This window comes from Sphaerodactylus townsendi, linkage group LG07 (genome assembly GCF_021028975.2).
Source record: "Sphaerodactylus townsendi isolate TG3544 linkage group LG07, MPM_Stown_v2.3, whole genome shotgun sequence".
NCBI classification, from domain to species: Eukaryota; Metazoa; Chordata; class Lepidosauria; order Squamata; family Sphaerodactylidae; genus Sphaerodactylus; species Sphaerodactylus townsendi.
In genome coordinates, this window is record NC_059431.1 from 12,075,668 (window position 1) to 12,219,846 (window position 144,179).

Here is a 144,179-nt window from a genome sequence, read left to right on the forward strand (position 1 = left end):
CAAATAAGAACTCTTATCTGGTGAGCTGGATTTCTTTCCCCACTCCTGCACATGAAGCCTGCTGGGTGCCCTTGGGCCAGTCACAGTTCTCTCAGAACTCTCTCAGCCCCACCTACCTCACAAGGTGTCTGTTTTGAGGAAAGGAAGAGAAAGGAGTTTGTAAGCCGCCTTGAGACTCCTTACAGGACAGAAAGGCGGGGTATGAATCCAAATTCTTCTTATAACTAATTCTCAACAAGGTTCCATCTGTGGATACTTAAATCCAGAGACAGTAGCCATGATCAGGCAAGACACATTTTCTCACAAACCAGAGAAAAGCCCTGGTTTGCAGAAAAATTTGTAATCTAACATTTAAAAATAAATAGGAGTTAAAACTCCCTCAAAGTAATAGAAGTAGCATCCATAGTTTTAAGAAAGGAGGTATCAGTTTGGGTCGCTAGGCAACCACAACAGTATTGCCAGCATTCAAGCCCCAGTTTCAGTCAGGGGGAGGACCCTTTATTTTTGGGCCAGGGTTATTTTGGCCTCCCAGTCCAATCCTGCTCTCTAATCTCCTGCCCTCATAGGAGGCCTCATCAGGTCCAAGGCCAGCAGCTACCACCAAGCAATTTGCTACCATGCCATTTGAGCAACTCACCCAGGTGTGACAATGGCTATGGCCTGATGCCACAAAACTCACCTTGGCCCAACAGCTGTCTCTGTAGAACTTGGCCAGGCCCGGCAGTGGCCACCAGAAAACATAACTGAACCATTTGCTACTGCACCACTTTTGCAGTTTGGACAAGCTTTTCCAGGGAGAGCCTGACAGGGACAGGAAGAAATGCTAAGAGGCAGTGTTGTACAATGGTTAGAGCAGGGGGTCTGCAACCTGCGGCTCTCCAGAGGTTCATGGACTACAATTCCCATCAGCCCCTGCCAGCATGGCCAAAAGAGAGGAAAGATGGTGACAGTGCAGCTGGCGAGTGGAGAGTTGGCCAATTGGCCATGGTGGCAGGGGCTGATGGGAATTGTAGTCCATGAACACCTGGAAAGCTGCAGGTTGCAGACCCCTGGGTTAGAGTGTCAGACAACCATCCAGGAAACTCGGGTTCAAATCCCACTTTGCTGTGGAAACCTCTGAGCGACTTTAGGCCCGTCACCCACTTTCAGCCTAATCTACCTCCCCGGGTCGTTGCGAGGATAAAATGGAGGAGAGAAGAATGATATAATGTCCCCTGGGAGAAGTGTGGGGTATAAATGATGAAAATAAATAATGAATAATGCCAAAGACTTGGAAGCACATCAAAGAAAAATTTGCTGGGGAGCGGGAAGGAGAGAATGCAGGGCTGCCAGGAGGAGAGGAAGAGGAAATAGTGGGGGGTGGGGGGTATGGGGAAAATAAAAGGACCCTGCAAATCCTTGTGGGTTCTCTGCTTGCCACCTCTATAACATTGAAAGCTTTTTAATGTGCAAGGCAGAGATGTTGTTCGTGCAGAATGCGATGGGGGTTACTGGGTACAACTTTAGAAAACTTGTTGTTTACATATAGCACCAAACAAAAGTGAATTCACATTTGGCAATCGTTCTGGCTTGGATTTTGGTGGAAAATAGAACAAAACAGGCCCGACGTGAAAGGCAACCGAACAGAATCAAAAGAAAGCCACTGAAAATATCAAACAAAGCACCAACTGGTTTTGATGTCCAAAGCGCATTTACTGGGAGCGATGTATCGTGGGCGTGACTTGAAAGGGACTCGTTGGTGTGACTCAGAAATGTGGACAAAGGAATCCCTGCTTTCAAAGGGCAAAATTATGGCTTCAGAAGGGAACAGTCCTTTTGAAGTCAGCAGGTAAGCATTTAAGCACACACCTTGGGACTTCTGTGCAACAAATGCCAATAACAACATCTGCGATATCTACTGGGGCTGAAGGTAAGAAATTGCAGCCCGGGGCAAAGTTGGGAGGCATGCGACAGCTGATCCTTATGAAGTCTAGCCAGTCACACGCTTTCAGCCTTGCCTGCCTCACAGGGTTAATAAAAGGATGAAACGAAGGAGAAGGGAACAATGGAAGCCATTTTGGGAGAGAAAGACGATAAGCTCAGGGTGGCCTCTATGCTATTTAGTTTGGAGAGGAGACGTCTGAGGGGGGATATGATTGAAGTCTATAAAATTATGCACAGGGTAGAAAATGTTGACAGAGAGAAATTTTTCTCTCTTTCTCACAATACTAGAACCAGGGCGCATTCATTGAAAATGCTGGGGGGAAGAATTAGGACTGATAAAAGGAAACACTTCTTCACGCAACGTGTGATTGGTGTTTGGAATATGCTGCCACAGGAGGTGGTGATGGCCACTAACCTGGATAGCTTTAAAAGGGGCTTGGACAGATTTATGGAGGAGAAGTCGATCTATGGCTACCAATCTTGATCCTCCTTGATCTCAGATTGCAAATGCCTTAGCAGACCAGGTGCTCAGGAGCAGCAGCAGCAGCAGCAGGCCACTGCTTTCACCTCCTGCACGTGAGCTCCCAAAGGCACCTGGTGGGCCACTGCGAGTAGCAGAGTGTTGGACTAGATCAGGGGTAGGGAACCTGCGGCTCTCCAGATGTTCAGGAACTACAATTCCCACCAGCCTCTGTCAGCGTGGCCAATTGGCCATTCTGGTAGGGGCTGATGGGAATTGTAGTTCCTGAACATCTGGAGAGCCGCAGGTTCCCTACCCCTGGACTAGATGGACTCTGGTCTGATCCAGCAGGCTAATTCTTATGTTCTTATGTCTCTATAACCTACACAATCACATGGGGAAACATCTGCATAAAAATGAATTCACCTCTGAATTCCATTTTTAAAAAAGATGAAAGGCATGTGAATTGGCCTCTTGAATATCTCCTAGGAAAGACTCCCCTGTCAGTTTGGTGTAGTAGTTAAGAGCAGGTGGAGAACGGGGTTTGATCCCCCACTCCTCCACCTGTGTGGCAGGGGCTTATCTGGTGAACCAGATGTGTTTCCGTGCTCCTGCATTCCTGCTGGGTGACCTTGGGCTCTCTGAACTCTCTCAGCCCCACCTGCCTCGCAAGGTGTGTGTCGTGGAGAGGGGAAGGGAAAGGAGCTTGTCAGCCACCTTGTGTCTCCTTGTAGGAGAGAAAGGTGGGGTATAAATCCAAACTCCTCCTCCTCCTCCTCTCTATTTGCAGACAATGAATTAATATATTGTCGAAGGCTTTCACGGCCGGAATCACTGGGGTGCTGTGTGGTTTCCGGGCTGTATGGCCGGGTTCTAGCAGCATTCTCTCCTGACGTTTCGCCTGCATCTCTGAAGATGCCAGCCACAGATGCAGGTGAAACGTCAGGAGAGAATGCTGCTAGAACCCGGCCATACAGCCCGGAAACCACACAGCACCCCAATGAATTAACAGTTTTAGTCAACTGGAACAATACCATCCAATGCAACAGCAGCTGCTTCCAAAGATATGCAAAGTGAACAAAGTTTCCACTTTCTGTTGAGATAATGTTTCCCCCCGCTGCCCCCCCCCACACACCCCATCTTCCAAATTAAAATTATATTGTAAGGATTCTTTTCCCCCCTCCCCCAGTTGGTCCAGTATAATGGTCCTACAATGGTCCAGTATATTGCCCCAGCCTGTGCAAAAATCACCCTAGACTCTGTCCATTGATCAGTTCCAGACGTCAGACGTTTTTCGCATGTGATTTATCAGCCCAGAGTTGCACGGTTCGAACCTATTTTATTGCACTCGGCAATTACAGCTCCCAGAGAGTTACCTTTGGAGAGCCCCTAAGCTGTGCTATAATTTACGGAGTGGCGGTATATCATTAGAAGATTTAGTACTGATTACGCTGGAGTCTTGGTACAATGCGAGATTACTGTCGGCAGGAGGAAAAGATGGATATCAGATCTCCAAGCTTTTCGCTGAAAACAAATTTCGCAGAAGAGGCATTGCTGGCTAGTCTGGCAGATTGACGGCCACCTTGAATCTCTTGTTCACACAACCCTGGGATACAGGTCACGACAGATCGTAATTAAATTCAGGTGGCTTGCCCCACCTTGTTCCAAGAGTTAGGGCAGACTGCGGTTACATCATCTGGGCTTCACGACAACCCTGGAAGGGAGGCTGGATAAATAGAGACTCTCCCAAGGCTATGATCTGACTTCATGACTGAGGAAGGATTTGAGCTGGGATCTGGAATATAGAGATTTATCTCCTTTGTTAAAAGAGGAGTGCAAGATGTCTAGAGGAGATTCAAGCACACTAACCTAGAAAACTCTGGCCGTTTGTGCACTGTGGTCTGCTCTACAATAGGAGCACATTCCCTTCCGCTCAGATTCTCAATTGTGCACCCGTTTTCCCCATTCCCAAACTCACCGCGCTGCAGATGAGAGAATCCCACAGTTTCCAAAAGCAGGAAAAACGTGACTTTCCCCCTGCCTTCACAGGGAAAGCAAAGGAGACTGCAACCATTACTCCCTCTTCTCTCCTCCCTGCCTTCCCCTGCCCTAGTTCCACCATTTGCAAAGGTGGGATACCAATCCAAACTCCACCTCCTCCTCTTCTTCAGATTAGAGTTCAAGAAGATGAAGAAAAGTTTGGATTGATACCCCACCTTTCTCTCCTGTAAGGAGACTCAAGGTGGCCTACAAGCTCCTTTCCCTTCCTCTCCCCCCCAACAGACACTTTGTGAGGTAGGTGGGGCTGCCAGAATTTGGAGAGAACTGTGACTAGCCCAAGGTCACCCAGCAGGAATGCCGGAGTGGTGAAACACATCTGGTTCACCAGATAAGCCTCCACAACTCAAGTGGAGGAGCGGGGGAATCAAACCCAGTTCTCCAGATTAGAATCTACCTGCTCAAAGCTTGGGGCTGGCAATAGAACTAGGCACTGCTGGAGCAGCAGTGGCGTAGGAGGTTAAGAGCTCATGTATCTAATCTGGAGGAACCAGGTTTGATTCCCAGCTCTGCCGCCTGAGCTGTGGAGGCTTATCTGGGGAATTCAGATTAGACTTACACTCCCACACATGCCAGCTGGGTGACCTTGGGCTAGTCACAGCTCTTCTGAGTTCTCTCAGCCCCACCCACCTCACAGGGTGTTTGTTGTGAGGGGGGAAGGGCAAGGAGATTGTAAGCCCCTTTGAGTCTCCTGCAGGAGAGAAAGGGGGGATATAAATCCAAACTCCTCCTCCTCCTCCTCCTCCTCCTCTTCCTCTTCCTCTTCCTCTTCCTCTTCCTCTTCTTCTTCTTCTTCTTCTTCTTCTTCTTCTTCTTCTTCTTCTTCTTCTTCTACCTGCTGAGGACTTGCCATCCATGACCACGGGAGGGTCTCCCACTGTGCTCTCACTCCACAAGAGCCAACGGGAAGTGTTCAGGTATTTGGAGAGAGAACTAGGGGTAGCAAAGGAGAAAGAGAGCTGCAGTCTCTTGGGGTGGCCGTGGGCAGAATTAGGCCTCCAACAGACAGCTGCTCCATGTCTACATTCTTTGTCTTGGCTGTGTCACGTTTGACACAACGCGCCAAGGGGCTGCTGCTGCAGGGCGGAAAGCACATTGCAGAATTACATCATGTCAGGCATGTTTGACTGTTTGACGTGTCCACAAGGAGATGTACATTAGTGGTAGTTCTGTCTCTCTTTTTTTGTAACAATCTGGTTTCATCCTGAGGAGGGGGAAGAGAGTGTTGTTGTGGTTAGGGTGCTAATTTAAGTGCGGGGTAACTCAGAAGAGTTCGAATTGTCAAAGGCTTTCACGGCCGGAATCACTGGGGTGTTGTGTGGTTTCCAGGCTGTATAGCCGGGTTTCTGGGCTGTATGCATTTCCAAACTTCATCCTTAATCTCCAGTATCCTTCGGGGATGAGGCGGCCTATAAATTTGATAAATAGGTAGGTAGGTAGGTAGGTAGGTAGGTAGGTAGGTAGGTAGGTAGGTAGGTAGGTAGGTAGGTAGGTAGGTAGGTAGATAAGAATAGTCACCTCTAGTTAGTGTTTAGATGGGAAACCACAAAGGAAGTCCAGAATACCGACATAGAGAAGAAGAGTTTGGATTTATATCCCTCCTTTCTCTCCTGCAGGAGACTCAAAGGGGCTGACAATCTCCTTGCCCTTCCCCCCTCACAACAAACACCCTGTGAGGTAGGTGGGGCTGAGAGAGCTCCGAGAAGCTGTGACTAGCCCAAGGTCACCCAGCTGGCGTGTGTGGGAGTGCACAGGCTAATCTGAATTCCTCAGATAAGCCTCCACAGCTCAAGTGGCAGAGTGGGGAATCAAACCCGGGTCCTCCAGATTAGAATGCACCTGCTCTTAACCACTACACCCCTGCTGCTCCTGCTGAGGTAAGCAATAGTAAACTACCTCTGCTGGTCTCTTGCCTTGAAAACCACTCTGGGTCGCCATAAGTCAGCTGCAACTTGATCCCACTTCCCATTACCTGAACAAATTCATAAACTGTGTTTAGTCTCAAAGCATAAACTTGACGCTGGTGCTCTATCAAACTTACAAAAGAAGTGGCTAAGAGCAGCTGCACTCTGATCTGGAGAACCGGGCTGGATTCCCCTCTCTGCCACAAGCAGTGGGGCTCAATCTGTAGAACTAGGTTAGCTTGTGCGCTCCCACACACGCCAGCTGGGTGACCGTGGGCTAGTCACGGTTCTTCGGAGCTCTCTCAGCCCCCCCCCTACCTCACAGGGTGTTTGTTGTGAGGAGGGAAGGGAAAGGAGTTTGTAAGCCCCTTTGAGTCTCCTTACAGGAGAGAAAGGGGGGGATATAAACCCAACTCTTCCTCTTCCTCTTCTTCACCTGTTACCTTTAGATAATCATTATCTTCGGGTGCCAGGCCGAGGTCCTTCCGGGTCTCCTTTTAGGTGAGAGCAGCCTGAAGCCTGCTCGTGTTTACACTGGGGAGTGCAGACAACAGACACTTGTATTGTCTGCACAACCCGGTCGCCAGTCGGCCAAAGAAAAAGAAGAACTTGGCATTCAACCTCCTGTCTTTCGTAACCTTCCCCCCCCCCCCCGCCCGCCGTGGGGCCTTTGATGTTTTATTAATTGTGCCGATTTGCCAGGCAGGGAAGGGAAGCCATAGAGTCGCTCAACCGTCTTGCTACAAAAGAGCCATCGCTGTCCTGTGCCTTGAAAAGGTATGAGGGGATAACAGAACAGCTCATGTTCCACCAGCAGACAGGAAAACAAACAATGCAGACTGGTCTACTCGTGAGGTCGCAGAATCCGGAGATGGGAGAGAAGTAAGTAACTACTTCACCATGATGAAGGTAGGGGGATGTTCCTTTTGGAATACTTTCCCATGCGTAACCCCCCCCCCCTGCAGACGTGAGCAACAACCCCCCCCCCAAAATGGGTCAGTTCATGCAGTGATTTATAACACTTAAGAAACCTAGTTTACACAGATTTGAGTCCAGTATCACCTTCAGAACGAACAAGAATTTTGGGTATCTGATGAAGAGAGCCAGCGTGGTGGAGTGGTTAAGAGCAGGTGGATTCTAATCTGGAGAACCAGGTTTGACTCCCCACTCCTCCACCTGAAAGACAGAGACATGCCTTCAAATATCTAAACATGGCCATCATGTCACCTCTTAACCTTCTTTTCACCAAACTGAACATCCTCAGTTCCCCAAGTCTCTCCTCGTAGGGCACGGATTCCAGATCTTTTACAATTTTGGTTGCCCTCCTCTGGACCCATTCCATCTCGTCAATGTCCTTCTTGAATTGCAGTGCCCAGAACTGTACACAATATTCCAGGTGAGGTCTCTAGCTCAATAGAAGGCAACTCCATTTAGAGAGGGGCTATGGCTTTGCATGCAGAAGACCCCAACTTCGATCCCAGGCACCTAGGTTTGAAAGACTCAGGTAATGTGAAAAATAGAAATTCTACCTGGGGTCTTGGGGAGCGGCTGCCAGTCAGAGCAGACAATCTTGGAGGGAATCATAGAGTCATAGAGTTGGAAGAGACCCCAAGGGCCATCAAGTCCAACCCCCTGCAATGCAGGAACACACAATCAAAACACTCCCGATATATGTTCATCCAGCCTCTGTTTAAAAACCTCCAAAGAAGGAGACTCCACCACCACTCTCTGAAGCAGTGAATTCCACTGTCGAACAGCCCTGACGGTCAGGAAATTCTTCCTAATGTTTAGGTGGAATCTCTTTTCCTTCACCTTGAACCCATTACTCCGTGTCCTAGCCTCTGAGGCAGCAGAAAACAAGCTTGCTCCCGCTTCGACATGACATCCCTTCGAAATCCTATCCTTGGAAATCCTATCCTATCCTTTCTAGACTTCTGGTAGGAATCAGTACCAGACCTCTTTGTGTATTCTGCCAAGACCACCTAGGAAATGGTGAGGGCTAATCCCAGTTGGACTAATTTCTTCCTTGTTCACAAAATGCATGCCCCCCTCCTCCACGAGCAGACTAAAGCATAGAAACGATGTTACCAAGTCAGAGTTTTGACACCTTGATCTACAGCATGTGTGAATCGGGCCTCGGTTGAGAATATTCACAAGGTTTCAGTCTTCTCACTGGTTGTTCATATGCTAGCTCAGTGGTGGCAAACTTATGGCACGGGTGCCAGAGGTGGCACTTAGAGCCCTCCCTGTGGGCACGTGCAAACAGAGTCACCCCCACCCACCCCACACATCTAGGGTGGCCTGGGCCACTGGGCTTGATTATTAGCATTAAACCTAAGACCTAGTTTTGAGGAAGCAGTGTAGGTAACCCTGATAAGCGCTGTTAAACCCCACTGATTTTCATGTGAAGAACTAAAGCGCGATCCTTTACCTAGGAGCAAGCTCGGTTGCTGGCAATGGGGCTTGCTTCTTAGTAAACCCTCCTAGGGTCATGATTCACCCGTTGGAAGAGTTGCACGGTTGCTTCAAAGCAGAGCCACCGACTACCACCAAGCTTACACCCGAGTAACGCACGCCTCAGAGCCAACCATTTTTTTCTAAACTAAAGCCTCAGTATTCAGGTTAAATTGCCGTGTTGGCACTTCACGATAAACAAGTGGGGTTTGGGTTGCAATTTGGGCACCCGGTCTCGAAAAGGTTTGCCATCACTGTGATAGCTGAAAGCACGGCTTAGGGCAGTCTCTCTCTGGACTTTTCTGAAACAGCACCTCCCCTCAAACCTTCACGAGACCTTCCACGCACCCTCCTCCCAAACACGTCTGGAAATTTCTGCCCTGGGTCCTACACAACCTGCTTTTCTCGAAGGGAAAACTTCAAAGAAGTCCCCAACTTCAATTACATTTATGCCAAAGGTTCAGTCTCAAAGGTGTTGCTGGACTGGTTTTGCTCATCCCCCACCCATTTCTACTGCACGTGCTGCGCTTGTATATAAAAGGGAAGGGTTGGGGCAGAGGTAGAAATGGAAGTCAGTGCAAACTTGTAAAACCCAGAATACAAGCCATCTGACATAGCTGAAGTTATTTAACAAATACTTTGAACAAAATACAGTTGGAACGTTTCCAGAGTTAACAGCGCACTCTACAGGCGCTAGCCAATCAGTCCAGTGCCATTGGACTCATTGGCTAGAACTCTGGAAGGTGCAAATAAGTACAAGTTATGGAATACAACAAAACGAAGCCTGTCTTGAGAAGTTTTTATTCAGCCTCTCTGAAAACCGAGGGCCAGGCAGGATCTCACATATTCTGGGAGCATGTATATTATATTATGGTTTTAAATGTTTAATGATGTGTAGTTTTATTTGGTTGATTTTAGAAGAAGAAGAGTTTGGAGTTATACCCCACCTTTCTCTCCTGTAAGGAGACTCAAAGTGACTTGCAAACCCCTTTCCCTTCCTCTCCCCACAACAGACACCTTGTCAGGTAGGTGGGGCTGAGAGAGTTCAGGAGTGAACCGTGACTAGCCCAAGGTCACCCAGGAGGAATGCAGGAGTGCGAAAACACATCTGGTTCACCAGATAAGCCCCCGCCACTCAGGTGGAGGAGTGGGGAATCAAACCCAGTTCTCCTAGATTAAATCCACCTGCTCTTAACCACTACACCACGCTGGTTTTAAAATGCTATTTTTACTATGCATGTTTTGTTAAGCCTCCTTGGTAGTCTTTGTAAGAGCAGAAAGGCAGGATGTAAATATAAATTAAGTGAAATAAATAAATTATAGCTTTTGCTTTAAATCATTATGTTGCAGCTAACTTATGGCAATCCTGCCGGGTTTTCAAGGCAACAAGACGTTCAGCGGTGGTTTGCTTTTGTCTGCCTCTACATGGCAACCCTGGAATCCTTTGGCCATCTCCCATTCAGGTACTAACTGGGGATGATGCTACTTGGCTTCTGAAATCTAATGAGATCAGGCTAGCCAGGGCTACGTAGGTCAGGACATATTACAGCTTACGCCGCAGGAAATCTCTTAGGTCTTTTCAGGACACTCCTTTTTGCCTTGGCCAGAAGGCGCTCACCAGTTTCACGCACACATCTTTATAAGCCCCGCGGAGATGTTCCAAACTTGGCTAGACAGGGATCGAACATGGGACATTGCGCATGAAGAGCATACGTTCTACCCTTCCACTGTGCCACCCCTCTCCCGCCCCTGTTTATTTACTCATCATCTCACTTGCCTATCTGGATCGACCCTGAAGGTGGCTAACAATTTTAAAATGGCTTTCAAAGAAATGAACGACAGGTTTCGTGATCCCCCATACAACAGGGTAACAAGTACCCTGATGTTCTGTCCCCCGAGCAATCTATATCAGGCGCCTTGCGCTCAGCCAGAACGGAGTGTGAGCCCCACAGATGAATGAGTAACAGTTCAAAAACAGTTTAATAATATTGAAAGTTTAGGACTCTGATTCCTCCCGTGAAGTTGAACTAATAAAGAATACTTGGCGATGCTGGAAACAGTTGGAGATTGTTTGAAGAACTTGCAGACATCAGTTCTTCCTTAACTGCTTCTAAGAAAGTCTGAGCTGCTTGTGCCGCTTCTGAGATCTCCTGGTGTCCTCTATCTGGACTCTGGTTCCTTGCAATTCTGTTGAAACTTGCTTACTCAAAATACCAAGGATCTTTAACACCTTATATGTCTGAGATATTGCTGTCTCCAGCTTTCCCCAGACACCTGAAACTAAAACAAACTGAAAAGGAGACTGCTAACTAATGAGAGATACTATAGTGCTCTTTGCCTATAGAGGTCTTCTTAAAGGGACAGGGTCTAACTAAGGTTCCCTCCCACAGAATACTGTACAAAAACAACTAAGCCCATTCTAACTAAGGGTATAACTGAGGCTTAAATAAAGAAAATAGCGAGGGTGTCTAGGGGGCACAACACCTGAACTTCTCTTCTGATTTCCAATACTGCTGCAAGACTGCGAGTGGGGGAGGGATAGTTCGGACACCCCAATTCTTGGAGAGCTTAGCTTCTCCTCTAGCTGGTCTTTAGGACTGCGGTGATCAGCTTTGGATGTACGCATAAAAAGGCAAGATAAAAGGCTGCCCAGTAACGATACAAAACTGGGGGAGGGAGGGGACAGCCCAGCGTTCTCGCACCTTCCGTCCTCTAGCTTTCCAGGTGCATGGCTTCACCATTGCTGTTCCTCCTCAAGAGAGGCCTCATTTGAGTGGAACCTGGGGCTCAATCAACCAAATGGATGTTCTGCTCTGTCTGTAAACTTGAAATTGCAGGTTCGAGCATAGCCTCAATTTGCCTCGGGACATGCACGAAAAGGAGTGAAAGTTTACCCCCTTAAAAAAAAACCCTCTGATTTTGCATAGCATTTTGTTATTTTCTCCTTTAAAACGTCAGTAAAATGTAGAGAGTCGTGTTTTGAAGAGTGATGTGGAAGTCAGTGCTAACCTGCAAGACCCAGAATGCAAGCTGCCTGATACATCTGAAGTTATTTAACAAATAATTTTTAAGGGGATGTCACTCTTTCTTCCCTTGCATTGTGCCAAGGCAAATTGAGGCTATGCATTTTTATAGAGTGATCATCCTTACTTCAGGACTTTGCAGTGTGCAACCCCAAACAGGAAGAGTTAAGGATCTTGGGCTACAGTACTCTTGCCCGGCGCACTATTAGGTGATTGGTATGGTACAAATACTGGTACCCGGATGAGAGTACAAAATTGACCCTTATGTTACACCTCCTGGGTTATATTACTCTTGCAACTCTGCTTGAGCAACCGGTTTCTGCAACACAGGTATACCTGTAATTTTGAAATGCTGGTTCACCACTTTTAACACATATTCAACCTGGAAAAACAAGCTAAGGATGGTATTGGCTCAAATATATACGGATGGAATGTATTCCTTTACAAAAACGTTCAGTTGGATGATAACATCCATGAAAGGAGGGGGAAGAAATACACGCACCAAGTTGGTGTTTTTATCTTTTTTTTTTAATTTGGCATTTTGTTATTTGCATTTATATTAAAGCAAAGTGCATCTTTTTCTTATTTTTTCTTGTTTATACACATTGCACAATACATAAATAATGATGCTTATAAAACGTCTTTATATTTACAAGTAATAATATATTTATATATAACATAAAATACAATTTTTCTTTTAATAAATCTCAGGGGTTTTTTTTTTTTCCAGGAGTCTCTTTTTTGTTGCTGTTTTTATTTCCGAAAGCACTTCAATGCTAAAATTCCAATGAGAATGCTTCTCTTGTTCACTTAAACCTTTTATATTTAGAAAAATAGCTTATGTCAAGGTCTAAACATGCTCACTGAGCTAAGAACAGTGTAAAATCGTCATACTAAGTGTATGAATTCAAGAAGAGGGGAAAAATGAACTGACTGCAAAAACCTGGATGCAAACAGTACTATCGTAATAAACCTGAACGGGCCAGGCAAGTTTCAAGGAGATAAATACTGAAAATCCTTTTCGTCCTTTTGGGGGTTAAAAAAGAAAAGAAAAATAAGAAGTCTGCATCTTACAGCTTTCTCGGCAGCATGGGTGAGAACGATGCACCAAACACAGGCATACTTTCTCCCTCGGGCTTCCTTTCGTGCAAGACGGTTGTTTTTTTCTTCTACAGTGACACAGATTTTTAGTGCAGCACCACAAACGTGTGTAGCGGCCAGGGGAGGGTTGGAAATCAGGATTGATAACGATAACTGAAAAAGTCATTGACAAAAGGGGGTGATATTTTGTGGCATTGCTTCCCCAAGCTGTTCCGTGCCGGCTGACTGCGAGCGGCTCTCGCTGTCCCCAAAGGTTGGCTTCCTTCCCGCCAGCAAAGGAGCCGGCGCGTTTGCAAGGAACAAAACAGCTGGAATGGTTCATCATAAGGCAGATGATACAGCAAGGTAGCGTGGGGCGTAGTGGGACAAGGATGGCAAAACTCGGTAGGACTTTGACAGTAGTGGGCTTGTATGATTTAGCACCAAGCTGATGAGGAACCTGGTGTTAGCTCGTTCGTTTTGTTAGGAAAAAAAAAATCTTACAAATTCCTTGCAAGTGCTTACGGAGCTCCGCTGTCTGAGGAATCCTACAAACTCCTTGCAAACCTTCAGAGCTCCAAAACACTTACGGAGTTCCGTTGGCTGCAGCGGCTTCTTCGTTCCTTTTGGTGGAGAGAAAACAGATCTCAGCACACAATACCTTTTGTGCGCGAGATCTGCTCCCTCCGCAACGATGAATGGAGTGACCCAAGTGCACAAGAACGTTGTATCCAATGGAGCGCACACGTGCTCCTGTGTTTAGAAAAGATTTTTTTAAAAAAAACACCAGAAAATCCTTTGTATCCAAAAGCGGGAGCTATCCAAAAACCAAGTTTCATCCAATTACATCCACTGGGTTTGGACAATAAGTTAAAGGGCATACAAAACTATCGGTAACGACATATGTTCAAACAAATTCTCATCCAATCCCCCGCTCCCCAGGTGCCTTCGTCTCCCCTTCTGAGTTATTGGTCGTTCACACTTTTAATATTAAACGTTTTTTTAAAAAAACGTATCAAAATACTGAAGCCAGAGAGAGGGGGGGGGGGGAGAGGGAGAGGAGAGAGGAGAGAGAGAGAGAGAGAGAGAGAGAAACAAATCTTTCCATAAGCTATTTCTCAAAACAGAAACAAACGAACAAACAAAAGTTTGCATGAAAAAGCAAGCACTCGGGAGGAGATATTTTAGCAGCAAAGTAGTTTATAAAATGGCATTGCTGAGAGGCCGGTTCTAGAGTCTCGAGTCATCGGTTATTAAAAATAACTTCCAACCAGCACGGGCAACTGCTGATAAATTGTCTCGTATAGCACTGGCCCCAGCCTTTCACAAAACTGATCTGAACGGTGAATCCAGTCCACGGCTGCTGCATGAATTCGTGGTCGTTGGGCCGCTGCAAACTGTACGCCTTCTCGTAGTCGAACGCTTTGATGGAAAATCCTGGGAACACTTTATGAACCAGTAACGTCCTGGAGTCGGGGTTGTCCAGTGTGGCCGACTTGATGAAAATAGGGTAACTGCTGCGGTTATAAACCCAAACCCCGTCGACTTCCTTGGTCAGCTGGATGCCGTAGCCGATCTTGCTGCGGACTTTTTGAACCAGCTGGCTTTTGTTGTCCGAATTGAGCTGTCCAAGGCAGAAGCCGTTCCCCTGAGGTAGATCATAGAAGATATCCAGGGAGGGCTCTTGGACAGAATATAGCCGACCCACGCGTGTCTTTTCTTCCCAGTATGCCACCACGCACCAGTGTGACGGATCCCCGGGCTCTTGTAGAACTTGGGAATCTAGAGGAGAGAGGAAAACGGGACAGCTGTTAAGCTTGGTACAGTAATGTAGCATACTTAGAACTTCTATATGTGTGTGTAAATCAAGGCAAGGGACGAGCAGAGGCGTTTTGCCGTTGGTGTGCCTCTGTGTAGCAACCTGGACTTCCCCGGTGGTTACCCATCCAAGTACAAACCAGGGCCAATAATGCTTAGCTTCCAAGATGTGACTAGCATGAGCCATCCAAGTCAGAGCAGAACTTCTGAATACCACCCCACAATAAAACGTCCTAAATAGCAGTCCCTCATTATGGTCAATCCCCCCCATTAAGCTTAATGCTTATAGTTAAAATCAGCACACTAACGTCTGTTGTTAAATTAGAAATCATATCAATATCCATAAATATGTTTATTGCAATTCCTCTTAATATACTGTGTTGATTGCTTTTATAGTACTTTTTCTATCCTTCACAAATTAACAGCTATACTTGTTGACGATAAGCAACGAGCAGCGGCAAATACAACCAAATACACTTTATGTTATAGCCATTTAAGTATTCCATAATATATATTTAGTCCAGGGGTCTGCAACCTGCGGCTCTCCTTTTTCACTAGCAATTGGCCATGGCGGCAGGGGCTGATGGGAATTGTAGTCCATGAACATCTGGAGAGCTGCAGGTTGCAGACCCCTGATCTAGCCTCTGGAACATGACCTGGCCACTATTTTTGCTATTGTTGTAGCCCTTCTTTGCATTTGTGGTATTAGTTCCTCACTATGTGTCAGACCACTGGCTAGAGGATGGTTCCAAGCTTGAATAAGCAGGGTGATAGGATATAGGACAGATCCCAGAGAAGATGCCCTGCCTGATTCAGCTAACTACTCTTGACTGCATCCCGTCTCAACTGCAAACCTGAGCAAAGAATTCACATAGAGCTGGATGAAATCCACTGCAGTCCCTCTGCAAACAAGGAAATCCTGGTTTAGTAGTGGAGCTGGGGCTGATTTTCACTGTCCAAGTGACTATTTCCTCACCTTTACAACCTATTTGATATTCATGAATAGGGTCTAAGATAGGCCACTATTCAGGAATACTGTGGTCAACAAACTGGCAGGAAAACATACGACAGAGTCTGTTGCACCACCCGGGATAATTAGTTTCCGCCCTCACCTCCGAGCTGGTCTTTAAATCCTAGACGCAGCAATCCACATTAAGCCAAAAGTAAATCAATGGCAGATAACATAATACCAAAAAGTGCTGCTAAATCAGCCACAGATATCTTTTCTGATGTCAAATGCGGGTAACCAGGACTGACGGCTAGGTATCTTATAGACCAGGGGTAGGGAACCTGCGGTTCTCCAGATGTTCAGGAACTACAATTCCCATCAGCCCCTACCAGCATGGCCAATTGGCCATGCTGACAGAGGCTGATGGGAATTTCAGTTCCTGAACATCTGGAGAGCCGCAGGTTCCCTACCCCTGTTATAGACTAACCAGCTGCATACATAACTCCGTTCTTAACAGACAATCCCTAGTTTGTTTCATATAATAAATTCTCCCCACCGCCACCCTCACCATTACCAGAGAGAGAGAGAGTCATAAAACGAGAGTTAAATATTGTCGCTTGGTCCAGACAAGAGGGGATGGGCCAAATCGTCTGCTATAATTTACAGGCCTTATTTACGCCTATAGCCAGATCTCTGGTCATAAATGCTGAAGGATGCAGACGTCAGATGAGCTATAAATCTGATTGAACTGCAGCTAGACGGTGGTTTGTGGTAGCGGGGTGGAGACCGGAAGTCTTGCATTTGTTAGCAAAAAAATGCAGGGGGAAAGCGAAGGGGGAAACTTCTGCCCTCTCCTTCCCCACCAAAGCCTTATCAACTCTTGCCTTGCCTGCTAAACAAGGAGGGAAGGCAACTATCTTGAAGGGGGGGGGAGGGGGATGAAGAATCAACTTCAGATCCCCTTGGAAAAGCTGCAAGAAACTTGCATACCACATTAGCCCCTGGACGATCACTGAAGCATTCGACTCTGCAAGAAAAAAAGCTACGCAGTTCATCCGTGCAGTTCAACTCTTGCTAAAACTGGGCTATCTTTCCGGTTTCTCAGCAGCAGCGAGTATATAAAACACGTCTGCATTCCAAAACATCCTCTTAACACCTTTCAACCCGCCTGCGCCTTCATTCGCGTCTACTTAGAGCTCCGTTGAGGAGCGCGCCCAAAGAAAACATGGGACTCCGGCCCCGAGTGAGATCAACAAAAAATCCCCGTCCAGAGTAAATGTTTGGGACTGTGGCGTTCAGCTGCTCTCTCCTTCACAGCGTAATATAGCTTGAAGAAATTCTGAAAAGGCTAGAGCGAGGGCAGGCGATTGCAGCCGACAAGAAATAAACCCCCAAGATGGCTTCCACATGACCTGAATTCGGGGTTTCTTTTTGGGGGGGGGGGATGGTACTCACTGGTAGGAGAATACTGGCATCTTTTTGAGAGGGGTCCCTCCCAGACTTGAGGGTGAAATTGGTGGGAAGTGTAGCCTTCTATATCTATGGTGGCGAACCTATGGCACTCCAGATGTTCATGGACTACAATTCCCATCAGCCCCTGCCAGCATGGCCAATTGGTTTCATATAATAAATTCTCCCCACCGCCACCCTCACCATTACCACAGAGATTGGCCATGCTGGCAGGGGCTGATGGGAATTGTAGTCCATGAACGTCTGGAGTGCCATAGGTTCGCCACCACTGTATATGGATTTGGGCACCCTTTTAAAACAACCACAACAAAATTATATGAAAATCTGTGCTACCATAAGAGTGTCAGGAGTTCTTCCCTCTTCAGCATCCAAGCAACACAGAAAGGGGTCTTTTTTAGGAGGAAGGACCTTATGCGGCTTCTGGTGGAAGCGATGATAGAAAGCTGGCTAACTACGGTTTTTTGGTGGCAGTGGCGCTGGAGGGTGAAACGTGTATCTAATCTGGAGGAACGGGTTTGATTCCCAGCTCCCACCGCCCTGTTGGAGGCTTCTCTGGGGAATTCAGATTAGCCTGTACACTCCCACACACGCCAGCTGGGTGACCTTGGGCTAGTCACAGCTTCTCGGAGCTCTCTCAGCTCCGCCTACCTCACAGGGTGTTTGTTGTGAGGGGGGAAGGGCAAGGAGATTGTAAGCCCCTTTGAGTCTCCTGCAGGAGAGAAAGGGGGGATATAAATCCAAACTCTTCTCCTTCTTCTTCTTCTTCTTCTTCTTCTTCTTCTGGCCTCAACTACACTCACTGGCCTGCATTTTCTGGTCCTTTCTGCAAACCGTCTGGCAAAGCCAGGCCTACCCACACGCTTTTTGACCTGGCAGGACGCATTCTGCTTCAATTTAGCGTTACGCTTTTCGTTGGGTTTTTTTAAAAAAAGAAGAGGGGGAAAAAAGGAAAGAAAAAGGGAGGGGGAGGATCGTTTCATACAATTTCCACATTTCGATGCCAGCTAGGAAAATATTTCCTCAGTGGCTTGAGGCCGCCGCTTAAAAAAAAAAAAAAACCCAGCCAAATGCTTAGCAGTTAGAAAGTTAAAAGTTTACGGCCGCTCCCTTGGAGAAGAGAAAGGGGGGGGGCGGCGCTCTCCCCTCAAAGAGGGCTGTGCGGCCGACTTTGAGCGAGACCCCCAATTTCGTCTTTCAGCTCTGCCCCCCACCCCCTTCCAGCGCCTCACAATACTTTGTTTCATACAACTATCCCACTGAAACCCAGCACCGCAAGGGGGGAGCAGAGCGAGAGGAGGGGGGAGAGAGAAAAAGAGGTTGCCAAGGGTTGGAGGGAACTCGTGGATCGAATTACTTTTAACCTAACTTTCCAAAACTACTTCAACGTAGACTTTTTCAAGGGAGGGGTGCAGGATGCAAAGGGAAGACTTTCAAAGCAAAAAGGGGGGGAAAACGGCAAATGTTTCTTTAAGGACCGTTTCCTTGCTTTCAGAAAGAGGTGAGGAATGAGGCAGTGGTGGAGAACTGAAGGGATACAGATCGACTCTGCTGCAAAAGGAACGTCTCTTTCAGCCACCCCACGGCAAGAAAGGAAATCCCTCAGATTGCATTCTTTCCCCTTTCATCTCCTGGACTTCGACAGTCCACCCAGCAATTTTCAGACAGACGTCAAGGGAAGCAAAGTTTTCAGATTATGTTAATTGCGGAGCCTAGATAAATTGTAGGCTCTTCTCTCCCGGGTAAGTGTGCGCCAGAGAGACTTCTCCATTGTACGTCTGAAAAAAAAAACCCCCAAGATCTTACCACATAAAGAGACTGCCCCTGACTGCTTCAAGAGGCAGATATCCTACGTGGGTGGTAGGACCGAGAGGATTAGGGCAGATTTTTGCAAGCATTCGATGAATGGTAGCCTGCTACAGCGTGGAGATAACTACTTGGTAAACTGGTCATCCGTTAAGTGAGGATATGGGTGGCAGGACTAAGAAGATTATGGCAGGATTCCACAAGCATTCGTGGAATGGTAGGTGCCCTGCCACGGTATGTGGATAACCCCGTGGCCAAAGTGGTCATCAGTTAAATAAGGGGAATATTATCAATCCTTGCTTCCACAGGTCAGGTGTGGTGAAGTTCCCCTCAGTACCTGGAAGTTCCCACCTTACATGGTCACGTGGATACTAAGTAAGCTGCTAATCAATAAGATTAACCCGATGTGTAGTGCTGGATTTCGACCCAAGGAGGTCTGGATTCTTTGGAACGACAAACTCGGCGAAGGAAAGAGAATTCGGAAAGGAAAATTTGGCCCACATGTTATCTCCATTCGGCTCCTTCACACAACCACTTCATTTTACATCAGCCAAGTCAGTTTTCTATCTGTCATCCCAGTTTGAACTTGAGGTGAGCTTCCAGACACTGACTACTACTACTACTACTACTACTACTACTACTACTACTACTAGTAGTAGTAGTAGTAGTAGTAGTGGTAGTGGTGGTGGTGGTGGTGGTGGTGGTGGTGGAGGAGGAGGAGGAGGAGGAGGAGGAGTTTGGATTTATATCCCCCCTTTCTCTCCTGTATGAGACTCAAAGGGGCTTACAATCTCCTTGCCCTTCCCCCCTCACAACAAACACCCTGTGAGGTAGGTGGGGCTGAGAGAGCTCCGAGAAGCTGTGACTAGCCCAAGGTCACCCAGCTGGTGTGTGTGGGAGTGCACAGGCTAATCTGAATTCCCCAGAGAAGCCTCCACAGCTCAGGTGGCAGAGCGGGGAATCAAACCCGGTTCCTCCAGATTAGATACACGAGCTCTTAACCTCCTACGCCACTGCTGCTCACTGACTAGTTGTACTGACTAGTCGCTATACTGTTCAAAAACATGGCGTCTACGTTCAGGAAAGGTGCAGTTGAAGCAAATGGCGACTCTGTCGTTGGCTCGCTGCCTCGGTCACCACACAGGTCTCACTTCTCTTGTAATTCCCTGCTAAACAGCTCTCTCTCAACACAGGAAGAACTTTCCAGCCACCTGAGCAGAGTCGATGCTTCCTAGCAGATGGTCCCGTCCACTGGTGCCATGACTGGCTATCAGAAACAAACAGCAGATCACCAATGTATCAGCGGACGATAGCGGTTAATCTGCATTCTCAGCTGCATGCAAGTAACCTAATTTGCTTGTCGTATTCACGAACAAACTACTGTTTGCTGTCCTTGTAGCGTTCGGTCTGCAGAGCACACGGTTATCAGCCCTTGAAGCAGCTTGGTGAACGCTTGTTCTAAAGTTAGCTCTACCCACTGTAAGAGCAAAGGTGATTCCCCTATATGTTCCCTTGTCATTGTTGTAAAGGAGGGAAATCCATTTTAAAAGAGCTCTGTGGGTTTGAACGTCCCAAGGACTAGCCAGTCCGTGCTGCACTCAGCCCTTGGTTTTGGGGAGCAATTGGCTCTTCTCTTCTAGATTTAGGATTAGAATTAAGGACTGTGCACACAAGCAGATGGTATCAGCGAGAGAAGGTGTTCAACAGAAGACAAGCATGAAGTGGCCACAGATGCAAGCTTAGCCGAGAAATCACTTGGTAAACACCAAGCTTACAAACACATCCAAGATAACAAAACACAGGCCAAGTACAAAAGGAAATGGTTTACTGTTATCAGGAATCCTACACACTCAGACTACCTACATGACACTCAGACTATCTACATGAATAATCTGACAAGGAGAATATCCAAACAATGTTCCCTTCTAGCGCCACCTCTGCAGTTAAGAGAGGTCCAGCAAGACCTCAGGGGAAATTTACAGAAGTGTCTGAACACAGGATCTGGGAATGCGGGCTGGGTACACTCACAAGCACTTGGTGAGCCTCCTGCCAGGTGTTCAGCTACGCTTCTCAGGTAATGGTATAGCACTCTGTCCAATGGACTGATAGCCACCCAGCTACCCTTCCAACCATCCCTGCACAATGGTCCATTGTATCGCAAACACACAGAAATTGCCCCACCGTAAGAAAATGCTTTCTATTGTCTGCATGGCGGCTGCCAACTGTGAGCATGTTATTAGCTTACATCCACCAACCATCTTCTCCTGGCCTTCAGAGAACAGAACAATATACGCCCTGGAAATGGAACATTTGCCTCTATCATATTCTTCAGGTTAGGAGGACCAGTATCACCACGAATTATTGTTCCACTCCACAGTGTTCAACCACCTTGCTAGTCTTCTTACCCCCCATGGTATGGCTGCCACTAGGTATACCAGAAACCCAAGGAAGGTTGAAGATGGTCCACCAACAAGCCATCAATCAATTAATTTTCAGTGAGCCACTTAGCAAAAAGGCCCAGTCGGCTTCAGAGCTAAGAATGTCCAACTGTGCACTACAAACTATAATCTTCTGAGTTGAGCGTTTAAGCCCGTGGTGGCGAACCTGTGGCACTCCAGATGTTCATGGACTACAATCCCCATCAGCCCCTGCCAGCATGGCCAATTGGCCCGCGCTGCAATGGCTGATATCAGGTAGTCCATGAACATCTGAGTGCCAGGTTCACCACCACTGCTCTTAATAATCTAGATAGAATCCACAATTCCTATCCCTGTACCAAAGAGTTTGATTCTTGTGCTGTGGAATTTTCAGTGACATTTGAAACTAATAAGATCAAGGATTCAACAGTGTTGTGGATGCAGAAAACAAGCAAATGGCTATTTTTTTTAAAAAAAAAAAAGCTCCTCTCAGCATCAAAATGGTGACCTCAACAAGCCACTGTGTCTAGGAAATTGAATCTCCCATGTCCTTTCCATTGTGATTGTACAAAACGGCTCAGACAAAAGACTCCAAAGAAACAGGCAGACTGTGGTGTCAACGCTGTACTTAGGGAGTACTTAATCTGTGGATTATTGACACGACAGACCATAACATCTCTTTAGGAGCTATTACAGGCGATCGTGTCAATGGGTGCTTATGGGGGCCTTTAATCCGCAGATTCACAAACCAGACCATACATTTGCTTCTGTCTCTAATTAAGAAGTTCTTACTCCCCTGCAAGCTAAAGCATATTTTTAAAAAAGCATATTACTTCAAAAAAAAAAGAGAGATTTCCTTCTGACTACATAAATGCCCTCTGAATGGCACTCTCTATTTATTTATTTTTTTTGCTGAGAACAGAAAGGAAGAAACATGGAAATTTCATAACGTTTATTTTTCCCTTAAGGGGAAACATGGGAATAATCAAATATTTGCTATTCTAAATTGTAACCGAGCTCAGATATTTGGGATTAGATACTTGGCAGTGGGAACACATCTGCCTTACTGCTGGTGGAGCAGCAAGGACCGCTGTGGAATACGCATTGGGAGTTTTTTGGTTATTTGTGCTTCCAACTGAAAAGCAAGTCGCTAGTCCTCAGTGTTGTAGAGGGCAGTCTGAACCCGTGATGTAGAGCTGGGCTTAAGATGACCTGTTGTGGAAATGAATGCACCATATAACTCGCCTGGACATCATCTGTGACCCACCAGTATGTGCTTACATAAAACACATGTTGGCCTTCCCTCAACCAGCAATAATATCTACTTTGTGGCTGTTGTGCATTCCGAAGACTGTGGCTGGCTGTGGTGAGGTAGGTTTTTCTCCTAACACTTCACCTGCACCTATGGCTAACATCTTCAGAGGCATGTCACGGTGAGATGCGGTTCTGTGATCTTGTCATGGAGAGAAACACATCTCACATCTCACATCTGAAGATGCCAGCCACAGATGAGGGCGAGATGTTTGGAGCAAAAACTACCACGGCTGCATGAAACTATCATGACCACGTACAAAAACCACCACAGCCACACAGCTGAGAAACCCCCATAACTGCCAGTTGATTCTGGCTACGAAAGCCTTCCATGATACAATATCCACCATCTTGTTGTTTTTCATAACTGTAGCAGTAACTGTGTTCAGCTAGTTGAGTCCCCAACAGGCGGGTTAGCCAAAATAATGTGATAAAATAGCAGCTAAGCGTGGGATCGCCCACCACATCTTGCCTACTTTTGGGGAAACTTTTCCAAACTTCCCCTAAACCACAAAGCCTTCAGTGAGAGAAAACCCTAGACATGCCCTAGTTCACAGGTTTTTATCAGCAACGTTAAGAAATGCTAAAACAGTACAGGGACTATCCTTTTAAGTCGAGGCTACTTCTGTGGATAGCACCCAATTCATTATGTTGGCAGGAGGGAAGGAAAGCTTGAAAACATGAAGGGATACTGCAAAACTATAAATAAACGCAATGCTGCAACTTACAAGGTATTCGATCCAGCTTCTATATTGTAGATTTTGATCTTTCCCCCCCTTCTTTTGCACATGCAACAAAACTGGTTGGTGCACCAGGCAAGTCCTGGGTTCAAATTCCAGACTGGTTACATGGTTTGGACAAATTACTCTTGCTCATCATCAGAGGCCTTCCGCACATGCAGATTATTTTCCCGTCAATCAACTTGCGCGCATTGAAGCTGGATTTTGCTGTCAGCGGAATACTTGAAGCCGCTTGCAAAACAGAAGTTATGAAAGTGGACTGATAGTACATTATTCTGCATGTGCAGAACGGGCTGGAGTCTCTCCTCTCCAACACAGGTATATTCCAAATATATAGGTAAATATTTTTTAAAAAAATGACACCAGTGTCCAGAATATAGTGGCGGGCTTGATACTGCTTGCCCCGCTACATTTCAGCTGTACCCACAATGCCAAACGTGTGAACGGGCCCAACGGGTACAATTCTCTTTCTGCACATGGTTAGAGAGGGTTGCGCTGCAGAAATTTCTGCAGCGATTTTGAAAAGCAAACAAAACACCGATTCATAAATGCTTCATTAGTCAATGATGGTGCCTAATTATGGCAAGTAATCAATTACTACTGCTAAGAAACGATCCGCAGAGGAAGGAGGAGGGAAGGGAAAAGCTGCCCCCCCCCCCCTTATTTCAAAGTCTAATTGTGCTTTCTTTAAAAGCCAGCAGGCAGAAGCCAGAGACTCCAGTGGTTAAGACTACCGTCAGCTGACTCCATCTTCCCGGGGCCAAGGCAAGAGACCTCATCAGCCATGCAAATTATAGAGTGCTGCGATGGTGTCTGAAGGCCGAAATTCTACTTAAGTATGGAGGGGAAAACTTTTTTGAAAAGGAAAGAAAGAAAAAACTTAGAAGAAGGGCGTGGATCAAGAAACCCGGCCAAACCCATTCATAATATTTACAGTAAATGGCCCTCTTTGCTGTTATTTGGTATACAGCCCAGTCTAATTATTATTTTTTATGTTTTATTTTCAAGAACTTTTTTCTTCCAACTTGCCTCTCTCGTGCCTTTTCAGTATCTCTCCCCCCCTCCCCCGAAAGCGCTTGGATTCTTCCATGCACACCTCCACTCAGAGTCAATTATTTTAGCAATTTCTATAGCACTTTGCAAGGGCAAGGCAGAATGGTATAGCCCAATCTAGGGAGCTAAGATGGGTTGGTATTTGGAAGGGAGGCCACCAAGGAAGGCTCTGCAGAGGAAAGAAATGGCAAACCGTCTCTGCTTCTCATTTGCCTCGACAGCCCCTGGCTGGGATTGCCATACATTGGCTGGGACTTGACGGGCAGGCATGTACACACACAGAGCTGTTTGGGGGTGAGCAAAAACGGGTTTGTTTACCCTCAAAGCAACCCTAGCAGACACCAAGTTAGTGCCCTACAGCTGCTCTGAGATGGCTGAATGAAGAATCAACCCTAGCAATCCATGTCGGGGTCACCTAATGGCTCTCAGATGGTGTTCATGAACTACAATTAAATAAAACCCTACCATGCAGCTGGTAGGGCCTGATGGGAATTGTAGTTCATGAACATCTGGAGAGCCACAGGTTGCAGACCCCTGCAGCATGACCAAATCAAATGCTCTTTTCCCCACAAATAATAAGACCCTAAAATTCCCTGCTCTCTTCAGAACCAACTCTGTACCACTTCTTAAAAATTTGCTCTGACAACCCCGCCCCCCATTATTTAAGGCTACTAAAGTTTAGGGCCCGGATTATAGAGCCGATAAGATCTTTAAAACCCCGATACGAAAGAGAGAATTTTGAGTGTTCCCTTTCTAAATCGATACGGCCGAAATCCTGAGGATCGTTTCCTGAGAGGAAGCCCCACTGAATAACATGGGGATCTGCACTTCCTGACCAGGGAATGCCGAAGGATGCAACCTGCACGGCCTGAAGCACATATTTGGCCGGAGCAGAAAATGTGTCCAGTAGATGCCATGGCGGCGGAATCAGTAGAACAAGTTGCCAATGACCACGGAAGTGCTTGGGGACTGTGTTGTGACAAAAACGGTAGAATGCCCCAATGAGGAGATATTGTGTCCTCCCCAGCAAGAAAAAGAAATCCAGGCCAAAACCAGGAGCAAGTTTCAAGCTGTTCCAAGTTGGAAAAAAAAACAAAACTCACTCCCAAAAAACCACACATCAAAAGAATAAAAGCAACATTTTCTACAGGAAAGGCTTCGGCCAGGTTGCTAAAAACTTTCAAATGCTACAAAAATTCCCAACCACTTGTAGTAATCTAGCATCTAAACTGTCACAGAATGTTGGATACTGGTTTTTTCAACTTGTGTGTAGCTTCGTTTCCATGCATATATACTAGTATTCGCAGATCTAATTTTAATAGTGCTTCGGGGAGGGAGGGAGGAAGAGGAGAGAGGAAGGAGAGGAAGGGAGGAAGGGAGAGGGAAGAGGGAAGAGGAAAAGGGGAGGAACAAGGTAATGCAAGAAAGGAAATCCTTCCCCGAAGTTCTCATCTTACGAATAAACATTTTTGGCAAAGCCTGTAATTAAAACAGCATTTCCACAGAGAGTAAAGAAGTGTTTGATTTCAGCTACAAGCAATTAAAACACAGGAACAAAAAAAAAAACCAAAAAAAAAGCTCTTCACTTGTCCCCAAACATCTTAATTTCTCGATGCAGCCCCCACCATACATAGCTGGCCCGCCACTTGCAAAATAACAATTAGCCAGAAAACTGTTTGACTGACCTGGCATTTACTGCATTCCAGCCAATAAATTCATTCCGGATCCGATGGAGCCCCCTCCCCTCTCGTTTCCACCCCTCGGCTGGGTCCCCTCCCCTTGCTTTCATTCCTTCTGTCTTCCTTTACAACCTAGTCACTACAATGACTCAATCCAGGGCCTACTTTAGGGAAGAACACACAGCGCCAGACTGGAGACAGCGCACAGACTGAAAAAGTTAATCATTAGTTCTGTCTGCCTTCGCCCGTCTATCACTTCTGGCCTTGCCCCTGGCGCCAGGGAGGCTGCTCTGGCCTCCTGCTCTTCACACACATACACACACACACACACACACACACAGAGGTCCAACTCTGCACAAAACTAAGTGCCTCCCTTCCTCGCCTCTCCCTGCCCCCAGACTCTCCAGATACAAACCACAGCGGACCTGCTCCCCGCACCCACAGTAAAGGCAAAGGCAACAGCAACAGAGAGAATTGGAAACAGGCCTGTCGCTGCCATCTGGACAAAGAATCCTGCCTCCTCGAGATACCTCCCGCCTGTCTCATTGGATTAATAACACTTAACAATTAAGACACTGCATTACATTCATGAAGCTAATTAATCCTCCCCAACATTCCTGGGAAGAGGCTGGAGGAGGAAATTACTTTGCTCCATTTGAAATCCGGTATACGCCGGTTCGTTCGACACTGGCAGAGGAGGAAAAAACGTACACAGCAAGGCTCAGAAGCAGTGACGGCTGTAGCTGGACTCGTGTAAACCTCTGCTAAACATCCAGGTTACGCGGCCTAGTTGCAACACTGGTCTAGACCGCTGGACTTGAAACAGACGGGTTGGGTCGGTAAGCCCCTACCTGCCGGGTCACAAGTCCCTACAACGCCATTTTGTTGCTGCCGTTTTGGAAGGACAGCAAATTCCGCCTGACAGACAAAAAGTAGCAAATCCCAGTTTGGGCGTAACGTCTGGTTTGCCTGTTCCTTGCCAGATCTCGGCCTCTTACCTACCCTATTCTGCAACCACGAGGGGGAAGTCTGCTACTCAATGAACTGCATCTTCTGACATCATAACAAACCAGACTGGGGTTAACCAGCAACAAACCTCAGCTTGAAATCCCTGTTTGGTGCCAAACGACAAACCCCGGTTTGTTGGACTTGCCTGCATTCAGACATCACAACTACGTGGAGACTGATCAAGTCAAAATTTATAATTCGCAGTTTGTTGCAATGTCTGCACGCAGTCGCTTTCTCTCCCCACCCCCTACTTCTTAGCAGAAATCCCAAAATAGAGAATAGATACAGAAAAGGGCCATTAAAATGTTTTTTGGGGAAGGCTGTTTCCTATTTCTACTGAGGGATGATGAGAATTGGGGTCTTTTAGCTGAGATTGGGTGGGGGGAAATAGCCTCTTGCAGAACAGACTTGACCGTGGGAAGAAATTGTAAGAGGTCCTTCTAGTGCAGGAGTCTGCAACCTGTGGCTCTCCGGATGCTCATGGACTACAATTCCCAGCAGCCCCTGCCAGCATGGCCAATTATAGTCCATGAACATCTGGAGAGCCACAAGACAACTGAATGTAGAGGTGAAACTTTGGCGCTCGGTGTTATGGTACAATTTACATCAGCCTGCCAGCATGGCCAATTGACATGCTTGCTTGAGGGGCGATGGAGTACAAACCTTTCTGATTTCTAGTGGAGACCATTGAAACTCTACTCTGCGGTGGAATTCATTGCCACTGGATGCTGAAGATGGGGGCTATCAATATAAAGGATTCGATACTCTTACAGAAAACAGGCGGCAGGTCTTGGTTTCCAAAAAGTCAACCTCTGTCCTCACAGCCTCAAAGTACCTTGGTCAGCAAAGAGCACTGGATTCTACCCAGTCAAACTACTTCGACATCATCTGCACGCTTGGGCCGCAAGTAATTCTGCCGCCCCTGGGATGGGATCCATGAAAACAGGTTCTTCTACTTTCCACGGCACAGACTAAAACACCAAGCGCCTTCATAAGACATTAAGGCGTTTGACTGTACAGTGTTTCATTTGCATCTCCTCTCTGTTTTGTCCCGGCAGAACCAAATTGCAGCTTCTGAACTTTCGTTTGGACGCTTGTGAGTAATGGCAGAACGGAATCCTTGTTTCTGTGGATGCCAACTTGAAAAGGCAAACGACAGGGTAGAAAATTGCCAACTGCTTGGCCTCAAGAGTTCAGCATACTTCTCCCAAAAGGGCTTTAGAAAAGGCAGCAGAGACCTCCGATGAATGGAATTAGTCAGCATTAATAATTATAATGTTGGATAAAATCTGGATCTCTTTTCCCCAGGAAGTTCACTGAATTCTGAGCAGAGGGAGTTACTCCAGACTGGCCAGCAAGTCAGGACCAGCTTATGACGATCCCCTAAGGTTTTCAAGGCAAAAGACCCACAGAGACAGTTTGCCATTGCCTGCCTCCGTGTAGCAGCCTCGGTTTTCATCCAAGCACGGCACATTTTTCTCGTTGTTGCTTGCCCAGCTGTAGAGGCAATCATCACTAAAGTCAAGGATTTTTTTGAACACCCACGCTCCACCACACCAACAGCCCACATCGTCCTGGGTTCCACCCTACAGATCAAGGGTCTCCAATCTCTTTACATCTGCAGGAGCCTCTGGAAGTCTGACATAGCACCATGGGCACAGCCAAATAACGGCTGCCACAAAATGTCACCTCCAAGAGGCGGAGCCAGCTACAAAATGGCTGCTAACTTCAGTCACACAGAGATGTCTTGTGTTATGGGGCTGCCAACATTTTAGCCCCACCTGGCTGAGCTCACTTTCTAAAAAACACTTGGGGTTGGGACGCACGTTGGGAATCCCTGCCGTAGATCCATTCCATTAACGGTGATTACTTTCCACCGGCACAAACAGACCTTCTCTTATAGAAGAAAATCCTCAGAAGGGAGGAATCTGAAATTTCTGTATCTTTCGGCACCAACATGCCAGATGTTACAGCTGTTCCCTCAGTGTTCCAATTCAATATCAATTTCTAGTTCAAGGTGTTCTCTTCTGTCTATCTTCAGAAAAAACTTTTCCTAGCAACTCATCCAAGATGGAGTCTCAGAAATTCTGGTGTGTGTGTGTGTGGGGGGGGGGGGGGGTTGGTGATCGGCTGCCGTTTTTCAGTATTAAAACTTTTATATGTTGCAATTTTATTTCTTGTTTGAAAGCTGCACTTTAAACTCATAACTATTATGAATAAACAGGACCTGGTGCAATCAAGGGGGGGTCTTTTTTTTAATGGCTGGATGCTTCTTTGCCGCAGCGAGATCAAATATCAATGTTATCTGGAAACCCATCTAGTCGATTGCCATAAGGATAATGGAGGATTTTATTATGAGATTTTTTAAACGATCACGTATTTTATTGATGCTGAATAGACTATTATGTGTCATTTGTCGGTATGCTTTTAAATCTGAATAGGATGGGGTTTTTTTTCCTTATGAACTATGGTCCAACCAACTATCATGGGCTGATACATTAAGACCAAAAATTCAGAATGCACATTCAATTAATTTAGGGCATGGACCTCCGTGGTGCCCGGTATGAGCAGATATTGCCTCTAGAACAGGGGTCTTCAAACTATGGCCCTCCAGATGTTCATGGACTACAATTCCCATCAGCCCTGCCACTTGGCCATGCTGGCAGGGGTTGATGGGAATTGTAGTCCATGAACATCTGGAGGGCCATAGTTTGAAGACCCCTGCTCTAGAACAAGGGTGTCAAACATGCAGACTGGGGGCTGAATTTTGCCCCTTGAGCGGTATTATCAGGCCTGCAAGCCAGCTGAGGCAATCCCATTTTGCTCCCCGCATCTGGCCGGCTGGGCTTGCCAAACCAGATTGAGAGCAAGGGTGGCGTGGGGGTACCTCAGCTGGCTTCCGGGCCTCTGCTAAGCCTTCTCAACCCTGCACCCATCCACCTACAGTGCCATTCTGGGGCCAGCCAAAGCAGCTGCCGCCGCTACGCCTGCCCGATTAAGTCACATTTATGTCATATCTGGCCCTCGCAACAAATGAGTTCGGGACCCCTGCTCTAGAACCTTCCAAGATTCCAACATTCCACACTATATAGGACAGTGGATAAAGCTGAGACAGCTTTTCGAGGCCGAAAAGCTCCAAATTGCAAACCTCCAAAACCCCGCCTTATTTATTAAGTGGCGCCAACCACGGTAATTTAACCGGAATGCTGAGGTTTTAGTTTAGAAAAAATGGTTAACTCCAAGGCGCGCGTTACTCAGGAGTAAGCTTGGTGTCTTTGCTTTGTAGTCAGTGGCTTTGCTTTGAAGCAACCATGCAACTCTTCCAACGGGTGTGTCACGACCCTAGGAAGGTTTACTCAGAAGCATAAGTTTCTCCTATTGCTCGAGGAGCTTGCTCCCCAGGTAAAGAGGTTGGCGCTTTAGTTCTTTTGCATTGAAAAATCAGTGTAAAGGCTTCTAACAGCGCTTAACAGGGTTACCTACACTGCTTCCCCAAAATTAGGATTTAGGTTTAATGCTAATAATCAAGCCCAGCGACCCAGGCCAGCCTAGATGTGTGTGTGTGGGGGGACTCTGTTTGCGCGTGCCCACAGAGAGGGCTCTGAGTGCCCCCTCTGGCACCTGTGCCATAGGTTCGCCATCACTGATATAGGACGTTTGCTTTGGTGGGCAGAATACACCTTGAACAGAAACTGGTTTGCCGCTAGCGATCTTCTCACTGAGGAACTCCTAATAAGCTTCCAAAGAACCCCAAGGAAGGCAGGAGTTCAAAAACCACCAATTCAGTACTACTTGCTACTAAATAGTAGTTGTGGCCTTCAATCAGCACAGACGGGTGTAACTTTGTTCAGGATAGCATTGCCACGGTGCTTGAGCGAGTGGCAGGCCAACCGAAGTCCTTTACAGAAGTCCCCAAGTTCCCTTATCCTCTGTGATAATGAATGCTTTGATGCTTCCGGTATCTGTAAATTAAGTCCACCCATCATGACAAGTGATACAGCCTAGGGCAAGATTTAAAAGCAATAAAGTGAAAGCTCTTTAAGACATCCTCAGCTCTCAGTTGTTAAGACTTAGATAAGACTTGCTTCAGCGGTCAATGAACATTTACCTACCTACCGTGTTTCCCCGAAAATAAGACAGTGTCTTATATTAATTTTTGCTCCCCAAGATGCGCTATGTCTTATTTTCAGGGGATGTCTTATTTTTCTGTGTTCTGTTCGTCGGGCATGCTTCCAAACAAAAACTCTGCTACGCCTTACTTTCGGGGGATGCCTTATATTTCGCACTTCAGCAAAACCTCTACTACATCTTATTTTCAGGGGATGTCTTATATTCGGGGAAACAGGGTATAACAACACGTGTGCACCATAAAATGAATCTGAACATCTCTAGGACAGTGGGTACGAACCTTGACCAAAAAAGAACCACGACTGAAAGTAGGAAATATGCTTGCGCTGTGGAAAAAAGACCTGATTTGACCTACTCTTGGCGGCAAGAAGGTACTGTGAAGAATATCTCAGAACAAAGAAAATGACTATTGGTAATAACCCACATGAAGCCTGCTGGGCGACACTGGGTAGTCACAGTTCTCTCAGAACTCTCTCAGCCCACAGGGAGGGAGGCAAGCAGGCAGGCAACAACCAACTACCACTACCGAATGTCTCTTGTTGTGAACATCCTACAGGATTGTCATACGTCAGTTGTGACTTGATACCATTTTCCAACACCCAAGAATCCCAAACACTGACATGGATGATCAAGACTAGCCTGATCTCATCAAAGCTCAGAAGCTCAGCAGGTTGGCCCTGGTTTGTATTTGGGTGGGGGACCACCAAGGAAATGTAGGGTTGCTACACAAAGGCAGGCAATGGCCTCTGTTCCTCTCTTGCTTCAAAAACTCTATCAGTCACCCTAAAATTGGCTGTGACTTGTTGGCACTTTCCACCACAAATGATCCCAAGCGTGCTTCATCGTTACATACTTCTCACACAAAGACAATTCAAAAATGAACACATCTCGTTTACTGTTGTTAACACTATCTGTTAACTGAAACAAAGTGCAATTTCCTAAACAAGGAACTACACAACCCAAGGAGGAGGAAGAAGAAGAAGAGGAGGAGGAGGAGGAGGAGGAGGAGTTTGGATTTATATCCCCCCTTTCTCTCCTGCAGGAGACTCAAAGGGGCTTACAATCTCCTTGCCCTTCCCCCCTCACAACAAACACCCTGTGAGGTGGGTGGGGCTGAGAGAGCTCCACAGAACTGTGACTAGCCCAAGGTCACCCAGCTGGCGTGTGTGGGAGTGTACAGGCTAGTCTGAATTCCCCAGATAAGCCTCCACAACTCAAGCGGCAGAGATGGGAATCAAACCCGGTTCCTCCAGATCAGAGTGCACCTGCTCTTAGCCACTGCTCTTAGCCACTACGCCACTGCTGCTCCTGCTGTATTTCCCCTCTACCGTTTGGAAAGATTCCTCTTTGCTCATGGGTAGGCATAACCTTGGGACCCTTCCCTCAACACCGTGAATCTCCAACCAACCAAGAAACTACAAATGAAAGGAAACAACTGCAGGGATGTCTCTAACAGCATGAGCTCAACTAAAACATCCATAATGAATAGAACAGAACAAAAACAGAAAACTCTACTGGACAAACTAGAAATATTATCTGAGTCCTTTCCCCTCTACGGACACATCTACAGATAACAAAAATGACCCTAGTACTATAATCAATACTATTAGACCTAGTAAGACTATCCTTAATAGAACAGGGGGAAAATATGTATGTCTGTCCTGCAGCACTGATTTTTTTTAAACCACGGCCAAAGTGGAGTTGAGGCTCTTTTGGATTTTTATCAATGATAAGGAGAATCCAAAATCAAACGGACTGAAAAATACCAAAAATCAAAATCCACACAGGAAACACACACTGAAAGCAGAACTAGAGAAGATTTGGCATATTCTCATCTTTTGACTCTGTCTTCTACAAAACAGCTTAAGTGTTGTCAATTACTATATAATTACCCAGAATGCCTCTTGCTTTGGTTCCCCCCCCCCCCCAAACATCCCCAGCGGGTTGTGGTTAGGATTCTAATTCTTAACAATGCTCCTCAGAATGTATTTTTGCCAGTGAATAATAAGTGTGGGATCTCTCTGTCTCTCCGATTTCCCTAGTAAATCAATCCCTTAAAGGAACAGCAGTACAAAGAAAAAAAAACCTCCAAAAAAACCCCCCACCTCACAACAAACAAAAATCTGGCCTCTTTTTTGGTTTGTCTGCTTGCTAAAAGGACTGCAAATCTGACTACTTGTAAGTAACAAGTGGGGTTTCGAGTTGTTGGGAGCGAATGGGCGCACGCACGGTTGGAACAGTTGTTTCCAAAACAAAACTCTTCTCCCTCCCATGGAGATTTTAAGCAATAATGGGAGAGCGACATTCATCTTCTCTGGGCCCACGGTTCATCCGCCAACCAACCACAGAGACACAAAGGCTCCCAAGACATACCTGAATAATCTATCATCTCTGCAGACAAGACTGCCACACTACTCTGAATGGGCTAAATAAAAAAAAACGCACACGTAGAAAGAAGTTCCACAAGCGCACACAAAAGTTGAACAACAGGGAAGCGCATTTACTAATTTGTACCCTTTTAAATTAAGGCTGGTGTTTCAAAATTACGCCGGTGGGAGGGGTGGAGGGGGAAAAAAAATAACAATGAAATGCACTAAAAGAAACAAGCCGAGCCACCTCTCTGTCTGTTCAAATTGCCTGCATCTGTTTGCTGTGGCGTCTTGTTGTGTTTTGACAAGTTGCACTCGCCGAGAGATCAGCAAACCCTTTTACGCACTGACAACTACAACCCCGGGCTCTCCTTGCGTTAGGAAAACAAGCCGGAGCCAAAAGGAAAGATTAAAAAGAAACAAAACTCTGCGCCATCTCTGGTTATAGCCCCTGTTTGAATGGGCAATGGATTTCTAAAGGAAGTTGATTCGACCTACGCAAGCCGACAAGAAACCCACTCAGTGATGCATGTGAAATCGTAGAGGCTAGTCCCGTGGTGGCGAACCTATGGCACTCCAGAAGTTCATGAACTACAATTCCCATCAGCCCCTGCCAGCATGGCCAATTGGCTGATGGGAATTGTAGTCCATGAACATCTGGAGTGCCATAGGTTCGCCACCACTGGGCTAGTCGAATGAGAGGAAGACCTCTCAGGGCAAATGTCCTTCCACTTCTTGTGTGGTTTGAGGAAGGTATATCTCCAAACACCAACCCAGTTCAGTGGGACTGTCCTCACAAGATGGCATCTTCGCAGTGTTTTGTTTAGACTGCAGCACAAGGACCTTTGCACGAATGAATGTCAGCTAGGGTTCCCGTCCCGTCCCCGGCACCCAGCAGATTTACCCCCTGGGGGTGGGGTCACCATTACAATGGCGCCAGTGCTCACATCACCCTCGGTGCACCATTGACACTCTGGCACTCTGTTTTTACCACAGAGTCTCAGAGAAATGCCAGAGCGCCCCCTGTTGTTTCTGGTTTAAACTGGCATGAGCATGTAGGCACACCAGTAGTAGGCTTACCCTTTTTTCCCTTCCCAGTTTCACACTGACAGCAACTGCCAGATTGCCTGCTAAAAGGAGCAAGTCAAATGTCAGCCAAGTTTAGACAGTGGGTAGCAGTTTCTGCCCACCCTCCACCCCACACCGCCAAACCTCAGAAAAGAATGAGGAAGGTGTCAGGACCCAAATAAAACCATATTCATTCTTTCAGAGTCCAGATTATGAGTTTCTAGCCCGCTGAGTGTCATCTAGAAGTGGGCAATTCGTCCCACGCAACACCGAAGGCCGCGTCGGAACCACATCCAAAATGGTCTTAGCTAATCTACATGCAGTAATTGAGCGTAATTACGCTTCAATTTGCATATCATTTTTGTGAGCCAAACTTATAGCTGAAGGACACATTGCTACATGTAGACAGGGTTCTTATTCTGAGTTTCCAACAAGGTTTAGCACTCGGGTGGGAGGGAATATTCGCCTTTGGACTTCAAATTCATGACATCCATTGAGGCCGGTGGACTTCTGAGTTTTAAGGTACTGTGATGTATGAACTTCTGGCTCTTAGCCAGGATTTAATTTTTAAAAACAGTAGTTTAGGCCCTATTTGGTTCTGCTTCTTCAATACTATGCAACTTCTTCTTCTCTTTTTTCAGAGATCACTATAATCAAAACATTTGGAAATATATTTAAAAACACAAGCCACAAACACTAGGAGTTTGGGAAATCTAACCGAAACCTATAGGTTGCACAAAATGCTCCCTTGCTTAAGTTGGATGTTTGTTTACGCTTATGTTTAAACAACCAGGATTAAGTGGATTTTTATTGAGCCCATCCTTCCTCCTAAGAGTTCAGGACTGTGAGCAAGGTTCATTGCCTGTGTTTTATCCTGACAACTGTGTAGTTACGTTGGGCAAAAAGTTCATTGGTTTAATGGTGATTTTAACCTGGGTCTCCCCAATTCTAGCTTCACTCACCATTTCTCCACCTCTCCAAAAATATGACGGTTCAGGATTAGAGCTTCCCCATCAAAAATCAGGATATCGTGGACTCCTTTGGGATGTCACTATAAAGTAATTTGTCTGCAAGGGGTTCCTTTCCCCCTACTCCTCTTTAAAGGAAGGATTTAATTGCGTACTTTCTTTACTGACATATAACAGTCAAGCCAGATCCACCAAGACAGCTATAAAAGTTTATTCTTTTTTCAACCTCCCTAATGCACAAGGACATACTGAAGAGGGCTTTCAAAGGAATCCCGAAAAAAAAAAAAGAAAGGGGAAGAGCTGGAGGTTGAATGTTTCTCAATGCACGAAAATATATTCTCTAGGATTCAAAGTGGGGCGAAATATATCACCTCCCCCTTTGCACAACAAAATAAAAAGGCAAAGTGAGTGCTGAGTGAATCTGTATGTAGATTTTTTTTTCCGCCTTCTCTGCTTCGCTGCCACCACAATCACCACCCTGAGTTAAAAATCTAGATAATGACACTGGGTGGGGACCAAGTTCTCAGCAGCCAAACCAAAATTAGCTTCCCAGCCAAAAAGCTTTCTTTGCCTCGCCTTTTGGGGGAAGGAAGCTGAGGGGGGGGGGAGTGGAATCATGAAAAGATTCCTCAGTAAACGGAGACAGGAGGCGGCGGGTTACGTCCAAGTAAAGATGACCCTGCTATTAAAATATTTTTTGAAATAATAAAAATAAAAACGAGTACTCGAGCACACGCCCCCAAAACAGGCCCTCGAGAACATGTGGTTACTAGAAGGGAGCAGGAAAACCTTCACACATTTCTCCTCCCTCTTTTCTTCTTTCACTAATAATTATATTTTCCTTCCTTCCTTTCACCCTTTCCTCGATTCTACCCCCTGCCCCCAAGTCAAGCAATGATGCAATATCCTATCACATGCCAATGCTTCCTGTCAAGAACTCGGTGAAAGTGACCGTTACGTCTTGAAAATATCACCTACACATGTTCCCCACTACCTCCTCGGGACCACCAAAGCAATGCAAAAGCCGATCTCCTCTCACGAACACCGAATAGAACACTTAGATTTGTGCCAGAGTCCCTCCTAAGCCATTTCATCAAACGAAGGCATTAATCTTGCTCTTGAGACAAAGCATTACAGGTTAACCGAGTCTTACAAATAAGGTCTCTCTTTCTTTGACTGTATTGTGGTGGCGAACCTTTGGCACTCCAGATGTTATGGACTACAATTCCCATCAGCCCCTACCAGCATGGCCAATTGGCTGATGGGAATTGTAGTCCATGAACATCTGGAGTGCCAAAGGTTCGCCACCACAGGATTTCGCCAGTATCAAACTGACCACTGTGCAATGCCACGATTCCACACCACTGTGGGACGTGGGTGAATGGCGAAGCCCAAACAGCTCTGCTTCAACTAGATGGTTGAACTGAGGTTACACTTGCTGGCTCTATCAATCGGTTTCGTTGGAACAGCTCCACCCCAACTCCATCGCCATCCCCAAATCAATTCCCGACCACATCACGATACTCAGATCATAAGGGAACGTGCATTAAATGCAATTGGGGAAAGAACATCGTTGCCTCAGTTTTCTTGGACAAAAAAAGCATAAGCGTTTTATTGTCATTGTGCACGCACAATGAAATTCAACCACCTGTCCCCAGTTATCTGGGCTTTTGCATGAGAGAGGAGCTGCCCCATCCCCAAAAACCCAGATGGAGTCCTAGATGAGCACTATCGGGGGCCATTTCTCCTTGATGAGGAGCAAAGAGGAGAGAAACCACATAACTAGGCACCAAAATGGAGTGCTCGGTTCATAGGTCTGTAGTTTGAGAGGGAAAGAGATGCCCTGATACCCTATATATCAGGGGTCTTCAAACTATGGCCCTCCAGATGTTCGTGGACTACAATTCCCATGAGCCCTACCACTTGGCCATGCTGGCAGGGGCTGATGGGAATTGTAGTCCATGAACATCTGGAGGGCCATAGTTTGAAGACCCCTGCTATTTATGGAATAGGATTGCCAGATCTACCCCCTAGCTATTGGCACGGGATGGGGGTGGGGGTCGTAGGGTTGTCAGATCGAGGCTATCATCCCTAATATGGAAAGCCCAGATAATATATGAACCAGGGCTTTGGTAAATACAATTCAAACAGGGCTGAGGTAAATTTATGAGTTATCTTAAGCTATGTTAAGTGAATCTGTGCATGTTCGTTACCAGAGGAGGGTTTGCCTAATGCAGATTTCATATCTCATAAAACCCTGAGGGAGGCTTAAAATGGGGGAATGTTGTTGACATAAAGCAATGGGGAAACGGGTGATGAGGTCTATATGGAAGGATCTAAGCTCTCCCCTCTTACTTGGGGTATAGAAGATGCCCCTCAGAACCACAGACGTCCTGAAAAACTGGGATAAGGAAGGAAATCCCCACCAAATCCCCGAAGAAAAATCTCTCGCTCAAAATCCCAGTCCTTCTTGGAGACGCGCTGGCCTCACGTGATTAAATTACTTAGCCATTCCCTCCAGCTTAACAGCAAGCGAATGTTTTATGAATACGCCCAGTATTTTAATGTTGGTTAGAAGAGCTAATTAAAAGCCAGGGGCCAGAGATGAAGAGAGCTGCCAAGCGTTTTTAGTTCCCACCATTTTGTTTAGCGTCTGGAAGAGCACCGGGCCAGACCTTTGGGTCACAGCTACGCAGTTCCGGCACAGCAGAAACTTCTCTTCCTGACTGTGTACCTTGAAACAAACGCTGCAGTGAACAGGGAGGGTAGAGCAAGAGAACGCCAAGCTATTTGGGTAAAAAGTTAAGGAGGTAAACATGAACTTTACTTTCTTTTGTGAGAATGCAAGCTCAACGGAGGCCGTCAGCCGGCACTTAATAATATCATCGAGCTGAAAATAAAACTGGAGAGGAAGGTACTCTGTGACACTAGTCGGGCTGCCAAGTTGCGCGGCGCGGATCATTCAATCCCGATCGAGAAGAGGGTACTCGCTGGCTGTGACCTCTTCCTGGCCTGTTGTCGTCTTCTTTTAGACGGGCTCCCTTCCGAGGTCACTCGGAGACGGCACCAGTCGGAATTCCACTTCTGTCTTTCAGAAGCCACACAGTCTGATAAAGCCGTGGCCAGAGCCCAAATGTTTGGCCAAAGGGATTCGGAGGTCAAGCACCTGCGTCTCTTCAAAACCACTCCGAAGGAGCCACCGTGGCTGCAGAGATGGGGCTGCTTGATTGCGCAAAGCTGATAACCCTGGAATAACCCTTAGTTAATAGCAAAACTGCAGGCAATCGAGGAGAGCATTATATCCCCTTAACACAGCAAACACGCAGCAGCAGGAAATACGTGCTCAGGAGAGAAGGGTACACCAAAGGTGTACTCTGACGGAAATAACAGCTCTCTTTTCTTTCAGTGATGGATACAAGGGTGTTACAACCAGTGGTGGGATCCAAAAATTTTAGTAACAGGTTCCCATGGTGGTGGGATTCAAACTGTGGCGTAGCGCCAATGGGGCTGGCAGGGCACGACTGGGGGGGGGGGTGGCCGGACATTCCGGGGGCGGGGCATTCCTGGGTGGGGCTGTGGCAAGGACTCAGCCGCTGCGCCAATCCTTGGGCGGGAAACGAATGCACGCAGGCACAGGCTGCCACGCACGCTGGTGCACCTCCTGCTAGACTGCTTCAAGTTCTGCGCGCTACTGCTGAGAGGAGGGGCATAACTAAGGCGAAAATCACGTGGCAAAATCACCCATTAGTAACCCCCTCTCGGCACACACAGATAATTAGTAACCTACTCTCGGGAGCCTGTGAGAACCTGCTGGATCCCACCTCTGGTTACAACCACCTTGGGCCAATTCCCCTTCTATTTTGTGTGCATCTTGGATTATGGTTGCTAGATTTGCACAGTGTAACGCGTCTGAGGCCTACATGGTCAATCCTACAGAGTAATCCCTGAAACAGTCTTGTTCTAATTTTGTACAAAAGCGTAACATAAGAACACCAATATGGAGAAACGCTTGAAATAGTCGAGAGCCCCGCATTCCACATATATCTGCCCATTTACTGAGAGAAATAGAAAACGCTCTCCCTTTCTGTGATATACAATGCCAGAAAATACAGAGGGAAAAGGTCCCTGGTTCTGATGCCAAGAACACTGGGGGCCCCAGTCCTATTTAATGGAGCTGAAAGGAGCAGAAAAAGGAATGTCTGCATTTCAGAAATTCTGGTCTGAAATAATTTTGGATGGAGCAGATCACAGGAAGTGTGATGAAAGTGCAGGGCTTCCCAAGAATATGTCAAGGTCAGCTCCTGTCTAGAATTGAATTTCAACCCTTTCACAAGTTCATCCTTACCACATGGTTGAGTCATTAGCATCTGCTATCATGGGCAGGGCAGGGGGCATAACGGGGTAATAGTTTTAGAAATTTTAGAAGTCCAGGACACTGAAATGACATTTATGCAGGATGCAAAGCCAAGTTCAGACACTTAACCTGGACTGCCTGTCCCTCAAAGGAACCATGATGGCCCAGGTCACAGGGGTCTTCAAACTACGGCCCTCCAGATGTTCATAGACTACAATTCCCATGAGCCCTACCACTTGGCCATGCTGGCAGGGGCTGATGGGAATTGTAGTCCATGAACATCTGGAGGGCCATAGTTTGAAGACCCCTGGCCTAGGGTATAACCCACAGCCTACCTACGTGGAAACAGTCTTCACTTGCTAGAGGAACTACGCAGGAAACACGCTCCTCTCCTCCCGCAAAGCACAAACAGTATCAAAAACACAGATTCTCGAGGGAGAAGCTTGGGTTCAAATCCAGTAGCACCTTAGAGATCAGCAAGATTTTCAGTGTGTGAGATTCTGAGAGAGTCAACCCGCAATCACTTTTTTCGGCCTAATCTGCTCCTACCCAAAGGAGAATGATTCTAGCTTTGACATGCACAAATCTCTCCCCATTCTAATTGCCAGTCAAAAACTGGATGTTATTCATTGCTGACCCATCTCCTCGTACAGGAGTCTGCAACCTGCGGCTCTCCAGATGTTCATGGACTACAAATCCCATTAGCCCCTGCCAGCATGGCCAATTGTAGTCCACGAACATCTGGAGAGCCAGCATGGCCAATTGTAGTCCATGAACATCTGGAGAGCCGCAGGTTGCAGACCCCTGCCCTAGTATTTTTAACTGAGGATGCATCTGAGGACTTTTTATGTCACTACAGGCAGCGTCATCCCCATATGAGAGATATGAAATACATATAAATTGCTGCATCCCCAATTAAACTATGAAAAGGTGGCTGCAAACTCTGAACAACATCTGCTTATGAAGCTTTTCCGGTGAAGGTTGACTGCTATGAAAGAGATAAATATACAACTTGACTTTGATGAACTTCATCCGAACTGATACACACAAAAAACTTTCAGCAATGGCGGGAGGGAGAAAAACATATCCTACCATCACTATTCAAGCATTTTCACTATTCCCAGGTGGGGTGGGAGCACTTGTAATAAAAATCACACACAAAGAGGCAATTGCACAGGTACAGAGACTGAAATATTTCGAGAGCCGCATGCGGTTCTTCTGCCCTTGCACTGTGGCTCCACGAGCCGAGCCGCCGGCCCCATTCTTGCTGGGCGGGCGCACCAACTGCCCACGGTCGGCTGGGCCGCGCACCGGGCTTCCCCTCTCGCCCGCCCCGTTGGAGCGGGGCAGGCGCTTTCCCGGCAGCCGGCGACTTCATCCTTGCCCGCCCTGCAGGCAGCAGGGCAGGCGCATCCATGTGCTTCTCAGAATGAGCGGAGTAAAAGGTAAAAAAAACCCTATATATATAGTGTTATCGTTATTTTAAATGTCAAAAATTATTTGCGGCTCCAAGTGTTTTCTTTCCCCCTGGAAAACGGGTCCAAATGGCTCTTTGAGTGTTAAAGGGTCCCTACCCCTGTTCTAGACCTTTCATGCAAACTTTGATAGCTGTTTGGTGCAACTGCACCTACATATAGGTCGAATCCCCACTACCGTCTTAGCCAGGTTTCAGAACACAAACTAACCAGGTTTGAGGGACGACCTCCCCGGTCGAATCCCCACTACCATCTTAGCCAGGTTTCAGAACACAAACTAACGGTCGTTACCTATCAGGCCAACCCTTTATATGTAGAAGTAAACCACCCCACATGACGAAACCCTCACCCCTTCCTTTGGGGACCTTTTATTTAGCAGGCAGATACATAAATAAAGTCCAACTCACACCATTAGGAGATTAGACCAGACTGTTAAAGCATGCCTCTGTGTACTGTTTGAGATTCCAAGAATGGGGAAACCATTAGCCAGTAGTCATACAAAGATTAAAACATTCTTGTCAAATGCAAAGCTTTCAAAGGAAAGGGGGAGCCGTGAAAGAAAGCAAAATACTATTAGATGTGAACACTCGCAAAACTGCAAGAATTCTTTAAAAGCAGCAGCTGTTTCAGATAAAGGCTCTGTTTTCAACCGACGTACGTACACAAACGCCACAAATTTCTTAATGGCTGCCACCCAGCTGAAATTAGTCAAAAGCAATGATACTTGAGTTAGCTGTGACTAACTCCCTCCATTAGTTTCAACAGACTTAGTCACTATGAGCTTTTTCTGGATCAGGACCAACAAGGCAACAGTTTGAACAGTGGTACTTTTTGAAATGTCACCTATAATTTAATCGGGATCAAAAACCAAGACGAGTCAGTGTGGATCCACTGATTTAAAAAAGAAAGCAACACAAGGTATCATGGAAAATGTAATCACGCTTTTTTTGCACACACACCCCTAACTTGGGCTCATTCCGCACATGCAGAATAATGCACTTTCAAACTGCTTTTCAGTGCTCTTTGAAGTTGTGCGGAATAGCAAAATCCACTTGCAAACAGTTGTGAAAGTGGTTTGAAAACGCATTATTTTGTGTGTGCAGAAGGGGCCTTGGATAAATGGACAACTCTTATAATAAACTTTTTAAATTAAAGATAGGTCCAGTAGAATAGCCTTGCCAATCTCCAAGAGCTAGTATCAAGTCTACAAGAGATAGTCTCAGGTCTGCAAGAGATAGACTCAGGTCCAGTGGCACTTGAGTGACCATATTGATTTTTGAGGAACAAGCTTTTGAAAACCACAGCTCTCTTTGTTACAGGAAATGAGTTTTGACCCTTGAAAGTTTATGCCCCAAATATCTTGCTGGTCTCTCAGGAGCTGCCGGATTTGAATCTAGTTCTTTTTTAAAAATTATTTTTACATAGCTGGATTGCAGGATGCAAATCTCTGTTCCTCTGGCTGGGGTGTTTCTGCGTTTCTCCGATCTGCTCGGCCTGTAGTTTAAGCTCTACTCAAAAACAGATCCAGGACTATCTCCAAAATGCCACCTGCCCCCAAACCCCCATTTTGTAGATTCCTCCTTCCTATGGAAGGAAATAAGAGAGAGAGAGGGAGATAGAAGCTAGAATGAAGTGTCAGAAGCCAAGAACTACATCGGAGCGCCTGCCAAGAGCCAGTGTCTTTTCACTCGGTTGGCTTGGCTACACACTGCTCTGGTCAGATGATGTGTGAGGGAAGTTTCAATACTCTTGGCTCGCCAGGCAGGCGGCCTGCTTTACTTCAAAGACTCCACACTGCTGTCATCTTACCGTTAACCCCTGATAACCTTGTCCCTTTGCAGAAAGACCCGGGGTTTTCGAGACAAGCCATTTAAAGTCAAGCACAAGCTTAACATATAAGCACATTTCTATTAAGATTTCTGCAGCAACCTTCTCTTTGTTGCACTGATAGTCCGGAGAGATCTCTGAATAAAGGGTTGTTTTGTTTTGTTTTGCAAAGCTTCACTAGTTGTTCAAAGAAACCGATGCTGATTGCAATTAAAAATACTGAATTGTGAATAAATTGTGGGGGAAAAAAGACACTCTTTTAAAAAAAAAAATCACCTCTCCGAGCTGACACAGATACCAGGAGGGATCAAAAGGCATGCCGAAGCATTCCAGTCCTGTTTGCTATTTCGTAATAAAATGGTAGCCAACTTTCCCTTCAGAGCTGTTCTTGTAGCAAAACATACGCTGAAGCAGGATTAAAAGCATTCAGTCAACGAGATACGCCTTGAAGTGCTAGCTTGGGATTAAACATAGGAGATGATTCTTGAACTGAGACAAAATTAGATTTCTGCAGGAGAAACACCCGTTTCAGAACTCCTTTAAAAAATGTTAACATTAATATATACTGCCCTCACTTACCCTCATCCTCAACTGCCCTCCTTTGTCTCAAGTAACATCACTACATACCAGATCCAGACGGCTTTGCAACGTCACCCTGTTCACTGCATGATTTGGGTGGGGCTCCCATGGAACTTACGGCCCAAATCAAAGTGGGGGCAACGGCAAAGGGGCCATTGCTTTCACCTCCTGCATGTGAGCTCCCAATGGCACCTGGTGGGCCACTGCGAGTAGCAGAGTGCTGGACTAGATGGACTCTGGTCTGATCCAGCAGGCTAGTTCTTAAGTTCTTATGTTCTTAAAGTGACATCTGGAGGTGGTGTGAGACTTGCGCCAGTGGATTTACCTGCCCGGGCCCTCCACAACGGCCAGATGAGGTGAAGAGTGACATGTCAGACTTCCTGTCCCCCACCCACCCACCCCGGCTCTGCCAGTCAGCTTCCACCCCAGTTTTGTCTCCCCGAACACTGGTGTCTTTTGGGTGGCACTGAAATGGCCCCATCCCTGCCTGCAAAGGGCTGTGGATTGCATTACCCAACTAATGACTTCTAGTGTGGCATCTGGGAGACCCAGGCTCAAATCCCTACTCTGTCATGGAAGTTAGCTGAGTAAGCTTGGGTCAGCGACACATTCTCAGTCTAGCCTACCTCATGGGGTTGTTGTGAGGAAGAACTGGATGTAAGCCGCTGTGGGCATTGCCTAGGAAACAAGTCATGGTCATCTTTTGCCTGTCTTCCCCAATTTACCTCTAACTTTCTTTCTCATACAACTCACAGTAGATACCCAGGTACCCCTTTCTTTCTCAGGGGATTTATTAGTAGGACGCCATCGGTATATCTGATACTAGGACGCTGCATTTTAATGGGGTTGGTTTTAACATATATAGAGCCACTATTTAATGATTTATTTAAATCTCGATAGTATTGATTTTATTTTGTGCTCTATCTATTTGTTTTGTTCACCGCCCTGAGCCCTCCGGGGAGGGCGGTTGTTTTATTATTATTATTATTATTATTATTATTATTATTATTATTATTATTATTATTATTATTATTATTATTATTATTATTATTATTATTGATGATGATGATGATGATGATGATGATGATGATGATGATGCATACGTAGTTTTTATGAAAAATATGTTCCTGCACAACCAACAGCTAAACACTCTTGTTACAAGCAGAAGATGCTGACGAAAATTCAAATGGAGAACTTGGCACTTAATGCAGGTCTGTTGTTCCTACGTTCCTCTGCTTGCAGCCACTGAGTCTCTCTGGCTCTTTAAAAAAACAGTAATTAGCACAAATAAAACACACAGCAAGCAGACTACGAGGCATTTCTTATTGGCACTTGGACGCTGTCTTGTCCGTGGGAGTGTCGGAGAAAGGAGGAGGCGGACAGTGTCCATCTAGCCTGGGAGGGCAGTCGGCGTGGCTGCCAGAAAATGTGAAAATATCCTCTCTGCTAGGTTCTCAGAAGCAGCTGGATCAAAACATCTTCCAAGAGGAGCCTGCCTTCCAACGAGGGCCCGAACAGTCCTGCTAATGGACTGGGCCTCGGTCCAAAATCCAATCCAGCTATGCATAGCCTTGGGCAAATTGTTCTGTCGCACGGTACGATCCCGTGTGGTAATTCCACTGCTTATATCCCCTGATTTCAGAGTAACTTTGAAAGCATGTTCAGGTTGGGATCTGCATTTAATCTCTCTGTGTGGGGCTGTCACATTTGAACCCAGGCAGGATTCTTGAGGCGAAACCGAGCGCTCCAGATTGGGACAACTTCCAACACTAGCGATCTACCCCGCAAATTATTCTGGGGTCCACAATATGGGAGTGGGGGGAGGGTTTGAGAGGGTGGGTTTACCGTAAGAGAAAAGAGTTAAGAGATGCAGCTTGACCGGAGACCAAAACTGATTTCCACTCCCTTCCTTTTTCCCCTCTGCTTTGAGATTGCCCCCTCCACCCCGTTTAGCCTTCGGGAAGACCTCCCCTTTGGAAAACGAGAGTTAAACTAGATCCCAGCAAGACAACTTGGCCCGTCGGTCCAGGTTTCTTCCCCCACACCCCTCCATCGAAGGCCTTCCATTTCACCCCGCCTGCCTTCCCCCCCCTCCCTCGTGCAACACGGAAGGGGGGCACTGCCAAGTGAATTAAAGGTCATCCCTGGTGGAACTGGTTCCTTTGTGAGGACCCCCATGGGGATTAAGTTTTCACATTCAGCTCCTTTATATTTTGCTCACCCCGCCTCTCCCCCCCCCCTTGCTCTTTTTCTTCCCCTGCCAAAAGAATCAAGTCACTGGCTCCAGCCATCCTCCCACCCAGAACTGAGCTTCATTCATTAACTGGAACCGCTGCACTTCGGCCAAATCCAGGAAGGAAAACAGCAAACACAGCAAGTGAAAGAGAGACTCAGATTGGTTGTTTTCGAGGGGGAAACACTTGGGCCTCGTCTCTCTCTCTTCCCCCCCATCCCCCCCCCCCCGTTACTCTCATCATCGCATACCGGCCTGCCTCCCACATCCTCTCGGCAACGTTCCCCCCACACCTCCGCCATTCATCAAGGAGAGTACTTTTGGCCACATGAAGGGAGAACGAAACAGTATTTGTAGCTGTAAAAGGCATCCCCTTTAAAGAAAACACCAGGCCTCTCTGCAACCTTCGGCAAAGTTGTGCATACATAAATCCCGGTGCATGCGCGGAACGGGGTCTTTTTCTCAGGGTTTCAAGAATGCCCCGTTTTGCAGACAAACGCCTTTTTAAATTAGAAGGAGAGGCTGCAAAACCCCTGGGAGAGTTGGCTAGCAATTGCCTCCTCGTGCCTCCCTTGATCTACATTCCACCAAACTGCCTCAGCTTCCTAAGAAATTCTCATTTCCCCGTCTTAACTGGCTGGGTGGCGACAGTCAGAAACAGACCAGTCTCGAACAGAGACCGGCAAGAGCCAGCCTGGAGTAATGGTTGGAATATCAGGCTAGGAACGGGAACTCCAGGTTCAAAAATACCTGTTCTGCCGCTCTCTCACTCTAGCCTACCTCGCAGGGCTGTTGTGGGGATAAAATGGAGGAGAGGAGAAAGATGTAACCCATTTCGCGTTTCCGGTGGGGAGAACGGCGGAGTACAAATGATTTAAGTCAGTCAATAACCGTGCTCTGCCCCGCTTCAGAAAGTCTTCAGTACAGGAGAGCCGGGTTTTCGCACCAAAGGGCCTGCTAAAGCTCCTGCCACAGGCCCCACCCTCGGGGAATTGTTGCACAGATGTGCCATCAGACAGTTATTGGAAAAAATTAAAGCTAGGGAAACCTTTTTATTCTACTGAACTAAAAACTGCCAAGAAGGATATCTAACAACAGCCCAAGAAACAAGAATTCTATCCTATGAGAACAGCAATGTGAAGATGAGACTGCTTTTTGCTGAGACATACAGATAGATTTCCATATCTAAAAAGGTGCCAGAGCAATGATTTTTAAGCTCAATCCATGTTTTCCTTAGGAGAAAGCAAAAAGGCTGGTTTCCTTTTAACTCAGCCATTTTTTTAAAAGGGAATGTTGTTCCCCCATTATAAGTTAGATAAGTTTCTGCAACTTCTCCCGGAAGAAACAGCAACCAGATAATAGATTCATTCATTGCTCAAATGCACCATCTAACTACCTAAAACTCCAAGTGCACCGAGAGAAGAAAAGGCTAGAAGGTCTACAAACCCCTCTGAACCATCCCAACCAATCCTAAACCACTTCCAGTCTCGAGGATTTCAACAGAAAAGCCAAATATGTGCTCAGATCTCTCCCAGTGAAACAAAGCGGGGCTTTTAAAGATACTCCCCTTCAGACTGTCCTGTTGGGAAGATTTTTAAGAGGCTCAACTTCTCGGTGCCCAACAGAGAATTATTAGCAAGCCAGGCCAAATTCAAAACAAATGCTCCTTTCCTTTAATGATGTATGCATTGTGGGCAAAGCTCTCTCCCATCCACTTCTCATTAAAATCTACTGTTACATGACGATGCAAAAACACACGAGCAGACAGGGACTTTTAAGAGACTCCCTCCCAACCCCAAATTCTGGTGCAGCAAAGTTAAAAACTCTGAAGACATGCGGGAGGGGGGGTATCTACTTTAAGGTGAATTCGGGGGCTGAATGGAACAATATGAACCTTTATGGAAACCAGCTCCTTTCTGAGCTATGAGACAAAATTTAAAGCCAGCTTGAAAATTAAACAACACCCAACCGCCAAGGTCCCTTTCTCTGCTTCCCTTTCTCCCTTCTGCTCATTTGATTAATTCTCATTAGGAGCGCTGAGCAAACAGTATCCTCCCCTCTCGAATAACACAGGCCTGTATAAGTTACTCTAAAAGGAAAGCAAACAAGACTCACTTAAGTACAGCCAGGCTGAATGCAATTCCTGGAGAACTGCACAGGCGCAAACCAGAAGATAGAGAGGAAGAGAGCCTACATGTTTTGGACGTTCCAGTCATAGGGCAATGAACTCAGTACAATCATCCCACAAAGCATAAATCAAGCAAGGACTCCGTGGCGAAGGGAGAAAAAAAAACTACCTTCCCATGGTACACAAGTCTAGACAAGTATTTTCTTGGCATGAACGAGAAACGCCAAGGGTCTACACTTAGCAGAAGAGGCCTTTCTCAGATGTTCACGCTCGTAGTCAGTCCGACTGACTTTGATTTTGCGTCGCAACTGTGACCGAGACTGCAGCCGGGAAAATTATAAACAGGTCAGGGAGTAGAAGAGGGTCTGGGGGAACAAGGCGTCCCTCCCTGGGTGAAACTGTGAGCCGACGAAATGTTTTGCACCCCCTCTCTGGCGCTCAAAACCAGCCTGAACTTGCAACCCTGGAAAAACACACACGCAGACGCGCATAGAGCTTGCTAGCTGTAGCACACCCATGCAGTGGACAGTATATAATTTAGCTCTCAAAGCATAAATCACGATCAAGACGGTGCCCTCAGCTAACTGCCAGCGAGTCAGCTAACTGCCAGCGAGTCAGCAGCCTTCCTCTAGCACAGGGGTGGGCCTACCTAGGGTGCTCCAGATGTTCGTGGACTACAATTCCCATCAGCCCCTGCCAGCATGGGAATTGTAGTCCACGAACATCTGGAGCACCCTACGTCGACTGCCCCTGCTCTAGCATCACAACTGTGTCTCCACCGTGGTAGATGGATATGGGGCTCGCTAAATCAGAAAGGGAGCAGAGGTGAAAGATGCCCCAGCTTCTCCTAACTCTTCTATGTTGCTACATAGAATAGTTCTGCCACATCACAGAACCAAACAAAACTATTCTCCCACAAAATTGGGGGGCTGGGAGAGAGACAGCTGACACACGTACCAGCTCAAAAGTGTTATGTCTGTAGAGCTCCTCAGCTACATTAGCAAAATCCAACTATGTGGTAGTTACCAAAACTAGGTCAACGCCGGGCAACGAGCCACTTATGAATATGAAATAATTTTCCAGCCCTGCAAAGGGCCAATGCCTACAGATCTGACGCTGGCGTCTACCAGACCCGGCTATTTCTTCCTGCTCTCACAGTTCAGCGTCAACTTCGATGAAACTACCTTTTTTTCCCCTTCCTTAGCATGATTTTTGCATTGGTCAAGCAGCAGAAATGAAACTGACTTATTTATGTGTTTGTAGCTTGCCACCAAATGCTGCTTTTTTCCCTTTCATGTCACACGTTTTTTTCTTCATTTGGTTCCAGGAACATTTTCCCTTCAGGTTTCCACTGTTTTCCTGAGCACTTTAAACCAAGGTGGTTTTTCCAGTCTGTTTCCCAGCCTGCTCTCCTCAAGCATGTGTTCATGTTGAAACGAAACGGTTTATATTTCTGCGTCCCACTAAATTATCTGGCCCTTCTCGACACTCTGTGACATCGCCCAACCTCCCCTTCAGGCATTTTCTCTTGCCCCTCCATTTTCAAAAGGCGTTTTAATTTTTTTTCTCTTTGCCACATCAAACTACAGATGTAACATTGAGATACAAACTAGCATGGTTGATTGGATCAGCTTCATCAATTTCACAATAGAATTTGCAATGTTAAGGTTCAGGAAGACCTACAAACCAGCATGGTCAACTGACTCAGTTTCGTCAATTTCAGACAGAACTTCCAATCTTAATGTTCAGGCAGAGAGACAAATGAGCATGGTCAATTGGATCAGCTCTGTCAATTTCATATCAAACAACAAATGTAATTTTAGGGCAGAGAATGATTATGAAACGTAACTGCCCATCAAATTTGGCTGAAAATGTGGTTCTTTGTGGGGGGTGGGCCACTTCTTTCTGTTTTTTTTCAGGTAATGGTCCAGGAGTTGTTTTGGTTTACATATGGATTAGCAATTCTCAATAGTAGATATGGAAGTGGATACATTTTTGAATTACCACTTCAAAATGTAACTGCGCAGTGACACTAGAGCGCCTGCACAAAAAAGGGGGAGGGGAGGATTGTTCCGCGTCACTGACGATATCTAACCACCATCAAGAATATGTTTGCAGCGGTAGCACACAGAATAAAAACAACTAAAACGACAAGGGGAAAGAACACCTCAAAACGACAGGGGAAAGGGCATGCGCAGAATGATTTCGCAGAATGATTTCTGTATCCAAGTCACAAGGTTTGACCACTGGGAAAATCTGTGGCAAGCTGCGCATGTGGAAAAAGGCCTTATATCTAACCTGAGTTCCCCTTGGTTCTGGCAACCTGGCAAATGCAACTTTAAAGAAAAGGATGTAACTATTGTCCAAATCCTACCCTACTAGTCAATAGCAGGTTTCCTTGCCAATGTAGGGCTCCATTAAAGCTGTACCAGAGATACTCGCTTTGCAATGTTGTGCGATTCTGCAGGATCCGAGCTGCTCTTACAAACTGTATTTAAAACGTATAATGATGCAAGTACGAACAAAACCCTGTTCCTTACCTGACAGCCCCGCAGGGGCCAGATAATTTGTTCCCCCTGTCTCAGTGGAGGAAGGCACAGAGTCTGGAAAACTTGCTGAAACAGAAAAAAAAAGGGAAACGAATTAAGAAAGAAGAACGTTGTGCCACTCTTTAAAATGCAAAAACAAAGCAGCTCGCTGCAAACAATGTCTCCAGACAAACGAAGCACATTCCACGGCGTTTACCAGGAAGTTATTACTAACTGTCTGCACAGAGACAGCGTAATTCTTCACGATACATCCACCCTAACTCATCACCCATGTCTAGGTTCACTTAATCACATTTGTCAGTGAGCACAAGATTACAGGCTGGCTAGAATCTTCTCTCTCTCTCTCTCTCTCTCTCTCTCTCTTACTCTCTCTCCCCCTCACCCCCTTTCTTTGACAAGTTGGTTTTCAGTTTTTGCTAGTCACTGCTTGCCAAAATCCAGGTTGCCATCCCAATGATGTAGATCAGAGGTGTCAAACTCACGGCCCTCCAGATGTTATGGACTACAGTTTCCATCATCCCCTGCCAGCTGGCAGGGGATGATGGGAACTGTAGTCCATAACATCTGGAGGGCCGCGAGTTTGACACCTAAGCTGTAGATCAAAAAGGGAGTCTGGGTTATGGCTCTCTAGAACTGAGTGGAAAATACAGACTGAGATGGAAGGATAGGTTGCAGACTGCCAAAGAAGCATTCCAATATCATTTCTTCTTTAAAAAATCCCATTTCTGTATCATTTAGTAGGGACCCAACCACATTTCTGCCTAATGCTTACCATTCTTTCCCCTATAACGCATACCCACTTTCCACTGCTGCCAGGGTTTTACAACAAAGAAACCCGGTGTAAAGAAAACTATGATTTTCAGTAATTGAAGTTTTTCTGGGTTAGACACTGTGGCACTTCTGACAATCTGGAAGCAAAATGGCACGCAGGGAGGAAGGAGAGAAGGTGGTAGGAACGATGTGAGTCCAAAGCCCATTCCGAGAATAGCTAAGCCACTGATTTGGCTATGACGGGCCGCTGAATACGGAACACTGAATATGCATAAGAACCATCTTGTCATAGTATTAGTGTACCAGACTGATGCAGACATTGTTTACAACAAATGCCTGTGGTGTAAGAATATTTTTAAAACAAAACACTTCTTTGCCATCCTTTAGCAGCCAACTTATGACAGCCCCTCACGGGATTTTCCAGGGTAGAGACAAGCAGAGGTAGTTTGCCATGCCTGACTCTGCAGAGTGAGCCTGAACTTCTTTGGAGGCTTTCAAACACAGTAGTTTGCTTCTGAGATCTGACGCTGTTGGGCTAGGCTAGGCCATTCTGGTCAGGGCAGGTGAACAGAGGTGGTTTGTCATTACCTGCCTCTGCACAGGAACCCTGGACTTCTCCACCAGCCTCCTATCCAAATACTAATAGGAGCTGACCCCACTTAACTTACACCTACCTAAAAATCAAATTTGCCTGCCATTTTCCCCTTCGGAACGCCTGTCTTCAGCTCACTCTGAGGAGCACAAAAGTTAAGTTTCTCCACAGGCCTGCAGAGAAGGAATGGCATGGATTTGAATCTGCGCCTTTCCTGTCGAGCTCGCTGTGCCAGTTGCCATTGCTCAGTGCACCTCGCAAGGCTGTCGTGAGGAGAAAATGGGAGTGTGGGGAGAACCAGCTACCCTTTCGTGAGCAGTTTAGAGCCGTGGTGGCGAACCTTTGGCACTCCAGATGTTATGGACTACAATTCCCATCAGCCCCTGCCAGCATGGCCATGCTGGCAGGGGCTGATGGGAATTGTAGTCCATAACATCTGGAGTGCCAAAGGTTCGCCACCACTGGCTTAGAGGAAGGGAGGAGCGTGGTGACTTCTGGTGGCGTCCAGCGCCCAACCCAGAATATGTACACTTCTGCTGCCAAGTTTCGTAATTAATCTGAGGTTTAGGAAAATTCTAAGGCCCAGATCAGCATTCCCTGGCTTTACCCATGAATGCAGCTAGAATGAAGACTGAGACCCCAAATAAGAACTCTAACAGCAGGGGACATTCTTTAAAACGACATATTACACAATGTAAAGGCAAATTAAGGCACAATACTGAAGTGTTTGTGTAAGACTTTTCCAAAGTTCTTGACAAACACAACTTGGAGCCGGGTTTGTTTTGCCCTCTAGACAGCAGCGCGTTCGGCACCAGAACTAAACAATGCATAAAAGTTAAAATTCCCAAGAGCTCCTCGAACCCACAAACTCCCACGCTATTAACGGAATCGGTTTTCAGAAGAGGACAGAATGCGGCGTAAACTGGAGCCAGGATCTTGAAACAAAAATCTAACCCCGTTAAAAGTCCAGGGCAGAAGGAAAGGAAATCAAAAGCCAAACTGACTCCGCGGCTGACCTTCACCTGCTGGCAGAGCGTCAACTTCGCCTTCGGGGATACGAAATTTGGGTAAGCGGTTCCCAACACAGGAAAACATGGATGGGAACGCAAACATACACACAGAGTTGCCCTCCTCTCCACCCACCCGCCCCTCGAAGCTGTTTTTCAAGAACTCATTCTTGAAAAGATAGGAAAAGAACACATGTATGTGTGCGTATGAGACGGCGTAATCTCATTTTATCAGAGTCAAGTATAACCCTGAACAGGAATATACAGTTTAACAGGATACACTTAATCAAACTGGAAACAATAGAGCAGACAGGAAACTGAGTTACTTATGAAATGCCGCATACTATATACTTTCTAAATCTACACTGTTTTCTATGTTCTAAGGAAATAGTTTGCTTTAAAAAAAAGGGGGGGGGGGAGATGAGAACTGTTTTTAACTAGACAGGTTCCACTTTGCATCTTCGCCTAATTTCAAATGAGAAATTCCTTAAGATTCCCAACAGCCTTTTCACGGACACAGTAAACTTGAATTTGAACTGTATTCATTTCAGGCAGTTCGAATGACAGACTGTATCCTACACACACAAATCCCAACACACAGATCACCGGCATGCCACAACAATTGGAACTTTTTCTTTTCGACACCTACTTTTTCCATATGCTGGACAATTTTGGGATCAAACGGAGCCGCCATATTTGATCCCAATGGCCCCGGCCTAGACATACCACACTCATGAATTTCCCACCCCATGTTGAAATGGTATACCTGTTGCTTCATACCCTTTTCTACCACCCGTTTCTCCCCCCCCCCCCAAATTTGTGGCTTTCCCTCTCAAGAATCAAGGAAAGTCACGATCAACCCCTTGCTTGGCCAGATGGGCTTTTGGCCAGTCACTACCACATAGCCCAGTGGTGGCGAACCTTTGGCACTGCAGATGTTATGGACTACAATTCCCATCAGCCTATGGCATGGCCAGTGGCCCATGCTGGCGGTAGCTGATGGGAAATTGAAGTTCACATAATATCTCTGAGAATACTCAAGGTTCGCCATACTATATAATAATCCTACTCTTACAGGGTCATTATTATGTAAAAACAAGATGATCTCCCCCCCCCCATAAAAATACATTGTTCACTGGGAGAAGGGTAGGAAATGAATGACTAACAGACATTATACCATTCTACAGCACTTTTCTTACACCAATATGGCAATCAAGAAACAACTAGGTTATACACGCCTCTGGTGAACATCTACCAATTCCAGATAGTGCCAAATTACAGCTGACCTCTGGCCTCATGGGATTTTCAAGGTAAGACATGAGCAGAGATGGTTTGCCATTGCCTGCCTCTTGAGTCACGACCCTGGTCTTCCTTGGTGGTCTCTCATCCAAGAACTGACCAGAGCCTATTCTACTCAACTTCCAAGATCTGACAACATCAAGCTCACCTTGGCCAATCAGGTCAGGGAACAATCCCTTATAGTACACTATTTTTTTAAAAGTGACTCGGCGTTCATCTCAGTGGGACACTAGGGCCCATCCGGAACTACTTCTGCAGTTGGAATCACACAGTTTTTTGAAATAGCTTTGGTTCTGTTCTTCGAAAGCTGCAGAAAGCGAAGGAATGTTTATAAGGACCTCATTCATCTACTCCAGTAGTTCCACTGCAGGTATAATTCATATGCAAGAAATGTGCAGCACACGCAATGCCAGACCATTTCCTTGGCGAGGCAAAATCAGGCGCACGCGCACTCTCTCTCATATGCATACATTATATTTTTATACATACACACCGTACAGATACTATTATGTACCACAGCCTTGAATTCTTGACACAGTTTTGCCTTGCAAAGGCTGGTATCACACTGTGTCGTTTGATAGACTTAGCTTCCGCAAACAGCCCATTACAGACCTCAAAACACAGAGAATTTACACATTGTCTCAAAGGGAATGTTTCTCCTTGGAATCAGTTCACACGTTCAGCCACTACCAATCTGACAGAGAGAGCAATCAAGTGTGTGAGGGAGGAAACACATGAGTATGAGAATGAAGTTACCTGTGCGGTTTACCTGTATAATTCACAAAGGAAATTCAGAACTCACATTCACCCCAATCTTCCCTATAATATCCTGCACCCTTCAAACATGAAAGAACTCAAAACCTAAACTTATCTTTGCTAAGCGGCAGTCACACCTTCTATAATCTCTCTGTAAAACTGCCTTAATAGTATACATCTGTATATTACCTTTACCCTTAACCTTTATTGGCATGCAAGAATTAAACACAAGGCTTTAAAATCTGCTTGGTTTACACTGTTGATCTCTCAATCTTATAGTTAAGGAGAGAAATCTAGTGACTGTCTTAGTAACAAATGGGTTAAAATCCACTGAAAAAATGGGTCACAATTCTCTTGTCAGATAAAGTGCTACATGAGTTTGTGAAAGGATGAATTAAAATTTCCCAAATGTTTGCATAAAAGCAACCACGCAAAAGCACATGCTGAATGAACAGTTTCTATCTCCTTCAAGGAACAAGGACAGAGCCTATCTTTAGATGGGATACTGGTGAATCTTTCCTGGAGGATAACATAAGGTAATGTGTTCTTTCTGGCTAATGAGAAGGCATGTCACTGTAGTGGGGAAACTAAGTTATTAAGATAAGGGGCTAGTGATCTGTTTATCTTATCAGGTTGGTGTGAAGGTAAGTCTCCCACGAAACCAGTTCATTTCCATTACATCTGTTGATGCTGAAAACACAATTCCCAAGTCAAATTCTGTGGAAAGCAAGGCAGATTTCCAAATGAGCATCAATTCCAAATTTTAGGCACCTAGAAAACAGATGGACCTAAAGCTACATCAAATAGTATTTCTATCAACCTCACCCAATGTGAGAAGGATCTATACAACTTAAGGCATGGACATCGAGTCCTAGATCACAAAACTTTACAATATTTGATCTGTTGAAGGCTTTCGCAGCCTGAATCAACTGGTTGTTGTGGGTTTTCCAGGCCGGGCAGCCATGGGCTGTTATAGTTTTTGCTCCTAAACTTCACCCGCATCTATGGCTGACGTCTTCAGAAGCGTGTCACAGTGAGATGTATTTCTCCACGTGGCACAGCCACAGAAACACATCTCGCTTCAGAGGACATTCCTCTGAAGATGCCAGCCACAGATGTGGGTGAAATATCAGGAGCAAAAACCAATACTCCACGGCTACACAATACGGAAAACATGAAACAGCAGGTTTACAATACTTGTTACTAGCTAAAGGAAACCCAAATGCAACATCAGAGACACAATATCCATTGATATAAGTCACAGGTGTCAAACTCGCGGCCCTCCAGATGTTATGGACTACAGTTCCCATCATCCCCTGCCAGCATCATGCTGGCAGAGGATGATGGGAACTGTAGTCCATAACATCTGGAGGGCCACGAGTTTGACACCTATGATATAAGTATTCCACATTTAACAGCTGGAAAGTCCTCCAAAAACTGCTCAAGAACTAAGTTGGAAACCACAATGACACTGTTCTAATTTAACGTGCTGACCCATGGGCCCCTTCCGCACATGCAGAATGATGAACTTCCAATCCGCTTTCACAACTGTTTGAAAGTGGATTTTGTTATTCCGCACAGTAAAATCCAGGTGCAAAGTGCATTGAAAGTGGATTATTCTGCATGTGCGGAAGAGGCCTAAAAGAGAACAAAGGTGTTTTCAGTGGCACTGCCCCAAGTATCAGAAGACATGGCATCCTCCTTTCTTCTTAAAAAAGAAGATTCTTAAATCCAGCTTCTCTCATGACAAGTGCTGGCAGAGTTTATTCCTTCGCCTGATGTAATATACATATAGGGTCCTGGATTTGCCCAGTAGCCAAGGCAGGAGAAATCTGACCTGTCAAACAGGTCCTTTACCCAGGAGGAGTTAAAGGCAGCAAAATTTGCAACCATCAGACGTCTAGATGTAAACCACGCCCATGGATACTAAGCTGACAGACCTGTATTTAGTCTGTGACATTCACTCTTTGGGGCGGCCGACTCCCCCAAATGTGAAAAGAATGCCGATAACACAGGTTTTTAAATCAAAAATATATTTTTTAAAAAACTGAAGGAAGCTGGAAGTTTTTTCCCCTTCTCTGGGCCTCCAAAACACAGTTCTAAAATGTCTCCCTATATGTCAGTTCAAAACATTTCGTTAAAAAAATTAAAGCTAGATTATAAAACCGTGGTGGCGAACCTTTGGCACTCCAGATGTTATGGACTACAATTCCCATCAGCCCCTGCCAGCATGCTGGCAGGGGCTGATGGGAATTGTAGTCCATAACATCTGGAGTGCCAAAGGTTCGCCACCACGGTTATATAACAAGGGTCCAAAACCTCAGCTTCGTCATCCAACCCAAACTCTGCAAGAAAGTATTTTCTATTATACTTGCTAGACAAACACCGACACTATTATAGCAATTCTGCTCCCACAGTTGAGAAACACCTACCTCCTCCTCTGGCCTGACGAAGAATTCTGTGTGACTCCAAAAACTTGCTTAACTCTACGGCAGCCCCAGCTAAGAAAGCCCAGGAAACTATCAGAACTTATTTCTCATAGGGTCTTGCTCATCAGGCTGACAATACTCAGCAACACCCTTTCAAGATTTAGGGAAATGGAACTTCACAGCAATTTTAACCATAAGCAGACACTGAATTCTCTCTCTCTCTCTCTCTTTCTCCCCTCACAATGGCCTTCATTAAACAGGAAATGATAACAGGAGTCAACCACCTGCAATGACAGACTTATGGGGTATTTTTGTCTCTCCACGTGCTACAATATTCAGAGTTCGACTGCCAAACGGCCTTGGAGGTAAGTAACCCTTGCCTTTTCTTTTAGATTTCCGACTGGCCCCATTAATCACTTCCTATTGGCTAATACAGAGAACTTTCCCCCTTTCAAACCGTTCAAGTCCTGCGGCTTTTCTGTTTACACAGTTTTTGCTACCTTATGTCAACACTTACTAATGAATAAATATATCACTCCACAAACTGAGAATGAGCCCCTGGAAACGGCCAGCTGGATATTTAAACTCTGCTAATAGATTTATCCTAGCATCTTTGCCGGAAACCAGACGCAAGCCCCCTTAACCATTCTATCCCCAACACCTCTGCAGCTGCCAGCCACTCACAAACCCTTCCCCAAGTTTGCCTCTTTCAGTGCATGTGAGACATCGTATGTGCAACAAACAAACAAATAAAGCCTTTTTTAAAAAAAAAAATCAAGAGACTCCGACCCTAACCACCTTTACTTGGAAAGTAAGAGCCACCTATTTCAGAAGTTCTTTCCAGGTAAGGAATATTCATGACCTTAGAATACAGAGGTTTCAAAGAAGCATTCTATTCTCCTTTGGAGCCACAGTTTAAAGCACAGTTTTGTGTAAAGGAAACATGAATTCTCAACTTACGGGTGGGAAACTGAGGCTGGGAGAAAGTGAGGAGACCCAGTGCACAGAGATCTGCTTCCAGGTCTGTGAAGGTCAACATCCAAGGGGAATCCATCAAAAGAAATTGGTTCAAATTCCATCTCCAGGCATAGGGAAGGGAGATCCCGGGAGATCTGTTTCCGGAAGTGCCAGATCTCCCTTCCAAAAGTGACCCACAAGTTCCACATACCATTTCCCCACCCTGCCCGAGTGGAGCACTTGGGAATGCCACTGGGGAATGGTCAAACTCCATATGTTTCCCATACAGCCCTCAACTCAGTCTACTCATAAGAATGTAAGAAAAAGCCTGCTGGATCAGACCAGAGTCCATCTAGTCCAGCACTTCTACTCACAGTGGCCCACCAGGTGCCTTTGGGAGCTCACCTGCAGGATGTGAAAGCAATGGCCTTCTGCTGCTGCTGTTCCTGAGCACCTGGTCTGCTAAGGCATTTGCAATCTCAAATCAAGCAGGATCAAGATTGGTAGCCATATATCGACTTCTCCATCATAAATCTGTCCAAGCCCCTTTCAAAGCTATCCAGGTTAGTGGCCATCACCACCTCCTGTGGCAGCATATTCCAAACACCAATCGCCCGTTGCATGAAGAAATGTTTCCTTTTATTAGTCCTAATCCCCCCCCCCCCAAGCATTTTCAATGCATGCCCCCTGGTTCTAGTATTGTGAGAGAGAAAAATTTCCTTTCAGAATAACCCAATCCTTGGACCTGTTTCTTGGTCACACCGGAGTGTGACAAAAAGCCGGGGCTCTGACTCTCCAAAACTTATACCCCAAAAACCTTATTTGTCTCCAAGGTGCTACTGGCCTTGAATCTAGCTATTCTACTTCAGACCAGCAGGGCTATACTCTGAAACTGAGAGAAGGTTCAGGAACTCACAAGTCTCTGCTACAGCCACCCATAAAAAAACTCTACCAGGAAGAAAGACAGGCCATTAGGTGAATATTCTGGTTTTAATGAAGCAGCCTAGTCTAGAGTGAAATCATATTCCACCCCTTGCAACTCATTTGCTTAACAAAATGTTTAACCTTCTTGCAGAGACCATACATCTGTACTGGTCACAAATCCTGGGGGAGGGGGGGGGAGTCCATTTTAAAAGCGAAGACCATCAAGATATCAAGACAGACACCATAAAATTAAATGCAGAAGCGAGCTTAATTCATATGGGGGGGATGCCATAGCTGAACCCCGATTTCCTAAAACAGCAATAGTAATACCTCAATAGACATTGTGCTTTACAAAGTTTAATAACCAAAGAGATGGCAGACTCCCTGCCCGCGAGGCGCTTACAGTCTAAAAGACACAGGAGCTCTTTTTCGAAGCTGGAGTAGTGACTCTTTGCACAGAGAAACCAGTTCCTTCCCAACTTATGAACTCACCAAATCTTTTCAATGGGGAAAGAAAGGCAAGTGGGCCTCTCCAAAGGAATCTATTTTTAACGGGCTTTAGCTCGCTCCTTTGCCATCAGGATTTAATCAATGAAGGCCGCTACTCTTCAATCTGCATTTCAGCCCATTAATTTTCAGGAGAAACATGAAGCCGGGCTCGTGGAATTTTATTTCCCTCCCTGTCGGTTTCATCCACACTTCCGATTTCCCCCCCCAATCCCTCTCCTGCTCTCTTGCTGCGAGGGGCACTCAACTCTCTCTCTCTCTTCCACAATGCAAGCGCTATTTATCTAGCACAGGGTGAGCCCGCTGCCAGCCAAAAAGTTTATGCAGACAACCGCAACAGCATTTGGTGCCAGGCTCGAATGGGCCCTGGCAGAATGCCACCCAATTAAAAGCAACAAGCATGCTGAGGGAAGTTGTGCTAAAAATGTCTGTGTGCCCCCCTTCATGCATTTTTAAAAAAAAAACTGTTTGTGCCCATGTTACAGGAGTTGATGCAAAAAAAATTAAAACACAGGCATTTTTAGACACCCACCTGATGTGAAATTCACTCCTAACCTGACCAGCCTTTTGCAAAAATCCTAATTTCTCGGTGTATTCTTCTGCTGCTAACACCATGAGCCAAATGCACGGTTGATCTGTCACCATGTTTTTGAAAAACAGAAGAAGCTGTTATGCCGGCCTAGGAGATCGCCTCATTGAATTAGCTAGGATTACTTCTGAGTAAACACCCACCAGGAGCCAACCGCCAGTGAGGAAAGCATTTGTTTTCCAAGTCTGGGATATGGATTCAGGTAAACCTGGACTGACCCCCGGCAGAACTTCCTTTCAAGCCTTTGCAGTATCTTGCAAAGTTGGGAAGGTTTTCAAGAAACAAAAAGGTTTACAATCCCCCAGTCCACACTGACTTCAGAGTAGATCCCACTTATCTTAATGGGGTTTGCACACAATTATCCCTTTAGGAGACCTACTCCAGCCAGCAGAAAACACAAGACCCGAGTAAACCAGTGGACCAGTCTGGTTTCAGACAACCAGAAAAATAAAAAGCAAAGTAAAAAGGGTTTTTTAGAAATACAAGGAGTGTGTGGGATACATCCCCCTCCGAGAAAACCTCTGCCTTTCTTGCTTTCCCGAAGTCCCCAGATTCTCAGGTCTGTTTCTAAACAAATTTTTAAAAAAACTTAACTTACCAGTTGGTTTGAGAAAATCCATTGGGTATCTGGTATAAGGAGGAGGGGGCGACTCTGGAATTAGAAAAGAACAGAGAAAATAAATGCAGGGCCATGAGAAAAAAAAAGAGGGGGGAGGGAGAGAAAGATAGGAACTTATGATAACAGAGGCATTCTTGTAGCAATCCAGTTTGTCTTTAGCTCTGGGGGTTGGAGGCAGGGCAGCTCAGCGGCGATTGCCTTGATATTTAACTGTCAGATAAACAAAAGGGGCCGGCTGGCGCCAGTCTCTTTTGCTATCTGCTCTTCTGGCTGTCTCGAGAGCGAGGCCTCCTTGGCTGGGCTGGGCTGGAAATGGTGCGGCTCTGGAAATCACCCACTGATCTCGGCTCCCTGATAATCCCAGCAAACCGGCCTGCATGCACACTTAACATTTCACAGAGAGCCCAGGGAAAGGGGGGAGGGGGTGAGCAGAAAGCCAGGCTCCCATTTTCCCCCCCCCCCCTTTCCCCTCCAACCTCTGAACAGGTTTCCCCCCCCCCCAGTCCTTCTGCAGCAACCTATGCAAACTGTGCAACGCTTTTTAAAGGAGTGCAGAAGTTTATCTGGGGAGGGGGGCGGCTTAGAGCATGCTCCTTCCACCCCCTCCCCCAATAACAACAACAACAACATGAATTCATTGTTATGGTGTTTAACCAGTAATAAACAAGAAAAGTATTGGATCAGTTGCACACCATAAGAAAAGAATATTGACATTAGAGAATCAAAAACATTCACAACCCCCCCCCCCCCCCAAGACAAGTCTTCAATAAGCCTCTTTGGAGACTTATGAGTGGTCACCTCCCCAAATCTTGCAAATTAGATTGCATGGAAGCTCTTAATCTGGTTTCTCAGTTGAGACCTGTCTGTCTTGGGAGCCCCTTCTGGGAGTGTATCTCCAGCATAGCTCTCAGCGCCCCTTCCGCATGACAAAGGGGCGCCTATGAGGGGCTATAATAACAACAACAACAATAATAATTCATTGTTGTGGTCTTTAACCAGTAATAAACAAAAAATGTACTAGATGAGTTGTACCCCAGAAGCAAGGATATTGACATTAGAGAATCAAAAACCCCCCCCCCCCCCCCCCCCCAAAAAAGACAAGTCTTCAATAAGCCTCTTTGGAGACTTGTGAGTTGTCCCACACACCCCAAACCTTGCAAATTAGACTGCAGTGAACACCCCCCCCCACACACACACACACTACACAAAGTTACAGTTTTTTTGTTCAGAAGGGAAGGAGCTTGTTAGACAGGGGAGGAATTGAAAACATACCAAAGCAGTTACCTACTTTTTTTTGAAAAAAACATACAGGCTTTGAACTTTTTAAAAGAACTTTTTGAGCAGAGTATTTCAAAGAAGATCTCTCTCTTTCTCTCTTTCATTCACTCTCCCTTCTGAGTTTGGAAACCCAAAAGGGTCCTTTGCCCAAAGGAGGAAAGGAAGTGGGATAGGCCCCTGATGTCTGGGAAGTATGTTGTTTTCTTTTTTTATGTTATAGCACCAGAGAAATACTGAGAGGGGAATTATTGTGAGGTAGTCTTGGGGGGTGGGCATTGCTCTTCTGCAAACACCTTCAGCCGGCTGGAAATTTGTATATTAAAAAAAATCAAAGATCTAATGGGGGGTTGCTGGTCTCTCACACTTTGCTGGGGTTTCTTTGCACACTTCTAACTCTGCAAGGGTCAGATCCGTGCCGCTGTTTGTTGTAGGATCCTGGCAATAACCTGGATTATTTTGAAAAGTTCCCAGCCGGGGAGGCCTGTCAGCATGAAAATGGGTGTTCCGCCACCTTCTCCAGTTCTGCCTCTAGCATAAGAACCGCAGGAACCAGACACACACCCAGACTTGGAGAGGATTTTTTTTTTTTAAGGGCTGTCCAACACTGTGGAAAACTCCCCCGGGCTTCTTTGCAAGCTAAAATTAAAACTCTCCCGGGGAATCTTTTCCCCCCCTCTCTGCAGAGAAGCATGCAGACATAGGCGGGCAGCCCCAAGGCCTCTATGGCTTTGTGGGATAGGGGGAGAAAAGTTTTAAACCCAATTAAAATGTTTTTTTCAAACAGTCCGACAGACCTAGAAGGGTATTATGACCCCTTAAGATGGAAGCTGGTTGGACCAGAGAAAATTCTCCAATGGGACACTGTCCTAACAGAACCCCCATCGCCAGAAGTGGGAAGGCCTGACTCCCGTGTCTGTTCAGACAATCCCTGCTTCCACCCGTGCAAAACATCCACACGTGGAATCCACACTTTGCAAGATCTGAACTGTTTGGAAGGTGGGGAAGAGAAAGGTGGGCTAGAAGTCGGGATGCTTCATCCACACGTGCAATGAACCCGCGCAAGATCCTGTGGGGAGGATGGAGGGGGGGGGGGGAGAAAAGAGGGCGACTGAAAGGAATCCACACGTGCAAGACCCGAACTCTGGAAGAGTGGTTAAGGGAAGGGGTCAAGAAGTGTCACCAGCCACCCGGCTTCACCCACGCGTGCAATGCAGAAGGGTCTTTGCAAGATCCGCACTCTTTGGAAGAGGGGGGCAGAAAGGGGGTCAGGAAGTGTCACCAGCCACCCGGCTTCATCCACGCGTGCAATGCAGAAGGGTCTGTGCAAGATCCGAACTCTTTGGAAGAGGGGGGAAGGGGGGCAGAAAGGGGGTCAAGTGTCACCAGGCACCCGGCTTCCTCCCCACGCGCCCCCTCCCTTTGGGGGGGCCCCGCTTACCGAGCTCGCAGAGGCGGCTGAGGTGGTAGGGGTTGCAGCAGACGAGGTCCGGGTGCGCCTTGCCGTAGGACTCGCAGCCGGGCAGGCGCTTCACCTCGGCGCAGTGGCGCAGGTCGGGCCAGCGGAAGACCTTGGCCAGCAGCAGCGGCAGCGGGTACCAGTGCGGGCCCAGCTTGGAGTCCAGCTTGGCGGGCAGCGGCAGGCAGGCGGTGCGGGCGGCGCCGCGGCTCTCGACGGCTTGCAGCAGGCCCTCCAGGTGCCGCTCCTTCAGGCGCTTCAGCACGGCCTGGGTCAGCGCCTTCAGCTCCGCCTCCGAGCCCGCCGGCGCCTTGCCCAGCTTGGCCGCCTTGCCCAGGCAGCAGCCCCCTCGGCCGCCACCTCCATGCGCCCGGACGCCGTCCGCCGCGCCCTCGGCCAGGTCGCCTCCTCCGCCGCCGCCGCCGCCGCCTCCTTCTTCCCCGCCGCCGCCGCCGCCGCCGCCACCGGGCGCGCGGCTCCGCCAGAGTCTCCGGACGAGGCCCGAGCGTTTGGTCCTGAACATGCGGGACGGCAGGAGGGATCCCCGGCTAAGAAGCGCGCATCCCGTGCGCCACTCATGAAGGATCCGCGCGCCGAGTCCGGGCAGCCAGCAGAAGCAGCCTGAGACGAGCAGCGGGCACAGGCGCGGGCGCAGCAGGGAGCCCGGGGGCGGCCGGGGGGCGGCGGCGGAGACGGCGGCTCCTTTGGGGGGTGCGCCCGCCAGAGCCAGCTGGAGCATACGCCGCTCGGGGGGCCCGGCCCGGGTTCGAATCCTGCCGCTGCCCTGCCTGGCTCTTCTGCGCGCGCCGGCGAAGTTGCAGTCGGTCCAAACCCAAAGCACAACAATCCTGGCGGTTCTTTAAAAAAAAAAATGGGGGGTGGGGGTGGGGGTGGTTAGGAATTGCAAGGGACAGGAGGCGCCTCTTTTAGCCACCCTCCGGGAGAGGGGGAAAAAGCCCCCGTCCAGAGAGCCAAACTTCGAGTGGAAGAAGGTTTGTCTTGGTTAATAAATAAGGAGGGGGGGGGGACGTCAGCCAGGAATTTCTGCCCCCCCCTCCTCGGAGGCCGAAGTGCTTCAAAAGTAGGTGTAAAATCCAACCAAAAGGGAAGGTGGGGAAAAGGAGGGGGCGGCCTGGCGAACGGGGGGTGGGGAAAGCAAACCCCCCAAGTGCCGATCCCTCCAAAAAAAAAAACCCCAAGAGGGGTCCGGATCTTTCCGGGGGGGGGGGGAGAGAAAAATCGAGGGCGGGGGCCACAATCCGCAGCAGGCAGGCTCGACGCGTCTCGGCGGACTCCTCTCCTCCGGCTCCCCGCGTTGCTGGGCTCTTCGTGTGTGTCGCCTCCCCGGCCGGGCTGGCGTCGCGGCTTTCCAGCGCGGGGTGTTTCCTTCGCCGTTCCTCACTGCCCCAAAAGAAGAGCCGGGCGGGCGGCGAGAGTAAAAGTTCTTCCCCCTTTGCGATCTCTCCACCCCCCGCCTTCTCTTCCCCTCCCTCCTCCTCCTCCTCCTCCTCCTCCTTGCAGGAGGGAGCGAAGAAAGCGGGCGGCGGCGGCGGCGGCGGCGGCGGAGGGGAGGGCCGGGCGACCCCGGGCGAAGTGGCGCTGGCGGCTCCTCCTGCCCTGCCGGGCGCTGCGCTCCTCTCCAATCCGGGCTCGTCGGGGCGGCTTCAGAGGGCGCCCGGCCGGCCTGCGGTGCTGCTGCTGCCTCCTCGGTGGCCTCCTTGCAAGCTGCGCATCGCCCCTCTCCAGACGCGCCCGCTGCGGGGGGGAGGAGGAGGAGGAGGAGGAGGAGGAAGAGGAGGGCGGGGAAGAAGCAGCAGGAGCCGCCGCTCCGCCTCCTGTCGCCGCCGCTCCGCTCCCTCCTTTCCCGGCCAGGGCAGCAGGAGCCCGGCCAGGCGGTGCGCTCCGGAGGGCGCGCGCGGCTCTCCTCCTCTCCTGTCCTCTCCTCTCCGGCTCCTTCAGTCCGGGCCGCCTCCTCCTTCTTGCCTGCCTTCCCCGCAAGGGCGAGCGGGTGGCGGGGCCGGGGTCCCCCCCCCCCCCCGAGGGCGAGCGGCACGGCCGGCGGCGCCTCTCCGGTGCAGGGGGGCTGGCGCTGGGCTCCGGCCGGGGCGCGCTCCTCTCCAAGCGCCCGGCGGCGGCGGCGGCGGCGGCTCCTCCTCTCCAAGCGCCCGCCTCCCCCCCCCCCTCCGGCCTGCCGACTGCGCAGCGGCGCTGGCCTGCCCAGCCAGGCAACCGACCCCCCCCCTCCTCCTCCCTTCCCCGGCCGTCCCCGCGCCTCGTCACGTGGGCGTCTAGACACCCTGTCGCTTTTTTATTTTGGCAGGGAAAAAAAGAGAAGGCGATTGTGTTGCGCAAAGGAGGAGGCATCGGGTGGCTGCGAGCTATTTTTTTTCCGCCCTTTCTCTCTGCCGCCTCCTCCTCGCGCTTTAATTCCTGGAGTCTGGGGCAGGCAGGGAGGGAGGAGAGGGGGGGGGGCGGTAACATCAGGAAGAAGACTGGCCATCTCGGGGGCGAGTTGAAAATCAATCGGGGGGTTTGTGATTCCTAAAGGGCATGTGGGGGCAAGATGCAAGGCGGGGGGGCAGAGAAGGGGCAGGAGGTGAGGGGTGCTCAGTCGCCCGGAATAGCCGGGGCGTGCTGCCACGCGAATCGCCTTCCTACGACTGCTCCTTAGAAGTTCCGGAGGCTTTTTGCAGGTTCTGCTGCGCACGCCCAGTTCCCCCAAGTCAGTTACTGCTAAGAGGTAGGGGGGGCTCAACTGCCCAGCATCCCAGATCAGGCTGCTGGTAGGAGGTAGGGGGGCTCGACTGCCCAGCATCCCAGATCAGGCTGCTGCTAGGAGGTAGGGGGGCTCGACTGCCCAGCATCCCAGATCAGGCTGCTGCTAGGAGGTAGGGGTTTCTCGACTGCCCAGCATCCCAGATCAGGCTCGCTGCTAGGAGGTGGGGGTTTCCCGACTGTGCCCAGCATCCTGTGATCAGGGCTGCTGCTAGGAGGGTAGGGGGGGTTTCGACTCTGCCCAGCATCCCAGATCCAGGCTGCTGCAGGGAGGTCAGGGGCTGACTGCCAGCATCCCAGATCAGCTGCTGCTACCACAGGAGGTAGGGGGCTCGGCCCAGCATCTGAATCAGGCGCTGCTGCTAGAATTGGGAGACTCTCACTGCCCAGCTTCCCAGATCAGGCTGCTGCTGCTAGGAGGTAGGGGGGCTCGACTGCCCAGCATCCCAGATCAGGCTGCTGCTAGGAGGTAGGGGGGCTCGACTGCCCAGCTTCCCAGATCAGGCTGCTGCTAGGAGGTAGGGGGGCTCGACTGCCCAGCATCCCAGATCAGGCTGCTGCTAGGAGGTAGGGGGGCTCGACTGCCCAGCATCTCAGCTGATCAGGCTGCTGCCAGGAGGTAGGGGGGCTCGACTGCCCAGCTTCCCAGATCAGGCTGCTGCTAGGAGGTAGGGGGGCTCGACTGCCCAGCATCCCAGATCAGGCTGCTGCTAGGAGGTAGGGGGGCTCGACTGCCCAGCATCCCAGATCAGGCTGCTGCTAGGAGGTAGGGGGGCTCGACTGCCCAGCATCCCAGATCAGGCTGCTGCTAGGAGGTAGGGGGGCTCGACTGCCCAGCATCCCAGATCAGGCTGCTGCTAGGAGGTAGGGGGGCTCAACTGCCTAGCAGGAATGACACATATTAGTCTGGGTTCCCAGAGCAGGCTGCTGCTAGGAGATAGGGGAAAAGGTGGGAGACGAGAACGGAGGCCCTGTTTAGGGGGATTATGTCCCATCAAGTGTCTTCTGACATATGATTCAGTGACTGCCAAAATTACCAGTCATTAACAGCCTGGCTCAGATCATGCAGTCTGTTGGCTGTGGACTGTGTCAATCATCTCTGGGAGGGTCTTCCTCTTTTCCGACTGTCATCCACGTTTCCTAGTGTTATTGTCTTTCCCTGTGAGTCTTTTCGATTGACTAAAGGGCAGGAGCTTCAGTACAGCCATTTTAGCTTCTAGCAGCACAGTTACCAGATAAACCTCTTCTTGGGATGTACTTTATCAGGCTGAAAAGGAGCAGGAGGCGTATTTGGTGTTCCTTGTGTTAAAATTATGTGTTGAAAAACTCTCTTTGGGTGGGGTTTTCACGTGGGCAGGGAGACTGAGGAAATATTCAAACATTACAGATAGATCAGCTAATATAAAAGTGTGACTATTCATTAACAGTTCATAGAAGCCGACGTAATTCATTCTATCATTTAAAAGAGTCCTTTATTCTATGCATTAATTATATGCAATTGATTACATATATAAATAAACTGATTATATATGAAGAAAAATATGTATGTAATATGTGAGTGATTCGTTTTGTGCTTTTGCTCACCTTCAATAAAACATGGGTGGGTGTAGAGTGCCGTCGAGTCGCCTGTGGCTTATGGCAAACTGGTAGGGATTTTTAAGACAAGATGAAGAGAGGTGGTTTGCTATTGCTTCCCGCTGTACATCAACCTTGGATTTCCTTGGTCTCCCATCTTGGGTCGTTTCCCCACTTACCTGCTGCTGCGTGCGCCATTCTCCTTTAGCTGCGGGGTCCTCCAGCACTTCCCACTATAGGGCGGCGATAAGCGCCCAGCTGCCCCGGACGCTGCCATTACTCAGTCGCCCACTTAGCTGCGGAGTCATTCCTGGCGCCCCTCGAAGCGGTATGCCTTTTGATGACCCCGCGCATGATCTTCTTGCGGAGGAGGTGCGTGGGGAAAGCTCCAGGAGCTGCATGCCAGAAATGTACGCTGGCTGGGAGTAAGCGTGTCACAGCAACCTTTGGGTCGAGGGTAAAGTGGGGAAATCCACCATGGTTTTCCCAACCAGGGCTGACCTTGCTTAATTTCTGAGATCTGATGAAACCAGGCTAGTGGCGCCTGACCTAGCGGAACCAAAATAAAACGCAGAATTGTGAGAATAATCACGATTAACAGGAAGAGAAAGTTGGGGTTTCTTATTTTACTTTAATTTCAACCACATTGTTTTTAAGTATTATTGCAAGCCACCTTGTTTTAGTGAATATGTCATATGTTTATCTAGTACAGGGGTAGGGAACCTGCGGCTCTCCAGATGTTCAGGAACTACAATTCCCATCAGCCCCTGTCAGCATGGCCAATTGGCCATGCTGGAAGGGGCTGATGGGAATTGTAGTTCCTGAACATCTGGAGAGCCGCAGGTTCCCTACCCCTGATCTAGTAGAGTCAATGGTCATCTTATGGGGAAAATCAGAGCCTACCCTGAAAAATCTGGTTTAAATTTTGAGACCTAGTACTGGCCTCATTCCTAATCCAACATACACTTAAGGGCTTTCCGCACTGACAGAGTTGTGCTGGTTTCTATCTAGGTTCACCTCACTGTATCCGCACTGCAACTGAGCTCAACGTTGTTTTGTCTCAGTTCCCCCTCCCCTCAGAACTGCGACATCCCTGTCGCAGTTATGAACTGCACCTTTCTGCTGGAAGCTTCAAAGTGCAGACGCATTGAAACGACACCTCATCTGTTCAACCACTCAGGAGCCGCTTTTGTGGCATGCGCAGAACGGAGAGTCGTGGCGGGCATGTAACTGTAAACTGTAAAAACTGTTTAAAAAAAAGAACGCTCCCGTTTCCCATGGTAACACAAGTTCCAATCACGATCGAGGGGCGAAACAGGCACCAAGATGATCCCGCCCACTTAGCTCGGTTCCAGGGGGCCAAGTAAGTTGCTGTGCGGACAGCCTGGAATCACCCCCCACTGAAGGGAACCGAGTCGACCTTAGCTCCCTTCTGTAGTGCGGAAAGCCCCCACGTGTCCTACTATATTCAGTATAAGCAGCTTTGTTGATCCAGAAGGAAAACAACCCCTCCAAATTAGCGGAAGAGGAGTTTGGATTTATACCCTACCCGTCTCTCCTGTAAGGAGACTCAAGGTGGCTTACAAACTCCTCTTCCTTTCCTCTCCCCACAACAGACACCTTGTGAGGTAGGTGGGGTTGTGAGAGTTTAGAGAGAACTGTGACTGGCCCAAGGTCACCCAGCAGGCCTCATGTGTAGGAGTCTGGAAACAAATCCAGTTCACCAGATAAGAGTCATAAGCTCATGTGAAGGAGAGGGGAATCAAACCCAGTTCTCCAGATTAGAGTCTACCTGCTCTTAACCACTACACCACAGTTCTTTCTAACTAAAACATCACCAACTAGTAATTTATTTACTTCATTTCTACCCAGTGCTGAGATTCCAATAATTTAACAACCGGTTGCCCCCACCCCCCCACACTTACCTGCTGCGGAGGAACTTATGGGGGTGGAGGGGGGCAATGGGGCCTCCTCGTTTCCCTGGGAGAGGGGGCAGCAGGCCTTTTAGAAGAAGAAGAAGAAGAAGAAGAAGAAGAAGAAGAAGAAGAAGAAGAAGAAGAAGAAGAAGAAGAAGAAGAAGAAGAAGAAGAAGAAGAAGAAGAAGAAGAAGAAGAAGAAGAAGAAGAAGAAGAAGAAGAAGAAGAAGAGTTGGATTTATATCCCCCCTTTCTCTCCTGTAAGGAGACTCAAAGGGGCTGACAAACTCCTTTCCCTTTCCCCCTCACAACAAACACCCTGTCAGGTAGGTGGGGCTGAGAGAGCTCCCAAGAACTGTGACTAGCCCAAGGTCACCCAGCTGGCATGTGTGGGAGTGCACAAGCTAATCTGAATTCCCCAGAGAAGCCTCCACAGCTCATGCGGCAGAGCGGGGAATCAAACCCGGTTCCTTCAGATTACAGTACACCTGCTCTTAACCACTGCGCCACTGCTGCTCTTTTTTAGCGCATCAGAGCAGCTGAGCGGCAAGATACCAGCTGCTCCTGGGATCTGAAAGCCGCTTTTAACAACCGGTTCGCCAAACTCAACAAAAAATTAGGTACCGGTTCTGCCAAACTGGTGTGAACTGGCTGAAATCCACCCCTGTTTCTACCCCACCTTTCTCTACTATAGAGACCCAGTTTGAGCCCCAATGAAATTCAGAATAACCACATTTCCTAGACTAGCATAAACACACCCATATGCCATTGAGTCAGTAAGTATTTGGCACCGTTCGGTTCTGGTTGGAAAAGGTGTTTACAAAATGCCTCCCAGATGAGGCTCACTGAAGTCACGGAGGGCATCTATCGCCACTGCAAATTCCTGGAGGATGTTATCACCAATCAAACTTCTTTGCAACAGACTGGGGTTCCCGAGCTATGCCTCAAGGCTCAACAAAGACCACAGATCGCTGAGGGTCATGCATTTTGCTTGACCTGTTATGGAATCTGCTGTATCAGGGAAGCAACGAAAGAGTTTCCAGTGGTCTGTGACTTTGGGGACGGATGTACTTTACTTTGTAAGATTCTCTTTCCAGGGGGATTCTTCTCCGCCCTCTCTCAGACACAGCCACAAAGCCAATTTTAGTAGAACACAATTCCGGACTCCGCATCCCAAATCTTAATGTCTTTCTTTCACCTGTCTGACAACTGTTTTATGAAAGTCGGTAACATTTGTTCATCTTACCTGGCCTTATGTGGTTACCTATTCACAACGTGTGATTGGTGTTTGGAATATGCTGCCACAGGAGGGGGCGATGGCCACTAACCTGGATAGCTTTAAAAGGGGCTTGGACAGATTGATGGAGGAGAAGTCGATCTATGGCTACCAATCTTGATCCCCCTTGATCTGAGGTTGCAAATGCCTTAGCAGACCAAGTGCTTGGGAGCAGCAGCAGCAGAAGGCCATTGCTTTCACCTCCTGCTTGTGAGCTCCCAAAGGCACCTGGTGGGCCACTGCGAGTAGCAGAGAGCTGGACTAGATGGACTCTGGTCTGATCCAGCAGGCTAGTTCTTATGTTCTTATGAGGTCAACATAGGAGTGAAGCAGGTTTGATTTGGCTCATGTGGAAGGGTAGGGTTTCTGGTTGCCAACTCCTGCCTGGGAAATTCCTGGAGATTTGGGGGGGGGGGTGCCTGCAGGGGCATAGCTTCATAAAAATGGCATAAGGGGCTCACGCTGTGCACTATGCCCCCCCCAAGCTGCCCCCCCAAGTCCCTGTGGAGTTCAGAGCAGGGGCCCAGTTGAACAGAGCACACCCAGCCACAAATCTCCACCTGGAGATCAGGATTGGAACATGTCGGGCTCTCCCCACCTCACATTTCTACAGCTGGCCCTGCTCCCAATTCCCACAAGGAGATCGGGATCAACAAGGGCTCATTTGATCCCGGTCTAACCACGGAGAGTTTGGGACCGGGTCGTAGTTGTGATGGGGTGGCGGAATCCTGCAATGCTGCATGGAGCAGGGGGTTGGGCTAGATGGCCTCTATGGTCCTTTCCAATTCTATTGTTCTACCTTCAGACACCCCTTTTGCCATCTGAGTCTCCCTGTCTGGCTTTTGGGCGAGGCCTCACTGCAGCCGCTTTATGCCCTGAGCAGATCTTCTTCGGAGAAAACCCCGTGTCGCTGGAAGCTTACCAGCTCTACTCTTTGGCAGGTCAGGTCAGACTTTTATGGTCTGCCAATCCCGAAAACTTTGTTAAGAACACATTGTTTTACGCCAGGGTAGCCATTTGGAGTGCCTGATGGGCAGAACGTCAAGATTCAAATTAAATAAATACTTTGCATCCAGTCAGGTGTCTGGCCGGGTTGTCTGGTGCCACCTTAATATCATACGTCCCTGCAGCAAAAGGTTGTCTGGGCGCACCACAAGTCTCTCTCCGTCGTCTTTTATGCATTAACCGGGCAGTGGTTCAGGATCAGGGAAGCTCGGTCGCCCGGGGCCCAGCAGAATCAACTCCGCCAGTGCTCTGGCGCTGTAAACAAATCCAGTTATGATTTATAAAGAAAGTTGGACACGCCCGGGGAAAACACGGAGGTGGAAATGTAAGCCACGCCCAGGTGACAGAGGTCGTTTCTCAGCGAAAATTCAAGATCGTTCCGGTTAGAGCCTGGGAGATGTCTGGGAGGTTGGTACTGGAGTCAAAGAAAGCTCTTCATCTTGCGGACAATTTATAAAATGAGTTCCCAAGCAGGTTTTATTTTCTGTCTCGTGCTTTTATTACCAGCACAACAGGAATAAATGTCTTCTTCATCCCAGGAGAAATTTCACCTTCTCAGCGCAGGGGGATGATTGAAAATAAAGGTGCCGTCTTCAGGCTGCAAACTGGCAATAACCTTACCTCAGTGGTGGGATCCAAAAATTTGAATAACCGGTTCCGATGGTGGTGGGATTCAAACAGTGGCGCCGCCACACACACGCACCTCCAGTCCCGATTGGGCAGGGAGGTTGCTTTAGTAACCCCTTCTTGGCACTCAGAAAAAATCAGTAACCACTTCTAGAGAAGTGGTGAGAACTGGTTGGATCCCACCTCTGCCTTACCTGCTAAGGAGCAGCAGTGGCGTAGGAGGTTAAGAGCTCGTGTATCTAATCTGGAGGAACCGGGTTTGATTCCCCGCTCTGCCGCCTGAGCTGTGGAGGCTTATCTGGGGAATTCAGATTAGCCTGTGCACTCCCACACACGCCAGCTGGGTGACCTTGGGCTAGTCACAGCTTTTCGGAGCTCTCTCAGCCCCACCCGCCTCACAGGGTGTTTGTTGTGATGGGGGAAGGGCAAGGAGATTATCAGCCACTTTGAGTCTCCTGCAGGAGAGAAAGGGGGGATATAAATCCAAACTCTTCTTCTCTTCTTCTTCCTCTAAGAACGTAGCAGAGATGAAAAAGGGCCATCAAGTCACAACTGACAAGGCGATGCCAAAGAGTCGTCAGGGCAAGAAAGAAACAGGGGTTGGTTTGCCATTGGCTGCCTGACCCTGGACTTCCTTGCTGGTTTCCCATCCAAATAACAACAACAAAGGCCTTTTACTGGCCTATATTACAAATACAAAATTAAATAAGACACAGACCCTAAGAAATTTACAACAGCCAGAAAAAATGTCACGTGTAGGCTAGATTAGGAAACTACCCTGTTTCCCCGAATATAAGACAGTGTCTTATATCAATTTTTGCTCCCAAAGATGTGCTATGTCTTACTTTCAGGGGATGTCTTATTTTTCTGTGTTCTGTTCGTCGGGCATGCTTCCAAACAAAAACTTTGCTACGTCTTACTGTCGGGGGATGCCTTATATTTCGCACTTCAGCAAAACCTCTACTAGGTCTTATTTTCAGGGGATGTCTTATATTTGGGGAAACAGGGTATCAGGGCACGCTGCAAAGGCTTTGCCACCAATTCTCTTGTGATTGGGTTCTGATTTCCCAAAACAAATGCTCCCCTAGCTTTGGTCGATTTCGCATAGCAAATATGTAACAGGTTTCAGGCGTTATAGAGGAACCTGTTTTCCTTTTCCCCGTTCATGTGAGTTCCGTGCAGGCAGCGATTGGAGCCCTTGGAAACAATATGGGTTGCCTTCATGCCTTTGCACGGAGATGCTTTGCTTTAAAAAAATTTCCTGCAACACATGCGTAGCTGCGCAGGCATACAGAAATGAACCCCCACAGCTATGCCGATCGTTGCGCAATACGATCAGCTGCACCTGCGTAGCTGCGCACATGCAACACGCAAAAGTGTTGCCCGTGTGCAGTGTTTCACTTTTGCATGTTGCACATGCACAGCTACGCAGGCGTATTGTGCGACAATCGGCATAGCAATGACAGGCAGATTCTCCCTGACCGTGGACGGTGCGGTGGAAGGGAGCGAAATAAAGCGCCTCTTCCCTGGCTGTTCACATGGGAGCAGCTCTGACTCAGGGCTTTGCAAAAGGATTGCTGGTTTAGTGATTTTCAAAAATCCCAGGTTGAGGGAAATAAAGGGGCAGACTCGTTTTGGCAATGGGACCTGGGCGAAGTCTCCTCCCCAAAACAATTTGTATTGCGTCCTGTATCTGTTATATTTGCCCTGTGTGGAAATCGCCTTTGTCAGTTTGTATCTTCTTCTTAAACAGGAGGGAATTAAAAGATTTGGCCCGAATATTAACATAAAGAGGACAGTAAAAAGGGCATGTAGAATCAATTCTGTGCCTAGACAAGTATTAGTCAGCGCCAACCCTGCTTATCTTCTAAAATCTGACAAGCAAGCTAGCCTAGGTTATCCAGAAAAGGAAGGCCACATAGTAGCAGTGGTGATATCCAGGTTTTATGGATGATCTCTCCTATAGTCACCTTGGAAGGAAGAAAATACACAGTTGACGCAGTTCACAGTTAAAAGCAGGTGCACTGTAATCTGGTGAACCGGGTTTGATTCCCCGCTCTGCCACTTGAACTGTGTAGGCTTATCTGGTGTTGTAACGCCTTCCCTTGCTCTATGCTACAGGGAAGGTTCCAAAGAATCGACCTGCAAGAGCGGAAATGTCCTCATTGTATCACAGCAATACAAACTATGGAACATATATTGCTTGACTGCCCCAAATACAAGGGATCTAGGACCAGACTTTTTGCTCTTTGTCCTGTAATCATTAATGAATACTCTGCTGTGGGGAAGATTACATTTCTACTAAACAATTCTGCCTCCGAGATTTTAACTTTTGTAGCTAGGTTCCTTAGAGAAACTTTGAAATGATTACCTGCGATGGTTCTCATGTATGGGATACTTGTTTGGACAATGTTGGCTGTTATATGGATTCTATGCCTAATAAAGGTTTATCTGTCTATCTAGCTTATCTGGTGAACCAGATTAGTTTGTGCTCTCCAACGCATGCCAGGAGAGAAAGTGGGGTTATAAATCCAACTCTTCTTCTTCTTCTTCTTCTTCTTCTCCTTCTTCTTCTTCTTCTCCTTCTTCTTCTTCTTCTCCTTCTTCTTCTCCTTCTTCTTCTTCTTCTCCTTCTTCTTCTTCTCCTTCTTCTTCTTCTTCTTCTTCTCCTTCTTCTTCTCCTTCTTCTTCTTCTTCTTCTTCTTCTTCTTCTTCTTCTTCTTCTTCTTCTTCTTCTTCTTCTTCTTCTCCTTCTTCTTCTCCTTCTTCTTCTTCTTCTTCTTCTTCTTCTTCTTCTTGAGTGCCACTGAAGAAAGTTCAGAAACTTCTGAAGCACTGTGCATTCGTGGGGGGCACGTAGCCAGCACAGGCTACAAGCTAGTTTCTGAGCTCAAGGTTCCTGCACTAACTTCTCATACTCTACTGGGTCCTCTAGAAACCAGTCCTCCTCTGAGGCAAAACACTTCCGTGCATCTTTGTGGAAGACGTCTGAAAATCAGGTTTCTAAGTGTGACCAAGGCTCTTGAGAGCTACTTCCTCCTTTCTGTCCTGGAACTCATTCAAACTCTGCAACCCATTCTTTTCCATCAGTACGACGATGACCTAGATAAGTGAGCCGAGTTACTTTCCCTCTCTTTATCTGATGCAGACATCCGGCTTAGTTCAGATACACCTGTTTCTACATGCACTACATTTTTTTTTCCAATTGCTGAAAGCTCTCCGAAGCATTACAGATTAAAGCATTTTAGTCACAGCAATTCCCAAAATTAAAAAACAATTTCCCCCCCCACCCCCAAATCATTTGTAGCTGCCATTCTGTCTGCGCCAACATCCATATTTATTATTCAATGGAACCATCCCGGCAAGAAACCAGACAAACCCTGAGAGATTGTCCAGAAGAAGTGGGGGGGGGGGGGGGGGACTCCGAGCCACTCGTTTGTTCAAACCGGAATTACCAGACAGTGCTTTCAAAGAGCTGCTGGAAATCTCGTTCCACGACTGCCTTTGAAGAGTTAATGGCCAGTGATAAACTCCAGGTTAATTTGCAATGCAATTCAGCAGTTGGCAGACAGTTGGAGCCAAGGCACTGTTAAACTAATTGTCTTTCTGAGAGCAACTGGGTGTGACACAGCAAAGACACACAAACACAGGTACGCCAAAGTTATAATCCAACCCCCCCCCCCCCCTCTTTCTAAGCCTGACATCATTAAGATGCTCAACTATGATTCCCCTGCAGGGCTCCCTTGTGTCAATCATTAAAATACCATTCCAGCCTCTCCCCTCCTCCCCGCCAAATACGTTTAGGGACTTACTACCTAGCTATTTCCATCTGTCCTTACTTCCATGGAGGTGAAGAGAGGCAGCTTGGTGGATCTGATCCTCTGGTTGGGAAATCACTTGGAATTCCCATTATGGGCAGATCTGCGCTCCTTGGAGGGTGTTTGTTGGAGAATCCGTCAAAAAGGCTAACAGGCCATCATCTGGTCGTAGAAAGCCTCAGATTCCTTGTTACAGTAAATGCACATGCTTGTAGATGCATAATTCTGTTTGCAACCAAGAGAAAATGTGTGTTCCCTTAACAAATGAAACCAGTATCTGGATAAATGTGAGGTCGGCATCACAGGAGACACTGCATGCCCACTGAACGTAACATGAGAATTATTCAAGGCATTTATAAAGAAAAACTAGCGGGGCCCGGCCACGCGTTGCTGTGGCAATTGTCCTTCTCATCACAGTCCGCAACCCACACAGATGTCCATGCTGGTCCAATGATCCGCAGCATAGCCTTTTGGGGTGGTCAAATGGAATCCCTCTTTCCCTTTTCAATTCACATGGTTATATGGTGGTGTCTTGTTTTTTTAGTATAAGGTAACCCTTCCCATTCCACAACGGAACTGTCAGAGTGAATCCCGCTGTGCACATGAGGCTGGTTGACACGCACAGTCCTGGCTTGGGTAAGGCAGAACTGGGGCAAGCATGCTATCCCAGTCAGGCAGCAGAGGCAGGGTGGCGAGGCGCTCAGATCGAGGCCAGCTCTCTGGGTTCTTAAAGGATACGCGATGCAAAAGAAGCTGGCATGAAGCAGTGCTTGGTTAAGCCCACTTACATGGATTTTCTTAGAAGAAAAAAGGCAAACTCCAGTTGGCAAGCTTTTAGGTAAAAGAGAGCTGTAGGAGTAATATAAGGTGAGGAAGGTGTTACAAAGTGAAGGTGTTTGGATGTGAGGGAGGGGCAAGAGTGAGGGCTGTGATATTGAGGATGAAACTGGATGTGTGTATTGTGTGGTAGCAGTGGGTGGCAGGAGCAGCAGGAAGTGAAAGTTACCTGCGTATTATTATTATTGTGTTATTATTGGTGGGGAACCCCACCTGGCGTCTCATAAAGCGGTGTATATGTTTGCATACCCACTTTCATTACCTATTTACTGTTTTAACTGCTCATCTCTGGCCACCTACTGGAACATTGTAAGGGCATACCAACCCCTCAGGCCACAGACATGCTGCACGAACATTCTAAGGATGACAGTTAAACACAACCAGCTTCATGGCCTGGTGCGCCAGGAAAAAGACATTTTACCTGGCTCAGGTATTGAATTTCAGCAATGTGAATATCCGAAAACCTGCCCACATTGGAAAGGCACGTTGAGTGAAAATTTGAAAGCAATCTGTCCAGTGGTTTCGGAGTTAGAGCACGACTCACAAACGGACGGTTTGCTTTTTATATATAGACAGAAGATAGATGAAGCATGCCCTGTATATTGATTATACATGCGTTCCCTGTGACTTGTGGACAGGATGACTGCTTCAAAGGAAAGCATGTATTAATATTTCCCCTGGAACTAATAGATCTCAGTGTTTGCTGATATATTGATACTCTGGCAACGGGGAACCAACACAGAATCAGGTAGAAGGTTATGAAATAGACCTCCATCTCAGAACCTGGACAGCTAGATCCAGTCTGAGTGGACATTATTGACTGACAGACCGTAGGTGAGATTCCTTATAAATCACCTTCATGCCCCCAATTTAAAGGGGATCAAGCAAAAGGGGTGATATTTTTTGTGTCATTGGCTGCTGGTTGGGAGAAATCGGGCCTTGGGGTTGAGGGGAATCAGTGTACAGACCTGGAAAATAAACTATAACATAATCATCCCGACTCCTCTGCAACTTTTAGGCGCAGCTCCCAGAAGCGGTTGGGGCAGTCAGCAAACCCAGTCACAGACAATTCCTTCCCTGGGGCGGAAGGCTTCTGCCTCTGTTCTTTTCATTTCACCACATCTGTTTATCTGAAAATCCACAGCACAACACTGTTATCTTTGTAACTATGATTTATTATTTAGAAAATAACAACGGGGGGAGAGGGGAGTTAACCCCACTACAGTTTCACCCTGTTTTGGTCTTCAAAAATATCTATTGTTGTTGTTTTGGAATTGCTGTAAAATGTGAGGTTCACTGGACACTGCCCCAGATTTAGACTGGAAGGGTGTAATTCTGTTTAGGACTGAATTCTTTCGGTGCAATCCTATGCAGAGTTACTCCAGTGTTAGCCCGTTGAAATGGATGTGCTTCGACTAGAATAAAAAGAAGAGAAGAAGAGAAGAAGAAGAGTTTGGATGTATACCCCCCTTTCTCTCCTGTAGGAGACTCAAAGGGGCTGACAATCTCCTTGCCCTTCCCCCCTCACAACAAACACCCTGTGAGGTAGGTGAGGCTGAGAGAGCTCCGAGAAGCTGTGACTAGCCCAAGGTCACCCAGCTGGCGTGTGTGGGAGTGCACAGGCTAATCTGAATTCCCCAGATAAGCCTCCACAGCTCAGGCGGCAGAGCAGGGAATCAAACCCGGTTCCTCCAGATTAGATACACGAGCTCTTAACCTCCTACGCCACTGCTGGAAGAGGAAGAGTTTGGATTTATACCCTGCCTTTCTCTCCTGTAAGAAGTCTTAAAATGGCTCGCAAAGCCTTTTTTCTTCCTCTCCCCACAACAGGCACCTTGTGTGGTAGGTGGGCTGATTGAGTTCTGAGAGAACTGTGACTGGCGCACGATCACCCAGCAGGCTTCATGTGGAGGAGTGGGGAATCAAACCCGGTTTTCCAGATTAGAGTCCACCTGCTCTTAACCACTACACCATGCTGGCTCTAACTCTCTTAGAGAGCACATTGTAAGTTCTCACTTTAGCCAGCTCACTTTTATTCAATGATCGTTTTGGCTGAAAACATTTATATGCCCAAATAGTGTGCCCTGCTGGAAAATCCCCCAATTCAAACTTAGATTGGGCCCAGGAGCTTCAATATTACCTTTTGTGTCTTCTGCTACAGCTTCAGCGGAGGGAACTTATTTATGAGTCTCTTCATGTGAGCATGAGTCCTATTGGAGCAGCAGTGGCGTAAGAGGTTAAGAGCTCGTGTATCTAATCTGGAGGAACCGGGTTTGATTCCCAGCTCTGCCGCCTGAGCTGTGGAGGCTTATCTGGGGAATTCAGATTAGCCTGTGCACTCCCACACACGCCAGCTGGGTGACCTTGGGCTAGTCACAGCTTCTCGGAGCTCTCCCAGCCCCACCCACCTCACAGGGTGTTTGTTGTGAGGAGGAAGGGCAAGGAGATTGTCAGCCCCTTTGAGTCTCCTACAGGAGAGAAAGGGCGGATATAAATCCAAACTCTTCTTCTTCTTCTTCTATTGCACATTAAAATGCACGGTGTAACTGAACAATATCTACCTGCGAAAGATATCTTGTTATCTGGAGGTCAGCTGTAATTCCAGGAATTCTCCAGGGCGCGCCTGGAGGTTGGCAAACAAACACACGAATCTTCCACAGCAGAGTGGGGATTCAAACCTGGGTCTCCTATATCTCAGTCCAGCATCCTAAACACCATGCCACCCTAGTTCCATCATCGCCCACCAGCAAGACAATGTGCTCTATATATTTGAGCATGAAAGGTATGATATGTTTCAACTTTGGGGTGTTGTGTGGTTTCCGGGCTGTATGGCCGTGTTCTAGTAGCATTTTCTCCCGACGTTTCGCTTGCATCTGTGGTTGGCATCTCTGAAGACCGCACCACACACCGGTGATTCCAGCTGTGAAAGCCTTCGACAATAAATATTTTGACTTTGCATTGTCAAAGGTTTTCACGGCCGGAATCACTTGGGTGCTGTGTGGTTTCCAGGTTGTATGGCCGTGTTCTAGCAGCATTCTCTCCTGACGTTTCGCCTGCATCTGTGGCTGGCATCTTCAGAGGATCCTCTGAAGATGCCAGCCACAGATGCAGGCGAAACGTCAGGAGAGAATGCTGCTAGAATACGGCCATGCAGCCCGGAAACCACACAGCACCCCGCTATTTCAACTTTGCAACTTTATTTTCTTATTTTAAGGAATGGCCGGGAAACAGACTTGGAAGGGAGCCCACCCCCCCACCCCTGTTTACAGCTCTTCCCCCACCCACCCCACCCCCCGGCTTCATCCTTCCTTCTCTAGGTATACTCATCAATTTTTCTGTAGCTCTGATTTAAATATTAAATAGCCCATTAGATCGCTAGACTTTATGGCTGCACAAATAAAGGCGCTCAATGGAGGGTTATGGCGAATGTCTCCAAGACATCTCTGAGGGAGGGAAGACAGGGCGGACAGACAGATGTGCGCGGGGGGGGGGGGGGCGACTACCCTCATTTGACATTTAATCCAAAAGGTAAATATGACAATGTGAACACCGCTCTTGTTAAGTGTGCTCGGCTTCAGCGTTTAAGTGGGGATATCCTGTTTTTTTGTTATCACGCAGGGCGGCTGGACATCCCCTGGAATGGGAGGAGGAAGAGGCCAATTGGTTTTACCCCCTTTGGGCTCTTTCGCCTCCAAAACATTCCTTGGCAAATGTCGCCCATGGGCTGATTATAGGAAATCGCCTTCCTGGAGGCTGGAACATCAATAGCTATTAAGGGGTGGGTGGGGGGAGAGAGAGGACAAATCTTTGTTTTCTGTGGAATAAAACTGCTCTCCACCTATAACTTTTCTCGTCCAGATCCAGTCTTGAGGGAATGCGCCAATAGGTCATTAACCTTCTGTGTGCTGCAAGCATTAATGTATGCACCAGCATTTTATTCAATGCAAACGCCAAAACAGTCAGCGTGGAGCGTGGGTTAGAGAGTTTGGACTCGGATCTTGGAGACCCACATTCAAATCTTCACTCTGTCGCAGAAGATTTCCAAATGACCTTGGGCCAGACACGAACTCTCAACTCATAGGGTTGTAGTAGAAGAAGAAGAGTTTGGATTTATATCCCCCCTTTCTCTCCTGCAGGAGACTCAAAGGGGCTTACAATCTCCTTTCCCTTCCCCCCTCACAACAAACACCCTGTGAGGTAGGTGGGGCTGAGAGAGCTCCGAGAAGCTGTGACTAGCCCAAGGTCACCCAGCTGGCGTGTGTGGGAGTGTACAGGCTAATCTGAATCCCCCAGATAAGCCTCCACAGCTCAGGCGGCAGAGCTGGGAATCAAACCCGGTTCCTCCAGATTAGATACATGAGCTCTTAACCTCCTATGCCACTGCTGCTCCAGACGACCTTGGGCCAGACACGAACTCTCAACTCACAGGGTTGTAGTGTGGATAAAATGGAGGATTGATGTGGCTGATATAAACTGCTTTGGATCCTCATTTTTTTTGTGGGGGGGGGGGTAGGATGCAGCTAAATAATGAATAGATAAATGTGTGCTATGATATCAAGTCGCTTCCAGCTTACGTCGACCCTATCAATTAATGTCTTCCAAAACATCCAATCATTAACAGTCTTGCAAACCGGGGGCCGTGGCTTCCTTTCTAACGTCAATCCATCTCATGTTGGGTTTGCCTCTTTTCCTGCTGCCTTCAAGTTTTCCTAGCATTATTGTCTTTTCCAGTCGCTCTTTGTCTTCTCATAATGTAACCAAAATACAACGGCTTCCGTTTAGTCATTTGAGCTTCTAAGGACGGTTCAGGCTTGATTTGATCTAGAACCCACTTATTTGTTGTCACTGTTGTTCTCGTTTTGGCTGTCCGTGGTATCTGAAACTCTCTCTTCCAACACCACATTTAAAGGGGATCTGCTTTCTTCCTATCAGCCTTCTTAATTGCCCAGCTTTCACACCTGTATGTGGCAACAGGGAACGCTACGGCACGAATTAACTTGATCTTGGTTGCCGGTGACACATTCTTATAACGTGACCAAAGCAGGGATACATGCATAAGTGAGCATATCAAAATAAACAACCAAGCAATGGAACCTCCCAAAGTCTGAGGCACTGAGGAACTGCCCTGAACGGAAGACATTCGGTGGCCAACCAAGGGTCTGTTATCATGATTCCAAGTTTACAAGGGCTAGTAAGAAGAAGAAGAGTTTGGATTTATACCCCACCTTTATCCCCTGTAAGGAGACTCATGGTGGCTCAAGGAGCAGCAGTGGCGTAGGAGGTTAAGAGCTCGTGTATCTAATCTGGAGGAACCGGGCTTGATTCCCAGCTCTGCCGCCTGAGCTGTGGAGGCTTATCTGGGGAATTCAGATTAGCCTGTACACTCCCACACATGCCAGCTGGGTGACCTTGGGCTAGTCACAGCTTCTCGGAGCTCTCTCAGCCCCACCTACCTGACAGGGTGTTTGTTGTGAGGGGGGAAGGGCAAGGAGATTGTGAGCCCCTTTGAGTCTCCTGCAGGAGAGAAAGGGCGGATATAAATCCAAACTCCTCCTCCTCCTCCTCCTCCTCCTCCTCCTCTTCTTCTTCTTCTTCTTCTTCTTCTTCTTCTTCTTCTTCTTCTTCTTCTTCTTCTTCTTCTTCCAAGCTCCTTTCCCTTCCTCTGCCCACAACAGACACCTTGTGCGGCAGGTGGGGCTGAGAGAGTTCTGAAAGAACTATAACGGGCTCAAGGTCACCCAGCAGGAATGTAGGAGTGCGGAAACCCATGAGCTCTGCCACTCAGGTGGAGGAGCAGGGGAATCAAACCCGGTTCTCCAGATTAGAATCCACCTGCTCTGAACCACTACGCCACGCTGGCTCTCTTTCACCTTTCCTGTTCCCTGGCTCCTTCTCTAACTCTCCCTTAGTTAGTGATGAGTTGCGCCTAGATCACTTGCCTACTTTGGATATTGTGTCTTGTTCCTGCAAGGGGAGGGGCGACCTAAAAATGCAATAAAGAATTCAAATTAATTAATTAACAAATTGGAAGCGGGCATGAGCCCTGGTATTCAAGAACAGGTTCGGGGACTGTGCCCTTCTCAGCTTTGCATCCAGCAAAGCATACAGGATCCTGGTGTGAGCTGAAAGCTATCTTTTCTTGAGACAGCACCTTCCAGGTGGTGATAGATATATATTCACAGCGCTTGAGGATTTTGCAATAAACATTCTCAGTGCCGTCTTAGAGAAGATCCTTCTGCTTCCAGAGGTGGAATTTGGGCCCAGTATTGAAGCTTATGATGCCAGCAACTAACTAACTAACTAACTAACTAACTAACTAACTAACTAACTAACTAACTAACTTACTTACTTACTTACTTACTTACTTACTTACTTACTTACTTACTTACTAACTTACTTATTAATTATATTTGTATACCGCCCTCCCCAAAGGCTCAGGGCGGTGTCCATCAATAGTAAAAACAGCTTAAAACATCGTATATAATTTATATAAATACATAAAATAACAAGACTCCCGATGGCTTCAGCCCCTCCCTCCCCCTTTATTTACCCAAGGGAGGCCAGCTGTTCTTATGGCGGAGTTGTCATCATCCCGGCTGGCCAAACGCCTGGCGGAACAGGTCCGTTTTACAGGCCCTGCGGAAACTTTGTAAGTCCCGCAGGGCCCTGATCTCACTTGGAAGCCTGTTCCACCAGGTAGGGGCCAGAGCCATAAAGGCCCTGGCCCTTGTAGAGGCCAGCCGGATCGCCTTGGGGCCAGGGATCACCAGTAGGTCTGCCTCCGATGAGCGGAGGGGCCTAGAAGGGCGATATAGGGAGAGACGGTCCCTCAAGTAACGTCACTTGAGTTTGAACGTCACTGTACAGCCTGGAGGCCTTCCTGGATGGTTTAAAAGGAAACAAAAACTTATATCATGTGGCAACCACTCCAGTGAGCCACAGAGCCAAGAGCGAATCAAGAATGGTTTCTCCATCTCTTTAGCCAGTGCGGTGTGGTGGTTAAGAGCAGGTTCACTCTCATCTGGAGAACCAGATTTGATTCCCCACTCTGCCACTTGAGCTGTGGAGGCTTATCTGGTAATTAGCTTGTGCAATCCAACACACGCCAGCTGGGTGACCTTGGGCTAGTCACAGTTCTTTGGTGCTCTCTCAGCCCCACCCACCTCATAGGGCAGTGATGGCGAACCTTTTCGAGACCGAGTGCCCAAATTGCAACCCAAAACCCACTTATTTATCGCAAAGTGCCAACACCGCAATTTAACCTGAATACTGAGGTTTTAGTTTAGAAAAAACGGTTGGCTCCAAGGCACGCGTTACTCAGGAATAAGCTTAGTGAAGCAACCGTGCAACACTTCAAATGGGTGAATCACGATCCTAGGAGGGTTTACCCAGAAGCAATCCCCATTACCAACAACCGAGTTTACTCCCAGGTAAAGGATCATGCCCAGGCCAGCCTAGATATATGTGTGTGTGGGGGGGGGGGATGATTTTCCACCCCCCTCCCACATGATGAACTCTGTGCGCGAGTGCCCACAGAGAGAGCTCTGAGTGCCACCTCTGGCACCCGTGCCATAGGTTCGCCACCACTGTCATAGGGTGCTTGTTGTGGGGAGGAAGGGAAAGGGGATTGTAAGCCCCTTTGAGTCTCCTTACAGGAGAGAAAGGGGGGATATAATCCAAACTCCTCCTCCTCCTCCTCTTCTTCTTCTTTATAGTGAGGATGCTTTTGTCGCAAAGGCTAATCAGTCTGACAGAAGTACAGTCCTATCTTTACAAAGGAATGTCCTACAGCGCTCATCAGGTAACAACATAAAACTAAAAAATGTCCCCCTTCTCCCAAGAAAAGAAAGCAAAAGGCCATAAATGGCTAATCAGGCCTGAAAGGAAAAAACTCCTGACCTGGATGGCATAACTCTCTGTCATATAAAGAAGAAGAAGAAGAGTTGGATTTATATTCCCCTTTTCTCTCCTGCAAGGAGACTGAGAGGGCCTTACAATCTTCTTTCCCTCCCCCCTCCCCCCTCCCCCCACCCCCACCCCCACAACAAACACTCTGTGAGGTGGGTGGGGCTGAGAGCGCTCTGAAGAACTGTGACTAGCTCAAGGACACCCAGCTGGCATGTGTTGGAGTACACAAGCTAAACTGGTTCACCAGATAAGTCTCCACAACTCAAGTGGCAGAGCAGGGAATCAAACCCAGTTCTCCAGATTAGAGTGCACCTGCTCTTAACCAATACACCACGCTAGTGATGTTAGTAAGTGCAGTTGAGGTGCAGCAGTCAAGAAAATTGTATCCTCCTGCGTTAGAGTATAGTCTCAAACAAATATGAGAATTATCATTCATTTTTACGAGCTGGCTTTGTCAAAACCATTGTTTCGTGCATTATTGGACATGGTATCTTGATACAAGAGCATTTATAGTTCATTGTATTTATATTTTCAAACGGATGGGGGAGCAGGGCTAGGTTCTTAACCCCAGGTGGGGCATTCTACAACAAAGAAGATCCGGCATGTTGAGTTTTGGGTGGAGGAATATACCACCAGTGGCGGGATCCAAAAATTTTAGTAACAGGTTCCCATGGTAGTGGGATTCAAACAGTGGCGGAACGCCAATGGGGCGGGGCGGGGCACGACGGGGGTGTGGCCAGGTATTCCGGGGGCGGGGCATTAATAATTTCTCTGTTACTGTAAAAAACTCTTACTGTAAAAAAAAGGTGCTAATTTCCAGCTGGTATCTTTCTGTCCATAATTTAAACTCATTATAGCAAGTCCTATCCTCTACTGTTAACAGAAACAACGACTTCTCCTCTAATTGACTGCCTGTCAAATACTGAATACTTTCAAATACTTCATTTTGTTTCTAGCAATCAAAAGAAGGATACTTTCCTTAAACAAGGAACTTTACCATATTTCTAAAACATGTTTTTAAAACAGCCCAACAGGGAGAATTATCCCGTTTTCTACCTTCGCTAACCAGCCACATAGGAAACAACAGGACTTTATGGTTTTTGGACCTAATGGAATTTCTAATGGAAAAGCAGACCCAATTAGTAACCCCCTCTCGGCACACACAAATAATTAGTAACCCACTCTCGGGAACTGGTGAGAACCTGCTGGATCCCACCTCTGTATACCACCCTACTAACATGGTTATCTGAGACAGAGTATGGCCTCATTTCATCAGGACTCAGAAGCTAAGCAGGATCAACCCTGGTTAATACTTGGGATGGGACTGGAGACCAGCAAGGCAGTCCAAGGTCACTAAGCAGAAGAAGGCAATAGCAAACCACCTCTGCTTTTTTCTTCCCACGGTGTGTTATACAACCAGACTGGGCAGTCACTGTTTAAACATCAACTGTTCAGAAATAATACAAAACTGCAGTTTCGTTTAACCACGGTTAGTTTGGGAAACCAGAGTTTGGCTCATAGCCAGTTATTCAAACCCTGGTTTGCCTCGATAACTGTCTCCTCTCTGCAGCATCACAGAGCACTGTTGGGGGAGAGGCCTGGATCGAGCCAGGATGCCGGCGTTATATATCACACAAAACGACAAATAAACTATTTAGGATGAATAAACAATTTCAGCTCCTGGCTCAAAAGAGAGTTGGAGCGGCTTGCATCCTGACAACTGCAATAAGCCGTGGTTTTGGGGGGTGATGTCAGAACTGCGCCAGTTACTGGTAGGAGGTAAGTAGCGTAGCCAAACAGCGATGCAAGAGAAATGCGTGTGTAAATTGCATCAAGTTGCAATTGACAAAGGGGCTTTCAGGGCAAGTGAGGAGCAGAGATAGTTTGCCCCTGCCTGCCTCCGCAGAGTCTTCCTTGGTGGTCTCCCAATCCAGACACTGACCACAGCCAACCCTGCTTGGCTTCCAAGATCTGATGAGATCAGGCTAGCCTGGGACATCCAGGTCATGGCAGGGAGATCAACTATTGATGTACATGCTGTCAAGTCAAACTGACTTAAGGGCAGAGGTGGGATCCAGCAGGTTCTCACAGGTTCCCGAGAGTAGGTTACTAATTATTTGTGTGTGCTGAGAGGGGGTTACTAATTGGTGATTTTTGCCTTTGTTACGCCCTCCTCTCAGCAGTAGCGCGCAGAACTTGAAGCAGTCTAGCAGGAGGTGCACCGGTGTGTGTGGCAGCCTGCGCCTGCGTGCATTCATTTCCTGCCCAAGGACCGGCGCAGCGGCTGCGTCCTTGCCACACCCCCGCCCAGGAATGCCCCGCCCAGGAATGCCTGGCCACGCCCCTGTCGTGCCCCGTCCAGCCCCATTGGCACTACGCCACAATTTGAATCCCACCACCATGGGAACCTGTTACTAAAATTTTTGGATCCCACCACTGCTTAAGGGGCTTTCAAGGCAAGTGAGAAGCAGGGGTGGTTGGGCAAAGTCTTCTTCTACAGAGTCTTCCCTGGAGGTATCTCTCCCAAGCACCAACCCTGCCTATTGTCTGAGATCTGATGAGGTCAGGCTCTACCCTGCCGCCTTCCCACCTGTGAGATAAGTAGCTTGCAAAATAAGCCAAGGGAAGGGATGCTCGGGAGCGGCGGCTGACCCGAGGGGAAACTCAAAGGGACAGAACGGGGAAAGGAACGTGGTCACCAGGACTTTCACCCTTCAATTATCTTGCAAGGAAGCAAAGCACACGCAGGCAGAGAGAGAGAGAGACAGGGAGAGGTAGCCAAGGGCAGGACTCCTGCCCAGGCTTGGAGCAGATCCCTGGATATTTTGCACAGTAAAAAAAAGACAATTTGGCTGTCACTGCGTAATGAACCAGGAGCCAGGGAGACTGTCTGACGATAGAGTGATGAGATTAAGTGGGAGCAGAGAGGCCTGCAGAATCCCGGTGGCTGGCAAAGCAGCTCTCCCAACGGATTAGAGGGACCACGGGTTTGAAGGCGAGAGGTTTGTAGGCAGGTTCCGCCTTCCTGGGAGGCGAGGATAATAGGCTCGAGGCCGGAGGCAGTCAACACGGCCACACAGCCCGGAAAACCCACCAGAACCAGCAGTGAAGAAGAGTTAACTGCAAAGATTGTCATGCCCTTATATAAAGCCGTGGTGCGACCGCACTTGGAGTACTGTGTTCAGTTCTGGTCACCACATCTCAAAAAGGATATCAAAGAGATAGGAAAAGTGCAGAGAAGGGCAATGAGGATGATTGAGGGACTGGAGCACCTTCCTTATGAGGAGAGGCTGCAGCGTTTGGGACTCTTTAGTTTGGAGAGGAGACGTCTGAGGGGGGATAGGATTGAAGTCTATAAAATTATGCACGGGGTAGAAAATGTTGACAGAGAGAAATTTTTCTCTCTTTCTCACAATACTAGAACCAGGGGGCATTCATTGAAAATGCTGGGGGGAAGAATTAGGACTAATCAAAGGAAACACTTCTTCACGCAACGGGTGATTGGTGTTTGGAATATGCTGCCACAGGAGGTGGTGATGGCCACTAACTTGGATAACTTTAAAAGGGGCTTGGACAGATTGATGGAGGAGAAGTCAATTTATGGCTACCAATCTTGATCCTCTTTGATCTGAGATTGCAAATGCCTTAACAGTCCAGGTGCTCGGGAGCAACAGCCACAGATGGCCATTGCTTTCACATCCTGCAGGTGAGCTCCCAAAGGCACCTGGTGGGCCACTGCGAGTAGCAGAGAGCTGGACTAGATGGACTCTGGTCTGATCCAGCTGGCTTGTTCTTATGTTCTTATGTTCTTAGTTCAAGATCGTACCTGGAGAGGATGCCTATGTCACAAGGTTGGCCCCTTTTCAGTTGAGGGGGATTGATAATACTACAAGAAGGGGTTCAACAGGAAACCACGGGGTGCTGAATCATTCACAAATGTTAATCCATTTAAAACTGCCCCAATATGATACAATAAACTCTTTGGTAGGTTTCTCATGTTGCCCACATGGGGTTGCCATCTCTAGGAAACACCTGGGAAACACCTGGAGAAGAGTTTGGGGAGGGGAGGGATTTCAATGGGGTATAATGCCACAGAATCCACCTTCCAAAGTAAACCTTTTGTACAGGTGAATTGATCTATGTCACCCGGAGATCACTCGTAACCTTGGGAGAAATTCCCTTCCTCTGCTCAAGTTTCCTGTCCTTGAGAAACTGAGGAACAGAAACAAAAAAAATCACATAGATTCTATGGTTTTAACCACAGGGTTCAGTGGAAGGTCCTATGGTGTCCTCCAGAAGTGACATCACACTCTTGCCAAACTTTACCCTTCCAAGAAAGACACACACACACACACACTCCCACACACACAAATCTCATGGCATGTGCTTAATCAAGGGCAGAGGTGGGATCCAGCAGGTTCTCACAGGTTCCTGAGAGTAGGTTGCTAATTATTTGTGTGTGCTCAGAGGGGGTTACTAATTGGTGATTTTGCCACGTGATTTTTGCCTTAGTTACACCCCTCCTCTCAGCATTAGTGCTCAGAACTTGAAGCAGTCTAGCAGGAGGTGCACTGGCGTGCGTGGCAGCCTGCGCCTGCGTGCATTTGTTTCCCGCCCAAGGACCGTCCTTGCCACAGCCCTGCCCAGGAATGCCCCGCCCACGGAATGCCCGGCCACACCCCCGTCATGCCCCGCCCAGCCCCATTGGCGCTACGCCACAGTTTGAATCCCACCACCATGGGAACCTGTTACTAAAATTTTTGGATCCCACCACTGATCAAGGTGTTCCCTGGTGCCCGCCAAGTATATTTACAAATGTGTGGGGCCTGTTGGGGCTTTTCCGCAAGAAGGAATTGGACTGGCTATTGGAGGTTGGCTGTGCAGATTTTTTGAAAGATCGCTTTAGCAAAAACCGCCACTGTAGCTCAAGGATCTTCGTTGTGTAACTGCAGGAAAGCTGCAGTGGTCGTTTTGTGGCTGGCGTTGATTCCTGGAACAAATAAAGCAAAAAAATAGTGGTGTCAAATCAGATGTCCAAAAGAATTATAAACTATACCATAGGCTCCAGATAATGGTCCCAATAGTTTTAGATGCTCCAAATAGTCCTAGATGACAATGTAAAGATGCAGGGCACATTTAATATACACATATAAATGGAGAGACATGCCATATGAACCTAAAGTTCACGGGGAAGGAAACATCCCTTCAAAACTCATAGTCCAAACTGAGCATCCAAATGTTGAACATCCAAGTAACCCTAGTCAGAGGCGCACCATGGGTAAATGGCGCCCGGAGACAAATTGTCTCCAGGATGCCCCCCCAGGCTCTGCCCCACCGCCCCCGGCTCCGCCCCCTGATGCCCCCAGGCTCCACCACCCCCACTGACCTTGACCCCGCCCATGTCACCATGGACATGGGCAAGGTCTAGGGTGCCCACCTCCCCTCCCCCTGCCAGCTGGGCTCCTAACTGGCAGCCTGCAGTCTCTTCTGACTGGGGAGGGAAGGGAGGGAGGGGGGAGTCCAGGGGGGGGTTTGAGGATGCTTGGAGGCAGCAGGACTTCCTCGTTACATGGGGGGCCAATTTTGCGCCCCCCATGTGACCAGAAGAGTGGCGCCCACCTTGTCCCTAGGTAGATACGCCACTGACCCTAGTGGACGAGCCCCCTTTTGTGGAAATATTAAATTCACTTCCTCAGCATTGATTATAGGTTCTTTTCCGCAATTTTCCTGGGATCATCACAGTGTAGTGAATATTATTCATGTTCATAGTAGAAACATTCTTACAAAGGCCCCTTCCGCACACGCAAAATAAGGCATTTTCAAACCACTTTCACAACTGCTTGCAAGTGAATTTTGCTATTCCGCACAGCTTCAAAGAGCACTGAGAGCAGTTTGAAAGTGCATTATTCTGCATGTGCGGAATGAGCCAAAGTGTGTCCCGTCAGTGCGTAGCTAAAAGTCAAACTGCATGCTGTTCAATTGCAAAAGCTCCCAGAATTCCCAACCCACAATTGGCAACCCCAGACCAAAGGGTGGCCGGGTATTATGTTCCCCCAAATGCTTGACAGTTTGCTCTCTCCAGATTGTTTTCCAGTCTCAAGCGGGACGTAAAATTACACCAACTTTGCAAACTGGAGTTTGTTCTTTATCCTCACAGTATGACAGCACAATTCTAAATAGTTACGCACTTCTAAATCCGTTACAACGGATGTAGAAGGGTATACTGCTGCTTAGGATTTCACCACAGGGATTGTGAAATTTCAGGCCACAGAAAGTTAATTGAAAGATGTGGAACATCAGTTTATTAATAAGGGCAAAGTTACCACACTGAAATAGCATGTTGTTTTCCTGAACTGAGAACTAGGAGTTCAGAAAAGTATAAAACTATGACCCCCCCCCCCCCAGGAAATATTTATTTCATTGTAGTGCTACACACAAGTAGGACTACAGCTGTTGGTGCAGGATCACCACCCTTCAAAGTAAATCCTAAATATTTGTAAATATGATATATGAATGCAGTTATTAAATTCTGCTTAGTCAGATTATATTTAATCCCTAAACGCGTTTCTCCTCAGGTTTTAGCTCAGAGAATCCGACGAGCGATTTTATTAAGCCTATGAGAAAGGGGCAGTAACCCTTTTTATTTTATATTTTTTGGAATCGTACTGTTCAGCTAGTCAGCTCCAAACTTCTCTTGGTTGCTCTTCTGTTTGCCAAGTGCTTAGAACAGAACATTTTCTAACCAGTCATCTGAAGGAGGTTGGTTAGATGTATATCTGAGAAATCACGGCTGTTGGGTGGTGAATCATACTACAGGCATACTCCTGTGGAGATTTCCCACCGATCTGTCGGAGTTAATGGAAGGAGGATTTTGTGCAAATTTTATGCTCGGTGGAAGGCCTGGTTCCCTCGTCCTGTGGAGGCACGAGCATAGTTTGAGCTAGAGTGTGATTGAAGCTTCCTTAGAAGAAAGATCTACAGACCCAGCAGTTTAACTTTGCCTGATGGTATAGCCAGCATCCAAGTGGAGGAGACGCAGGAACACCTACACCCAAAGGGACAAAGGCGGAGTGGCTGGATTAAACGCCATGTTTTGCTCCTAATAACACCTGGGTTAATCTCAGTGGTTTTTTCTGTCGGCGTAAGTCTCCAACTTCAGGGAGATTCCTCAGTTCTCAAGAATCAGCTCCCAAATCTCAGGGCCTTCCAGATAGCGCCGCCGCCGCCGCCGGGATAGCTCAGCAACCAGCGACGTGATGGTTGTCGCAGGGATAGTCTGGCCTGCCCAGGAGACAACAGTTATTCTGTTGTGGTGTTGTCTAGACCGGCATCACCAGTGGGAGAGAGAGATGATTTTCCTAATTAAAAAAACAAGGAGGAAAAACAAACCGCTCATTTTCTAAAACGGCCACGCCAAGCTTTCGCTTGCCTTCTCCAGATTTGGTGGGACGGAGGGAAAGTGGTCTGATCTTGGTGGTAGGGGGGCCAGCCTCTAGGTGGGACGAGGAAATCCCACAGAATTACTGCTCATCTACAGATGACAGAGGTCACGTCCGTGGAAAAAATGGAGGCTTTGGAGGGTGGACTCTGTATCCAACTGTGGGCCCTGTTTCCCCCAGGATCCATTCGCAAGTCTCCACAGGTTCCCCAACCTGGGTCATGCAACATGACTGTGCCCCCATCCCCTGCTAGTGGTCAAGGGGCGATTCCGCACACGAGTAAAATAGGTTCGACCCAGTTCCCTGAGAAGGGTACTAACCTAGGTCGAAGCCATTGTTGTTCCCCACAGCAACCAGCTTGATCCCAGCTCGGAGGGCGGGATCATCCTGTGCCTCTTCGCCACTCCATTCCGATTGGCTACTGTTCTACGGCCACATTCCATCTATCCCCACACACGTTATTAAAAAACTGCCACAGGAATGGAGGGACGAAGGTGGCGTTTTTTGATTGGCCAGCTGTACGCATGCCCGAAACACTCAGCTGTGATTGGCTGAATGGGGGACTCCTGGCACCAGAGATTCCGCACTTTACTGGGATCGAGCTGAGTTCAAGCGTGGTTCCCTGAAAAAGTAGTAGTTCCCAACTGGAGTTGGAAATGTGACCGTTACACGGGGCAAAGCTGGTACAAAACCACGTCAATCCCAGTGGTTGTGCGGAGCACCTAGGTCAAACGCAGGTCAAACTTAGGTCGATAACCCAAGTGCGGAATCGACCAAGGGGGACTTTGCAACCTATTCAGTGGGCACAACCATTCTGCCTGGTTTGTCCTGCTGGAATGAACCAAGATTTGTGCAAAATGGTGCTGGGGTCTTGCATGCATCCTGTTCGCCAGCACAAAAGAATTCCCTGCCAGATTTCTCGGATCAGTTTAAGTGCTGAAATAATTGTTTGTTTGAACCGAAGGTCTTCCGCTTAATCGTGCTGGATGGCTTTCTGCATATCTGACTCGCCGTTACATTTTTATCCTGTCCTTCCTCTAGGGCTGCTTACATAGGTTCGCTCATTTTGTCCTCACACAACAACCTTGTGAGGTAGGGTAGACAAACAGAGAAGAGTGTGTAACTGGCCCACGACTGACCTTCCGACTCACACTCTGCTTTGAGTGCTTTAGAAGAACGGAATCCTGAGGTAGAAATTCTAAAAATAAATTAATGAAGAAATCCACCACCTATATAACCAATGTGCTACAGGCAGACAAAGTACATGTCATTATGAAACTTCCTAGAGACACTGAGCCCCTTCCGCACACGCAAAATAATGCGTTTTCAAACCACTTTCACAACAGTTTGCAAGTGGATTTTGCCATTCCGCACAGCTTCAAAGAGCACTGAAAGCAGTTTGAAAGTGCATTATTCTGCATGTGCGGAATGAGCCAAAGAGAAGGACCTACAACACACCTCACATCTAATACATGCTATAGCATGGTACAGCATTTAGAGCATCGGCCTAGGATCTGAGAGACCCAGGTTGAAATCTCTTGTCAGGTGTTGCCAGGCAACTAACAGGAGGATGGGGGAAGAGAACATAGTGTAGGAGCAGCATTACAAGTGTGATGACAACACTTCTGTGCACAACCAGGAAGTGACAGCGGGAAGCTCTAGGAATTGCTGGAAACTCTACGTTTTTTACCAGAATGTTACCAGAGAGTAATAGAGCTACCCGTTGTCACTTCTGGGTTGTACCTGAAAGTGACATCATTGCAACTTTGATGAGTTTAAATTTTTTTAAAAAAACTTTAAGGAAAAGTACAAGTTTTAATTTATTCCCACTGCCACTCCAAAAGGCAACAAGCAATGGGAAACCGGTGCATGGGATCTCCTGCCACCACCAGGGCTGGTAAGTAAGATGTGAAAAGAATGATATTTATGTCACTTTTGGTCGAAGCAGGGTATAAATGTATAAATAATGGCAGAAACGCGTAAAAGCGTGGAACAGGGCCAGACCCACCAGCCAGCTTTTGTCAGCCTAAATGCAATTATAGAAAATCGACTGAATTGCCCACCCGAAAACGTAATGAGATGTACCTCCCAGGCAATATTTGCATGATCTGTTAGGAGCAACAGCCCCTCCAGGGGAGAATCTCAGGCTAAAGCGAGTTGAAGGAGGGCCAGGAAAACTCTGACAAGATCAGGAATGTTGACTCACTCTTTCATCCCAAGGTGAGTTATCACACTAAACCACCCGGTGGTTTTCAGACTTTCTAATTTCAAGAGTTGGTTTGCATAATGACTCCTTTGCCCAGGAACCCCTGCATACCTGCCAAGAAATCCCAGGATGTAGTCAGGCCGGTGTGAGGTAACAGTTATCTGGCTAGACAGCAAGACCCGTGTTCAAATTCCTCACTTGCTGTTAAAGTTCCTTGGTTGGAACCAACAGAACAGTTCCAGAGATGGGAGGATTTCTGCCTGCAAATCATGACTTTTTGCTTACACTGGGGGAAACCTGGACTGCAAACAGGATGTGTGTGTGAGAAAGTTGCACCATATGGGCATCTGTCTGCACAAACGTCCTGTTGTAAGTAAGCCATTGTCGTTCAAACTAACCAACCTGCTAGCGTTGAGAGGATTGTTACCGCTGCTGCTCAGGTAACAATAAGTGATAAGAATAGTAAATATTATGTAATGATGATACAACTACTAGTGCTTAAGGAAATATTCCAAACCAGGGATAAGAGAAAAAAAATAGGAAACAATTTGTTCAATCTTGAGAAATTTAAAAATCTAAGAAACGGTTAGAAACATTGATGTCTAGAAAGTAACAGATTAATACTGGTTGAAGGAGAAGTCCTTTTAAATGTTAGGTAATTGTTTGTTTGTCTCTCATATCCAGCTGGTAAATAAGAAACAACGAAAAGACCTAGACTAAAGATAATGGATAATTTTAGTTTGGATATGCTTTCTGTTTGACACTTTCTTTCCTCAACACTACTTCTCTCCCCTCCTTTTCTATTCTACTTCCCTCCTTCCCCCCACTTTCCCCCTTTATACATACTTCCTTTCCCCCTTTCACTAACTTAAACAGTGTTAAAGCTAGTGATTCTTTTCTTTGTCATTGTTAAAAATTTTAACCAATAAAGATATATTAAAAAAAAAACAATAAGTGATTTCAGCTCAGCAACGTAATGAGGCACAGGAAGCAGGCGTTCTTCAAAGCAAAAGAATTTTATTTGCAGATGGTGGCCTTGAAAGGCCATATGCAAGAGGGGAAATCATACAGCATTGGCACAAGCACACATAAGCGTTCTCTGTGAGCCTTATGGAGGCTTCTGAACCACACAAGTCTCCACGTCCGGGCATGGAGCCAGTGTAGCCAGGCAACCTGACTCAGGAAAATATTTTGTTTATTTTCCTGGCGGTAACAGTATCAAGCAGAGAACTGGGGGGAAAGCAGATAATATGGCCCTTTCCCCACTCACCTTAAGCCCCGCGCTACTCGAGGAGAGTAGCGCGGGGTCCCTCGGCACTCCCCACTGAGAGGGGCGGCGACAGTGCAGCCGCCCCAAAGCTGCTGCTGTCGCGCCCCTCGGCGCGCAGCATCCCAGACGCTCTTCTGAACGGCGCCTTTTGACGACCCCGCACAAAGCGCGGGGTCGTGGGGACGCCTGGGCGCGCGCCTGGAATGCCGAACGCTGAGAGCAGCGGGTGGCATAGGGGGGATGGAAGCGAGTGGGGAAAGGCCCTATATGACAGACTGTGGCCCTTTCCACACAAATCCCTGAAAAGTTTCTAAAATGTTTTCAATCCCCCTCCCTCCCCATTTACCACAATGTATGTCCACGCTCGCCCCCTCGAAACGATTCCTGGCTACCATTTTGTGATATTCCCTTTTTTCCCAGGTCCAGTCCCAGATCGATGCTTCTATGCTTCTCAGCCTCATGCTGTGATTCTCTGCGCCTCATATACTCTATTCATCGAAGTTTAAGCCCCCAAAACAGAAGAAACTCTGCCAAAAACCGGTGAGGGGGAACGAAAAGTGAGCTCACAAAATGGTGCCAAGGAGGAAATTCAGGGAAGGCAGAGAGGCGTGGGAAACGTCTCAAAGAGACCGCACGGGCAAATTGCCATTTTGAAAACATTTCGATTAAAGGTTTTAAAAGGTGTTCATTTAAAAGGTTTTGAGGCTACAAATAAAGCACGTTGGGGGACTAAAGGGGATAAAAACAATGCAGAACTCCACGGAAGAAACATTTTTATTTCCTGCCTTGAAAGGTTTTTAAAGGTTTATGCGAAAAGGACCTGCAACAAACTGGGGTAAACCATCACAGGTCGTTTCCCCACTGACAAAATGGTGGCCAATATGCTGCGGTTTCCTTTGCTGTGGGACCTTTGGAGCACGGGCTCATGGTCCCCACCGCAGCTTCCTCCCCTTGGTTTAAAAAGGTGCTTTACGATACAGGAACCGAAATAACGTGCGTAAAGGATAGGCTGACCAGACGTCCCACTTTTGGCAGGACAGTCCCACCTTCAAACAATTTGTCCCACGTCCCGTGGGTAATTTAATTTTTGGGAGGCTGCCGCACTACCTTCTGGGGCGCAAGGCAGTGCGGCAGCCTCCCGCACGCGCAGCCGCAGGAGCATGGCCTTCTAGGGCTTGCCGTTTCCCGCCCTGTGACAGGGCGGGAAACAGCAAGCCCCAGAAGGCCATGCGCTCCTGCGGCCGCGGCCGCATGATCAGCTCAACAGTTCACAGCAAGCCCCAGAGCATGGCCTTCTGGGGCTTGCCGTCCTGGTTCACAAAGGTGACCATCTGGTCACCTTAGCAAAGGAGGAAGGAGAGCGGCAGAATCGGGGTCGCTGCGTTGTCGCCGCTTAGGTAGTGGGGAATGCAGCAGGCCCCCGGTTTATTTGCTGCAAGAATCGCGCAACAAAAGGTGACTAAGGAAACGGCCACAGAGTACTTTAGGATAACAAATCTGAGGCAACCGTCTCGCACATGAACGCGTGAAGATGCCTTATTTTGGACCAGACCTTTGGTTTATCAAGGTCAAAACTGTCTAGTCCCGTGATGGTGAACCTTTGGCACTCCAGATGTTATGGACTACAATTCCCATCAGCCCCTGCCAGCATGGCCAATTGCCATGCTGGCAGGGGCTGATATGATCTTATCTGGAAGTCAAAGTCCTATTTCTAGTCAGACTGACTGTGGTTCTCCAAGGTCTCAGTCAGCCAAGAGTCCTTTCCGATCACCTTCTGTCTGAGTTCTTTAAACTAGAGTTGCCGGGATTTGAACCTGGGACCCTTAGCATGCCAAGCAGAGACTCTTCCACTGAGCCACTATCCCCGCCCCATCTCTGATCACTAACTTCAGATCACTTGAAGGGAGGGAAGCCCTCACTGAGCAGCGTCCATTAAAAGTGCTATAAAAACAATTAATAATCCCGATGTCTTTTCAGTCACGTTGATTTACTCCCACTGAACCGGGTCAGGACAACGCTAAGCGCTTTCGCCCCCCACCTTTGCGCTCCGAGCTCTTTTGTCACATTTTTTTCCTTTTCTGTGACAGAGAAGGATCATCAAAGACAGTAGCCTCCTCACAAAAAGGAAAGGTTTGTGCTTCCAAAAATATAGTACGTGGTTGTACCTTTTTGCATTCCTTTCATGTAACACAAATAGGCCACAAACCTAATGCTTATTTGCATGGCTTTGTTTATGACGGGAGAACAATCAGGCGAATTAGTGGACGACTTTCTTTTCCTCAGAGACTTGAGGCATACAACGCTGTTGAAGATCAATGAAGCTCCTGACCTAGCAACATTATTTTACTGGTGTGCTGTGTGGTTTCCGGGCTGTATGGCCGTGTTCTAGCAGCATTCTCTCCTGACGTTTCGCCTGCATCTGTGGCTGGCATCTTCAGAGGATCTGATAGATGCCAGCCACGAACTCTGGCAGCATCACTGCTAACTAAACCAACAAATAATTCCCTAACATAATCAATTCCGACCGATGAAATAGTCGACAATACATTGAACATTATTTTAATCACACTTTTATAGCTCCAAGCTCCTGTAAGGCACTCAAAAGCCTGGCGTGGCTGCACAGGATGTCTGAAACCTTTTGGCAGTTTTCTAATTTTTGTAATCCTAGTTGTATTGCGTTGCTTATTAGATCCCACGTGGTATACAATTACGCTGCTTAATACCATGTGCACACCTTGAGTTTCAAGTACGAAATTGGTAAATAAATAATAAAGCACAAATGAATAAATAATAAAGAAAATAAATAATGATGGGCTGACTGGCACTTTACTCGTTCCCCCTCCCCCTCACATTTTCCAGCTACCGGCCTTGTATCGGGTCAAGGACTTTCATAATACTTATAACCAGAGTGAATCCTACCCCTGGATTGCCAGTCTGCTGCAATGCTCAAAGGGTTCCTCCAACTTCAAGAAGACTTCCTCCAATACAAGCAGCTTTAATGGAAGACCTTCCCTGACCTGGATGATCCAGGATAGCCAGATCTTGAAAGCTAAGCAGGGTCGGTCCTGGTTAGTACTTGGGATGGGAGACCACCCAGGAAGGCACTGGCAAACCACCTCTGTTAATCTCGTGCCTGGAAAACCCTACAGAATCACCATAAGTCAGCAGCATCTTGACAGCACTTACACACACACACACACACACACACACACAGTGCAAGACACACTATCACTTCATAGAGCCAACGTGGGGTAGTGGTTAAGAGCAGGTGCACTCTAATCTGGAGAACCGGGTTTCATTCCCCGCTCCGCCACTTGAGCTGTGGAGGTTTATCTGGGGCACCAGATTAGCTTGTGCACTCCAACACATGCCAGCTGGGCTAGTCACAGTTCTTCGGAGCTCTCTCACCCGCCCTCCCCCCCACTTCACAGGGTGTTTGTTGTGGGGGGGGGCAGGGAAGGGAAAGGAGATTGTAAGTCCCTTTGAGTCTCCTTACAGGAGAGAAAGGGGCAGTGGTGCGATCCAAAAATTTTAGTAACAGGTTCCCATGGTGGTGGGATTCAAACAGTGGCGTAGCGCCAATGTGGTGTGGCGGGGCACGACGGGGTCGTGGCCGGGCATTCCTGGGGCGGGGCATTCCTGTGCGGGGCTGTGGCAAGGACGCAGCCGCTGCGCCGGTCCTTGGGCGGGAAACGAATGCACGCAGGCGTAGGCTGCCATGCACGCCGGTGTGCCTCCTGCTAGACTGCTTCAAGTTCTGCGCGCTACTGCTGAGAGGAGGGGCGTAACTAAGGCAAACATCACGTGGCAAAATCACCAATGAGTAACCCCCTCTTGGCACACACAAATAATTAGTAACCAACTCTCGGGAACCTGTGAGAACCTGCTGGATCCCACCTCTGGAAAGGGGGGATATAAATCCAAACTCTTCTCCTTCTTTGACTGGGGATCATGGAGAGAGAAAGACAGAACTTTCTATCCTGGACGTTTGAGCCATGGTCCATCGCTTTTATCTTCACACAAAAGGCCTGGATTCGTGATTCAGCCATATCTCTTTTATCTAAGCCTAACCAAAATTCTCACAGCACTGGGGTGGGTAGGTGGAATAATCAAAAGCGGAGGAATGCTGGGATAGACCCAGAAAAATAATAAACCTCTCCCATGCTCCGGCCTTATCTTCTCTGCAACGCCATCCATGGCTCTCCCCTCTTGTGCGCGCGCTCTTAACTTCTTGCTAGTTTTTATTGAGGAACACGTAATTAAACCACAGATACATTTATTTCGAAAACCCTCCAGGCTCTGTTTAAAGGAAGGAATCAATTACATTCAAAGGAAAGGTTGAAAGGGAACGGAATAGTAACTGCGGTGGTATTCTAGTTATTAAAAAAAAAAACCCCGAAAAGCAAGCAAAAAACAGAGCGAAAGAAAGTTACTTTGAACATGAAAAAATAATGCTTTTAATGTAACCAAACTGCAAGAATATTAAAAAAAATAGTAGGGAGGAGCTACCCATCAGATCCAGGGAGGAGATGAATGACTTCCTCAAAGAAGAAAAGGGTGGGGGGGGGGGGGAGAGAGAGAGAGAGAGAGAGAGAGGGAAAATAAATATTTCAGCAGCATTTTAAAGGAGAAAGGAGGGATTACAAGGCCAACCATTACCACCTCCTAAAGATCTTAAGAAACCCGAGCGGCTGACCTTCTGGGAAGAAAAGATACCACAAGCCCTGTAAAGAAAAGTCTGAAAGGCCCGGCCCTGCCTGGAGCGCAGTTGTCATTAACCGCGATGCATTATTATGATGTTGATCATTGCTATTATTTTCTTTTGTCTGCCCTGCTTGTGAAGTCTGCAGCTCCCATTTCCCAAGAACACTAAACTGCCCCGGCGTCTACGAGGTGTCTAAGAGAATATTTATAAGAGCTGCAAGGAGCTACTCAGCCGTTTGGAATTAGGATCTGGCTGGTTCCTTGGTGTCTTCAGCCTATTTGTGGGGGGAATCTTAAAAGCCGCTTCCCAAATGTGCAGTTTTTCAAACTGGGGAGGGAGAGAGAAGTGGCCACCCAACTTCATGCGGGCGGAAAGTACAGCTATGACAATCCCTGCTTAGGTTCTGAGATCTGATGGGACCAGGCTATTCTGATCCATCCAGGTCAGGCCACAAGACATGCAGAGGTGATTTGCTATTTCCTACCTCTGCATAGCAACCCAGGACTTCTTTGGTGGCCTCCCATGTCTCCCAACCAGGACTGACCCTGCTTAGGTTCTGAGATCTGACGAGACCAGACTATTCTGATCCATCCAGGTCAGGCCACAAGACATGCAGAGGTGATTTGCTATTTCCTACCTCTGCACAGCAACCCTGGTCTTCCTTGGTGGCTTCCCATGTCTCCCAACCAGGACTGACCCTGCTTAGGTTCTGAGATCTGATGAGACCAGGCTATTCTGATCCATCCAGGTCAGGCCACAAGACATGTAGAGATGATTTGCTATTTCCTACCTCTGCACAGCAACCCTGGACTTCTTTGGTGGCCTCTCATAACGCCCAACCAGGACTGACCCTGCTTAGGTTCTGAGATCTGATGAGACCAGGCTATTCTGATCCATACAGGTCAGGCCACAAGACATGCAGAGGTGATTTGCTATTTCCTACCTCTGCACAGCAACCCTGGACTTCTTTGGTGGCCTCCCATGTCTCCCAACCAGGACTGACCCTGCTTAGGTTCTGAGATCTGATGAGACCAGGCTATTCCGATCCATCCAATTCAGGCCACAAGACATGCAGAGGTGATTTGCCATTGCCTACCTCTGCACAGCAACCCTGGACTTCTTTAGCGGCCTCCCATGTCTCCCAACCAGGACTGACCCTGCTTAGGTTCTGAGATCTGATGAGACCAGGCCATTCTGATCCATCCAGGTCAGGCCACAAGACATGTAGAGATGATTTGCTATTTCCTACCTCTGCACAGCAACCCTGGACTTCTTTGGTGGCCTCTCATAACGCCCAACCAGGACTGACCCTGCTTAGGTTCTGAGATCTGATGAGACCAGGCTATTCTGATCCATACAGGTCAGGCCACAAGACATGCAGAGGTGATTTGCTATTTCCTACCTCTGCACAGCAACCCTGGACTTCTTTGGTGGCCTCCCATGTCTCCCAACCAGGACTGACCCTGCTTAGGTTCTGAGATCTGATGAGACCAGGCTATTCCGATCCATCCAATTCAGGCCACAAGACATGCAGAGGTGATTTGCCATTGCCTACCTCTGCACAGCAACCCTGGACTTCTTTAGCGGCCTCCCATGTCTCCCAACCAGGACTGACCCTGCTTAGGTTCTGAGATCACAGTGAGACCAGGCCATTCTGATCCATCCAGGTCAGGCCACAAGACATGTAGAGATGATTTGCTATTTCCTACCTCTGCACAGCAACCCTGGACTTCTTTGGTGGCCTCTCATAACGCCCAACCAGGACTGACCCTGCTTAGGTTCTGAGATCTGATGAGACCAGGCTATTCCGATCCATCCAATTCAGGCCACAAGACATGCAGAGGTGATTTGCTATTTCCTACCTCTGCACAGCAACCCTGGACTTCTTTGGTGGCCTCCCATGTCTCCCAACCAGGACTGACCCTGCTTAGGTTCTGAGATCTGATGAGACCAGGCTATTCTGATCCATCCAGATCAGGACACAAGACATGCAGAGGTGATTTGCTATTTCCTACCTCTGCACAGCAACCCTGGATTTCTTTGGTGGCCTCCCATGTCTCCCAACCAGGACTGACCCTGCTTAGGTTCTGAGATCTGATGAGACCAGGCTATTCCGATCCATCCAATTCAGGCCACAAGACATGCAGAGGTGATTTGCTATTTCCTACCTCTGCACAGCAACCCTGGACTTCTTTGGTGGCCTCCCATGTCTCCCAACCAGGACTGACCCTGCTTAGGTTCAGAGATCTGATGAGACAAGGCTATTCTGATCCATCCAGGTCAGGCCACAAGACATGCAGAGGTGATTTGCTATTTCCTACCTCTGCACAGCAACCCTGATCTTCCTTGGTGGTCTCCTATCCCAATACTAAGTCAGGCTGACCATGCTTCTCTTCCAAGATCTGATGAGATTGGGCTATTCTGCGCCATTAAGGGCAGAGCATCCAACTCCATACCTATCCTGAAAGCACCCTATTAATCAGGGCTACTGATCAAGTTCCATTTGGAAAACGTTTACCACCTCCCATAAAATGGTTGACGTTCACATCTACAAACATAACACAGGTGCCCCACAAATGTACCCCTCGACTCGATGTATGACAGACGTACAGTCCCGTGAACTGTGTCTGGGTATGTTAAGTGTCATGAAGTCACACATGGTCCAAAGCTTTGCTGTTAATCTATCAAACACAAGCTGATTGTCTTCTGAAATTCTCCCGTACACTCCAGTAATCAATGCAGATTTGCAATATGACCTCTAGTGCCTTTTCTGAATCCAGCTTGAACATCTGGCATTGCTTGTTCCATATATGCCAATATCAATCTTTGTTGTAAGATTTTGAGCATCACTTTACCTGTGTGAGAAATTAATGCGATGGACCGATAATATTTAACGTTTCCCTTTTTCTGAAGTGGAACGTAGATGGAGTGTTTCCATTCTGTGGGCCATTGTTTGTTTTTCATATTAATTGGCATATTCTTGTTAAGATTTTGACGGACTCTGTTTCTGCATTTAGTTCTGCATTTACTTTAAGGGTGGAAAACCTGAACCCAGTGGTGGGATTCAAATAATGTAACAACTGGTTGTTTGCAAGCACAATTTTAACAACCGGTTCTGCCGAAGTGGTGTGAACCTGCTGAATCCCACCACTGCCTGAACCCTATGCAGACAGAATGCTACCATTCCATTCATTCAGTACTAGAGCCCACCAGACATCTGTTTTGGGGAGCTTGATACCCACAAACACCATGTTGTGTGAAAAAAGGACAATACATAGATTTTCTGTGCAGGTGCTATTTCCATTAATGTGGGCCAGAAAATCAGTGTTCTGGTTTGTAGGAATGGAAGTTCTACCTGCACGGAAAATTCACACTTGTTCCTTTTTTCACAAGCGATTGCACATAGTGGGTTGATTCCAGAGATCTATGCACTCCCAGCTGGCAGAGTCACGCATCGTGTGAACTGCACATCAGTGTAACATCTGCAAAGATAATTTGCAGACCCGGCCTTCTGAAACTGTACTACAGGGACAAAATACCCACTTCCTTTCAGCTTCAGCATAAAAGGGAAATACTTTTCAAGGCTTTTACGTGCCAAAAAAATCCACCTCAGAGTCCTTCAGAACTTTAAACCTAAATTATTTAGAAATTTCCATGAAGTAACCCCGTTCCAGGTCACGTGGAATAATGTCATCCTGTGTTTTTGTGAAGGACAGTCATTTAATTTTAAAGACAGAATGAGCTTTATAACCTATTATGTGAGCGGCACAACCCTACATAATCGGGCGGATGGGAACCTGTATAATTCAACCCATTGTCTTTTGTGTTCAGCTGGGTGATGAGTTTTAATTCCCAGGTTCAATTTGTGAAGGACGCTGTCCTCCTCTCCTTTTAGGACAGTCTGACTCTTGAGAGGGCAGAGATGGGAGTTGTCTGGCTGAGAGAGAAATACTCACCCATGGGCTGTTCTCTTTCCATACTCTTGGTTGTTGTTTTTGGTCTGCAAGTTCATTGCAACTCTGAAAGGAGTTTGGTTGCACCCACTGGCATATTTGCCCCTCTACTGGGGTAAGTACACCAGGGAGTGTAAATCCGCTGGTGTAGGCCCAGCCTCCCTCCTAGAGTCGCTTTGGCCCCCCACTCCAGATTGGGCAGTTAGTTTAGTAAATCCTGTGAGGTTCCTTATTTGGAGACTTTAATCACATGTAGAATAGTAATAGTTGATGGGAGAAGGCATACATTGAAAATGCTGGGGGGAAGAATTAGGACTAATAAAAGGAAACAATTCTTCACGCAACGTGTGATTGGTGTTTGGAATATGCTGCCACAGGAGGTGGTGATGGCCGCTAACTGGATAGCTTTAAAAGGGGCTTGGACAGATTTATGGAGGAGAAGTCGATGTATGGCTACCAATCTTGATCCTCTTTGATCTGAGATTGCAAATGCCTTAACAGACCAGGTGCTCGGGAGCAACAGCCGCAGAAGGCCATTGCTTTCACCTCCTGCATGTGAGCTCCCAAAGGCACCTGGTGGGCCACTGCGAGTAGCAGAGAGCTGGACTAGATGGACTCTGGTCTGATCCAGCTGGCTTGTTCTTATGTTCTTAAGTCCGAAGTCAGGAGAAAATGCTATTAGAACACAGCCACACAGCCTGGAAACCACACAGCACCCCAGTGATTCTGGCTGTGAAAGCCTTCGACAATACACTGAAGTCAGAAGTTCTGACCTCTCTCACATCTGGATCTCCTTGGTAATAAACAGATGTTTTAGCACATCTGTCTCTGCTGTATGCACCTGGCAGGGGGAACCTGATTGAACAGCCTAAACCTGGACCTTCAAGTAAAACAGAACACCATAGGAAGGATGTAACTCTGTTTGCCCTCAGCTGGAGAGCCTGGGCGTACTCAGATAAGTAGGGGCAGTCCTGGTTAGTACTCGGATGGGAGACCACCAAGGAACCCAGGGTTGCTACACAGAGGCAGCCAATGGCAAAACCCTGTTTCACCCCTTGGCTTGAAATCCCCATAAGTTTGTTGTAACTTGACAGCACTTTCCACCGACTCTGTTGACAGCACTTTCCACCGGTCCATCCATGTAATATTTCACAGGGTCTTGGGCAAGAGTTTTGTATGTCACCTATTATCTTTGTATATCACCTATTATGCTTTTAACTGGCAATGCCGGGAATTGAACTTGCGACTTTCTGCATGTAATGCAGAGGATTGGCCATAATCTATCTATTGCGATTTATAGCTATCTATCTATATTTATGTCTATCTATAGCTGTCTGTCTATATCTCTGTATCTATAGCTGTCTACCGATCGATCTCTAGCTCAGTATCTGTCTATACTATAGCTATCTATCTATCAATCTATATGTATTTGTCTATCTATCCATAGCTATGGCTATTTATCTATTGATAGCTCTATATCTCTGTATCTGTCTCTCTCTCTCTCTCTCTATCGGACCTATATTGAAGTGCAACCCACCTGATATGACCACCAGGAAAGGTCTATTTATGTAATGGGAGCATGTATGCCTCTTGTCCAGAGGTGGGATCCAGCAGGTTCTCACAGGTTCCTGAGAGTAGGTTACTAATTATTTGTGTGTGCCGAGAGTGGGTTACTAACTGGTGATTTCGCCATGTGATTTTTGCCTTAGTTACGCCCTCCTCTCAGCAGTAGCGTGCAGAACTTGAAGCAGTCTAGCAGGAGGTGCACCGGCGTGCGTGGCAGCCTGCGCCTGCGTGCATTCGTTTCCCACCCAAGGACCAGCGCAGTGGCTGCGTCCTTGCCACAGCCCCGCCCAGGAATGCCCCGCCCCGGAATGCCCAGCCACGCCCCCACCGTGCCCCGCCCAGCCCCATTGGCATTACTCCACAGTTTGAATCCCACCACCATGAGAACCTGTTACTAAAAATTTTGGATCCCACCACTGCTCTTGTCCACAGACCTGCATGATGTATTGTGAGGCTAGCTTGACTGGTTTCTGTTCCTTTTCAGTATTTTTCCTCCCGCCACTGACGCCTGACACAAAACCTGCAATATGAAAATTTTGCAAAGCGAAAGTTGACACCTTACCCTGATCTCGTTCATTTCAAACCGTGTATTCCTGAAAAATCAAGATAGATCGTTTGCTTGAGTGAAGGCTGTTTTTACAAAATATATATTTTTACCACCAGAATTTAAAAACTTCAGAAAACTAGGTTTTTTTTTTCAAATGTTTAAATAGTTTTGGTCCTTAATAACCATGTTTGCAAATCCTTTTAAGTCTAGACTAGGTTGGTAGACAGCCCATTTTGGAGCCTTGGAAAACAGCTAAGGACAACGGTGTTTTCCATACATCAATCCTATTTTAAGTATATAAGTGGTAGCTGCAGACGCTTAGCCCTGTCGACAACTTCCCAGAAGGTCTTTTTTGCTGAGTGTCGTTTGAGTTGATGGCAAGATGGCTGGAGTGAAACAGCCCATGTCTCACAGCTATCCTCTCAGCACGACCTCACAAAACACACCCATCTTACAGACTGGCAGACTGGCACAAAGCTAAGGCATCACCTTGAAAAAAAAAAGATCCAACAAACAATTAGAAGAAACTTCTGCCACTGAACTCATTGGGTGGCTTTAGGCTAGCTGCGATGCCTTAACTTCAGTCGCCCTATCTGAAATATGGGCATAATAACATCCCACAGGGCCCGTGTAAAGATTATATAACAAGGGAGGGGAACGGCTTTGAACCCGTGAAAGAGATCCATAAATGTGACCTATTATTAATTTTCAGACTGAACTGCACCCTTGTGGAAAGCAAAGATGGGACCTATACTAAGGTGACCAGATGGGGCGCGCCCCAGAAGACAGTGCGGCAGCCTTCCAAAAATTGGGACACTTCAAAAAACCCGTGGGACGCAGGACAAATTGTCTTAAGGCAGGACTGTCCTGCCAAAAGGGGGACGTGTGGTCACCATAACCTATACTAATTTCTGACTCTGTTTTGTGAATAAAATAGAAATCGGGGAAAGGATGCCTTAGACTTGGGGGGGGGGGGGTGTCAGTGTGCATAATCAAATTGTCTTTAGTTGGCATTTCTATCGGAAGGCATTCAAGGGTAGCTGACGAAGTATTTTAAAAGTAACCAATTTTCATAAAAACAAAATTAGAACAACTTCTAAACAGGACAAACAATGTCTGGGTGAAAATACTCAAGGCTATCAATTGCACAGGCGATTGTTCCAAAGTCAAATGATAGCATTTGGGTTCCAACATGCTCTTTAAGAACCGCTGCTCCAGAGCAGTTGTGTTTAACACACAGTTTTGATTCTGCATTGGACAGGCTAGCTTGATCTTGGCAGACCCTGGAGAGTCTGTATGGTGTAGTGGTTAAGAGCAGGTGGATTCTAATCTGGAGAACCGGGTTTGATTCCCCACTCCTTCACCTGAGTGGCAGAGGCTCATCTGGTGAACCAGATATGTTTCCGCACTCCTACATTCCTGCTGGGTGACCTTGGGCTAGTCTCAGTTCTTCAGAACTCGCTCAGCCCCACCTGCCTCACAAGGTGGCTGTTGTGGGGAGAGGAAGGGAAATGAGCTTGTAAGCCACCTTGAGTCTCTAATCTGGAGAACCGGGTTTGATTCCCCACTCCTTCACCTGAGTGGCAGAGGCTCATCTGGTGAACCAGATATGTTTCCGCACTCCTACATTCCTGCTGGGTGACCTTGGGCTAGTCTCAGTTCTTTAGAACTCGCTCAGCCCCGCCTGCCTCACAAGGTGGCTGTTGTGGGAGAGGAAGGGAAGGGAGCTTGTAAGCCACCTTGAGTCTCCTTACAGGAGAGAAAGGTGAGATATGAATCCAAACTCCTCCTCCTCCTCCTCTTCTTCTTCTTCTTCTTCCTCTTCTTCGCAGGGTCAGCTGTGGCTAGTACTTGGATGGGAGACCACCGTGGAAGTTGGGAGGCTGCTATGCAGAGGAAAGCAACAGCGGATGATTTTTGCTCGTCTCTTGATCTGAAAACCTCATAGTCCTGGGGTTGCCTCAGTCTGTTGCAACTTGATGGCGCACAATTATTATTATTTAACGCTGGCATTAGCTAGCAAATCGTAAGCGCAGCGGTCCTTCCAGGACTCATAATATCTGTGTCCTTGCACCTGCCCACCAACCTGGGAGTGCAAATGAATATAAGCGCATGCGTATATCTGGGAGCTGATTTGCACGTCAGAAAATGAGACAGGAGAATACCGAGGCGGGAGAATGCCTTGACCTTTCCAAGCTACAGGTGGAGGTCACATTTTATTGGTTCCTTCACTTCCTTTCTAGCCTGCCTTTCTTGCCGAGTCTCCAAGACAGGTTACAAAACTATTCGATCACATGGCCCGGGGCATCTGGCAACAATGCAACTGGACAGGGATGTCAAGAATGAGAAAACTATGCATACTATGGAAAGCACGGCTGCAATGCCGGATGACAACGGCAGAAGACAATGAAGTAAAAACAAGGTGACAGATAAAACCAACATCACAATAAATCACTGTTCTGTTCCCTGATAAACATGCCCTCCTAGACAGTCTCAATACGTTGGAATTCTGGTTCCTTTATAAAAATGGGCCCCTGCAAATTTGTTTCGTACGTTCCCACACGTACAAATGTAGAAGGCTGCCCTGTGTTTAAAACTCCCCGCAGACTGAAAAGCAACACGCTTCTTGGGGGAGGGGATACTTTCTGCTCTTTCAAATTTCTATTTGCATGGAGTTTTTAAAAATTATTATTTAGAAGGAGGAGGAGAAGAAGAAGAAGAAGAAGAAGAAGAAGAAGAAGAAGAAGAAGAAGAAGAAGAAGAAGAAGAAGAAGAAGAAGAGGAGGAGGAGGAGGAGGAGGAGGAGGAGTTTGGATTTATATCCCACCTTTCTCTCCTGTAAGAGACTCAAAGGGGCTGACAATCTCCTTGCCCTTCCCCCTCACAACAAACACCCTGTGAGGTAGGTAGGGCTGAGAGAGCTCCGAGAAGCTGTGACTAGCCCGAGGTCACCCAGCTGGCGTGTGTGGGAGTGCACAGGCTAATCTGAATTCCCCAGATAAGCCTCCACAGTTCAAGCGGCAGAGCGGGGAATCAAACCCGGTTCCTCCAGATTAGAATGCACCTGCTCTTAACAACTACGCCACTGCTGCTCTTTAAAGGAACAATGACGGGAGGAATTCCTCAGCTGCCATCTGCAGTTGTTCATTTTGTTCTGCCATCCTAAGGCTTGGCCACCTTACTCACCTGTACAGGTGAATCTCGGCCACAAAGGGTGTGCAGGTGCCTCATGCTATAGGCACACTTTTCAAACACATTGATGTGCGTCCAGGTTCTCAGGCGCACATTACAGCCAAGGGTGCTGCTGTGTGGATTTACACACATGTACCGGAGCATACTTATTATTATTGTTTACTTTATTTTATCCTGACCTTTCTCAAATAAACTCAGCACTATCCCCATAGTTTGCCATAGAGTTCTACTCACAATAACCTTGTGGGATAGGGAAGAGAGGTAGAGAGAGAGAAACAGAAGATTATGATTTTGGATTTATATCCAGTGGTGGGATCCAAAAATTTTAATAACAGGTTCCCATGGTGGTGGGATTCAAACTGTGGCGTAGCGCCAGTGGGGCTGGGCGGGGCATTCCAGGGGCGTGGCCGGGCATTCCGGGGGTGGGGCATTCCTGGGTGGGGCTGTGGCAAAGATGCAGCCGCTGTGCCGGTCCTTGGGCAGGAAACGAATGCACGCAGGCGCAGGCTGCCACTCACGCCGGTGCACCTCCTGCTAGACTGCTCCAAGTTCTGCGCGCTACTGCTGAGAGGAGGGGTGTAACTAAGGCAAAAATCACGTGGCAAAATCACCAATTAGTAACCCCCTCTCAGCACACACAAATAATTAGTAACCTACTCTAGGGAACCTGTGAGGACCTGCTGGATCCCACCTCTGTTTATATCCCTCTTTTCTCAACCGTAAGGAGCCTCAAAGCAGCGTACAAACTTCCTCCCTTCCTCTTCCCACAACAGACATCTTGTGAGGCAGATGGGGCCGAGAGAGTTCTGAGAGAACTGTGACTGGCCCAAAGCCACCCAGCAGGCTTCATGGGGAAGAGCTGCAAAAACAAACCCAGTTCTCCAGATTAGAGTCCGCCACTCTTAACCGCCCCCGATGGCTACCCCCGCTCCCCAAGGCCGGCGTCCCGGGACAGGTGCTCTTGGGGGGACCCCTTCGCCCGAGCCTTCGCCAAAGCCGCGCAGCCCCCCAAGCGGAGAGGGCAGCTCTACTCAGCCGCTGCAGCTGACACACTGTGTTCATGTACAAGGACCGTACTACAAAAAGGCATACGGTGTCTACTGCACAAGCTGAATAGTCCTAAAGGGCAAGCCCTTGTAGAACATGTTATGGTAATATTCCCACTCGCTGACTTTCTAGAGCTGGATGGTGAGCACCCAATAACATGTGCTAGAGAAAAACTACAGGGTTTTGTGGTACAGGAAGGCAGAATGTAACCCTTTTCATTTAACACTGTCCCTGACCTGAAATGTACAACAGATTACTACCGTGTTTCCCCGAAAATAAGACAGTGTCTTATATTAATTTTTGCTCCCAAAGATGCACTATGTCTTATTTTCAGGGGATGTCTTATTTTTCTGTGTTCTGTTCGTTGGGCATGCTTCCAAACAAAAACTTTGCTACGTCTTACTTTTGGGGGATGCCTTATATTTTGCACTTCAGCAAAACCTCTACTATGTCTTATTTTCAGGGGATGTCTTATATTCGGGGAAACAGGGTACTTAACTTTGGGATCCTTGCCCCGTATATAAACTTCATCAGAATTAACTAAAAGGAATACATTGGTCTGTCTGGTACATTTTGATCCTACCTGTCCCCTAAGGAGCATGAGGCGGGGTGGCTGGCTGTACCTTCTCCATGTGAACACAACGATCCTGCAAGGTAGTTTAAGCTGAGAGAACATGACTGATCCCTGGTATGTTTCTCAGCAGCACAGAAATAGAACCTTTGCACCTGGTCTGGGAAGAGGCCTCTCTTAACAGCTCGGTTTGCTTCACCTGGATGGTTTAGAATAGAAACTAGATGGAGGTGTGTTTCTAAAAACCCTCACTGTAGTAGTATTTATATGTATTTACTGGATAAAATGTGCTCTTTCCCAGGCTGCGTGGGCGTGCATGACAGAACACTTCTTGGCTCCTGCGTCCCTTCCTGTACACCACCTGACTGTGGTATGTGATTCATAAGAAGATACTTGTGAGCTGAAAATGTGAATGAACAGCTTTCCATTTATCCTGCAATTTTGTGTGCGTGTGCGACTCCTCCCTGGCTGCACCAGGGCAGCAGAGATACACAGTTTGCTTTCACTCACATTGGGTAACACACGTTCAGGGTGCTTCAGCAACTGTTGGCAAGCGGATTTTCTGGTTTCACGCAGGAAAATCCACTCGCAGATAATCATTAAAGTGCTTTAAAAGTACTTTGTCCAGCATTTGCTTGACACAGGAAAAATCCACTTGCAAACCATCACTTCTCGGAGCTCTCTCAGCCCCACCTACCTCACAGGGTGGTTGTTGTGAGGGGGGAAGGGAAAGGAGATTGTAAGCCCCTTTGAGTCTCCTGCAGGAGAGAAAGGGGGGATATAAATCCAAAGCACTGAAAATGCATTGAGAGTCACTGTAGTGTGGTGATTAAGCATTGTGGACTCCAATCTGGAGAACTGGGTTTGTTTTCCCTACTCCTCCACATGAAGCCTGCTGGGTGCCCTTGGGCCAGTCACAGTTCTCTCCGAATTCTCTCAGCCCCACCTACCTCACAAGGTGTCTGTTGTGAGGGGAATGAGTTGTAAGAGCGGCAGTGGCGTAGGAGGTTGAGGATCTAATCTGGAGGAACCGGGTTTGATTCCCAGCTCTGCCACCTGATTCCCAGCTCTGCCACCTGGGGAATTCAGATTAGCCTGTACACTCCCACACACGCCAGCTGGGTGACCTTGTGCTAGTCACAGCTTCTCGGAGCTCTCTCAGCCCCACCTACCTCACAGGGTGTTTGTTGTGAGGGGGGAAGGGCAAGGAGATTGTCAGCCCCTTTGAGTCTCCTGCAGGAGAGAAAGGGGGGATATAAATCCAAACTCTTCTTCTTCTTCTAAGATGCTGTGAGACTCCATACGGTTGAGAGAAATGGGGTATAAATCTAAAACTCTTTTTCTTCTTCGTTACCAGCGATTATCCATCCCACATTTTTGACACAGGAAAATCTATTTTCCAGCCCTCAGTAAAGTGCCTTACCCAATGAGTTTATTATCCCTGCGTTCAGGGCTGAATTGTCATGTAATACAGACATACTTAGACAACCGTCTCCAACAGATGATCCCTGACTGGGTCAGCACATTGTGCGTTGGCACACGAGAGCGTGGGCGCTGTGTTCTCAGTGGCAGACTGATTGTGAAGTTTGCATTGCCCAACCTCTTTTCGGTGTGCTTTTAAGTCGGTCACGAGGCCACGTCGCCTGCCATGGGCTGGCACCTTGAACATCTGTGTGACACAGAGGTCAACACCGTGAACAGACTGGTGACACCAGACTCTTATCTCTTCTTCTTTTCAGCCAATACAAGCACTGCATTGTGGTCTCAGGCCAGAAAGCAAATTGAGAGGCGACAGCTGTCTCTGGAAAAGCAAGATTCGAATCCAGTAGCACCTCAAAGATTCAAAGTATATGCTTTCAAGAGTCAAAGCGCCCTTCATCGTTTCCCCCCAAAACTCTGCAGCAACGATGCTTTACAGTAACGCACAGAAGGGAGTGAATTTTAAAACTGTGTAATATTCTCTCTGATAATATCAGTTTTGTAATCACAAGATCCAAGACGTTAGAGCTAATATTCGTACAGTTCTTGAGTAGCTATGTTATCTTTTTCTGTTTTGTCGTCGTCCTTTGTTTTCTTTTCACGGCTTTATATTTCCTTTTTGTCTGTTAACTGTCTTAAGAAAATTAAATAAAAATATTATATAAAAAATAAAAATATTATTAAAAATACTACAAAAACTGCAGTAAAACACGGTTGAGAAAAATCTGGGAAATCTCAGGAGGAATGCATGAATGTACCATGATGCTTTGGGGCAGCAGGTAAAAATGCAACATGTTTCCCAACAGCATCATACCTGGGACAGGTAACACGCGGCCTAAGTAAACGTAGCATTGATAGGTGAAACAACCCCCCCCTTCATCTTGGGGACCCCTCATGCAGCAGAGTTCTGCAGACGCTAAATGAGCCCGCTGCGTTGTGACGTGGGTTTTTCCTTTTAATACTACCTTTCCCCCATTTTTTCCAACAAATTTATCCTTTGGCTGCGGCACCCCCAAGGTACACCAACAGGGACCAGCCCCAACCCCACAGCTGCCTTGCACCCCACTTCTCAAAAAGCTTCCCTCTTTCAAAAGGCCATTTTTTGCACCCCCACCCCAGTAGTGGTTAAGAGCAGGTGCACTCTAATCTGGAGAACTGGGGTTTGATTCCCTGCTCTGCCACTTGAGCTGTGCAAGTTCATCTGGTGAACTGGATTTAGCTTGTGCACCAACACACAACAGCTAGGCGACCTTGGGCTAGTCACAGTTCTTCGGAGCTCTCTCAGCCCTACCCACCTCACAGGGTGTTTGTTGGGAGGGGTGGGTGATTGTAAGCCCCTTTGAGATTCCTTACAGGAAAGAGGGGAATATAAATCCAAACTGTTCTTCTTCTTGCAAAAGGCCCTTTTCACAACTGGCAGCCGTCAGGGCTGCTCCGGGTCTGTCTGGAGCAGCAGTGTTGGAGGTTAAGAGCTCGTGTATCTAATCTGGAGGAACCGGGTTTGATTCCCAGCTCTGCCACTTGAGCTGCGGAGGCTTATCAGTCTGTGCACTCCAATACATGCCAGCTGGGTGACCTTGGGCTAGTCACAGTTCTTCGGAGCTCTATCAGCCCCACGCACCTCACAGGGTGTTTTGTTGTGAGGGGGGACGGGCAAGGAGATTGTCAGCCCCTTTAAGTCTCCTGCAGGAGAGAAAGGGGGGATATAACTCCAAACTCCTCCTCCTCCTCCTCCTCTTCTTCTCCTCCTCCTCCACCTCCTCCCTCTCCAAGGCCACCGACCGGGTGTTATGGGGGCGCCCGAGGCTCCTTCTCCAGATCCATCCCCCACCCCCACCCCGGGCTCAGTCGGCTTCCGCAACCTGCCCGGGGCTTTCCGGCCCACGCGGCGCCACGCCGGCCTGCACGCCCGGGGGCGCGCACTCGCCGACCCAGCCGGATGAGGGCAGGGCGGGCGGGTTTCCCCCGGCCGGCCGAGGCGGGGCGCAGGCGGGGCGGGGAAACCGTGCCCTTGGGTCGCTCCCTCCGCGGCTGAGTCAGGCGGCGGCTGCGCAAGGCCAGCCCTGCAGTCGCCGCCGGGGCGCTGGCTCAGCTCCGGGGCGCGCCAGCCGGGCCAAGGGCGCGCAAGCGAGGCGGGATCGCGCCCGGGCGCGGCGGGCGGGGAGGGAGGGAGGGAGAGCAGGCAGGCGCCGCCCGGCCTCCGAGGGGTCGCAGCCCGGGCCGCCTCTCCGGCGCCGCCGCCGCCGCCGCCGCTCCAGCCCAGCAGGGGGAAGGGGAGGCCGGCCGGAGCCGCGCACCTGCCCCGGGGGGCCGGCTCTGCCTGGCTGGCGCGCAGCCCAGCGGGGGACCGAGCTGGTTTCCAGGAGGGGCGGATTTGGCGCCCCTCTTGGCTAATCCGGTTTGATCCCCAGCCTCGATTCTCCTGCCCCGGGAGGTCCCTTTCGTCTCAGGAGGCGGAGCCCAAGCCTGCACATCTGGGCTTGCCAGCTCCCGCCCTTGGGAAATACCTGGACGTTTGGAGGTAGAGCCTTGGAAGGGTTTGTATCTCAGCGCACTATAATGTCACAGAAGCTACCCTTCTTGGTCAGGGTCTGCAACCTGCGTCTCTCCAGATGTTCATGCACTACAAATCCCATCAGCCCCCATGCTGGCAGGGGCTGATGGGATCTGTAGTGCATGAACATCTGGAGAGACGCAGGTTGCAGACCCTTGCTGAACAGATCTTTGTTGTCTGTCATCTCATGAGCTCCCAGGCCTAACCTGGAGATTACTGGATTCCGATCCACAGAAACCAGTTGCCAACTCCCGCCCTTGAGAAATACCTGGAGATTTGGAGGTAGAGTTTGTGGCTCAGAGGCCACCCTTCTCAAGCATCCATTACTTTTCAAGTTGGTTATTAAAGAGGCCACACTTAATGGGTGAAATAGAGGGAACATCTATTGGTTGTGGTGGGTTTTCCGGGCTGTGTGGCCGTGGTCTGGTAGTCCTTGTTCCTAACGTTTCGCTTCAGAAGCGTATCCGTTGGGTATGATTCAGAAAGGCTCTTCTTAAATTCTTAAAAGCCTGGCTAGAAAGACATGTTTTGTCCTAGTACCTAAAGGACAGTGAAATAGGTTATCAGGTGAACCTCAAGGAAAGGGTATTCCAAAGGCCAGGAGCCACCACTGAGAAAGCCCCGTCTCTGGTTGTTACCCATGTCATTTCTGCAGACAAGGCACAGAAACCGTGGCTTGGGAAGATCAGATCTTAACTGAAAGACTAGACAGTGTACGAAGAACGAATCCTTCAAGCTCACTAGCTCAAAGCCATGTAAGGCCTTAAACATAACAACCAGAGGTTTAAATTGTGCTCAAAATCAGACGGGCAGCCAGCAACATTCAGTGTTGATTGTTACCACTAAAGTAAGGGATCTTTATTTCTTCTGGGCAGCTTTTAGATCTTAACAAACGAAACACAATAAGGCTCTTGAAACTGCCATGCAAATTGCTGCTATAGATACTTTTTGAGTGAGCAGGTGGGTCTTTCGATGCATGTTTACCAACAGAGATTCTAATCTGCATTGGTTGTGGTGGGTTTTCCGGGCTGCGTGGCCGTGGTCTGGTGGATCTTGTTCCTAACGTTTCACCTGCATCTGTGGCTGGCATCTTTCCCTCTGTGATACACATCGGAAGATGCCAGCCACAGTTGCAGGTGAAATGTTAGGAACAAGATCCACCAGACCACAGCCACACAGCCCAGAAAACCCACCACAACCAGTTGAATCTCAGTTGATCTCAGATTGCAAGTGCCTTAGCAGACCAGGTGCTCAGGAGCAGCAGCAGCAGAAGGCCATTGCTTTCACATCCTGCATGTGAGCTCCCAAAGGCACCTGGTGGGCCACTGCGAGTAGCAGAGTGCTGGACTAGATGGACTCTGGTCTGATCCAGCAGGCTAGTTCTTATGTTCTTATGTTCTAATCTGGCCGTGAAAGCCTTCGACAGTACACTAATCTGCATTATTTATTTGCTAACTTCATTTGTAGCCCATATTTCTCACCGGGACTCAGGCCGAATTGAGTGCTAGGGGCAGGTTTCTCCCAGTTGTGAGAGCCCAGGGCTGGAAACACAGTCTATAAATTTTAAGAATTTTTTTAAATAATGCAAGACACAGCATATCTGGATTCTAGGGAGCAGCAGTGATGTAGTGGTTAAGAGCAGGTGCACTCTAATCTGGAGGAACAAGGTTTGATTCCCTGCTCTGTCGCTTGAGCTGTGGAGGCTTATCTGGGGAATTCAGGTTAGCTTGTGCACTCCAGCACCCGCCAGCTGGGTGACCTTGGGCTAGTCACAGTTCTTGGGAGCTCTCTCAGCCCCACCTACCTTACAGGGTGTTTGTTGTGGGGGGGGGGGAAGGGAAAGGAGATTGTCAGCCCCTTTGAGTCTCCTTACAGGAGAGAAAAGGGGGGATATAAATCCAAACTCTTCTTCTTCTGACAGTCTTATTAACATGTGCTGTAAATCTTGGAACCCTAAGGCTCTTGCAATACGTCTCAAAGGGGGATATTGCAAAACTGAAAGTGCAGAAGAGGGCAACCGAGATGATTAAGCGGTTGGAGAGCCTTTCCGGTAAAAAGTAAGGAGCCTGGTTTAGAAAATCAGGCCTGAGATGAAGAAAGAGGATCGAGGGAACTCCTAGTTCTAGAACCGGGGGAAGGAAGAGATCCAATGAAGCTGATAAGACAAAAGGAAGCACCTTCAGTTAATAAGAAATGAAAATATTCATTACCGGTGGATGTCATGATGACTGTAAAAGGGGATTAAACAGATTTGGGAGGAATAGGTCCATCAATGGCTCTACTAGACATAGAACCACAGAGTTGGAAGAGACCACAAAGGCCATCAAGTCCAACCCCCTGCAATGCAGGAACACACAAACAAAGCACTCCTGACATATATTCATCCAGCCTCTCTTTAAAAACCTCCAAAGAAGGAGACTCCATCACTCTCCAAGGCAGCGCACTCCACTGTCGAACAGCCCTGACTGTCAGGAAGTTTTTCCTGATGTTCAGGTGGAATCTCTTCTCCTTCACCTCGAACCCATGACTCCTGGTCCTAGTCTCTGGAGCAGCAGAAAACAAGCTTGCTCCCTCACCAACATGACATCCCTTCAAATATCTAAACATGGCTATCATGTCACCGCTTAATCTTCTCTTTACCAAAGTAAACATCTCCGGCTCCCTCAGTCTCTCCTCATAGGGCATGGATTCCAGATATTTGACCACTTTGGTTACCCTCCTCTGGACCCCTTCCAGCTTGTCAATACCCTTCTTGAATTGCAGTGCCCAGAACTGTACACAATATTCCAGGTGAGGTCTAACCAATGCAGAATAGAGAGGTACAATTACATCCCTTGATCTAGACCAGGGGTCTTCAAACTATGGCCCTCCAGATGTTCATAGACTACAATTCCCATGAGCCCTACCACTTGGCCATGCTGGCAGGGGCTGATGGGAATTGTAGTCCATGAACATCTGGAGGGCCATAGTTTGAAGACCCCTGATCTAGACGCTATACTCCTATTGATACAGCCTAGAATCGCATTGGCTTTCTTGGCCGCTGCATCACACTGCTGACTCATGTTCAGTTTGTGGTCTACTAAGACTCCCAGCCCCCTTTCGCATGTAGTGTTGTCACATGGTGAGCAAAGGGAAGCTCCATATACAGAGACAGCGAACCTCAGAATACCTGTGCTGAGAGGCAGCATCAAAGGTCCTCTGGCGTAACCAACTGGTCAGTAAGAAGCCAGACGCAGAACCTCATGGAACACTAATCTAAACATAAAGAATTTGCACTAAATACATTTGCAATAAATAAATAGAATTTGCAATAAATACAGACCACGAATCTGACAGAATGGAGGAAAATGTGATCAAGTGATCAAGGAGCAGTAGTGGCTGAGAGCAGGTGCACTCTGATCTGGAGGAACCAGGTTTGATTCCCAGCTCTGCCTCTTGAACTGTGGAGGCTTATCTGGGGAATTCAGATTAGCCTGTGCACTCCCACACACGCCAGCTGGGTGACCTTGGGCCAGTCACAGCTTTCCGGAGTTCTCTCCGCCCCACCCACCTCACAGGGTGTTTGTTGTGAGGGGGGAAGGGCAAGGAGATTGTCAGCCCCTTTGAGTCTCCTGCAGGAGAGAAAGGGGGAATATAAGTCCAAACTCCTCCTCCTCCTCCTCCTCTTCTTCTTCTTCTTCTTCTTCTTCTTCTTCTTCTTCTTCTTCTTCTTCTTCTTCTTCTTCTTCTTCTTCTTCTTCTTCTTCTTCTAGTCACACCCGACTTGCAGTGACCCCCACAGGGTTTTCAAGGCAGTAGATGAACAGAGGTGGTTTGCCATTGCCTGCCTCCGCGTAGCAACCCGGGAATTCCTTGGTGGTCTCCCATCCAAGCACCAACCAGGACCTACCAAGGCCATCTTGCTGAGCTTCCACGATCTGCCGAGAACATGACACCAATCTGAATCCTTATCAAGGCTTGTTTGTGAGTTCTTAGAATGGCTGCAGCGCTGAAGTATTAGGAGATGCAACTAAGAACATAAAAACATAAGAAAGAGCCAGCTGGATCAGACCAGAGTCCATCTAGTCCAGCTCTCTGCTACTCGCAGTGGCCCACCAGGTGCCTCAGGGAGCTCACATGCAGGATGTGAAAGCAATGGCCTTCTGCGGCTGTTGCTCCCGATCACCTGATCTGTTAAGGCATTTGTCAATCTCAGATCAAAGAGGATCAAGATTGGTAGCCATAAATCGACTTCTCCTCCATAAATCTGTCCAAGCCCCTTTTAAAGCTATCCAGGTTAGTGGCCATCACCACCTCCTGTGGCAGCATATTCCAAACACCAATCACACGTTGCGTGAAGAAGTGTTTCCTTTTATTAGTCCTAATTCTTCCCCCCAGCATTTTCAATGTATGCCCCCTGGTTCTAGTATTGTGAGAAAGAGAGAAAAATTTCTCTCTGTCAACATTTTCTACCCCATGCATCATTTTATAGACTTCAATCATATCCCCCCTCAGACGTGTCCTCTCCAAACTAAAGAGTCCCAAACGCTGCAGCCTCTCCTCATAGGGAAGGTGCTCCAGTTCCTCAATCATCCTTGTTGCCCTTCTCTGCACTTTTTCTATCTCCTCAATATCCTTTTTGAGATGCGGCGACCAGAACTGGACACAGTACTCCAAGTGCAGTCGCACCACTGCTTTATATAAGGGCATGGCAATCTTTGCAGTTTTATTCTCAATTCCTTTTCTAATTATCCCCAGCATAGAGTTTGCCTTTTTCACAGCTGCCATGCATTGAGTTGACATTCCCATGGAACTATCAACTAAGACACCCAAATCCCTTTCCTGGTCTGTGACTGATAGCACTGACCCCTGTAGCGTGTATGTGAAGTTTGGATTTTTTGCCCCTATGTGCATCACTTTACTGCTACATTGAACTGCATTTGCCATTTCTTAGCCCACTCACCTAATTTATCAAGGTCCGCTTGAAGCTCTTCGCAATCCTTTGCGGTTCTCACCACCCTACATAATTTGGTGTCATCTGCAAACTTGGCCAACACGCTACCCACCCCTACTTCCAGGTCATTTATGAATAGGTTAAAGAGCACTGGTCCCAAAACGGATTCCTGGGGGACACCACTCCTTACATCTCTCCATTGTGAGAATTTCCCATTTACACCCACTCTTTGCTTCCTGTTTCTCAACCAGTTTTTAATCCATGATAGGAGGACTTCCCCTCTTATTCCTTGATTGCTGAGTTTTCTCAATAGTCTCTGGTGAGGAACTTTGTCAAAAGCCTTTTGGAAATCCAAGTAGACAATGTCTTCAACTTCTGGGCCCCCAGCAACATTGGGACACTGAAAGCCCACAAAAATATTTTTTAAAATAATAACAAACTATGCTGACTTAGTCCTGCACTAAAAACTGTCAGGTTAGTTTTAAAAATGTTGTGTTTTGACATCTTCATGTGAGGCAAACTCCATATCTGGAGAGCAGTCGCTATGGTAAGAGCTTCTATTTGCATGCTCTTGCCCCAAGGTCCTTCATAAGACTGTTCTCACAGAAGTTAGAAGGATAGGAAGGAGCAAAAATAATTAAAAATCCATCAGAACCACCCAGAATACTTACAGGTGCACTTAAAACACCACAGTCATGTTCTGAAAAAGAATTCTCATAAGATGTAGTCAGATATACCTCTGTTCCTGCTCAGGGTCAAGGGAAAATAGTGCTGGAAGTAAACATGGTTTGTGCACAGCATGGATTGGCTAGTAACAGTGTGTCATGCTCCCTTTGGAGACATTTTAAAAGGTTTTTTTTAAATAAGAGTTTTAAAATAACAATAAAGCAGTAGAAAACACGTGCGTGTGTATATATAATGTCATTATTTTTATTTTATTTTTAATATTTCATTATATTATACATATTATATTTTATATAGTATATTATATAAACTATATAATATATATATATTATATGTATAAATTATATATTTTATTTTATTTATATATTTTATATATATTATATTATATTACTTATTTTATTATTTATTTATTATTTATTTATTGTGAGCCACTGCTCGCAATCAAAACGGGGCATCCCTGTAGTGTTTTCAAGAGATGAACAGAAATGGTTTTTGCCATTGCTTGCCTCTGCTTGAAATGTGAGGAGGGAGTCAAATCTGATAGCAAAAACCAGCATTTGAAGAAGAGGTGAGTAAGCCAGTGGTAGACGGTGGGTGGAAAAAGCTCTCCATGATGAAGAAAAACTGTCCCAGCTCCCAGTTTTAGTTATGTTGAAATGCACCTGAAACTCATCTAAAGCCAGGCGTGGCAAGAGAAAGCTAGAACCGTTTCCAGCACAGGTGATCTAATGAACGACGGCATAGACAATGATCAATTAAAGTGCCGACTCGTGAGCGATGCATGCCAAATGAAGACAGGTGCCCTCGCTTCACCTGCCTTGAGCAAGCTCTCCGTCTTGTATCGCCAAGTGGAAAGTCATCTCAGTTTCAGTTCCTCCTCAGTTACAAAAGAGATGGGTAATAGATTGCCAATACTATTGACCTACCTACCTACCTTATGTCTGTCGCAAGTCTTGGTACAGCGTGATAAAGTATTAGGAAGTGCTTTGCGTGCTTAATGGTGCTACCTACATCCTTTGCAAAAGAAACGGCAGGGTTTTCTGATGCGCTCAGCTGAGTCAGCCAAGGGCAGGGTGAAGCTAGGTTGGGTGTTCCAAACGAAAAGATTTCATGCTTCACATCCAGGCCTTGATCGGTTTTGCATATGCTTGCTTTGTTGGTTTAATAGCTATTTTTGATTCAGGTGTAGGAGACAACAAAAACATTTGGGGTAAATTTTACCTTGAGGAAGAAATTTAGCTCTAGAAGGGTTACGGCTGTGATTAAAGCAATGTTGTGTTTAATTTACAATTGATGTAACAGAAGGTGGGGTAACTATCCCACCCCAGTCAGTTCGTTCGTTCGTTCGTTCGTTCGTTCGTTCTTTCTTTCTTTCTTTCTTTCTTTCTTTCTTTCTTTCTTTCTTTCTTTCTTTCTTTCTTTCTTTCTTTCTTTCTTTCTTTCTTTCTTTCTTTCTTTTGTTCGTAGCCTTTGATTCTTTCTTTTCCTTCTCTTATATGACTTAAATGTAACCAGAGGGGGTTTATTAGATAATTAGACTATTAATGACAAAAATTATATTTAAATAATATGGAGCGATGTTCTTATGTGTTTGTAAACCCTTTCTATATGAGGTCTTTTATGTTATATTAATAATCTATGTATTTTCGTAAATTTTCAATAAAGTTTATAAATTTAAAAAAATGTTTGGGGTAGAAATGAGGTCCCTGGAAGATAAGTCGGAAAAGATACCTAGTGGAAGAGAGCTGTAGGAACTCAGGAATGCTGAAATTTAGGTTGCACAACCAGGGACAGAAGGATGGAAAGACACACAGTTGAGCCTGGAAGCTCGGCCAAAACCTCCTCTAGTTTCTCCACTCTAGGGAACACTCTGCCTTTAAATTTTTCCTTCAGATACGAGAATTAGACACTAAAGAAACCCCCCACGTCCTCACACAAACACCCCCACGAAGCTCCTGCTGAGTCAGGCCCTTGGTCTGGTAAGGTCAGCCTTGCCTGCTCTCCAGGGTCACAGGTGGGTCACAGGTGGGTATCTTTCACATCAATGCTACTATCTCCATTTTAGCTGAAGTTTCTGGTGGAATTGAACCCAGGGCCTGCATGCCCAGCTGAGCGACAGTCCTTTCCCTTTTAAGTGTTTACAGATGCATTACGTTATCCCCGGTTGGGTCTCAGAGAACTCCACGGTTGGTGGGGACTTGATTCACATGATGACCATGGAGAGCAGAGAAAAAGTCCTTAGACTTTCCAATTTCTCCGTAAATAGTTGTCCCGATCTAAACCCGTCTTGGAGAGCTGCTATTTTCTCAGTTGAGGACTAGGCTTGGTGATTCGGTAAAGCCGAAACACAGAAAAACCAGAGAAAGCCATGTGGGCATTTTTTGGGTTTTTCTTTTATTGATTTTAAAAAAAAACCCTCGGGTGTATTCAAAAAGCTGAATATACTTGGAGCCAAAAAAGCCAAGTAACATTAAACTATTTCAGCTTTTAAATCCCCACCTCACCCCCTGCCATTTCCCAAGCCACATAGAATTGGGAACCAGCAGAGGGGGGAGAGAGATCTACTTGCAATGTGGCATGGAGATCACCCCCACCCCTGCGCTCCAAGACTTCTGGGTCTTGGAAAGCTTGTGGGGCAGTTCCCTCCCCCGACCATTTCCCAAGCCCTTGGCGGGGGGGCGGGGGGGGCAAATTGAAAAAAATTGTGTTTGGATTTTTTAACCCAAATATTTTCAGGAATAGCTTCACCAAAAATTTCTGGGTTAAAAAAGCTCAAACCCGACATTTACCAGTAAATTTCTTCGCTCGGCAGGCCTTGCTGAATTTGTTAAATCAGTCACAAACCCAGAAATGTGTGTAAACCAGTCATTAACATTCACTGTGTTTAAAAAAACCTCCTTATTTTCTTGCTTTGTCCTTCAATCGAAATGGCAATCATCCCATTTTTCCATATCCCCAAAGTGGTGGGGGGTTCCACAAAGTTGGAAGGCCTGCATGACATTGAGAGCCAGCATGGTGTAGTGATTAAGAGCAGGTAGAGTCTAATCTGGAGAACTGGGTTTGATTCCCCAGTCCTCCACCTGAGTGGCAGAGGCTCATCTGGTGAACCAGATGTGTTTCTGCATTCCATTTGCTCATTAGGCTGAGCCGCTGCTGCTGACAAACCGTGTTCAGTCGACAGCCCCCCACACTGCCGTGGTTATCATATAAAGGAAATTTCGGATGGTAGCCATGCTGGTATGTAGTAGAATAGCTAGATTTGAGCCTGGTAGCACCTTAGAGGCCAGTAAGGTTTTTGAGGGGAGATAAGCTTTCGAAGCTTTCTTCCTCAGAGGAAAGAACAATGAACCAACCATGTTGGGTCCCCACTGAGGAAAAAGCTGGTACATAAATTATTATTATTATTTATTAGATTTATAGGCCGCCTCACCCCCAAAGGGCTCGAAGCAGCTCACAATACAGCTGTTCCAATAACAGCCCATAAAATACACCGCTGCCTGGGACAGATCCTCCCTGTTGGTTTGCCTGCCTGCTAGCCAAGCAGAAGTCCACCTGGTGAGCTGCTGCCTGCTGCCCATGGGAAGGAGTGAGAGTCCTTCCCCACCCACCCCATTGGAAACACCTGCAGGGGGTGGGATCTGGCAGCTACAACAGGAGTTCCACCAGCAGCCCATGGCAGCTGACTTGGGCAGCGGCCGAAGGGCACCACCCGTTCAGGGACTGTTTGGGGAGGGTTGATGGAGCAGACTCTATGCTAGTGCACTGTATTTTAGTTTTTGTAGTTGTGGGAACTGTGATTTGGGGGTTAGCTGATATAATTGGTTATTGTTTATAGCATATCACTGTGATGCATTATTATGCTGTTGATATTGATTTATTGTTGTTGCTGTTTATTATGCTGTTATTATTATGCTGTTGATTATGATTTATTTTTGTTGCTGTTTATTGTTTGTTCACTACTGTTGTTTGTCGCCCTGAGCCCTCCGGGGGAGGGTGGGATATAAATTAAATATAAAATGAAATGAAATAACTAAAACTAACCACATTAAAACAAATTTCCACAGCAGCAATTTCTTAAAATTTAAATAACAAAGTTAAGAGCAAGCAAAATTAAAGAATGAAGTAAATATATTACAATTGCCAAATTCAAATTGGAAAATTGCAGGAAATTTGAGTGGGGAGGATTGAAGAGGACAAGATTGGGAACGAGGAGGAACCTCAGCAGGGTATGATGCTTAAGGCTGAGTATATGCTGGTGCTCTGCCCCGCGCTGAAAGGAGATTCTCTTGAGAATGCTTCCCCCTCCCCCTTTCACATTCACTGTGTGGCAGACCCAATAATTTCCCCTGTTTCTTGAGCGGGCAAAGAGCAATCTTTCCCCTTGCTTTTCAGGGAAGATAAAACAAATGGCCCTGCATTATTCTTGACTTCAGGGTTTTTGACTGAACCCTGCCTCACCCATTCTACTTCCACCCCACCTGATGATAAGGAGGGCTTTGTAAAACTTTATTTCAAGCTTTTGTATCATATTAGATCTATCGAAATAATGACAGAACTAATAGAGGAATATCAAAATAACAAGCCTCTCTCTCCTCCCACAGCATCAGCAGCAGGAAGAGAGAGAGAGAGAGAGAGAGAGAGAGAGAGAGAGTGAAGGGGGTGGGAGAGAGAGAGAATATCAGTTCTAGGACATGGTCTCCTTCTTCAGCAGAGTACGGTCCAGGGAATTGCTTTGCTTCTTTCATTTGTGGGGGATTATTTTTGGGAAGGTGCTGCAATATCGATATAATGGCAATTTAAAGGGCTTTAATAAAGCCAGCCATCTTGAGGTACCAGATGTGATGAGATCTGTGCCTTTAAGAGTGAATTGATGGGTGGAGTTAAGAGAATCAGGAAAAACAGAAACCCGGGAGAGTTCAGCAGACAAAATTCACTGCAGGCACTGGGGTGCCTCCTCATGTGTAAACAGAGAAATGCGAGGAGACCCCACTACAACCCCACTATGCAGCAAAGAGCCCCAAGGCAAGCGTTCCATGCATAATCATCCTTAGCATCCACTCTCCATGGTAGCCATTTTTTTCCCAGGCGAACTGGTCTTTGTTGTGGTGCCAGGAAAACCCCACAGAGCCCCCAAATCTCCAAGAATGCCCAGTCCTGGAATTGGCAACCATAATCTTTGGCATGTCACCTGGAGACCATGAATATCGGTAACCAGGCCCACGATCCGAGCCTGGTTTTTTTTGAGATGTGGTCTTTGATCCCAGGGAAACATTTCCTTCAGCACCAATTGAACCACATCAGTTGGGACCTTCTTTTCTTACCCTAGCCCACAGACACACACACACACTCACTCACTCATGCACACAAACACACACATCTGAGTGAGGCTCCCCTCCCTCCGCAGTTGGGCTGGCCTCTCCTCCCAGTCAGCTTTTGTAAAATGATATTTCTATATTTACTTAAACGTCTATTTAAAGAGGAATCCTTCATAATTACTCACCCACAGATAGATGACAGTGTTTTGGCTGTGTTTATTTAGTTTCTATTAGCGATTGGCAAAATGTCTACTGTGGCCTTAAAGCAGATCTAAACGAATGACCCCTCGATCATAAAATAAAGTCTCTCGCTTTCTTTTTCTCCTGCCCCTCCAAAGCCCTTGTGGGAAATGGGACGCAGGGGGCCATAAATCACTGTCTGCTCCTGTCGTTTCCAGATAAAAATACAGAAATCCAATAATTTCTATCGGAGCTGGCACGAGAGCCTAATTCTCAGATGAATTCCGTGGTATTCAAAACATCCTCTGCTTTTGTGGTCGCAGCAGACTGGAAAGGCGGGGGGCGTAGAAACTCCGCGAAGAGATTTCAAATATGCGCCCTGAGTGGAACATGATGGCCACCTACGCGCAACTAGTTTTGACAATAAAATACAACACGGTGGGAAAACTGTCTCCGTTGGTAACACCTGTTGGAAGTATGTACAGCTCCCGTCACCAAAGAAGACTTTAGGAGTGACTGTAGCGGGTAGCTACATTAATTCCATTCCTGGGAGCAAAAGAATTATTGAAAAAATATAATTTAGGGGATTTTTTTTTTGACAAGGAAAGAACTGTGAATGATTCTTCCACCTCGCCAAATGTTTTAATTTTTTTTCGTGTACGTATTTTAGCTCTGTTATTAATTGTTTTGAAGATATTTTAATGGGTTTGATTCAAAACCTGTCTTTCAGATCCTACTCCAACTACTGCATCCCGCTGGCTCTAATATTTCAGAGAAAGTTCCTTACTGTAGACTCCATCCTAGCCCACCAGAAAGTGAGGGTTAGTGTAGCTGTCTCCCTGATTGGCTGGTTCGAAACCTGAAGGGAGATTTTTATGTGACAAATTTTCAGAAGGGTACCCTTCTCCACCTATGGTGGGGTGAAGACGCCAAGTCACTTGCTCCCTGCTTGCTCTTCCTGTCTCTGCTCAGCAGGGTGGCAGGAGAAAAACTCCCAAGGGAATGGATGAGCGTCAGTATCAACACAATGGGATCATTTCTGGAACAATCTGGAAGTGACATTACCATGTCAGGAGAGGGTCTAGCGTTTGCCAAAACTCTACGGTTAATAGGGCTCCCAGTTGCCTGCTAATAGTGACAATCGCCTGCTGATTCGTGTGCTGCGCGTTGACACCCAGCTGATCGGCGGGCGGAAGCAGACCAGCAGGCCAGCAAGTGCTAGAGTGTCCCCTGGTGCTGTTCCAGCACTTCCGCATCAATCTGGAAATGACATCACACAGGGGCCATAGGTCGCCAACCCTGAACCCACTTCCTTAAAGCTCTCCCTGGTTGCCAGACAACCCTAATGATTAACAGTACCATTTTGGGCAAACCCAGTGATGCCACCCCGAAACAGAGATTGCTCCGGAAGTGACATTACAAACTTCTTGACATAGATGACAAATCCTCCTCAGCTAAGCTCTCGGTGGCCACCTGATTTGGGTTTGCAAAATCGGAAATGGGGGCCATATTGAGACATGTTGTCTGAAGTCATGCAGCGCAAAATTCTCTTTCCTCATTTTTTTTACTATGTGTGGAAATGGCTCTCTGTGTCTCCCAATAGAAGCTAGTCACCCATTTTGAAAATGGGGACTGGAGTAAACCTTGCCTAACATTTTATAGCATGATTGAATGAGTGGGTGGGATTATCACGCCCTGAGGCCTCTTCGTACCTCACGGCAGAGACGCCAGGGCTTCTTTGAGTCACGGGGAGTTCTGGAGACACACACACAACCCTTTTGCATGAATGAATGACACACAGAGAACTGACTTCACGGCAAGCTCTTGAACTTGTAGACTCTGGAATCTGGCCCACAATTCACAAGCAGCGAGTCACATGTCTTCAAGTCCTCCCAGCCCAGTTATTTTTATTACCACGCAGTTTGATGACACCGTCCTTTCCATGCCATGGTGGTGCATGGTGAGAATTCAGTTCAATTCAATTCAATAAGCCTTTGTGGGCATATACACGATCGTTCCAGTTAAGAACATAAGAACATAAGAACTAGCCTGCTGGATCAGACCAGAGTCCATCTAGTCCAGCACTCTGCTACTCGCAGTGGCCCACCAGGTGCCTTTGGGAGCTCACATGCAGGAGGTGAAAGCAATGGCCTTCTGCTGCTGCTGCTCCCGAGCACCTGGTCTGCTAAGGCATTTGCAATCTCAGATCAAGGAGGATCAAGATTGGTAGCCATAGATTGACTTCTCCTCCATAAATCTGTCCAAGCCCTTTTTAAAGCTATCCAGGTTAGTGGCCAAAATTTCTCTCTGTCAACATTTTCTACCCCATGCATAATTTTATAGACTTCAATCATATCCCCCCTCAGACGTCTCCTCTCCAAACTAAAGAGTCCCAAACGCTGCAGCCTCTCCTCATAAGGAAGGTGCTCCAATCCTTCAATCATCCTCGTTGCCCTTCTCTGCACTTTTTCTATCTCTTCGATAAAATATAGTTCCAGTTAAAAAATACAGTTCCAGTTAAAAAGTGAATAGTAAAAAACTTCGCGTTTGTCATACATTCAGTTTACAAACTCCTGACAAAAACTTTGCCACTATAAGGCAACAATGAAAATCCTGACCATTTAAAAGCGCAACTACTTTATCTGATTCAGTATAATCAATCATAGGGTCTATAGCTTGGGATAGCAGGCTGGATCGGAGTTCTTGGTATGCTATCGCCCAGATTCAAGGAGAATGTGTGGGATGGGATCCAGCTGTCCCTATGCTACAGGGTACAGAACCCTCTTATGCAGCTTGGAAGACCTTTAGGAGTCTTCACTCTATGTAGCGGAGATGGCATGATGTTTAAAAAATCTAGCCAGCATGTAAGGCTCTCCTGTGTATGGGATTTGTGTAGCGCTCTAATATAATAGGCTACGGAGTATCCCTGCGATATGAAAGAGGAATATGACATATTTGTTGGTGAACAAGATTTATTTGCCAAGCTCTGCAGTTGTTGATAGTCCATTGCTAACAGCCTCTCTTTAATGAGGGCAAAAGTTTCAGTAAAGGTTAGCATATTGAAGGAGTCACTGTCATAACCCAGTTCCCCGATCTTTGCTGTAACTATAGTGCACGCAGGGTGAGAATTAAAGTGGGGCAAATTCTCCCTGGAGATTTTCCCACTTCCCACCCCCCTGCGCTGTTGGGTCATTTGCTTTCTGTCCTTCGCTTCTGGCAGGCAGGAGATCCCATTGCAAGAGCAAGCGTTTTCCCCCTCAGATAACAGGTGACGAAGGATCACACGAATACTCACCTGTTTCTAAAGAAACCTCCTCTGCAAGTAGGAAACGAATATGTCAGACAGAAGGGTAGGGCATAATCCTTTCCCTGAAATGTTAATTTTCTGTGTGCAGGGAATCTGCCACTTTCCCCTAAGGGCATGATTTACACATCACAGAATACACAGGCTGAATTTGGGCGTTCCCACTTTATAACAGATAGGAAAGCCAGATGTAAATTTCGGGCTCTCCTAATTGCTCACACATCAGTTGTCCAAGTCAGATCAAGACCACACCAGCCTTCCCTAGGATTGCAGGAGACAGGGGCAGGGATTGGGGGGGGGGGGAGAAACCATAGGGTTCCCAGTGAATTCTAGAGTGGCAAGACACCCCCCCCCCCCCCCCCCCGCGAAGTGACATCATGCCATACTTGACACCTGCAACTAAAAAAACAATTCTCCTGCCTACCAAAGGAGCAGTGATGGTAAATACAGATAATCTCTTTGGTAAATACCATAGAGATTGGATCAGTTCCTAGAGCGCTGTAGGAGGTTATGCTACAAAATGGCTGACACAGGGTTCTGAGACCAATCACAAAGGGTTGAGCCTGAGACTTCAAGTGAAACATCCTCTTACAATGGAGGCCACTGATTCCAAATTCCCCTGTGGATACAAAGATAATGTCTCTTGGACTATTCTGAGCACCTGGAATATTGTGTACAGTTCTGGGCACCGCAATTCAAGAAGGATATTGACAAGCTGGAATGGGTCCAGAGGAGGGCAACCAGAATGGTCAAAGGTCTGGAATCCAGGTCCTATGAGGAGAGACTTAGGGAGCTAGGGATGTTTAGTTTGGTGAAGAGAAGGTAAAGAGGTGACATGGTAGCCATGTTGAGGTACTTGAAGGGATGTCATGTTGGTGAGGGAGCAAGCTTGTTTTCTGCGGCTCCAGAGACTAGGACCAGGAGTCATGGGTTCAAAGTGCAGGAAAAGAGATTCCACCTAAACATCAGGAAGAACTTCCTGACTGTCCGGGCTGTTCGAAGGTAGAACGCACTACCTCGGAGTATTCATGTTTTCTCTCTAGTGCCATCATGCCTATGGGTTTCAAATCTGAAGAGTTTTTGGAATTACAACTGATCTCCAGTTGATAGAGATCAGTTCATGCGGAGAAAATGGCCGCTTTGGGACGTGGACTCTATGGCACTGAAGTCCCTCCCCTCCCCAAACCTGGCCTCCAAATCTTCAGGTGTTTTCCAAGCTGAGGCTGATAACTGTAATCACATTATTGACAATGGGTCTCCCCCCATGTCTCCAATGCCTCACCTCCAGTCTCCTGCTGGTTTCCAGGCTATGTGGGTACAGTCAGAGGTGGGATCCAGCAGGTTCTCACAGGTTCCCGAGAGTAGGTTACTAATTATTTGTGTATGCCGAGAAGGGGTAACTAATTGGTGATTTTGCCACGTGATTTTTGCCTCAGTTACGCCCCTCCTCTCAGCAGTAGTGCGCAGAACTTGAAGCAGTCTAGCAGGAGGTGCACCGGCGTGTGTGGCAGCCTGCGCCTGCGTGCATTCGTTTCCCGTCCAAGGATCGGCGCAGTGGCTGCGTCATTGCCACAGCTCCGCCCAGGAATGCCCCACCCCCGGAATGCCCGGCCACGCCCCCGTCGTGCCCCGCCCAGCCCCATTGGCGCTACGCCACAGTTTGAATCCCACCACCACGGGAACCTGTTACTAAAATTTTTGGATCCCACCACTGGGTCCAGTCAATCCACTTTTACACCCAAAGGCTAACTCACTGGTCTCAAGACAATGATGGTTTTCAAATCTTTATAATGTAATGTACATACAGAAACGCTTCTCTAATCATTCACCAGAATAAATTGTTCACACTTACGTGTAACTACAATGTTTTCAGTGCAAAGAAATCTGAACAACTTAACACTTTTGTCAATCATCAGCCATATTCTGGCTTGGGCAGTATCCAACTCCTTTATACAGGAAATGATTAAATACTAATACCAAGCTAATAAAAGAAAATGCTGAGGTGAAATGTGACAACTTGCTCAATCGGGAAAGGATCTGTTTGCAAGCTGTTTGCAAATCTGCGAATAAATGGAAGTAGGACTTCCAAATTGCACATGAAACATTGTAGTGTAGAGCATTTTTTCCCCTCCAAACCCAATCTGGCTTTCGGGCTTTTCCAACAGCACATAAACATTTGACTGAGCTTCTGCCTCTCTCGTTTCTGCAGCTTCCGGCCATTTGCAACACTCCTCATCAGCTAGTTCTACTTTTCTTCTCAGATGCTTTTTCGTTAGAGATGAAGCAAACTTTGTGGCAAACCTTCACAGCGAGCAAACTGATGAGGCAGGGCTGCCAGGTAAGGCATCCAGGGAAAAAATGATTGTCAAACCACTGTTGCTTTGACCGTGACATCAGCATGACGCTCTAAGGCCCTTTCCGCATGGACGAATAAACCTGGGCTAACCGCAGGATAAAACCAGTGTTGGGCGGGTAAGTTCGCACGGATCCCGCTCTTAATGTGAGTCCGCTCCGCATTCCCCACCCCCAAACCCAGGTTTTTCAAGAATTGTTGAGTGAACGGCTGCTTTTAACGGCAGCTACGCAGCATGGGAGGTGAGGTTTTTTTTAAAAAAAGATGCACCTCTGTGCGAAGGCACAACGGCAGCCCGGTCACATTGTTTCTGCGGGCTCCTGTCACTGCCTGCCCAGAGGCGTGTGCAGAGGACAGAAGGGAGAAGAGGTTCCTTTATCCTGCCTGCAACCCGCTCTCCTGGTGCCGTGCGGAAAGGGCCTCAGACTCACCAGAAACTATAGAGTTTCCGGAGAACCGTGGAGCTTCGTGCTGTTCGCGTGACGTTGCTCTGCAAGTCCCTTCCCCTTAGTCTACCACTGAGGGCCAGACACAATCAGGTCATGAACAGTCAAACTGCAAAGCAGGAAATTGGCTTCCTGCCAGTGGTGGGATCCAAAAATTTTAGTAACAGGTTCCCTTGGTGGTGGGATTCAAACTGTGGCGTAGCGCCAATGGGGCTGACAGGGCCGAGGATTTCGCGGCCAGGCGTGGCGGGCATTCCAGGGGCGGGGCATTCCTGGGCAGGGCTGTGGCAAGGACGCAGCCGCTGCGCCGGTCCTTGGGCGGGAAATGAAAGCACTCAGGCGCAGGCTGCCACGCACCCCGGTGAACCTCCTGCTAGACTGCTTCAAGTTCTGCGCGCTACTGCTGGGAGGAAGGGCGTAACTAAGGCAAAAATCACGTGGCAAAATCACCAAAATCACCAAAATGTTGACAGAGAGACATTTTTCTCTCTTCCTCACAATACTAGAACCAGGGGGCATCCATTGAAAATGCTGGGGGGAAGAATTAGGACTAATAAAAGGAAACACTTCTTCACGCAACGTGTGATTGGTGTTTGGAATATGCTGCCACAGGAGGTGGTGATGGCCACTAACCTGGATAGCTTTAAAAAGGGGCTTGGACAGAATTTATTGGAGGAGAAGTCGGTTTATGGCTACCAATCTTAGATCCTCTTTGATCTTGAGAGATTGCCAAATGCCTTTAACAGACCAGGGTGATCCGGAGCAACAGCCGCAGAAGGCCAGCTTGCGTTCACATCCACCACATGTAATGAAGTCTCCCAAAGGCACCTGGTGGGCCACTGCGAGTAGCAGAGAGCTGGACTAGATGGACTTTGGTCTGATCCAGCTGGCTTGTTCTTATGTTCTTATGTTCTTATGTTCTTAATTAGTAACCCCCTCTCGGCACACACAAATAATGAGTAACCTACTCTCGGGAACCTGTGAGAACCTGCTGGATCCCACCTCTGCTTCCTGCTCATCACCAGAACATAAGCCTAATTGGGGGCACGCCAGCATCCCTACTTCCTACAGCTGTCTCTTCTACCTCTCATTGTTCTAAATGTCCCCCCAATGGTCTTTTGCTAGGCCCACATGCTTTCCTTGGCCTCTTCCCTTCTCAGGTTCATGCCAGCCTCCCCCATTCTTATGCCTTTCACCACTCTCCTACCCCCCCCCCCCAGCCCTCACCTTTTGCCTTTCACCACCAACACTTTTCCTAGGCTTTCGTGGTTTCCTTCCATGACATCAGAGGAGCTCGACCAATCATCGTCGTAGGCTTCATTAGCACTGCCACCAGGCCTGGCATTAGGCAAACTTGGACCATCACCGTAGGGCATAGGTGTCAAACTCACGGCCCTCCAGATGTTATGGACTACAGTTCCCATCATCCCCTGCCAGCATGATGCTGGCAAGGGATGATGGGAACTGTAGTCCATTACATCTGGAGGGCCGCGAATTTGACACCTGTGCCGTAGGGCATCAGCTTTTGGGGGAAACCAAAAAGGAAAAGAAGACACCGATAGTGGCTCCATATCTGTTGACTCTGGTCTTCTATAGTGGTCCTGGTAAAACATAGATTGCTTTTGAAGAGCTCATCTATTTTTATTTTTACATTCATTTCGGACTTCTCGCTCTTCTCCCTGTTAAATACCACTGCCCCTACCATCACAGCACACAAAAAACCCTAAACCATTTCATATTATCGCTAATTTAGTGTTCTGCAATCCAGGTTTTGCCGTTTCCAGATCCTGACCTCTGTTGACATCTCCTCCCTAGATTGCCAGATCCCCGGAGCAGCAGAGTTGTTCTTGAGTATGTGGAAATTCCCCTTTTGCATACTGCATGAAAAAAAGTACGAGCACTAGCAGAGAAAAGGTTGGCTCTCTTCAAACCCCCACAAGTGTCGGCCGCAACCATGGAAGGAAGCCGAAAGACGCAGCCAGTAAATCCGCGTGACCTCGATCTTGTGTCACAGCTTCGGTGTGCAATCCAGCAGGCGCAGTGTTCGTGCACACATGCCGACTCAGATGTCTGTAGCAACACAAGAGCAACTAGGGCCGTGTGTGGTGGGATGAAGCAATGGCCGTTACAGTGGGAATGGCTTCATAGAACTCTGAGTACGATTGTTCAACAAGATGAAGAAAGGGGGGGAAAACCACCCGGGGCTATATGATGCAAAATACAGTGGTAAGTCCTACCGTAGCCACTGGCAACTGACAAACATGCATCAGAGCAAGGTATCTTGCAAGGTTCGGATTCTGGCCCAAGATTTATGAAGAGGGAGCATGCCGGTATAAGGGAACTGATGCCCTTTCCGCACAGACCTTTTGAAATGTTTTGAGGCAGGAAATAAAATGTGTCCTCCACGGAGTTCCGAATTTTTTCCCCTTTTTGGTTCTGAAAACGTTTTATTTCCAGCCTCAAAAATTTTTCAGTGAATCCTTTTCAAAAACGATTCTTCAGGCTGAAACGTTTTCAAGACAGCTTCACTGCAGCGCAATCTCTTTGAGGTATTTCTGCGTTCCCCGAACGTCCTCTTCGCCGCCATTTTTTGAGCTCACTCTCCATTTCCCCTCACCTGTTTTTTGAACATTTCTGTGAGTTTTCGTTATTTTGGGGGGCTAATATTCAAAGCATTGATTATATGAGGTGCAGAAAAGGCTACAAAGCATAAATTCGACAACAAACTCGGAAAAAAAGGAGGAAATCTTGTAATGGCTGCCATGGGTTGCTTCGAGGGACTGAGTGTGGACATACATTGTGTTAGTAGAGGGGTGGGACTGAAAATGTTTTAGAAACATTTTAGGTGCTTTGTGTGGAATGGGTCTGTGGTATCTTTACATTGATGTATCAGTCATTGGGGAGGGAGTATGAGCCCTCTCAGGGAAGGAAAGGGTGAGCTTCAAGGGTTCATAAAAATATAAGAATATAAGAACAAGCCAGCTGGATCAGACCAAAGTCCATCTAGTCCAGCACTCTGCTACTCGCAGTAGCCCACCAGGTGCCTTTGGGAGCTCACATGCAGGAGGTGAAAGCAATGGCCTTCTGCTGCTGCTGCTGCTCCCGAGCACCTGGACTGTTAAGGCATTTGCAGTCTCAGATCAAGGAGGATCAAGATTGGCAGCCAGAGATCGACTTCTCCTCCATAAAACTGTCCAAGCCCCTTTTAAAGCTATCCAGGTTAGTGGCCGTCACCACCTCCTGTGGCAGCATATTCCAAACACCAATCACACGTTGCGTGAAGAAGTGTTTCCTTTTATTAGTCCTAATTCTTCCCCCCAGCATTTTCAATGAATGCCCCCTGGTTCTAGTATTGGAAGAGAGAAAAATTTCTCTCTGTCAACATTTTCATGCATAATTTTATAGACTTCAATCATATCCCCCCTCAGACGTCTCCTCTCCAAACTAAAGAGTCCCAGAGTTTGTAAGCCTCTTTGATTCTCCTTACAGGAGAAAAAGGGGGGATATAAATCCAACTATTCTTATTCTTCATATGCCATAGTGAACAATGGAAGGTTCACCTTCCATTTCCCCAAGGGAACGGGATTCTTGCCTGCTGCGCTTCGGTCATCTGCCCCGTTCTGAAGAAATTGGAGGCCACAAGTTCTGTCCCGGCTGAAAATAATTTGGCTGACATTTTGGCAGGACAAAAGCTCGTTCTAAATTTTAAAGGCACTGGGTGAGGAGAGCTGGATTCTGCACAGGCCAAAAAACAACGGGTGTAGGATGTTATGTAAACTGTTGGGGATGGGGGAGTGGGGGGGGGAGACTTCGCACATGTCCTGTTCCCAAAACGAGTTTGGCCTGTTTTACTCCCTTCAACCTGAGAGTGTTAAAAATCACTAAACCAGCAACCCTTTTGCACAATTCCGAGTTAGAGGCTCCTTCCGCACATGCAGAATAATGCACTTTCAAACTGCTTTCAATGCTCTTTGAAGCTGTGCGGAATAGCAAAATCCACTTGCAAACAGTTGTGAAAGCGGTTTGAAAACGCATTATTCTGCATGTGCGGAAGGGGCCAGAGGCTCTCCCGTGAGAACACAACAGGCAGAAGACGCTCTATTCCCCCCCCCCCCCCACTTTCCACCTGTTCACTTTAGGTTGCAGGCTACCCACTGTCACGGAGACTCTGCCCACCCACCATTCAGTGCAGGCCGCCCAGCAAATTGTGGGCAGATTCTCTGAGCACACGACACTGTACAAGAGTCAGCGTGGTGTAGAGGTTAAGAACAGGTGCACTCTAATCTGGAGAACCGGGTATGATTCCCCGCTCTGCCGCTTGAGCTGTGGAGGTTTATCTGGTGAACTAGATGAACTTGCGCACTCCAACACATGCCAGCTGGCTGACCTTGGGATAGTCACAGTTCTTTGGAGCTCTCTCAGCCCCACCCACCTCACAGGGTGTTTGTTGTGAGGGTGGGAAGGGAAAGGAGTTTGTAGGCCTGTTTGATTCTCCTTACAGGAGAGAAAGGGGGGATGTAAATCCAACTCTTCTTATTCTTCATATGCCACAGTGAACAATTATACTAGTCTTAAACCATTATTTTATTTAATTCCATTTTTGCATATTACGTGAATTTACCTGTATTCTTGTATTTTCCTTGTTGTGGGTGCTTCCCTGTTTTTTTGGTAGCCCTCTGGGTGTTGGCAGCCCTAAACATCAGAGGTAATCCTGGGTTATGGGGGATAAGGCGGCTGAGTTCTGAATAAGGGTTATATTTGCCTAGGGTTCCTGGAATCCTCAACAATACCCAGGGATTCCTTGGAAGACGAGTTGACGTGGAAAAGGGCTTCTCGGAGCCAGAGATTTTGAAAACAAATGACCCAGTGGGCGGAAGAAGTCTGGGCCCTTTCAGAAGTCGGCCCCATTTGACTGTTGAGCAAGGTTGAGATGACGTCCCGCTCTGGGCTTTCTTCGTCCAGGGATTGCAAAACCCTCTTTTTCGGCTGCCAACATTTGATATCTTCCCTTGTGTTTGTAGCTCTGTCGGTCCTACACAATGAGATACATAAAACAGGTAACACGATCGTTTTGCGAACAGAGACGAGGGCCCCGATAGCAAAGTGTGAAAAGGTTGGATAACCGTTTGAGTTTCCTTTGATAGCTTTCCAGAGGGAAGAAATCACTCCAGCCTTCTCTGTCTCTCTTTGGAGAGAGAGAGACAAAAATTGGAGACACATTCAGGTGAAAAGATTTAACAGCCTTGTGGGAGCGCCAACTCAGAGCCAACAATAATTTGACCGACCTCTCTTGGCACCGAAAATGCCCGCCTCTCAGAAGTCACTCCAGGCTGGCACAATGAGGGAGGTTTTCTTGCATCTCTGAAGAGGTCCCATTTGGGGGCAGGCAGTTTGCAAGAAAGACAGGGGCTCAGAGACAGAAACTGGGTCTTCACAATGGAGGTCTGACAGCAGAGATGGATTTCAATTTGATCAGAGCAGGGAAGAGAATCGAGCCATTGATTAGAGGCCAGAGTTCTTTCCAATGTAAATGTCTGTGGTAGAGGATTTTGTTGAAAGGTAAGCTTGAAATCCAATAGGGGAAGAAAAGTTCACCACCAGCTTTTGCCAGCAAAATTCTGGCACGCACATACCCCATGCACATGATATGGGTGTGTGTATAAAATTATTTTTTACCCTGAGCAACGGAATTGCCGCATCATATTCAGACAGAGGACATTTATGTATGCACTACGTACCCCATAGCTGTTTGTTTCAGAGGGGCTTTCCCCACTGACAGAGTTGAACTGGTTTCTACCTAGGTTCGCCCCAGTGAATCCCCACTGCCACCGAGCTCAACATTGTTTTGTCTCAGTTCCCCCCCCCCCCTCAGAACTGCGACATCCTTGTCGCAGTTATGAACTACACTTTTCTGCCGGAACAAGGTCGATACCGCTTCGAAGTGGGGAAGCATCGAAACGACACCTCATCCGTTCAACCAATCACGAACCGCTTTTGTGGCATGTGCAGAACGGGAGAGTCGTGGCGGGCAGAAAGCGCATGTAACTGTAAACTGTAAACTGTAAAAACTGTAAAAAAAAAAAGAAGGCTCCCGTTTCCTGCAGTAACACAAGCGCCAATCACGATCGAGGAGCGAAACAGGCACCAAGATGATCCTGCCCACTTAGCTCGGTTCCAGGGGGCCAACTCAGTTGCTGTGGGGACAGCCTGGAATCGCCCTCCACTGAAGGGAACCAAGTCAACCTTAGCTCTCTTCTGTAGTGGGGAAAGCCCCAGAGTGGGTTTTTCTCCTCTTGTGAAGTATCACTAGCCAAATGAGCTGCCATTTTCCCTGCCCGCTCTTTTCTTGTTCTTTCAGTGCCTGCTACTGTGTGTGTGTGTGTGTGTGTGTGTGTGTGTGTGTGTGTGTGTGTGTGTGTGTGTGTGTGTGTGTGCGCGCCACCTTTGGACTAGCAGTGTTACTTTCCTTGACCGTGTCAATGTCATGTCAATTTCAGCATCAAAATATATTTAAAAAGAAAACTCTTTTTGTAATTTTGAAATGGTGACCCAAAGAGAGAGAGAAACTGTTGTGGTGTGGTTGGGAGAAGGCAAGGAGAAGCAAGAAACTGCTTTTGAATCTCCTTCACTTTCTTTACGAAGGGAGAGAAATTGGCCCTTTCCCCCACAGGGCACTGAAAACGTTTTGAAAACATCTGCAAAATGTTTTCAATCCCCCCCATTTGTTCACATGTTTCCAAAATATTTTCAGAAAAAGAATTGCTAGAGAAGAGGGTGCAAATAAAATGTTGTGAGGCTGGAAATAAAACGTGTTGGGCCACAAACTACGGAACTCTTCAGAGGAAACATGTTATTTCCTGCCTCAAAACATTTTGTTTTAATTGTGCAGGAAGAGCCAAAGTCAGCCTTTAACAGCTTTTGGAAACTGCAGGGATTCTCTGATCTGCTACTGGGGTGAGCATGAAGAGGAGAAAATGTGGGCGAAATCGAAAATCGAAGCTAAAGGGAATGTACACTCAGTGTGGAGGAGAGTACATTTGCGGTGATGGCCAAAGTCTGCGTGGTAACATTAGACCATTTCTGAGTTTGAATGGTTGATGGCCAACCTGACCCCCCCCCCCAACCCACTAGGATTGTCGCAATTGGGATGACAGTACCCCTACCCCCATCAGGAGGCAGCTAGACCGTAAAAGTCAGCTCACCCACATTTTTGAAGACATGTTGAGAAGCAGACCTCACAACTGCTCCACCGGATAATTTATGCTGTGCCTCCTTCCTCAACAGGGATTTGGGACCAGCTGAAATGCCTTCTCAAGTGCCCCCAAAATAGACAGGCCATGCACCCCTGGAAGCAACTTCAGAGAAGTGATATTGGCTTTCTTTCTCCTAAAAATAACACCCCACTGGTTACTGGGCTGCCCTCAGGGTGGACACAAACAGAGGAGGTCAGCACGGGGCCTTCCAAGCAACGTTTGTTTCTTTGTAGATTGGCAATAAAATTGTCTTGTGATCCTTAGACTGTGCCTCAGATCGTCTTACCCAGAGCCAGGATGGGAGGATTGTCTTTATGGGGAAACTCACAGCGGCCTGAAATCTTTGACAAAATCAATCAAAGCGTTAGGAGTGGTGCTTTTCTTTCTCTGCTGTACATCAGCAGAAAAGACGGCACCTGTCCTAAAGCCATGCAATATTGGCGTTTGAATCATCCAAATACAGTCATGCTAGAAATCTTCCCAAATCTCCAGCGCGAATCCAAGCAAGTTGTTCCAAGAGAGACCCGTCGAGCATTTACAACAGGGGCCTCCAACTTTTCCAGAGCCTGCAGGTCTCTTCGGAATTCTGACACAAGATGGCGCAGCCACAAAGCGCAGTCACAAAATGGCCGCCGCAGGGGGCACAGTCAGCCACAAAATGGCTGCCACAGCTCACCTTCAGGCATGGCTGGATCCATTCTTTGTGGCTTGGAGGGTGAGTGGCAGCTATGTGTACTGACCTAGCAGTTTGGGGGCAGGCGTAGGGATGCCAGCCTCCAGGTGAAGGCTGGGGATCTCCTTGAATTACAGCTCCTCTCCAGATGAGTGCTCTGGTAACCTCCTGATCAGATTACTAATGTGTTCTACATGGCTCCACCCTTGAAGATGATCCAAAGGCTGGAGCTACTGCAGGCAAGGACATCCCCAGGTAAGTAGGCTGCTTGCTGGTACATTTGGCTGGACACACATCATGGAGACCCTCAAGGAACTGCACTGCCTCCCAATTTGCTTCTGGGCCCAATTATTATTATTATTATTATTATTATTATTATTATTATTATTATTATTATTGTTGTTGTTGTTGTTGTTGTTGTTGTTGTTGTTGTTGTTGTTGTTGTTGTTGTTGTTGTTGTTGTTGTTTTAAACTCGGCTTAATAGACCGCCCGACCCTCGAAGGGCTCTGGGCGGTGTACAATGAGACATAAAACAAATACAATATAAGGTCTCATAAATACAATATAACGATAAAACATTAAAATTCTTTAAAATACATTATAGCAGCAATTTCAGAAATTACAAATAAAAATGCATGCCCAAATGCATGCACAGATGGCACCCAACCCAAAGGCCAGGAGGGCCAGCATTGCCCCAAAATGGATGGTATCAGCGATCGGGCAATGCTGAAGATGGCAAAACTATCATGGGGGCTACAGAGGTCCTTTGCCTATCTAAATGAACTTCTGCACTCATACCTCCCCAGTCACTGAGGTAACCGGGGAAATCTGTCCTTGTGGTATACACATACACACACACACCCCGCCCAGATGCAGGGGCGTGCGGAGGGCTTTCTCTATGGCTGCAGCCAAGGCTTTGGAATAATCTCCTCTCAGAGGTTCTTTGAGCACCTACCCTTTATGAGTTTAGGCACCTGGCGAGACACTTTTCCAAGAGTCCGTCTACAATGAGGATCGGAAAATCATAAGCAAAGCAGTACAAAGAGGAGCCAATGTCTGTTGTTCAGTCTTAAAAATGTGACCTAGGAAAGCTATTACAGCTCTGCTTGTAACATGCATTTAAGGGACGTGCTTTGGTTATATACAGCTATTAAAATACCAGACCTGGTTTTATTGGCCTGACTATCCACATGAGTCAGGAGAAGGGAGCGTTCAGGGTCAGAAGAGGGAAAAAAAATGTTTTGATGGGTTCTAGATCAACAAGGAAAAGAAGAACCATAGAGTCGGAAGAGACCACAAGGGCAATCTAGTCCAACCCCTACCACGAAGAAGGAGGAGTAGGAGGAGTAGGAGTTGGTTTTTATACTCTGCTTTTGTAACCTCTTTCTGTAGGTTCTGTGGGGCAGTACTTGGAAGGAGTTGCCAAGAACTAAATTCAAAACAAAACAGTTTACTTCTCTTAACAAATAACACTTTTAAAACATTTAACATTTACACTTTACAGTCCTGTTAAGTTTGCATTTTCAAGTCCTTATATTTACAGTCTACTGACATTGCCAAGTCCAATTCTTCTTTGCTGGTGGTTGGTATTTGAAGTCTTCAGAGGCTTGGTGAACGGGATTCGAGATGATGCAGGTTCCCAGAAAACTCTCACCATTTACATACACAAAAACCCTGAAACAATAAATTCTAATAAGAGAAAACCTGAAGAAAGCTTAGTGCACAGGAATGTTCGCTGTCGCTATGAAAGGAGATTAAAAAGTCACACTTTAAGAGGTTTCAGAAACCACAAAGTTTCACTGATCTGAAAGCGGGGTGGCTGCCGAAGAGGGGAAACTGTATGCGTAACCGAGAATCAAACCCAAAGGGAATGTACACTCAACGTGAAGGAGACCATGTGCATAAAAGCCTATTGTTTAAATAAGTATGACAGCCACTTTGACTGGGCAGAACGGCAGGATATAAATGTTGAAAATAAACTGTTAATAAATAATCTAAGTTGTCTGTTTACATTATACTCACCGGAAGGTGTGCTTGTTAGATGCCTTGAGGAAGGAAAGCAATCTAGTTAACGAATTAATGAACACAACTTTGAACAGTTTTGTGCAACCGGCACTCAGCCTGACGACTGGCTAAATAGCTGCAGTAGATTTACATACTCACAATTTCCTGGATTGCACAGAGCCTTTGCAATCCAAACATTCCAAAAAGTGAGATTTTGGGAACGGGGAATGTTTGATATTGCCACTTGCAGATTGCTTAACACGCACATGCACTCACTCACTCACTCACTCACTCACTCACTCACTCACTCACTCACTCACTCACTCACTCACTCACTCACACTCACACACACACACACACACACACGTTTAGATATTTGAAGGGATGTCATGTTGGTGAAACTGAGCACCCCTGGCTGTAAAAATAGTGCAACTCTATGTTGTATTGTAAAATTCGAAAGCTTATAGCGTCAGCTAGATGAGTTACAAAATAATATTATAGTTCTAGAGTATATGAGCAGTAGACAAAGATATGTTGGACATCAAGGCATCCAAAATCTATTTTGTGACGCCCTCCAGCCCCCTAAAGATAGTTCACACAATTCGATCATTATTGCTTCACTTTCACAAACCAGTGTTTATTTGTGTGGAGAAGCTATCGATAGCCGGCGGCTTTGCAGTCTCTCTGGCAGGCAAAAGTCTTTCCTGACATTTCACACCTGGCCTCTTTTGATTGGAGAAGGTAGGAACTGAACT

At 47.3% G+C, this 144,179-nt stretch overlaps 1 protein-coding gene across 1 annotated transcript; it reads right to left on the bottom strand.

Annotated features, from left to right (window-relative positions):
- Positions 1 to 12,549: 12,549 nt before the first annotated feature.
- SMAD7 (SMAD family member 7) lies at positions 12,550 to 65,504 on the bottom strand. Its single transcript, XM_048503915.1, has 4 exons — positions 63,995 to 65,504; positions 61,258 to 61,311; positions 50,820 to 50,894; positions 12,550 to 14,684 (listed from the first exon to the last, which is right to left on the bottom strand). The coding sequence occupies exons 1-4, from the start codon at positions 64,749 to 64,751 to the stop codon at positions 14,146 to 14,148; spliced, it is 1,425 nt and encodes a 474-aa protein (XP_048359872.1). The 5' UTR covers positions 64,752 to 65,504; the 3' UTR covers positions 12,550 to 14,145.
- Positions 65,505 to 144,179: the final 78,675 nt, after the last annotated feature.

Bases quoted from the DNA above. Each gene is read 5' to 3' on its own strand.
- SMAD7 (XM_048503915.1), bottom strand. From the start codon at position 64,751: ATGCTCCAGCTGGCTCTGGCGGGCGCACCCCCCAAAGGAGCCGCCGTC. The intron at 61,312-63,994 runs GTAAGCGGGGCC...TTCTAATTCCAG, and splicing joins CAGCCGCCTCTGCGAGCTCG to AGTCGCCCCCTCCTCCTTAT. The intron at 50,895-61,257 runs GTAAGTTAAGTT...TTTCTGTTTCAG, and splicing joins GGATTTTCTCAAACCAACTG to CAAGTTTTCCAGACTCTGTG.